Raw genomic sequence first — 117,097 nt, forward strand, 5'->3', positions numbered from 1 at the left:
GCTCCCAGACGAAAAAGCTGTAGGAGGGCAGAGGCCTCATCTTTCCTAGTGATCAGTGTCTTAGGAGAGGCTCAACTATAGTTAATAGTCACTAAATTGTTAAATGTATGAATAACGGGGGTGCCTGGGTGGTTCAGTCGGTCCAGCATCTGGCTCTTGGCTCAGGTCATGACCTTGTGTTTCGTGGGATCGGGCCGCACATTGGGCTTCCCACTGGCAGTGAGAAGCCGGCTTGGAATTTGAGATTCTCCCTCTCCCTCTCTCTCTGCCCGTCCCCTGCTTGCACGTGCTCTCTCTCTCTCTCTCTCAAAATAAATAAAATAAAGTTAAATAAATAATTTAAAAACGTTAACTTAAAAAAAGTTAAATATATGAATAACTCTATGTATGCGTCATCAATGATTGACGTTTCTCACAACCCCCTCCTCCAGTTCACTAATTTGCTAGAGCGGCTCACAGAACTCAGAGGAACATGTTACTTACCCGATCACTGTTTCATTACAGAAGAATGTAATGTAATGGAGACGCGTCGGCCAGGTGTGAGGATAGGACGTGGGGCCTCCGTGCACCCTCCAGGTACGCCGCTCTCTCGGAACCTCTCCGATCCCATCCTTTGGCATTTTTATGGTGGCTTCATTACATGGGCACGATTAATTAAATTGCTGGCAATTTGTGAGCAACCCAACTTTCAGCCACCCTCTCTTCCCTGGAGGCCACTTCATCAATATAAACCCAGGTGTGGTTGAAAGGGCTGTGTTAGAAATATCAAGACACCTTTGTTGCTCTTAAGAAACTGCAAGGGCTTTAGGGGGACTGTGCCAGGAATGGGGCTGAAGACCAAATGTGTATTTCTCATTATAAATCACACCAGTGATCGTGGTGAGGCAAATAAATCAAGAAAGAAGGGGCATACAGGAGGGGTGTTCAATTTTCGGGTCAGGTTACCATGGAAGGCCTGAGAAGGTGACATGGAAGGAAAGGCCAGCGGGCAGTGGGGGACAAGACCATGTGGCTACCAGAGGAAGAGCATCCCCGGTAGAGTCATGGGAGCCCGCGTGGACGGAGCAGCATAAGCAAGGAGGGGGGCACGGATGGGGACGGAGAACGTGCACCGTAGGGCCTTTGCTTTGACTTTGCGATGGAAATTACTGGAGAGTTCTAAAGGGGAGGGACACATCAGACCCACCTATTGACCCAATTACACCAGCCGCCAGCCATACTGTTGAAAACTGATGACAGGGGCTCCTGGGTGGCTCAGTCGGTTGAGCGTCCGACTTCAGCTCAGGTCACGATCTCGCGGTCCGTGAGTGTGAGCCCCACGTGGGGCTCTGGGCTGATGGCTCAGAGCCTGGAGCCTGCTTCCGATTCTGTGTCTCCCTCTCTCTCTGCCCCTCCCCCGTTCATGCTCTGTCTCTCTCTGTCTCAAAAATGAATAAACGTTAAAAAAAAAAAAAAAAAAGAAAAGAAAACCCATGACAGAGGGGCAAGGGTGGAGTCCAGGGAGAGGAGTCAGGAAGCCACTACAGTCATCCACGTGCGTAATGTCGTTGCCTTTGCCAACGTGTTGGCTGTGAAGGTGAAGTGGTCAGATCGGGTCTACAGCGTTTGGAAGGTAGCACCTATAGAGGTTTTTCTTAGACCAGTTTTAGGTTCGAAGCAAAGGTACAGAGGAGTGTGCCCCCTGCCCCCACTCATGCACAGCCTGCCTCTCCCATCCTCAACATCGCCTGCCAGAGGGTACATTTGTTACCACCGATGAGCCCACACAACACGTCATTAGCACCGAGGCCGTAAACATCAGGGGTCACTCGTGGTGCTGTGCCTTCTGTGGGTTTGGACAGATAATGATATATATCCAACATTTTGGTCTCAGAGTAGTTTCACGGGCCTAAAACTTCTCTTTGCATCCCCTGTTCATCCCTCCTCCCCAACCCATCAGCCACTCATCTTCTCAGTCGCCAGTTTTGTCTTCTCCACAAAGTCATACAGTTGGAATCGTGTGGCATGCAGCCTTTTCAGACTGGCTTCTCTCACTTAGGAGTGTGCATTTAAGGGTCCTCCATGGGAGCGCCTTGGGGGGCTCAGTCACTTAAGCCTCCGACTCTTGATTTCAGCTCAGGTCGTGATCTCACAGTTTGTGAGCTCGCGGAGAGCACAGAGCCTGCTTTGGGTCTCTTTCCGTCTCTCTCTCCCTCTCCCAAAATAAATAAACTTAAAAAAAAAAAGGATCCTCTATGTATTTTTGTGGCTTGACATTTCGGCTCTCTTTAGCACTGAATAGCATTCCATCATCTGGAAGGACCACAGTGTATTTTTCATTCATCTACAAAGGACCTTGGTTGCGCCCGAGTGTCGGCAGTTGTGAATAACGCCGCACTAAAAACATGCACGTGCAGGTTTTGTGGGGTCATAAATGTCGGACTCCTCTAGGTAAATCCAAGGAGCATCACTGCTGGGACAGTGGCACCCACTGCGGATGGTGAGGGTACACTCAAGTTTTGTGAAAACTCTCCACACCACCCTCCCAAGTGGCTGTGCCACCCTGTTCCCTACCAGCCAGCCGTGAACCAGAGGTCCTGGCGCTCCACGCCTCGTCAGCACTCGGTGGTGTCGCTGTTCTGGATTTCCGCCCTTCACACAGGCATGTAGCGGTATCTCATTGTTGCTTGACTCTGCACGGCTCAGATGGCACAGGGCGTGGGGCACCTTCTCACGTGCTTGCTTGCCAGCTGCGGGACGCCTTCAGTGAGGTGTCCGTTAGGGCCTCCGGTTTTGTTTTTTGGGCAGATTGTTTCTCATTGTTGACTTGTAAGAGCTACAAAATATTTTGGACGACAGTCCTTTATCAGTTGACTTGGACAGGACTTTCTCCGTTTTGCATTGTAATGAAGTCCAGCTTATCAATTCTTTCATCGGGCACACCTTTGGTGTTGTGTCTGGAATATCACTGCCACACCCACGGTCGTCTACGTTTTCTCATTACCTCCCACAAGTGGTCTAGCTCTGCATTTTATATTGAGGTCTATGATCTATTTTGAGTTAATGTCTGTAAAGGGTATGAGGTCCATATCTGGATTTTTTGTTTGGTTTTTGCATGTGGATGTCCTTACAAATTTTGTTTAAGCAAGCTCTAGGCCCAACATGGGGCTCAAACTCACGACCCTGAGATCAAGAGTCTACCGAATGGGCCAGCCAGCCATCCACATGTTTTTTAGTGAGGAATTTTTGAGAGAAGACATAGGTACTGAGTACTGAGTCAACTAAGTACTTTGTTGGAGAGAAGAGACAGCCTGGAGAAGATATTTACAAGCCAGTTAGCAAAGAGGCACAAAGAAAGCGTTAACCAGGCTGGGGTTAGTGTCCTGTTTTAAATTAATCTAAGATTACTGGCAGTTGTGGTTCTAGCAAATGTGTTTACTGTGAAGGGTAGGAGAGAAAGAAGAAATTGGGGGCACAGACTGAGAAACTAGAGAAACAGACTTTCAGCCCCAGAATCATTAACCATGTGACTAGACTTCAGTAACGAAATCTATTTGACAAAACTATACATTTAAAATATACCTAGGGGCACCCGGGGTGGCTCAGTCGGCTGAGTGACCGACTTCGGCTCAGGTCATGATCTCACGGTCCGTGAGTTCGAGCCCCGTGTCGGGCTCTGTGCTGACAGCTCAGAACCTGGAGCCTGCTTCAAATTCTGTGCCTCCCTCTCTCTCTGCCCCAACCCACTTGCATTCTGTCTCTGTCTGTCTCAAAAATAAAGATTAAAAACAAAAATTTTTTTAATAAAAAAAATAAAAAAGAATTTGGGAGCACCTGGGTGGCTTAGTCAGTTGGGCATCTGACTCTTGAATTTGGCTCAACTCATGGTCCCAGGGTCGTGGAGTCAAGCCCCACGTCAGGCTCTGCGCCAAGTGTGGAGCCTGCTTAGGATTCTCTGTCTCTCTCTGCTTCTCCTCCCCCAACAATTGCACACACACTCTCTCTAAAATTAGAAGAAAACAGGCACCTGGGTGGCTCAGTTGGTTAAGTGTCCAGCTTCGATTCAGGTCACGATCTCGCGGTTTGTGAGTTCAAGCCCCATGTCTGGCTCTGTGCTGATGACTTGGAGCCTGCTTCAGATTCTATGTCTCCCCTTCTCTCTGTCCCTCCCACGCTCATGCTCTGTCTCTCTCTGTTTCTCAATAATAAATAAACGTTAAAATTAAAGGAAAAAAAGAGGGGGGAGCCCCTGAGTGGCTCAGTGGGTTAAACATCCGACTCCAGCTCAGACCATGATCTCATGGCTTCTGGGTTTGAACCCCACCTTGGGCTCTGTACTGACAGCTCAGAACCTGGAGCTGTTTCGGATTCTGTGTCTCCCTCTCTCTCTGCCCCTCCCTGGCTCGCGATCTGTCTGTCTCTCTTAAAAATAAGTATTTAAAAAATTTTTTTTAAAAATTAAAAAAAAAAAGTATAGGTGTAGGGTAAAAATAATTCTAAAAATAATTCTATACACCTGAATAAACACCACCCAGGTCAAGAAAAAGACCACCTCCAGCATTCCCCAAGCCTCAAGTGCCCTTCTGGACACTCCCCTTCCCTCCCCTAACTCCTGTCATGAAATTGCGAACTCACGTCCTTCTTTTCTGCAGGTGTATAGGCATTATTTAATTTATGCCTTTGTACGCATCTGAAATGTTCCGTGACAATCTTTTCAAAAGGAGGTTCAGTGCGGTGGACAGAGTTCAGACTCTGCAATCAGCAAGACCAAGTTTTAAATGTCAGCCTGCTGGATACCTCCTAGATGTGTGACCTCCTTCAGGCCTTTCCCTCGCCGGCTTAAACAAATGCAAAGGCCCACACTTCCCAGGATTGCCGTCGGGATTGAAATCACAGACTCCATGTTTATTCAACAAGTTTACTGGGACCTGTTGGGACCTGTGCCCGGTAGAAAACAGACATGAATCAAACCTAGTCTTCACCCTCAAGAAGCTCACAGTTTACTACAGGTAACTACAAAAACATTGCAGCCAATAAGTGCTTTGAAACAGGGAGGGAAGTAAGAAGGTGTAGTGTTTCTAAATCCGGACTCAAAACTTAACCACAGAGAGAGGGAGGAGGGTGTCGAGGCCTCCCGCGCAGATGTGAGCATGGGACCATCTAGAAAGGCTCTTTCCACAGATGCAGCCACGTTCCCCTAGGTCTCTGGAGTTCACTGCAGGCTGGCCCACTGCAGGGAGGTGTAGACCACCTTACCGTCAGGCTGAGGAGAACACAGGAGCAGCGTCTTTTTGACGCTGGTTCCCAGGCGGCCGGCAGAAACCAGGTCCTGGAGTGGAATGGGGTCCCCAGGAGCCCAGCACTGAGCAATGTAATGGGCGTGGAAACGAAGTGGGTCACCTGGGTGAGAGAGAGAGACATGTGGCAATTTCCAGGGGCAGAGGGCCGGAAGACGCTGGAATGTCCATTGGTAGGACATGGGAACCATCTTGTAATCGCTATGAATATTTAAAAATAGCTATTCTTGGACCCAGCAATTCCACTCGTGGAATTTTTTTCTTACAAGGATAGCACCCCTAAAATGCCGAATAAAACTCTTCACCCTGTTATCATTTACAACCGCTAAGAAACAGAAACAACCAGGCCGCAGACTTGTTAAATTCAGGGTCTCTCAGTAAGACTGGATAGCATACAGCCTTTAAAATCGAAACGGTGTACCAACTTGGAAAAGCCAATGATACAGTGGGACAGGGGCAGGAAGCTGCCACACACCAACAGCATAATCGTCCTTAAACGACAAACCGAACAAGTAACTGAATATGTCACTGTCGTGACATAAGAACCAGGACCACAAAGTCAGGGAAAGCCGTGAGGAACACACAGGACATCACATCAATGTCCAGGGACAAGTGACTCCAAGAGACTAAAAGAAAAAAAGAATTTACAACGGGACAGAGGAATGAATAGATGGGATAACGGAGTTAATACAGCAAAGGGCCACACAGTAAATATTGTTTTGTGGGTCATGTTACAAGTACACACCTCACTCCTGTAGCACAGCAGAAGCCACAGACCATACGTAAATAAATGCATCGGCCTGCGTCCCAGTAACTTTCTCTTTAAAAACTGGTGGGCCGCATTTGATGGGGGCTGCAGTGTGCCCCTGGATTAGATAAATGTGATTGAGCAGAGTAGGAACCAGTGGGGCACGACGCAGAAGATTAAGTGGTAGGTAATGGAAGTCTCCAAGAGCAAGGCTACGAGACATCCCATCTGACAGGGGAGTGTCATGGCAACAGGAAAACAAGGCCCAGGCTGGCAGCTGGGCCTCCAGCAAGAACCCGGCCAGGAGCCAGGCATCTCTCTGGCTGGTATGACACCTGCTGAGAAGGAAGCATCAAAGACTTGAGAAGTTACCCCAAAACTGTTCTTAGAGGCTTACTGTCGTTACAGTTCAGGAGGATTTACTGTTAGAAATATTTAAGGGGAGCCTCGGTGGCTCAGTTGGACAAACATCCAACTTCGGCTCAGGTCACGGTCTCGCGGTTCATGGGTTTGAGCCCCACGTCAGGCTCTGTGCTCAGAGCCTGGAGCCTGCTTCAGATTCTGTGTGTCTCTCTCTACCCCTCATCTGCTCGCGCTCTGTCTCTCTCAAGATAAATAAATGTTTAAATATATTTAAGGGATCCAGACCTTGACTATTAATCTTCAGGGAACAAGGATTCCACGTATATTTCATACACTGAGCATGTATCATTTTAGAAATATTGATCCACTAGAGCTAACAGGCCAGTCTTGTGATTCAGTTTCAAATGTGTGATTGAGTTATTGGTGGAGTCAAACTTTTTTTAACCTGAAATTTTGTAAGTGTATTAACAGCATTAGAACATATAAACTTAAAAAGCACCCCATCTGTAGTTTTTTAGATCTGAATTAGCGGCAAGTTCTATAACCAGGAAAACCATTTTCCTTAAAAAGGAAAATATATTAAAATTTAAAATGCAGCTTATCACATTGAAAATTACTTAACTCCTTTTACAAGTGGGATCAAACTTAGACTAAGAGTCCCCTTAAAATCTGCTAGACTGAAAAGATTTATAAATTGAACTGGAAGCTTCAAAAAGAACTGGGTATTAGCATTCATATGATTAGCAAACTGACTATTCATTTTCAAAACCAAAATAATCTCTTACATGCGGGAGTCACACACACACACACACACACACACACACACACACAGCAGCAGCAGCAGCAGCAAAGTAATCAAAGTGTGGTTATCTGCAGAGCACAGGGCAGGCACACTGTCCTGGGTTCCTAAGCCAGTCCCTTAGTTACGTGTTCATTCTCAGAAGAGACGCAGGCCCTCGCCTCACCTCAGACACCCCGGTCGGTCTCCAGTGAACAGCTAAGACCTGACTACTTACCAGGTGCTTCTATCTTTCTACATTCTCAGGAGGAACAAAGAGGTTGATTTTCCTGCAGACTTATTTTTCTTAACCTTTCAGTTACACAATAAAGGCACTCTTACTACAAATTCAAAAATTAACTGATACAGCAAAAGGCTGCTGTTCCTACACCTGATGCAAATTCCCTCCCAGAGGAAACCACTGTACTTGGGCTGGAGTCCGTGTTTGCACACCTTTTTCCACTTGTTTGATAGGATTCTCTTCATCTACTCACACCGTTTTATCTTAAGTTCTGTCCACATTCTTTCACTGGAGCCGTAATTTTTAATGCTACTTAAATAACGTGCATAAGACTGCACGGTAACATAAAATATAGAGTATTTTACCATACACGTTTTTGACAAGTGGTTCTTTTTCTCCCCCTTTGGTCATCTTTTCATAAGTGCACATGGACCTACGTTACTCTGACGACTAGCACCAGTGTTTAACTGCTAACCCATTCATAATCATTCTGGAGGCACCTGGGTGGCTCAGTCGGTTAAGCGTCCAACTTCAGCTCAGGTCATGATCTCGAGGTTCGTGGGTTCCAGCCCCACGTCGAGCTCTGTACTGACAGCTCAGAGCCTGGAGCCTGCTTCAGACTCTGTTTCTCCGTCTCTGCCCCGCCCCCGCTTGCGCGCTGTCTCTCAAAAATGAACATTAAAAACAATTTTTTTTAATTCTGCTTGTTTTCTAGTATTTCACTACTTTAAAGGATCCTGTGATGATGATTTCTTGTATGTTCTGTGCACATATCTAAGTGTCTCTAAGTGAAATTTGGGGGTCAAAGTAAGTGCTTAATGAAATTTACTAAACTGCCCTCCAAATGAGCTTGGGTTCCCAAGTGTCTCCTGTCCTTCCACGGGTTTCAGACGCTGAGAAAAGGCAAAAAGGAAACATGCGGACTGTGGAGGGGTTGTGAAAAAGGGGGCCACAACTGGAGGTCCCCACCCAAACTCACCAGGATAGACCAGGAAGTCACCCCCAAACTTGCCAGCAGCACTGAGGAAGAAGCCTCGCTCCCACAGGTCTCTGTAGATGCTGTAGCGAAGTTCATGGAGAGGACGGCCAGCATGGGGCCAGTCTTTGGACTGGACGCGCCAATCCAGGGGTCTAGCCTTGATGGGTCGGGGCCTAGCAGTGGCCAACTGGACCAGCAGGGCGGACCTGGGCAAGGGGGCCACCCCATCTGAAGGCCCTGGCTGGGGAGAAGAGGAACCTGGGGGAGGTGAATCCAAGAGAACTGGGTGAATTCAAGGACGACGTCTTTTCATCCTCCAGGGAGTCCCAGGCCGGGATTCCAGCCAGGATTCCCAAAAGACCTCTCCCTCCCTTCCCCTGGTCCCTGGACTCCAAGTCTCAGCCTCACCTGCTTCCTCGTGCTCTCCAGAAGCCTGGCTGGCACTGGCCTCATTCTCCGCGGGAGCTTGGTTCCCACCCGCCTCCTGGCTCCCACCGGCCTCCTGGCTCCCGCTGCTCCCTGATTCCTGTTCCAGCCTCTGCTTCTTCGCAGCCTGGCCCTCTGCAATCTTCTCTAGGAGCTCCTGACGACGAGTCTCACGGGCCTCGGCTGCCAGGGCGCTTTGCTCCTGGAAGTCTTGCTCTTGCTGGCGTTTGAAGGATGCCAGAGCCTGACAAGTAAATCAGCGAGAATCCCAGGATCCAAGTATATCCCGCTTTAGAAAGCCAGGTATCCTGACCCCCTGACCCCTCCCAACCTCAAAGCCCGAACTCGGGGATGCCAATCTCCTGCACCCACATTCTTCCAGAATCGAGGACGCCCTGACCCCTCCCACCTTAGGGTCCGAACCCGCGGAGTCCAGGTGACCTGCCTGTACTTCGGCAGATCCAGGGCGTTCGCGCCCCCGGCCCGCCCCTTACCAGGCTGTGTTGGCGTGGATCCGGGCGCGGGGCGCTGACCAGGGTCACGGCACCGATCTCGGCCAGGAGCCGCGCCTCCTCGGGCATCAGCAGCAGCGGGAGGCCCAGGCGCGAGTTCTGGCGGGGCCCGCGGGGCAGGGCGCCCACCGTGCGGCCCCCCACTCCCAGACGCTCCCGCAGCGCCTGCACCGCTTCGGCCCCCCATACCAGGGAGCGGCCGTTCGCCACCTCCACCACCAGCATCCTCCTGCGGGAGCCAGGGGGACACAAAGGTCACCGACTTAGCGCTCCCACCGCTTAGGGGTGGGGAGTGAGGGGGCGGGGGTTCAGCGAGGCCCCGCCCCTGAGCCTCGGGGGTGGGGCCTCGTCAAGGCAGCCTTTGCCACCTGCTGAGTCTCCAGGCCGAGCCCCGCCCCCTCAGCGATCCCGCCAGGCCCCGGGGCCGCCGAGACAAGACCCCGCCCTCCGCCGAGTCGCTGGGGCCCCCAGGACCCCGTGGTCGGCGTCCCGGCCATCTCGCCTTCAGGCTCCGAGACAAGCCTCCGCTAGTGCAGGGCCACGCCCCCTCCGGGTGGCTCGGAACTCGGGCCCGCCCCCTTCCGAAGCCCCGAGGCGCGGCCTCCGGACCTCCTCGCACCGGGTCGGACGCCCACGGCAGAAGGCCCGGCCCCCGCCCGGCGCCAGATTTCGGGCATTCGGACCGCCTCGACTCGGCCGAACTCGCAGCCCCGCCCCCTCCCGAACGCAGCGGTCCCGCGATCGGGCATCCTCGGCTCCCGTCAACCCCGCGGCCAGGCCCCGCCCCCTCCGGCCTCAAGCACTCCCAGTTGGGGAGTACCCGCCCCACTGAGCGAACCCCGCGGCCGGAAGCCCCTCCCCCTGGGCACCACGGTCCGTTCTCCGTCCGGGCGGGCTCACCCCCTCGTGAGCGCTCCCCTCAGAATGCGGCACCGTCCTCTGACAGAACCAGTTAGTCACCTCGTAAACACCAACTCGCAGTCCCGGCGGAGCCACCCCCTACGTAGCGCGCCACGCGCTGCTTCCTCCACCCCTCCGCATCCCGACCCCCTGCGTCAATTTCGTCACACCGCCACCTCAGCGAAGCGGGAAGTCTGGGATCCGCCCCCAGCGGCGCCGTAGCCCCGCCTTCCTCGTAGAGTGGAACACCTTGGCCCCGCCCTCTCGAAGGGAACGTCCCCGCCGCTAGGGTTCGGCCACTAGAGAAAGTGAGGCTTATTACCCTGGCCCCGCCCTATGGTGACGTCATCCCCCGGGCCCGCCCCCTCCGGCCGGGATGCTGTTCGTTCCGCCCCTCGAAATGTTCCAGATCGCTGCCTCCTTCGTGTTGCCTAAGTCTGTGGCCCCGCCTCCTTCTCAAAGAACGAGACTTCGCCTATCTCCTAACCTGGGTCACTGGTACCCAACTATGCTCGAAGGAAACCAACGATATGACCCCGCCCACATCCGGCCGAGGCTCTTGGCCCCGCCTACATCCGAACGGAGACCTCCGAACGGAGACCGAAGCTTGTGGCCCCGCCTCCAAACTGCCGCCGATTCTGCCCGAAGGAACCCGAAGCGGAGACCCCGGCTTCTCCCGGCTCCGAAGCGTCCGTCCGAGCCCGAAGCTCCGGGCCCCGCCTCTTTACGTGCACTGGGCTCGGCTGCCGAGGGGTAAAGGTGCAGCCACGGGCTGGAGCTGTCGGGTGCCGGTTGCCGGCCGCTTCCCTGCCCGGCTCGCAGCCTGACGGGGCAGCACATCCGGCCCGGGACCGCGACCGAGCAGCGCGCGCTGGGCCGGGGAGGCGTGGCCACAGCCGGGGCGCCCGTGGGCCCGGACCGCTTGGCCGCCTCCCGCCCGGCGGGCGGCGCGGAGCCAGGCCCAGGTGGGCGGGGGGCACGGGCGACCTGGGGTGAGGCGGGGGCTGCGGACCGGCCGGCGGACGGGGCGGACTCGGCGCCGGGAGCGCGGCCGAGCAGGGGGTGGTGTAACCGCCTGTGGCTCTGCCGGAGCCGGTCTGACCTGCGCTGGGGGAGTGGGGACCTACGGGGTGGGGGCGCCCTCCAGGCTTTAGGTGGAAGAAACGTGTGCACCTTGGATGGAGGTGGAGGCTGGAGTCTGGGTTCTCAGAGAGGGAGGGCCCGAGTCCCTGGATCCTTCCAGGAGGAAGGGGCTGGGCGCTCTGGAATCCTGGGCTCTGCAAGGGAAAGGCCTGGGACAAGGGTTGTTGCTGGGTTCTCAGCCAGCGATGACTGAATCCGTGGGTCCCCAATGGGGGTTGGGGGATTAGCTTCGATTTCTGCGATCGCAGGGGGAGGGGCCGGATTCCTGGATCCTCGGGGGAGGGGCTGAGAGGTCTGGATTCCTGGGTTCTCAGAGGAGGACTGGAGGCCTGGGTTCTCCAAAAAGCGGGGCTGGGGGTGTATCGCTTTATCCTTGAAGGAGGAAGGTCCTGGAGGTCCGGATTCCTCTGTTCTCAGAGGAGAGGGGCTGAGGGTAGGGCTCCACGATCCTCCACACTGGGGACTAGAGGGGGTGGGTTCCTGAATCCTGTAAGGGCGAGGGGCTGATGGCCCGGATCCCTGGGTTCTCACAAACCCTCTGCCCCTCCCCCAGACCATGTCGCCTGAAGAATGGACTTATCTAGTGGTTCTCCTTATCTCCATCCCCATCGGCTTCCTCTTTAAGAAAGCTGGTGAGTCAGGTTCCCTCCCTAGTGGAAAATTGGGGGGTGGGGGGGCACGGGGCAGGGGACTCCCTGGAAGGGTCCAGGCTTATGCTGTCCCTTCTCCCCGCAGGACCTGGGCTGAAGAGATGGGGGGCAGCAGCTGTGGGCCTGGGGCTCACCTTGTTCACCTGTGGCCCCCACACTTTGCATTCTCTGATCACCATCCTTGGGACCTGGGCCCTCATTCAGGCGCAGCCCTGGTGAGGATTTGGGGTGGGGGGGGGCGGTGTGGAGGGAGAACAGAGGGGGAGGAAGCAACCTGTTTCCTTTTTGGGTCTGTCTCCCTTTCTGCCTTTGTCTCTGGGTGTCTCTTTTTATCTCTGGATTCTCCGTGTGGTTTGGTCTGTGTTTCTTCCTGTCCGGCCTTTTTTTCTGGGTCTTGTCCCTGCGTGTTTGTCCTGGTTCTTAATATCCGTATCATGTATTCGGGAGAACGGGGGACCGGTGGGCCGGCCCTGCCACCATTCATACTTGTATTACGTCTCCCTTTCTTTCTCCGCGTTTCTCGCCTCCCTCGGAAAAAAATGGAGGCCTGAAGGGTTTTCACCCTAAAGCTTATCTTAACCCCTCCTCATTCTCTTCTCTGTTGTGGCGCATTTCTGTGGGGCTGAGCCCCCTCTTGCACTGGTTCAGTCTGGCTCCTCCCGTCCTTCCCCCCCTTATCTGTTGGGGGGGGTGAGGGAGGGCTCGTAGCTAGAATCTGGGGGAGGCGGAGTCGAGGTCCCTGTACCCAGCACGCTCGTCCTCCTGCTCTGCCCCAGCTCCTGCCACGCCCTGGCCCTCGCCTGGACCTTCTCCTACCTCCTGTTCTTCCGCGCACTCAGCCTGCTGGGCCTGCCCACTCCCACGCCCTTCACCAATGCCGTCCAGCTGCTGCTGACACTGAAGGTCAGACGCCCCTCCACCCCTCTCTTGGTGCCAGGGAACGGCCCATCTTCTCGGCCTCCTCCACACCCACTCTCGGGGGCAGTAGGGGAGGTGGGGTTTTTATCTCCGGAGCACCCCCAGGGGCAGGACTTCACCTCTCAACTGTTCCCCGGGGGGGGGGGGGAGAAGTAGTCCCTCCCTTCCCCGCGCCAAGTAGGGTAACCGCGGCCAAGTAGTGCAGGTGTCATTTGGTCTTTGCCGTGTGCCAAAGGTTGAGCTAAGCGCTTTACGGACCAGTTCTCGAGGAGTGCATCTTGGTAGCAAGCCATTTAGCCAAGGAGGGGGGAAACAGCTTTGGAGAGAAGGCGCTTCTCTGAGGGCACAAAAACAGGACACCCGTGTCTGGCTCGAAACCACCTGGGGAGATGGGTGAAAGCAGGTTCCCAGGCCCCATCCCAGACCGAAAAGTCCTGAGTTCCTGCGTGCTGGGCTCCAGCGACATGTCACACAGGACACGGGACAGTCACGTGAGGTAGCGAACCAGGTCTCCCGAGCATCTTGTGTTCTCGGTGGCCCGGGATGCAAGGGCAGGCCGGAGTTGGTTGGCTGAGAGTTGGAGGACGAGCCTGTCGGCATGTAGGAACAGCACGTGGAAGGGAGCAGGCTGAGCCCGGTGACTGGGTGCCAGCCACAGCGAGCGTTCGTCGAGAGACGGAAGGGGAAGGGAAGCGGGGCCAAGGTGAGGGGTTTAGGCTTCCCAGGGGGCCCGGGATCCACCGGAAGCGGTTTTGGGGTTTGTCGCCAGAAGAGGTAAGGTGACCACATTGACGTGTTTGGAACTGCGCCCTGGATGCCCACAGAGTTGCCGCGGGGAGCGCAAGAGGGATGAGGGCACCCTCCTTGATCAGAGTCCCGCTGACCAGCAGTGGCGGCCTGACCCAGGCCATCGGTAGGCCAGTCGGAGCCCCAGCGGCAAGTGCCGCGTTGGGGATACTTTGAGGAGTCCTTCTTGACAACAGTGTGGGCGGGCGGGGGGGCGGAGGAGCCAGAAGGGACAGTGAGGATCGTGGGCCAGCCACGGGGAGCCGGTACCAACCCTGGGGACGAGAGCGGGGCCGGTAGTCGAACAGAAAGGAGAGTGTCGTGTGGAGTCCTCCCTCCGCCTTGAGAGGCTGGACCAAGGGACACGGCCCAGCTCTCACACCTGCCTTCCCCCCTCTGGTCCTGGGCCTCCCTTCTGGCAGAACCCAGGGGGAAGTCGGAAGGCCGGCTGAGGCCTGTGGCTGCCGTGTCAGCCTTGGGCCTGCGGAGAAGGTGGAGAACGGGCCTGCAGGGGCAGGCCCATCACGTTCAGCCTGGGGGCTGGGCAGCAGAACGGAGGCCAAAAGCTACAGACTCAGAGACCTACGGTAGATTTGGGGAGTAAGGAAGGTTCCCCGCCTGAGCAGTTAATTGCCTGCTGGTGGCATTTGCCGAGGGGAGAGCGCCGCCTCTGGGGAACGGTAACGTGTTCCGCTCTCGAGGCCATGAGTTTGAGGAACGCAGTAGGCTTGTATTATTGACAAGAGGCACTTTGAATGGTTTTGGGGATGGAGGGAGGAGCCCAGACAGGGTACAGCTTGGAGATCATGAGAGCGTGCGTGGTATGAAGCCACGGCCCGTGGGAGAACACAGAAGGGGGAACGAAGAGACAGAAAGGCCCAGGAGGCAGTGCTAGGGAGCACCTGTGGCCAGAAGCTGCCACCCTGCGACTCGTGACTCTGGATGCCGAGAGCCGCCCATGGACTGGAACCTCAGCTCCCGGTGGCTTCCCTTGGCTGCAGGGAGGTGGGGGTGAGGAAGGCCCGGGGTCTGATCTGTCCCCCACCCGTGCCCCTTCCTCCCAGCTGGTGAGTCTCGCCAGTGAAGTTCAGGACCTGCACTTGGCCCAGAGGAAGGAAATGGCCACGGGCTTCAGCAAGGGGCCCAGCCTGGGGCTCCTGCCTGATGTCCCCTCTCTGATGGAGACGCTCAGCTACAGCTACTGCTACGTGGGAATCATGACAGGTGAGTGTGGCTGCGCCCCCAGCCCTGCCTCCCTGCGTCTCGTCACCACTGCCTGTCCCCATTCTCCACCCGGACTTTGGTGCCTGTTCTGTGATCCTGCCTCTGTTCCAACATCTGCTCCTTTTTTTTTTTTTTTTTTTTTTTAATATTTATTTATTTTTGAGAGAGAGAGACTGAGTGCCAGTGGGAGAGGGGCAGAGAGAGAGGGAGACACAGAATCCGAAGCAGGCTCCGGGCTCCGAGCTGTCAGCACAGAGCCCGAGGTGGGGCTCAAACTCACGAACGGTGAGATCATGACCTGAGCCGAAGTCAGATGCCATGCAGGCGCCCCAGCATGTGCTCCTCTTGAGGGCGAGCATCTCTGCCTGGGTCTACATCAGACTCTCCCGCTGGCCCTCCAGAGCAGAGACAGACTGTTCTTGGCCTCAGTGGTTCCTTGTGGCTTCTTGGGAGCAATCAGGAGACAAAGGAGCAGGGTCTATGCAACCCTGATGTTCCTATCACCCAAGGAACAAACACATTCACATTATGCTCCCATTTTTAGCGTCCGAAAATATTTTCCATTAATGTTGATGTCCTAGGAGGTTTTCTGTCTTTTTTTCCTAAGATTTTTTTTAAGTTTATTTATTTATTTTGAGAGAGAAAAAGAGCACAAGCCGAGGAAAGGCAGAGACAGAGAGAAAGAATCCCAAGTAGTCAGCGCAGAGCCTGATGCGGGGCTCAAACTCACAAAGTGAGATTGTGACCTGAGCTGAAATGAAGAGTCGGACGCTCAACCGACTGAGCCACCCGGGTGCCCCTAGGAGGTTTTCTTTTTTATGACAGCTTTATGGAACCGTAACTGATATGTTCACCCACTTAAAGCTACATGCAGCTCAGAAGTTGTTAGCATAGTTACAGACTTGTGCGGCCATCACCACCATGTCATTGTAGACATTGCATCGCCCCGGAAGGAAACTCTGGACCCTGTAGCCATCGTCCCTCAAACCGCATCTGCCCCCAATCCCTGGGAACCACTGACTGACTCTCTGTCTCTATAGATGTCCCGGTGCTGGTCATTTATGAATGGAATCCTACTCTCTTCTCTCTGTTCTTTGTGACACGTAAGGCTGTCACTTCTGTTAATCCGCACGTGCTCCCTCCCTGGGCCAGGCCTCGGTTTATCTCCAGTTTATCTCCAGCGCTACCACTGTCTCCTGTTTTCCACCGGTGACCCTCTGCAGCCCCCGCCCTGCTCAGGGGCCAGGGTGAATGGCATCCCGGCACCTCTCTGTTGGAAGAGCCTACAGCGGTTTCCTGGCTCTTAGAACAAAACCCTGAGTCCTCCCTGCCTGCAACCCTCTGACCTTTTCTCAAACCACTCTGTTCCTCTCCAGTTGCACTGCCCTACTTCCTCCTTCAGGCAGAGGTCACCCCCCCCACCCCTCGGGTCCCGCCTATCTGCCCCTGTGTTTCCTGGGGACTTGTCTCCATACCCCCCACTCTCCAGCTCTTTGTTCCTCGCTACTTAGCGGTCTGTCCTTTATCTTTTTCTCTGAGTCCTTGAACTCCCCCTCTCTGGTTTCTTTCTTTGCTTTCTTTCTTTCTTTTGTTTTTAATGTTTATTTATTTTTGAGAAAGAGAGCGCAAGCGGAGGAGGGGCAGAGGGAAAGGGAGACACAGAATCCAAAGCAGGCTCCAGGCTCTGAGCTGTCAGCACAGAGGGGCTTGAACTCACAAACTGTGGGATCGTGACCTGAGCCGAAGTCGAACACTTTAAGGACTGAACCACCCAGGCGCCCCTACTTTATTTTTAAGTAATCTCTACACCCAAAGCCCCACGTGGGGCTTGAACCACGACCCCCAAGATCAAGAGTCTAAGACTCGCTGGTTTCTTGTCCCTTTCTCTCAGAGTCTCCCTCCTCTCGTTCGGGTTACCTAGCCCCACCCCCCCCCCCCCCACTCCTCAGCGCCCAGTCTCAGCCCCCACCCCCCACCCCCCCACCCCCCCACCTCCAGACCAGTCTCTGACGGCTGCCCCTCCCTCCCGCCACAGGCCCGTTCTTCCGCTACCGCACGTACCTGGACTGGCTGGAGCAGCCCTTCCCGGGGGCCGTGCCCAGCCTGCGGCCCCTCCTGCGCCGAGCCTGGCCGGCCCCGCTCTTTGGCCTGCTCTTCCTGCTGTCCTCACACCTCTTCCCGCTGGAGGCCGTGCGTGAGGACGCCTTCTACGCCCGCCCGCTGCCTGCCCGCCTCTTCTACATGATCCCCGTCTTCTTCGCCTTCCGCATGCGCTTCTACGTGGCCTGGATTGCCGCCGAGTGCGGCTGCATTGCCGCCGGCTTCGGGGCCTACCCCGTGGCCGCCAAAGCCCGGGCCGGGGGCGGCCCCACCCTCCAATGCCCACCCCCCAGCAGGTCAGGCGGCGGGAGGGAGGCTTCCCAAGACCCGGCAGGCCCCGTCAGCACAGGCTGTCCCTGCCCCTAGCAGGGAGGAGAGTGGGGGAGCAGGGGGTGCAGCTTCGCCCCCTGCTATCAGTGGAATGTCGCCCCTTGGCCACCACCGCCCATCGACCCCTGCCCTGGGGAGCAGTACTCTTCATACCTGCCACTGCCCCCTGTTGCTAACGCTTGTCACCTCGTGGGATGGTGAATTGCTCTCTGTTGCTAGGAAAAGGTGGTATCTTAGCAACCATGTGCCTCCCCTCTGTTGCCATGGAAGTGTCACCCCGGTAACCCGGTTGTGCCTGGTTACTTGGGATACCATCTTTGGGCTGTGATGGGGCCCACCCTTTGTCGCTAGGGAGATGGTTACCTAGCAACTGGACTGCCCCTCTTTGCTGGGGGGGGCGCTTCCCTAGCAACCATGGCCTGCCCCTTCCTGCCACAAGACTCGCTTTTCATTGCTATGTAAATGGCGCCCCCTAACCTGCCCTTGGTTACTAGACGCCAGCGCACAGGCCCCCAACCATGTGATGTCCTCACGTTAACAGCCTGCACTTTCTGAGGACATGGCGTCCCTGACCATGCTGTCCTCTGGCAGAGAGGACGCCGCTCCCAGCAACCGCGGGTGGCTTTCCTACCACTGCTGAGGAAGTACCCCAGTAACTGTGGACTGACCTTGTTCCTAGTGCCACCCCCCCTCCTCGTTCTTGAATTGCTAGCCAGGAACTAGGGGCTGTCTTGTTGCTAAGGAAGTGTTGCTCTCAGGTTGCTAGGGAAATGATGCTTCTAACCACTGGGACTGGACTCCACCTCCCCATCCCACCCCGCACTTCCCCCCTCCCCCATCCCCGGTTCCTAGCAACCATCGGGTAGACCTCCGGTTACTAGTGAGGGCGTCCGCCAGAAAATGGCAAGCAGGAATTGAAGGCTTTTGTAATAGATGGCTCCCCTCCCATTCTCAGAAGCCACCCACCCTGGAGTGGGTGAAAGATGTTCACCGCCACTGGGACTGTTGGCACCAGTGACCCAGGAGCCACTGTAGTGCTGGAGATGACAGTTAACTGAATAATCATAAAGACCAGGAGGGGCCCTTTCTGGAAGTGTTTCTAAACATCCTAGGCCTTGTTCCTAAGGAATACCCTTTCCCTAGCAACAGAGACCATCAGGTGTCACGTGGGCCTCAAACATCTCCCTAGCAATCCTAGACCACCGCGTTGTTAGGGATGCTACTTCCCTAGCAACCACAGTGTCTTGACAACTTAGGACCACACTGGGCGGCTGCTCTGAATACAGTGAGCTCGTTTGCCCTTCCCTAGCATCTGAGACCCCTGAAGGGTCAGGTTGCTGAGGACTCGTAGCTTAGCAACTGTAGCCCCTCAAGGCTTTTCGTTGCTGTTGTAGCCCTGAGACCAAAAGAAGGAGGACCCCTTGTCAGTGAACTGTTGTGCCCCCGCCCCCAGTCTTCGTCCGGGAAAAGGCTCCCTCTGGGCTACCCTCCCCGGTTGCCCTAGCGAATGTGACAGCCAGAGCTCTGGCCTGGCCGCGACCCCCTCCTTAGCATCCGGGGCTGGGACAGTAGCCAGCGTCGGGAGGGGGCCTGGCTGAGCTGCATGTCTGTCCCCCACCCTCATCCTCCACCCCCCCCAGTCCGGAGAAGGCGGCCTCCCTGGAGTACGACTATGAGACCATCCGCAACATCGACTGCTACGGCACTGACTTCTGCGTGCGGGTGCGGGATGGCATGCGGTACTGGAACATGACGGTGCAGTGGTGGCTGGCGCAGTACGTCTACAAGAGCGCACCTGCTCGCTCCTATGTCCTAAGGTGAGCGCGCCTGCCCTGGGAAAACACGGAACTACACCTCCCAGCAGCGCCTGGGGCTGCTTGCGGGCTCCCGGCCGGACCTCCGCCCCAGAGGACCATGGGAGTTGTAGTTTCTTGAGCCGGTTCCCAGCCCCTGATTTGCATTGCTCTGGGGTAAATCGTTCCCTTTCTCTGGGCCTCAGTTTCTACTTGTGTAAAGTCAACACCTTTGGACAGAAGCAGTGTACTGAATCCTGTGGACTCTGGCCAGACTTTTTGGGATCCTGGCCCAGCCAGATACAGAGAAACCTTAAGTAGCTAGTTGACCTGTGTTTCCTCAACTCTTAAATGGGGGTGATGCTGTTAACTTACTTCAGAGATTGATGAGAGGATTAAGCGATGTGAACATACCTAACGTGAGGCCCGCCAGGTGAGTAGTCACCGTATAGTAGCTTTTATTCATTATTCATCCAATACTTCTTGAGTGGAAACTCGAGTGTGCCAGACATTGTTATGTTTACAGCCTTAGGACGTAGAGCTTACTATCCTGGTTTCAAAAAAAATTTTTTTAATGTTTATTTGTTTTGAGAGAGAGAGAGTGTGAGTAGGGGAGGGGCAGAGAGAGAGGAAGACACAGAATCCGAAGCAGGCTCTGGGCTCCGAGCTGTCCACACAGAGCCTGATGCAGGGCTCGAACTTGTGAACCATGAGATGATGACCTGAGCCAAAGTCAGACACTTAACCGACTGAGCCACCCAGGCTCCCTGCCCTCATTTTAAAGATGAGGGAACTGAGGCTCAGAGAGGTTAGGTAACCTGCCGAGTGTCACTCCGCCTTCCCAGAGCCACCAGATGAGGTCAGGACGCAGCTGCAGAGCTAGGAGCTAAACCTACCTGGGTGTCCGGACTGGGCATGGCCTGGATGTGGGGATGAGAACGTGAGGAAGTGAAGCGTGATGCCAGGTGATGGCTGTGAGTGACTGAGATGGGAAGACTGGCCAGGAGGAAGTTTCCAGAGTGGCTCGGGTGAGGGAGTGCAGCTTGGGTGGAGTCCCACGGACTCCCAGGTGACCGTCAGGTTTCAGCTGGGGTTACTGGATAGGCGGTTAGTTACGGGACTCTGGTGCAGAAGGAGGAGACGGTGTGAGAAGCGGGCGCTCAGGTCCCTTCAGGTAGCGGTACCTAACACTCGGGCTGAGCAGCAGGTCAAAGCAGCGGGCACTCCAGTGTTTCGGTTAGAGGTTCTCGGCTGGGGGCAACTGTGCCACACTCCCCGGGGGCATTCGGCAACGCCTAGGAGCCCTTTGTGCCATAACTGGGAGATGCTACTGGCAGCCAGTGGTTACAGGCCCCAGAGGCTCTTCAGCACCCTGCGTGGCACGGGACGGCCCCCGCTCCAGCACAGAATGATCTGGCCCCAAATGTCAGTAGTGCTGAGATTGAGAAACCCTGGTGTAGACGAGGGACGAGGAGGAGCCGGCCTAGACGGAGCCGATGAGCTAGGAGGACAGTCAGGAAAGCAGAGAGGGATCATTTGTGTCGGGTGATGTCAGGAGCTTCAGTACAACAAAGGCTCGGGCTTGGGTGTGACGGGAGGGTGCGGGGGAGTCTCCAGCAACCTTGATGGGAGCAGTTTGGAGGGCGGAAGTGAAAGCCAGCTGGAGTGGGTTCCAGAGAGGACGGAAGCGGGGAAAGGCTGAGGGGGAGCACGGACTGTTCTTGGGAGAGTGTGCAGGTGGGGAGAGCAGGTAGGGACCACAGCTCAGAGTTCAGGTGCCTGTGTGGAGTTCAAGGTGCCTGGTGGGCCGTTTATGTGCGTCCCTTCCACCCTGTTTTTCCCTGTCGGAGAACGTCTCTTGAAATGCTCCCGACCCGGGGAATTCTGTCTCCACCACTGGCAGAAAAGAAAGAACACGGTTTTGTTATTAAAGAGCTAGCACTGAGCCAGGCTGTGCACCGCGTAACCCACTAACGAGATCACCAAAACGAAAAGAAAGCTCGCCTTGTTGTCGGAGCCACCTGTCACAGTCCCCTGCACAGCATGCTCCCAAGAGAAACAATAACCTGTCCTCAAGTAAGAGGACCCACCGACTGTTTGCCGTGATGCACGGTCTCCTGTTCTGCCCAAGTTCAGTTGGTAATGGGGTAGCCACCTGTGCTGATCGTCTCTACCTGAAGGAAGAATGCAACTAGGTGTCAAGCAGGCGGTAGCGTGATGCCAGCTGCCTGGGATGAACCCCCACAGTGGCGGGGAGACAGGGGCTCCAGCTCCCATGACGTTTATAGTTCAAAGACTGGGTACCACCACCCTCCAGAAAAACATTCGTGGACTGTGTTTTCGTAAGGCTTATTTCCAAGCCTTTCCGAACGTTTCCAATCTATATCCGAAGGACGGAGAAAAGTTTCTGAAGCACTATGTTTTTTCGTGGAAGTGGCTGAAGAAGAGAGAGGGGAAAAGGTCTCCCTTTTGGGCAAGAGTGAAAATTCAGCCTTTTTACGGACTCTTTATGCCTCCAAGGATGGGGGGCAGCATTATTGTGTCCTTAGGTTCAAGCACCCTGATGTACCCCGGGGAAAGGCTGATGCCCACAGACAAGGAAGAACCCACATCTCCGTTCCAGGCGGAGTCCTCTGTGGTGATTTCTGTGTCTCTGAGGAAGGAGGGACCGGAGCCTGAATTTATAGCATTTTGGGGTCCAGAGAGAGGAGACCATGGCTAGAGATGACTGAGTCTTCATGAATCAGGAATTCCACTCTTAGATCCCCAAGACGAAGTGGCTAGGGGCTCAGGTTCATGGGTCTTGAGGAAAGCTGTGATAAGAGGGCATTAACTAGGTTCCTGAAAAAAGAATAGTGATTCCTGAGTCTGAGGGAGGAGGGGGCTGGGGGCCCGGACTCCTGGGTCTGAGGGAGGAGAGTGGAGTTCAGGACTCCTGGGTCTGAGGGAGGAGAGGCTGGGGGGGTCAGGACTCCTGGTCTGAGGGAGGAGGGGCTGGGGTTCTGGGCTCCTGGGTCTGAGGGAGGAGGGGGCTGGGGGCCTGGACTCTTGGTCCGAGAGAGGAGGGCCTGAGGAGTCAGAACTCCTGGGTCTCAGGGGTCTGTGCTCCTGGGTCTGAGGGAGGAAGGAGATGGGGGTCTGGGCTCCAGGGTCCTGAATCCGAGCCCCTCCCCCAGGAGCGCCTGGACCATGTTGCTGAGCGCCTACTGGCACGGCCTCCACCCTGGCTACTACCTAAGCTTCCTGACCATCCCGCTGTGCCTGGCAGCGGAGGGCCGACTGGAGTCGGCCCTGCGGGGGCGGCTCAGTCCCGGGGGCCAGAAGGCCTGGGACTGGGTGCACTGGTTCCTGAAGATGCGCGCCTACGACTACATGTGTATGGGCTTCGTGCTGCTGTCCCTGGGAGACACCGTCCGGTACTGGGCCTCCGTCTACTTCTGCGTCCACATCCTGGCCTTGGCCGCCCTGCTGCTGGGGCTGGCTTTGGGCGGGGGCGGTCCGGGCCGGAGGAAGACCGCGCCCTCGGCCGCCAGCCTGGCCCCAGAAAAGCTCCGGGAGGAATAGGCTGCCGCGGCACCCTTTGCCAGTCGGCCCGGCCACCAAGCTTCTTGCTTGGGAATCCTGTGACCCCGGCCGCCGTCTCCCTTCCCAGAAAGATTGCTGGAGCGGCCAGGGGCCCGGCGAGGATTCCCGTCTCCTCTCCGTACCCGGCGTCCGACGGAGCCGGGCTGCAGCTCTCCCTGCTTCCCCGCCCTCTGCCCTCTGCCCCGAGGGCTCAGGACAACCCTCGACCACCCAGGTGTCCCTGCCCCAGCTTCCGGAGAGAGCCGCACTCCCCCACCCCGCCAGCAGGGGCCGCCAGGCACACGGCTTCTTGGGCACACGTCCTTTTCCTGGCACAGGGTGTGGGGTAGGAGCTTCGGGGCAGGTTCTGGGAGTGGGGAACCTCCTCCCTGTGGCTTTCGTCCCCCTTGTACCAGGATTTCAGACCCGGAAGGGAACATAACCCTCCCGTTTCATAAGGGGGAAACTGAGGCACCGAGGAGCAGGCCTGCGGACATGGTTCTTGCAGCTTCTATCTGAGCCACCTCAGGGTCCCAGGGCACCTGTCACCCTCTTGTCATTCTCTGGCCTGAGACACGGTCAGAATGTGTGAGCCTCCGCCAATAAAGTGTTTTGCAAAGGTCGTACGTGTGCCTGTGGGTGATCGACGGGCGTGGGGCTCGTGGCGCCGCACTTCCAGGGACCACGCTGGCGTCCGTGGGCTTGTTCCCAGGACGTTTCCCAGCAGCCGCCCTGACGCTGAAGTGCTTGCTGTCCTCCCACCACCGCCACCTGGTGGCCAGGTGCGGACCTGCCCGGGGTCCCTTCCTCACCTGGGGCAGTCCCCGCCCAGCCGGCCGCTAGAGACGGAAACAGTCGCACCTGGGGCCATGGAAGCGGGCCCGACGTGGGAACCGGAGGCCTGGGGCTCCTCCGGAGGCTGGCCGGCACCCCGGGGGGCCAGAGCAGGTGGGGGGAGTGGGGGGGGGCGTCCTGAGGGAGGCAGGGAATGGAGGACTGGACTCCAGGGTCCAGAGGGCAGAAGGGGGATGGTTTCGATTCCTGGCTTTCTGGGTGGGGGAAGGGAACCAGGACGTGGGACTCCTGCGTCCTGGGGAGGGGTCTGGAGGTCCAGATTCCAGTCTCGGGGGAGGGGGGGTGAGGGTTGCAAACTCCTGAATAAGAGAAAAGGAAGTTGAAGAATGGGCTCCTCAGCTCTGGGGGGCCCACATTTGGGTGCTTGCAGAGGGGCCCTGGGTCCTGCTCTCCCAGATCTGAGGGAGGAGGGGCTGGGGGCCCAGACTCCAAGGTCAGAGGGAGGAGGCCCTGTGGTTCAAGACTCCTGGGTCTGAGGGAGGAGGGGCTGAGGGCCTGGACTCCAGGGTCTGAGGGAGGAGGGCGTGGAGTTCAGGATTCCTGGGTCTGAGGGAGGAGGGTGTGGGGTTCAGGGCTCCTGGGTCTGAGGGAGGAGGGGCTGGGGGGGGGGGTCAGGACTCCTGGGTCTGAGGAAGGAGGGGCTGGGGGCTGCGAGTCCTGCACCCTACCAGCCCCCACTCCCCTGCCCCAGGCCCGTCGCTCTCCTCTGTGCTGAATGAGCTCCCCAGTGCCGCCACCCTTCGGTACCGAGGACCCGGGGTTCTCCCCTGGGGGGCATCGGGGGAGGAGGAAGAAGATGGAGAGAGCAACGTCCAGGCCATGGCCGAAGCCGCCCAAAAGGAGCTGGGAGAACCCATCCCCTCCAGGGAACTCCCCTGGCCCATGCAGGCCCGCCGGACCCACAGGTGAGGCTCACCTCCCGCTTCCTACCCAGCTGTGGGCCGAGTCTACGCGGTGTCCCTGCTTCTCTGACTCCGGGGAGTCCTGCCTCCCCGACCCTGGGACTCCCTTCTCTAACCTCCGGGCTCACGTTCTCTGTCTCTGCTCTCGCTCTTTCTCTCTGTGTGTTCCTCTCTGCTTGATGTGTGTCTCTGTGTCTGTCTCCTGCCTATTGACGCTTGTCACTGCTCCTCCTTTCCCTGCCGCCACAGAGCTTGCCGGGCTGGGGGACGACGCCTGGTCAACAAGGGGCTCCCCACGCTGTCCGGAGTACAGCCTTCCCAGGAAACCTTTCCTAAGCCCGCTTGGCGTAAAGCTCAGACCATGTGGCTCTTTCCTCAAAGCAAAGTGCGGCGCTGGAACTCTCGGAAGGCGCGAGAGCGTCGTGCATTCCTAGCCCCGAGCTGCACGACGGCAGAAGCAAGTGCCAGGGCCGTCTGAGGACGCGGCCCCGCGTCCTGAAATTGTTCTCCGAACCCCTTCCTTTCGGGTGTTTATGGAGGTTCCCCTACACGGGCGGGCTTGATTAAATCTTGGGCCAAGGGCCATCGAACCCGCCTCCAGCCCCGCTGCTCCCCCGGGAGGTCGGGGGTGGGGCTGCAGGTTCCAAGCCCCTCCCCCGTCCACACCTGCGGGTGGTTTCCCTGGCAAGCCCCCCCACTCTTAGCTGGAGTCCAAAAGTCACCTCGTTTCCGCTGCAGACGACACCAGGATCTCTTCACTTGGTCTTCCAAGGGTTTTTATCGCTCCGCGCCAGGAACAGGGACAAACACCAAACCAAACCTTCTTTCCTTTTCACTTTTCCTTTATGATACCTGCCTCCAGACAAGTGCAGGAGGCACCCTGCGCAGCCCGGGAGTACTCCCACGGTGAGCGCCCCGGCAGGCTGCACCTGGGGCAGGAGACTCCGCCCTGGGGAGCACCCCCACGTGCCCCTGTCACCCCCCTCTCCCCACACAGGTCCTGTGTGATGATCTCCCAGACCTGTGTGACGATCACTTCCCTGCCTTCCACCCGGGGGCGCATCCCTAAAGAGCACGGCGTGAGCGTGCTTGTTCTGGAACTCCCAGTAGACCCCTGCACCCTCTGATTTCCGCCTGGCTTCTTAGGTGTCTGCTCCTATCGCTGGAGAGCATCCCAGCCCGGTCTCACTGGCGGGGTGCTTCTCCGTTTGGGGGTGTCCGCTCGGGGCTGCCAGGCCCTTCATTTTCTGTCTCTGAATCTGTTTCTGTACCAGGCAGAGCCATGCCAGGGACAAAGTGGCCCAGGGATCAGGTTCCAGGGTGGCTCAGTGGGCCCTGTGGCTTCGGCGGTCCAAGGAGAAGACCCAGGAACGCCTGCACACCTTGCAGCCCTGGGCGTGGACGCTGAAAAGGATCGGAGGTGTGGCAGGGCTGAGGCTGCTGGGGCGGGCCCACTCCTGGGTCTGAGGGAAGAGGGGCTGAGGGGTCTGGACTCCTGGGTCTGAGGGAGGAGGGGCTGGGGACCAGGACCCCTGGGTCTGAGGGAGGAGGGGCTGGGGGCCAGGACTCCTGGGTCTGAGACAGGAGGGGGCTGGGGTTCAGGACTCCTGGGTCTGAGGGAGGAGGGGGCTGGGGGTCTGGACTCCTGGGTCTGAGGGAGGAGGGGGCGGGGGTCTGGATTTCTGGGTCTGAGGGAGGAGGGGCCTGGGGTCTGGACTCCTGGGTCTGAGGGAGGAGTGGCCGGGGGTCTGGATTTCTGGGTCTGAGGGAGGAGGGGCTGGGGGCCTGGGCTCCTGGGTCTGAGGGAGGAGGGGCCGAGGGTCTGGACTCCTGGGTCTGAGGGAGGAGGGGCCGGGGGTCTGGATTTCTGGGCCTGAGGGGGCAGGGGCCGGGGGTCTGGACTCCTGGGTCTGAGGGAGGAGCGGCCGGGGGTCTGGATTTCTGGATCTGAGGGAGGAGGGGCCGGGGGTCTGGACTCCTGGGTCTGAGGGAGGAGGGGCTGGGGGCCTGGACTCCTGGGTCTGAGGGAGGAGGGGCTGAGGGGTCTGGACTCCTGGGTCTGAGGGAGGAGGGGCTGGGGCCTGCACTCCTGGGTCTGAGGGAGGAGGTCTTAGAGGACCATGACTTCTGGGTCTGAGGAAGGAGGGGGCTAAGGGCCTGGACCCCTGGGTCTGGGGCAGGGGCTGGGGGCCAGGACTCCTGGGTCTGAGGGAGGAGGGGGCTGGGGGTCAGGACCCCTGGGTCTGAGGGAGGAGGGGCTGGGGAGCAGGACTCCCGGTTCTGTGGGAGGAGAGCCAGGACTCCAGACTCAGAAAGCAGCCCCCCGCCTCTGTGGCGCCCCCTGCAGGCCAGTTTGGCGCCGGCACCGAGTCCTACTTCTCGCTACTCCGCTTCCTGCTGCTTCTCAACGTGCTGGCGTCCGTGCTGAAGGCCTGCATGACACTGCTGCCCACCTGGCTGGAGGGGACGCCCCCGGGTCCCCCTGGCCCTGACACCTCCTCACCCTGCGGCTTCTACAACCCCGACCCCCAAGGCCTGGTCACCTTCCCCACCCACCTCTTCAGCTTGCTCTCAGGAGTGGTGAGTGCCTGGGTCCCTGGGAGACCCCCCCCCCACACCCCCACCCACCCCCACCCCCGAGCCTGGGTGCCCCACCCCCCATTGCCTAGCCCCACGGTGACCTTTCCCTCGGCAGGGTTTTCTAGAATGGTCTCCTCTCTTCTATGGGTTCTACCCACCCCGCCAACACCTAGCGGTCACCTACCTGTGCTCCGTCTTTGTCATTGGCCTTCTGCACCTGGTGCTCATCCTCCACCGGTCAGTGACACCTGGGACCCCGGGGAGGGAGTCCTGGTGCTAGCAGACCCCTCCCCAAGAATCCGGAGTCTCCCTCCGGGATCCTTTTCTCTCAGTTGGAGTTGAAATCACACTTAAAAACATTTCATTCGTGCTAAAGACCAGTGACAAATTGGGAAGCTTCTCCTTCCCGTGGCTTCAGAGTCTAGAGCGGGAAGGTAAGATCTTAACCACACAAATTTAACGACATCTTTTCTGGAGGGGAGCATGCTTTGTAGGAAACAAACGGGTGATTCACTCGTTCCGGCAACAGCTGTTTATTAAGCACCTACTACGTGTCGGCCGCCGTGGTTCTAGACACAAACAGAAACCAGACAGAGTCCTGTCCTGGGGGAGCTGACAGTTTACCAGGGGGAGACAGGTGATAAGTAATAAGCCATAAATGAGTCAACGACACGGTGAGTTAGAAGGTGAGGGGGGCTCTGGACACAGATGCAGCAGGTGAGGCGGGCCGTCGGTGAGAATGCGCCAGGCTGCTGCATTTAGGGGTCCCCCAGGGATGCCTGGATGAGACGAGACGTTTAAATAAAAGCGTTGAGGGGGTGAGGGGTCTGGTCAGAGAAATACCCGGGGAATGAGCATTGCAGGCAGAGAGCACAGCCAGAGCAAGGCAGGAGCAGGGATGCGTGGCGGAGGGCGCACGGGGACGTGGGGAGAGCCACGGGGGATGCGCCCCACTCCGTAAACGATGTGGCTGCTCTCCAAGCGCCAGGGGACTCACTGCAGGCTCTTGAGCAGATCAGCCCGATCTGATTTAGGTTTCAAAAGGCTTCCTCTCTGGCTCTGTGGTGGACGGAGGAGGGAGAAGGGGGGGCAAGAAGGAGAGAAGGGAGGAGAGTCGGGGATGCGCAAGCAGCAGGTGCAACAGTGACGGGGCTGTGGCGATAATCCAGGCAAGAGACAGTGGTGGTTTGCTCCCGGGTGGTGGCAGGGGTCAGTTTCGGATCTCTTTCTCCCCTTCCTTCCTTCCTTCCTTCCTTCCTCCCTCACTTCCTTCCTTCCTTCCTTCCTTCCTTCCTTCCTTCCTTCCTTCCTTCCTTCCTTCCTTCCTTCCCATTGAATTTCTAGCCTCCCCCCTCAGCTTTCTTGAGATATCATTGACCTAAATCGCACTGCGTAAGTTTAAGGTGTACAAGGTTCTGATTTGATACATTTATGTGTTGCAACGTGATTCCCACCCTGGCATTAGGTGACGCCTGCACGTCTTTATTTATCTTGAGAGAGAGTGCGCGCGCAGGCAGCAGTGGGGCAGAGGCAGAGAGACGGTGGGGGGCGGAGGGTCTGAAGGGGGCTCTGAGCTGTCAGCACAGAAAACGTGGGGCTCGAACCCACGGACCGTGAGATCATGACCTGAGCCAAAATCAAGAGTCGGGGGATCAAAAACGACTGAGCCACCCAGGCACTCCTCTACATTTTTCACTTTAAAAATATCACACATATCCAGAAACATGCAGAAACCAGAGGGTAGGGCTTGGTATGTTGCCATGAATATCAAGAAACGGAACATGGGGTGCCCGGGTGGCTCAGTCGGTTGAGCGTCCGGCTTCGGCTCAGGTCACGATCTCCTAGTTCGTGGGTTCGAGCCTCGCGTCGGGCTCGAGCCTGGAGCCTGTTTTGGATTCTGTGTCTCCCTCTCTCTCTGCCCCTCCCCTGCTCACTCTCTTTCTCTCAAAAATAAACATTAAAAAATTTTTTAACTTGAAAAAAAAAAAAGAAAAGAAATGGAACCTGACCAGTCTCCAGAACCTTCTCAAGATCTCTTCAAGCTCCCACGTTTCTCCCCCGACTCCCCCCCCCCCATGCTTTGTGTCAACACCGTGGACTGCTTTCACCTGTTCAGCATAGGAGAGGGAGGTTCTCCATGCCTGTTGAGCAGGGCCCAGAGGCTTCCCAACGACTGGTGGGTTGGGGGGGGGGGGGAGCTGGGAAGTTAGGAATGACTCCAGGTGTTGAGCCTCTGGAAGGGGCAGCGCAGTGTTCGGACGGGGAGAGCTGTGGAAAGGGCAGCACCCGCGGGGGGTGTGGTTTCGGCCGGCTGATTCTGAGATGGCTTTGGACACACGAGGGGAACGATGACTAGGCAGTCACACGTGGGTTCCGGAGTCCGGTCTGCACTGGAGACGCAAACGTGGGACTCGCTGGCATTCAGGCCAGCCTGGGGGTTCTCTCAGGGGAGGAGAAAATAAAGTGGAGTGTCGTCTAAACTCCAGGCACTGTGCCAGGGCCCAGGGATACCAGATGAAGGTCCCCCACCTTTGTGCGGCTCACAGTTCAGGAGGGGAGATAAACTGCGAGATAAATAAAAAGCCAATTTTATGTTGAAAAGCAAATCAGCTAGGGGCACCTGGGTGGTTCAGTCGGTTAAGCGTCTGACTTTGGCTCAGGTCATGATCTCACGGTTCATGGGTTCGAGCCCCGTGTCGGGCTCTGTGCTGACAGCTCAGAGCCTGGAGCCTGCTTCGGATTCTGTGTCTCCCTCTCTCTCTGCCCCTGTCCTGCTCACACTCTGTCTCTCTCACTTTCAAAAATAAATATTTAAAAAAATTTTTAAAAGCCAATCAGCTATTTCAGTTTGGGAGCCCCATATAGAAACCAGATGGGATGCTATGATCGAGGTGATAGGACAGGGAGCTGCAATTTCTTCTCGATAAAGGCCAGATAGGAAATATTTTCATCTTTTCCGGCCACACAGTCTCCGTGTGAATTAAACTCCGTTGTCCGGCTAAAGCAGCTGTCAACAGTAAGTAAATGAGTGCATGTGGCCGTGTTCCAATAGAGCTTTATTTACAAAAACTGGTGCCGTAGTTCGCCACCACCCTGTGATAGAGAATGGGCGGGGACCCTCGTTAAATGGAGCGGTCAGTTAAGGACTATCTGAGGAGGCGACCCGTACAGAAAGCCCAGGAAGATGAGAAGGAACGGGCCAGGTGAGCGGCTAAGACTTGGGCATTCCAGGCACTGGAAACTGCAAGGGCAAAGGCCCTGTGGTGAGAAGAAGTTTGGAGTGTTCTGAGACCCGAAAGGAGGTGGGGGGGGGGGAGTGGAGGGGGAGGGACAGGATTTGAGCTTCAACAAGTAGGTGGGGGCTGGGGCAGGTGCGCGCTGGCTGGCTGTGCGATGAAGGGGCCTAAACGTCAGAACAAGGAGAAGCTGTGGAATAGGTTTTAAAGGGCAGTAATGTCTCATCTGCATAAAAAGAGGGTTCCACGGGCACAACAACAGAATGGATTCAAAAGGGCACGGGTGGAGGCAGAGACCAGGTGTCAGTCCTTCCATAGGTGTCCACGGAAGGGGAGCTGGGGGCTCACGCCAGGCCGGTGAATGTGGATACAGAGCCCCCTGGTCTGGTTTTCTCTGCGTGTCTGTCCCCCCTCTGGGTCTTTGCTCCACTTCTCCGAGTCTCTGTCCTCCTTTCTCTGGGTCTTTCTCCCCCAACCGCCTTCTCTGGACATCTGTCCTTCTGAGTCTCTGACTTCTTTCTCTAGATTTCCTTGTTTCGCTGTTTGTCCTCCTCCCTCTGAATCTGTCCCCTTTGGGGTCTCATTGTTCCCTCTAAGTTTCTGTCTCTCCCCAGGGTCTTTTTCTGTCTCACTCTGGGTCCTGTCCCCTTCTCTCTGGAGCTCTGTCCCTCTCTACTGGGTTTCTGTCTTTCTCTGTCTCTCCGGTGTCTGTGTTCCCGAGCCTGCCTCTGAATCTCTCTCTCGGTTTCTGACTCCTTCTCTGCTAGGTAGCAGCTCGCCGGATGCCCGAGGCCCTAGGGTTCGTCTTCCGTTTGTCCCATAGGAGGGCGCTGACCTTCCACATCCTGTCTCCTGGCCCTTCCCTCCCTTAGCTCCGTGTCAGGACTGAAACAGACGTTGTTGGCTGAGTCCGGGGTCCTGACCAGCTACAGCCACCGCGTGTTCAGCGCCTGGGACTTCGGGCTCCGTGGGGATGTCCACGTGCGGCTGCGCCATCGCATCATCCTGTACGAGCTGCAGGTGCGCGTGGGGGTCTACACCCACACAGGGACCGGAGGGGGCGGGGCCTCGACCAGGGATGCGGCTCGCAGAGATGCCGGGTGGAGGTTTCTTCTAAGGAGGCGGGCCTTGGGAAAGGAGGGGGCTGGGAAGAGGCCACAATAGAAATGCCTGAGGTCAAAGGGCACAGGGAAAAGCCAGCAGCAGGAAGGCTGAAGCTCCTCGGGGTAAGATCCAGGCCCGCGACCGGGAACCGGGGCGGGGCCTCGGAGGGGCGGGGCGTGGGGTCCGGGGGCGCGGCCCGTGGTGCTGGGTGGGCCTCTGGAGGGGCGGGGCCGGGAGATCTAAATGGTGACCTAGAGGACCACGGAGGGGCTGGGACAAGGATTACAGCAGTCCTCAGAGGGACGGTGCTGTATCAGTTCAAGTTGAGCAGGGGCTCTGGACCACCGGCCGGGCCTGGGGGGTACTGAGCCCAAATGCCCGTCTTTCTCGGCTTCAGGTGGAGCTGGAGGAGGCCGTGGTACGGCGCCAGGCAGCAGTGCGGACCCTGAGCCAGCAAGCCAAGGTGTGGTCGGTGCGGGTTCTGCTCAACCTGCTGGTGATTGCGCTCCTGGGAGCAGCCTTCTACGGGGTCTACTGGGCTACAGGGGCCACTGTGAAGCTGCAGGTGCGGAGGGTCCTGGGGGAGGGGAGTCCTGCGGGCCTGGGCTCACCTTTCCAAGGCTGCAGGGTCTGAAGTCTAGAGTTCCTGCGATCTTGGAGAGGAGGGAGGGGGGTGTATGTTCGGACCTCGGCCTTCGGGGCGCTGAAGGAAGAAGAGGCTGGGGGAGGGCGTTCCTCCAGAACCCCAGAGCCTCTCTGCTTGGTCCACCTTCTCTCGCAGGAGACGCCCCTTGTCCAGGAGATGCCACTGGTAAAGCTTGGGGTGGATTACCTTCCGTCCATCTTCATCTCTGGGGTCAACTTCTTGCTGCCACCTGTGTTCAAGCTCATCGCCCCGCTGGAGGGCTATACCAGGAGCCGCCAGATTGTTTTTATCCTGCTCAGGTTCTAGCCTTTGCAGGGTGGGCGGGGATGATGGCAGGGCTGGTCTGAAGGGAGCTGGCTGTAGTTCATAAGGCACGGAAGTCCCCAGGACATGGGGCCCAGTGAGCTCTGTATTCAGATCCTGACTCTTACAGAGCCTCAATTTCTTCATCTGTGAAATGGGGAGAATGGTGAGTGTGTCCCGCACAGGAGGGGCCCAGCACATGGTGAGCACTAGTCAGTGCTGATTTCCCCTTCCTCTCCCTTCCCTCCATCGGCTCCTCCAGGACCGTGTTTCTCCGCCTGGCCTCCCTGCTGGTGTTGCTCTTCTCTCTCTGGAATCAGATCACTTGCGGGGGCAATGCTGAGGCTGAGGAGTGCAAAACCTGTGGCTACAAGTACAAAGAGCTACCGGTGAGAAGGAAAGAGGGGGGCCCCAAACCCTGGGCCCCCCTGAAGGAGAGGAGGAGCTGGGTGGGTCCAGACTCCAGGTTTAAAGTGCTAGAACACCCCTCCTCTTGCGGACATGGGTAGGGATGTTCGAGAAAACTGAGGATCCCCAGAGAAAGGATTGCAAGGATCTCATAGGCTTGCGATTTGGAGACTTGGATGCTTGGCCCTTAGCTTCCTGGGTCCTGAGGTCTTTCTGACCCGTGACTTCTTTCCTCAGTGCTGGGAGACTCGGCTGGGGCAGGAGATGTACAAACTCCTGATCTTTGATCTGCTGACTGGACTGGCTGTCATGCTGCTCATCCAGTTTCCTCGGAAGTGAGAGCCCCGCCCCTCGCGATAGCTCCGCCCCTTTCACAATCCCGCCCAGACACGCAGACCCCGCCCCCTTGTTACCTAGTTCCTTCTCCTGGCCCCGCCCCTACCCGGCCCTGGGACCCCGCCTCTGGACACAACCCCTCCGGGACTTTGAAAGCTCCTCCCCTCCTCAGACTTGCTCCCTTCTGATTGGTGGGTGGGGCGGTGGAGGCGCCTCTGACTCGGCCCGGCCCCGCCCCTCAGGCTGCTCTGCGGCCTCTGTCCCGGGCCGCTGGGACGCACGGTGGGAACCCAGGAGTTCCAGGTGCCCGACGAGGTGCTGGGACTCATCTACGCGCAGACGGTGGTCTGGGTAGGGAGTTTTTTCTGCCCTTTACTACCTATGCTCAACACGGTCAAGTTCCTGCTACTTTTCTATTTCAAGAAGGTGAGGAGTGTGATGGACTTCTGAGTCCTGGGGGAGGCGGGTTGCGAGGGTCCCCAACCACTAGATCCTGAGAGAGGAGGGGTCTGGAGGACAGACTTCTGGATGTGGGAGGAGGGGTCTAGGGCGTCTTTTCGTTCCGAGGAAAGAAGGGCACGGACTCCTGGGTCTGATAGCAGCAAAGGTCTAGGGACTTATGGGGGCACCAGGGACCCAGACTCCTGGATGGTGAGAAAGGACAGGCTAGGGCTCAGATTCTTGTGTCTCAGATTTCCCCCTTCTCCCCCCAGTTCACTCTTTTCTCCACCTGCTCTCCGGCCTCCCGCACCTTTCGGGCCGCCACAGTGAACTTCTTTTTCCCCTTGGTCCTTCTTCTGGGTCTGACCATCTCTGCTGTTCCCGTCCTTTATAGCATCTTCTTGTAAGTGTGAGAGGCGCCTGCCTCTTCCTCCCTCCATCCCTTCGCTGTCATCCAGGATTCTGAGTCTTGGCCATCCTTGAGCACTGTCTGTCTCTGACTTCTTCAGGATCCCACCCTCTAAGCTGTGTGGCCCCTTCCGAGGTCAGTCGTCCATCTGGGCCAAGATCCCTGAGTCAATTTCCAGTCTCCCTCGGATCACCCAGAGCTTTCTCTTTTTCCTGGGGACCCAGGCTTTTGCTGTGCCTCTTCTGCTAATCTCCAGGTGAGCGGGCCCAGACTCCTAGGTCTGAGTTTGTGTGTTCTGGGGCCCCCGCTGCCTGTTTCTAAGAGAGGAAGGGGCTGGGGACCCAAATTCCTGAGTCTCAGGAGGAGAGGATGGGGCGTGGACTTGTGGGTCTGAGGGAGGAGGCGGCTGGGGTCCCGGACTCCTGGGTCTGAGGAAGGAGGAGGCTGGGGGTCCAGGTCTCTGGTTTCTAAGGGGCCATCCATTGAAGATAGTCTAAGAGCGTTTTGGGTGTGGCTTCCATTGCTGTCTCCTCCAGCATCCTGATGGTGTATACCTTAGTATTGGCTAACTCATATGGACGTCTCATCTCTGAGCTCAAACGCCAGATAGAGATGGTGAGCCAGATCGGGTTCCTGGGAATGGGTCCTGGATATGGAAAGAAACAGTGGGGAGAGGCGTCTCACCTCTACCTCCCTTTACCCTTTACGTAGGAGGCGCAGAATAAGGTCTTCCTGGCACAGCGCGCTGTGGCACTGAGCTCGGCCAGCGGGGCTCTTTGACCTCCTACCCTTGCTCAGGACGATGTCCCACTTTCTGACCCAGACCTGCCCCCCCAGACCCTTTGTAAGCCTCCGGCACGTCATCTGTAAAATGGAGGAAGTGGAGAAAACCCATGGGCTTAACAGCCTTGGGATTCGGGGATTCCCAGGACTCTGAAGCTCCCCCACCCTTGGACTCCAGTGAACGTCTCTCTTTTATCAATAAAGATGGCCCAGCTTGCAGAGCGTTGTTTGTAAATTGCATCCTGCAGCGGGGCGGGGGAGGAGTCGGGCACAAGCCAATCAAGTGAGTTGGCCTCGACAAGACTTGACAGAAGTGCCAGCCAATTAGCGGCCGCGTCCGGTAAGCTGCAGCGCGGGGACACGTGATTGGCTCAGAACCTTGGTGGGAGGCGGTCGCTAGGCTACACCAACCCAAATTCGGGCATCTCAGCTAGTCAGCTCTCCTTACGGACGTGGGGGCGTGGCAGTCAGCCCAGGCCCAATCCGTAGCTAAAACAGGAACAACAGGGAGGGGCACTCTCTCGCCAATAGGAAGTGGTTGGAGGCGGGCCTGCCAGTGGGTGACCGGCTACGACGCCATGAATATCTTGCCCAAGAAGAGCTGGCACGTCCGGAACAAAGACAATGTCGCCCGTGTGCGGCGTGACGAGGCTCAGGCCCGGGAGGAGGAGAAAGAGCGTGAGCGGAGAGTGCTGCTCGCTCAGCAGGAGGTAAGCCCCGAGCGCGGCCGGAGGGGAGTCCCGGGCCGATCGCGCAGGCGCTTTGGGATTGGCCGGAAGTGGGGGTGGCGCGCAGGCGCGATGCATCCCGTGAGGTAGGAGGGGTTGGGCGCCGCTGGAGGCGCGTGTCCACCTGTGCCTGTGTCCACCGTGCGGGGCCCGCCTAGGCCTCCGCTTTGTCTTGGTGTCCCCCACTTGTGTCTTTCGGAGGCTGAAGAGTGCCTGGTACAGAGTAGCGGCCTGTGAAAAGTGAACCCCTGAGCAGTTCAAGGAAACTCGGACTAGTTTGCCTGCACAACCTCCCTGTTGAGCGTCTACTGTATGCTCGCCCGGTGCAGAGCACTTGACCCGCAGTCTCTCAAGCTGTGGGGCGAGCCCTCTCCCTGCCCTCCCCGCTCCAGGGGCTTTCCGTGTAACTCCTAACCTCCTGCTTATACGTAGTTTTGTTCTTTAGTGAATCTGATCCTCAAAGCTGACTGCACCTCGAAATGGGCTGGGCTTTTAAAATTCACTTATTGGTAGAGATTGCACGCCGTGGTGGATGGAGCCCTGCCTGTAATCCAGATCGCCTTTGGGCTGTTTGTCTCCATCCGAGACTGGGAACCCTGCTGGTTGACTGTTGGGGAAGGAGGCAGCTTACAAACCAGGTGTCCCGCATTCCCCCACGCCCTCCGCGGGCTGGGACAGGTGCCTCTTCTGAACCCCTAGCACTAAGGACCGCGTTTTCTGTGGTCCAGCGTCACACCTATGTGAATCACATCGAGGTTCTCAATGTTGTGCCTGTGACTGACTCTTCCCCAGGCCCGCACAGAATTCCTGCGGAAGAAAGCCAGGCGTCAGAACTCACTACCTGAGCTGGAAGCAGCAGAGGCAGGAGCCCCGACTCCCGGCCCTGTGGACCTATTCCGGGAGCTGCTAGAGGAAGGGAAAGGGGTGACCAGAGGCAACAAAGAGTACGAGGAAGAAAAGCGACAGGAGAAAGTAAGCTGGGCTCCCACCTCATGAGTGATGGGTGGGGCTGGGGCGTCTGTCCTCCCGTGTGACTAACAGGAGTATGGAGTGAGGGTGGGGATTAAGTGAGCTGATAAAGAGGACCCAGAGGGGTCCCGGAACCTAGCACTCAGAAGTGCTAAGTGGCTGCTAGTTGCAGACCCATTGGCCTGGTGTCCAGGCCCTGTTGGGGTTTGGGAAGTGTCCAGGAGCTTTGTCGGCGTAAAGCAGATCCTGTCACTCCCCTACTCGGGGATTCCCACCCAACTCTGAACTTGCCTCCCTCCTTTGCGCCTTGCTTGCTGCTTTGTCTTCAAATTATATCCTCAAAGATGCCTGCCTTTGAACTCTACAGGAGCACCACCTGTCCTTCCCTTCTGTGCTTTTTGTTACTGAACCTGCACTTGTGCCCAGGGCTGGAGGCTCACCTGTGCTGGTCTTTTGTGTCCCTAGAACATAGCAGAGCTGGCTCGTGACCTCTCTCCAGCACCTGTTGGCTAAACTGGTTCTGCCTCGCCCAGGAGCCTTGGGCGTCCTGGTATGCCCTGTAGGCCTCCCTGCGGGAGCCATTCTTGACATCCGCACCTCCCTATTTTCTGTCCCCTCAGGAGAGGCAGGAGAAAGCTCTGGGGATCCTCACATACTTGGGTCAGAGTGCTGCGGAAGCCCAGACTCAACCGCCTTGGTACCAGCTCCCCCCAGGGCGGGGGGCGCCCCCACCTGGCCCAGGTCCCGATGAAAAGATCAAGCAGCGCCTGGACCCTCTGCGGGAGATGCAGAAGCACTTGAAGAAGAAGAGGCGGCACAGTGGTGATGGTGGTCACAGCAGAAAGGGAAAGGAGGGGCCGGACAAGCAGCGGCCGGAAGCGTAAGGAAGCTGGGCGGGCGGCGTCAGGGGCTGGCTGGGCAGAGAGGTGGCCTGGGCACCGTGTCGGGGGTTCTGCAGAGGCAGTGAACTTTCAGTCTTGTGCAGTGGCTTCCAGACACTGCTGTGGTAAATTGAGGGATGGTGCCTCGTTTTCAAGTTTTTGCTCCTTCTATGCTAAATAGTAACAGATAAATCCCACAAGCACATAAAGCTCTCGGGGGTCCTTGAGACCAGTTTGAGAACTATGGGCTCACTAAGAGCAGGTTTGTGTCCCTAGGAGGACAAAGCCCTGAGCAGAACTGGCATACAGTCTCCTGTCTTCTACAGAAGGGGAAACTGAGGCCCCAGCTGTGCTCATCGTCACAGCTGATTGCTGCTGGGTGCCCCTCCAGATCGAGAGCGCTGCTCTTAAAGATGGGGGTGGTAGGAGCCCACAGAGGGGGAGGCTGGGGTCTTAATGCACTGCATGAAGCCAGCTTCTGGCCCGCAGGCAAGTGGGCTGCAGGCATGGGGTCCAGGTAGCAGCTCCTCCTTGGTGGGGGGGGGGGGGGGGGGCTATGGGGCCTATGAGCTTTTTAACCAGACTCCTGTGCCCCCAGACGCCCATCCCTGGACCAGCTTCGAGCCGAACGTCTCCGGCGGGAAGCAACAGAGCGTGCTCGGGCAGAGGCCCTGCTGGCCCGAGTGAGGGGCACAGCCCCCCCGGAGGAACAGCCTGTGGAGATGGACGAACGGCGGGGGCGGTACAACTCCCAGTTCAACCCCCAGTGGGCCCGGCGCCCTGCCAACAAGACCCCAGCGCTTACGGACTCCTGGGGGGATAGGAGAGGCCGCAGCTGCCAGCCGTCATATAAAACTATTTATTCATAAATATTTTCCAAAATGAAAATAGGTTTACCAAAAAATGTCCCTCACTGGGGAGGGGAGGAGGGGGCAGCCCTCGCCCCCGGGCCCCCAGGGTGGGGCTGCTTCCTGGGGATGAGGGCTGCCCCATGGCCTGGGGCCTCCCCCAGTCTCCCAGGGCAAGGCCCTCACCTGGGCAGGGGGATCAGCATGCGGGGGGGAGGGGAGGGTGGAGGGGGGGGCCGGTGTCACTGGAGGTCCCGGTCCTCCAGGTAGCGGTACTCAAAGGTGAAGCCTTCCTTCTTCCGCTGGCCCCACTTCTCGTAGTCAAAGTAGATGTAGGTGCCCTGGCCAGGGGAGAAGGTGGTCAGTGAGTGGACGCAGAGGTGGCTGGGGACCTGGGCTGGACCAACAGACCTAGGGGACAGATCTCAGGGCCAAGGAGGGGCCGGGCACAGGGCCCAGGGCCCAGGGCCCTGCATGCACCAGCCGACTCCCTCCACCCTCACCAGCCTCTTCTTGGGCAGGAAAGGTCATCCTGCCCACTTTAGAAGAAATGGAGGCACAGGACGTGCGCTAGAGGCTTGGCCTCGTTTACAAAGTGAACTAGGACTTCTCACGACGGCTGCGGCTTGAGCACTGAGCTCGTGCTTGGTGCTCAAAGTCTGGCCTAGCCTCTAGTCTTCGCAAAACCCTGCGACCGTTCCCCCGTCCTAGAGAATGGAACAGGCTGAGTCCATATCCAGGCACGCCGTCGGGACAGACGTTTTATTGGTGACAGTGCTGGGGTGGGTACTGCTGAAGGATCGATGCCTTGAAAGGTACTTGGAAGGTTACTTGGGACCAAACCAGGATGGGACAGTAAGTCTGGTCAGTGTCAGAGACGCAATTGGGGGGGGTGGGGCGGGGGGAAGCGGGGGACTGGTTCTGAATGAAGGTCTGAACTGCTCAAAGAACCTGAAAGAACCGGGGGAGGGGGGGAGGGAGGGGAACCGAGTTCTGAGGACAAGGACCCTGTCGATAGGCATCAGGCAAAGATTTGGAAGAAAGCACTGCAACATGGCCTTTAAGTTATTTGAAACAAAGTACACCAGCGATACTTACTAGGGAGCAGGCACCATTAGGTACTTACAGGTCATTAACTCATTTAATCCTTGTAACAACTGTGTAACGTGGGTGTGTTAACCCCATTTTTTACACGTAAGGAAATGGAGACTGGTTCAAATGACTTGCCCAAGGTCACCTAGCTAGAGCCATGTAGTCTGGCCCCAGTGGTGTGCAAGTGGGGGTTTCCAGTTATCAGAACATAGGAAAGTCGTTAAATAAAACGGTTTCCCCATCCGTGTTTGCTGGTGAGCTCCCTGCTCTGCTCGGTGTGGGGGGACAGGAGGGGAAGGAGACCGACCGTCGAGCGCCCTGTGTGAAGCGACCCGTGCTTGGAGGTGGGAGAAGCCACACGTGCCACCATGCCTGAGCAGGTGCCCGGCAGAGGCATGGACCTTGGGGCTGGGAAAGGCTCCCCTCCGGGCAGACGGTTAGGCTGGGCCCCGAGGGGTGACGAGCCAGTGGCGGGCAGGATGAAGAGGACAGTGGTCCAGGTGGAGGTGAGGGCCCCTGGGACAGAGCTGGCTGCAGGTGAGGGTGTGGGAGGGGGGCCGGCCCGCAGGCAGGGCGGGGCACAGGGAGGGGCCCTCACCTGCTCAAACTCATCAGTGATGGTCTTAGGCTCCTCATGCCTCTGGAACCACATCATGTACTTGGTGTGGAATCGCCAGGACTGCTTCTTCAGGGCCTTGGCTGCCAGGTACTGTGCCTTCGTGCCCTGGGGGAGGAAGGGTGCAGCCGGGGATCAGGGGGCCCCCAAGCCAGTGGGGGCGAGGGGCACAGAGCATCGGGGCTGACCCCGGGCCCCGCCAAAGACCGAAGTTGGGCTGGATGGTGCGGACGGGGATGGGCTGGGGCACGGAACATACCAATGCTGGTCAGGAGGAGGAAATGGCTTTCAGAGAGGCTTTGAGAAGGAAGAGAAACTAATGCGTGAGGAGCTGAGAGGAGGCGGTCTGAAAAGGTCCCCAGGAGGGATGCGGGGGGGGGGGGGGGGTTATGGCAACTCCCAGGGGTCATGCAAAGTGGCCTCCAGGGAGCAGTGTGAGGCCAGGAGACTGAACTGGGGGCCCCCCTGCAGTGGCCCAACCTAGCCCCCCACCCCAAGGCGGACATATCTGTGCTGCAGTGGGAGCGGGGACAGATTTGCCTCAGGGAGGGACAGGACTGAGGGATGGGGAGGGGGTGCGGTCCCAGGGGCCGCAGAGGGGCACCCACCTCACCCCTCCAGCCCGAGGGGGGACGGCGGCGGTGGCGGCGAAGCCGGGGGGCCCGAGGCTGCCCCGGGGGCCCTGCTGTACCTCCAGATAGTAGAAGATGAAGAAGAGGGTCTCGGTGGACAGGCGCTGGTAGAACTCCACGGTATCCGAATGTGGGGGTGGCATCTGGTGGTGGTAGGGGGGCGTCGGGCAGGGGTTCCGGGGGAGGTACTGCCTGTGGAGGAGCAGAAGGACTAGTTGCAGTGCCCAGCAGTCCCTGCCGTCTCAGGGGTGGGTGCAAACCCAGACCCCCCCACCTCACAGGTGAATGGGAGCTTCTTGGGCACCTGGTCACCCCAACAGTGAACTCCTCAGCCCGCCCCCCACAGTGGACAGCCCCAAGTTGGGTGCCCAGTAGTGAGGAGGACCACCAGCAAGCTTTACTCGACCTCTCAGGACCGGGGAACCTGATCCCCACCATGGCCACCGCCCTCACACTCGGTGCTGGGTGCCAGCCCCTCACCGGATGCGCTCGGAGTCTGAGGGGTGGGGCATGTGATGCCAGGCGGCCTCCTCCATGGCCTGCTGGTACAGCTGCTCCTTGGTGAGGGGTACGGGCCCCAGTGGACACACCCCCAGTGACAGTGGGATGTTCACTTCCGACAGCTGGAGGGGTGGCTGGGCTGAGGCTGGAGGCGCGGCTGTGCTGCTCAAGATGATGTCTGTGGGGAGGGGAGGGCAGGGTGAGGCCGGTGTGGGGCCTGCCCTTCCTCACCACACCACCCCTACCTTGCCCAGACCCTTACCTCGCTCGGTTAGGTGCAGCGTTGGCACGGGGTCCTCGATGCCGGAGCTGATGGCTGCCCGCTCTGCCATGGACTTGAGAGAGCTCAGAGGCTCGGGAGCCTGGGGAGAGGGGAGAGCTGGTACGCCACTTGCCGACTCTGCAGGAGGCTCGGTCACCGAGCAAAGGCCCCCCGCCGCCCCTAGCCCTGAGGTGGGGATCCACCAACAGAAGTGCCCGGTGAGTGTGGCCTCTGCTGTGCACAGGGACACCCGGCAGATGCCCTTCTCCAAGTGTGCCCACTCCCAAGTGGTGCTGCTTAGGGGCGGGGGTCTGCACCCACCCACCCACCCTGCCTCTGGCCAGCGTAGGACCAGGGTCAGTCTCCTGCCGCCTCTGGAAACTCCACTCCTCACTCTCTGGTTAACAGGCTGGCCCAATGCCACACTGGGGCAGGTTCTGACCCGCAGTCTGCCTGCTCCTCCCCACTGCCCGGTCACCAGGCCCATGGTGCGGGCCCTGAATGTCCCTGTCCTCTCCCACCCCCTCCCTCCATCCTGTTCTCAGTAGCCCCAGAGGGACCTTCCCAGCCACATCCTTTTTTATCCCTTCTCTCGTCAGAACCCAGTGTATTTTTTCAACACTCTAAAAGCTACTGATCCCTTTTCTCCGAAAAGATGCTCACTCTGTGAATTTCCCAGCCAGAGTACGTCTGAAGCGTGAGTGCTTGCTCTGGGCCACAAGCCATTCCAAGAGCTTCAGTAGGATACTGAGCCTTTCAGAGCCCCCTCGTATTTGGGGGTTTCTCCAGATGAAGGTGCACAAGGTAGTATGGGACTTGGACTCTTTGTGGAACTGAGATTAATTAAATGCACCAGCCCAGGAAGTCAATTCTGTACCTTGTTCCCATTTCAGACCTAGGGGCTCAGGACCCCACTGCCCTCCCCATGGACACCCCACCTCCACAGCCTTGCAGCCAGCCTCCTTTCCCCACTACTGCGGAGCCTTTGTGCTGACGTCAGCCCCTCCTAGAACTCTGGCACAGGAGAACCCCCTCCTTCCTCCATTAAACCTTTCCCATTCTGGGTCCCTGGAGATCTGTCCCCCTTAGAGATGTGCCCCCCGAGGCCTTGCTGGGGTATCTTCCCCAGGTCAAGTCAGAGGGCCCTATGTGGGGCCACAGCACCCTCTGCCCCCCCACCCCCTTACAGTCACATGAGGCTTCCGGCACAGAAGGTGGGACCTGGGTGCATTCACCCAGCATGAAGCATGGCCCAGAGCGGATGTCAGTAAAGGAGAGTAGTGAGCTAGATGGTGGGGTGTGTGAAGGAGTGAGGACTGGGGACAGAGATGGTGGGGGGGGAACCCAGAGAGCACAAGCGCAAGTACAACCAGGAGCAGAAGAGAGAGTTCGGAGGCCCCGAGGGCAGGACGGTGGAAGAGCCCCGAGAAAAGGGGAAGGTGCAGGGGGCAGGGAACGACCCGGAGAAAAAGCAAGCAGGCGAAGGGGAAAGAAAGCCAGAGCTACACAGAGTGAGGGACAGGGCAGGGAGACCTGCAGGAAGGGGACAGTGAACACCTACAGGGAAGACAACGGTGTCAGGACACAGAAGCTTGGGGCCCACCTTGATCTCCGGGGCGGTGCTGAACTGTGGGGGTCCGTTGAGCAGGGCGCCAGCTGCCTTGGCCTCACTGAAGCTGGGTGTCGGGGAACTGGGGGGGTTCACAGGAAGCGGCACCAGGAGGCTGGGACCCCCTGTGTTGTTCCCTGAGCCTGGGGCCACACCCCCAGCCCCTGTTGGGGCTGCCGCACTGGGTTCCTTCCTGGGAAGGGGAGAAGGGGAGAGGACTCAGGGGATAGGAGTGACTGATGATCAGGGGAGGGAGTCAAAAAAAAAAAAAGGGGAGAAAGCCGAGAAGCTGGGGACCCATAAGGGCGTCCAGTCCTGGGGGTCAGTTCCCCTCTAAGAGCCACAGAGCTGTGGAGTCTGGATTCTCGAGGGCCCTAACACAGGCCGTGTGGCTGAGGGTTCACCAGCAAACACACAGTCTTGTGCAGTGGTCCATGGAAGAGGGGGGTGTGGGCAGGGAGCGTTCCACCCACGGAACAGAATGCCCCCCACTTGGGGCTGCCCCCATAGAGCCTGGCAGTCAAGCAGACCCAGGGAGCAGGTCTTGCCTGCGTCCCTCGAAGATCAAAATCTTTCTGGGGCAATCTTCTGAGACAGCGACCCACAGCAAAGGTTTGGCCTGAGAACTGGAGCCACAGCCCCCTCAGGGGAGTCGGGAGGACCCGGCGCAGGTCACAGAGAAGGGATTGTGTGGGACTCCAGGAACAATCCTAAATACCCAAGGCGTGCCTGGAACACTGCATAGGGCACAGCCCGGGGACTGATGTTGGAGGGACGTGGGGACCAGCACCCAAGTAGGTGGAAGAGGTCCCGGCAGGCCAGGGCAAAGATAGAAGCTAGACACTCACGTGGTACTGGGAGGGGGGTTGTGGGGGCCAGACGGGGGACCCAGGGCCTGGCTGCTGGCACTGTTGCCCCCACTGCTGCCGAGAGCCACCTCGGCCGGGCTGTCTGCCACCACCGAGCTGTAACCTGGGGGAAAGAAGGAAGGAAGGAAGGGGGAGTGACAACGGGCCACCCCAGGGCCACCCCACCCCCCACAGCCCCCCTGCTTACTGGTGGCACCGTTCTGCTTGCCGGTGCCTGCCCCTCCGCTGCTGTTGCTGCTGCCTCCGCCGCCCCCTCCCCCACCGGGCTGGACGCTGGGGGGCCGGGGCTGAGTGGTGCTGGACCCACTGGGGGCCGGTGGGGCCACAGCCTGGGCATAGGGGGCGGGGGTGCCTGAATTGTGGCTGGGAGCTGGGCTGGCCTTGGGACCCAGGGCACTTGAGGGCGCTGCTGGCGTGGAGGCCCCATTGTTGCCAGGGGCGGTGCTCAGGGCGGAGGCGGCGGGCGGGGGGCCAGACGGGTAGCTGGGCGGCACAGCTGGGGATTGAGGGTGCTGGCTGCTGTGGACGGGCTTGGAGCCATTTTTGGCTGGAGACTGTGGGTGGGGGAGAAGAGGATCAGGACCCAGTGGGCCAGTAGGTCCGCCAGGCCTCCCGCACACAGCCCTCCCCCAAGCTGGGCTCCACGGTCCTCGCTGGGCCTGCTGCCCCCCAGCTGTCCCCTCCTGTGACCTGACGCTCCAGGCTGCGATCACCACCTTCATGCCGAGAACACTGGCATTCTAGCCTACACCAGCATCCCACACCCCGCGTGGACTCCTCTGCACAACATCCCACAAGGCTGCCACGGCCTGCGCATCAGGGAGATGAACCCGCTGACAGACTAAGTCTGATGACAGGGGAGAAACTAACAAATGCACCCAGTATGAGACCAGCTGGACCCAACTACAAGTCCAAGAGAAGGAGGGAAAACAGCCTAGAACTGGCCAGTAATTCTGAATGTCACCCAAAGGGTCAGAAAAGCAACTTGAGGGGCCACCGTTGACCCCCACCCCAGAAAGTAGAGGAATGAAGTGCCCAGGGCACACCCTGCAGCCAAGCTATTTGCCAGGCAAGTGCTACTGGCCAACCAGCACTCCTGTCCTCAGGTGGCGACCGCCCTGGCACCTCGCATGCCACACATCAAGGGGTCTTGAGACCAACTCCCTCCTGGTCCCCCGAGTCCTACACAAGCCTCATCAGTGACAAGCCACCAGGCTCCTGCCTGTCCGCCTCCTGATGAGAGCAGTGGTTCCTACAGTGTGCGCTCTGGCCCCGTGCTGGCGGGGTGGGGGTGGGGGTGGGGGGTGGGGAGGGGCTCACTTGGGGAGGACAGAAATCCTGTCAATAGCACAGCCAAGGCTTGTGACAAGGCCCACGGAAACCTGTTCGATTTCAGACCTAATTGCCTCTCCAACCTGTTGGCTTCACAAGGTGGGGGTCCCTCAGCCTGACCCAGCTGGACCACCTCTAGCCACCTGCAAGCTTTTGGTGTTGACTCACCCGTGTCACCTGCCCCTTCCCACACCAGACAAACCTACATCCTCCTCTAACGCACAGGGCGGGTGCCACATGCCATCCCTTCAGTCCACATTCACACTGGCCCTCCTCAGGGCTTGAGAACCAATGACAGAGTCACACCCACCTGGCTGACTTCACTGTCCGTGGAGCGCCCCCTCTTCTTGTCATCCTCAGAGTTTTCCTGAAGGAGGGGAGGCGCCCTTGGAAACCCGTGTCACCTCTAGGCCCCAACCAACCCTCCCAGGGCCGTTCCAGCACCTGTGCCCTTAACCTCACTGGGGAACCCAGGGTCCTGGTCTCCTGGGAGCCTCTTCCAGACCCAGGAGCCCCTCTCCTTAGGGAATCCAGCCCTGGATCCCTGCCTAAGCTGCCCTGCTGCCAGGCTTCCACCGCTGGCCAGGGACCCCACTGACACTCTATGGCCCTACGGCCTGGATCCAGGACATCTGGACCCCACCCCCTCCCGCACGCCGTGTCCCCGCGTCCTCACTGTGGTGCAGTTGGCCGGGCTGGGTGGGATGGGAGAGCTGGAGGTGGTGGAGGTGGGTGTGCTGCTGGACTGGTTGAAGATCTCATCCTCCATGTGACTGTGGCTGGGGGGGGAGGTGGCGACCAGCGCCTGTGCTGTGGGGGCAGGGAGGGGCGTGCTTAACAAGCTGGGACGCCCCCCGACCCAGCCCTCACTGCCCTGTGCCCACGGGCCTGCCCCGGGCCTCACGAATGTCCTCGAGGTCCAGGTCGTCATAGAGAAACTCGTTCTCCTCGAAGTCGGGGTCCTGGGACGAGTCAACATAGTACTCGACGTCGTCCTTGATCTTGCGGATGGCATCCACGAGGATGGAGTCATTGTCCAGCATGCGCAGGATGGTCTCCAGCATGCGCACGTGGTAGCGATGTTTCTCGATGTGCCGCTTCAGGCCCTCGATCCGGTCCTGCTTCTGCTGGCGAGCCCAGGGCCAGGCTCAGGGGCTGCACGGCTCCTGCCCAGGCCCCTCCTGCCCCCACAGAACCTGTCCTCAGTCCCCGACCCCCGGAGAGACCCAGAGGCTCTGCTCCAGCCCCTCCTGACACAGGCAGTATGGAGTCCACCCACCCTCTGGCGTATGAGAGGCGCAGGGACCCCCAGCTCCCACCCAAACATCCCTGGAAACCTCTAGACCAGACAAGCCTGTGCTTCCCTACAGTGTGGCCCTGACAGCCCAGATCTCTCAAATGCAGCATACCCCACACCCCCCATCTCGCCGTAAGGATAATAACAATGCCCAATTAGGGGGGACTTGCCGAATGCGACCGTGATCACCTTTGTAACGGTCTGTCATCACACCTGCCCACCCTATGCATGCACCCAAGGGAATCCAGAGTTGGCAGCTCAGTTCCTCCTCAGGCTTCTGGTCTCTGTCCCCCAGCACCTCCACAAAGACCTACTGTGTCACCCCTCTAAGCTCCAGCTTCCTAAACAGCTCAGTCTCAGACACCCAAATCTGGTGCACCTCCCACTGCCCCCCACCCCCGGACCCAGCTCTCCGTTCCCTGTACTTCGTGTGCCAACAAGTACACGTGGTTTGCATCCCCCTGAACCCACACCCCACAATCTGGAGTCTGTGAATATGGGCCCCTAGATCTGGCTTTGTCCTCGACTGCTCTCCTCGGGCCAAAGGAGCGGCTCCCGCGTCCCACCTTGCCTCCGCCTACCATCTCGGCCCTCGGCACCCTGCATGTCCATCCATTCTCTTGCCTGGTCCGCGACCCCAGAACCCAGCGCGTGCTCCCTCAAACCACTCCTCCTTTTCATGGCGCCACTGTTTGCGGAGGCGGGACCCCTGAGGCTGCCTCCCCTCCCCATGCCACTCTCCCCAATTCGCCAGCCCCTCTCTGCCCTCTGGACGCAGGGTGCCCCCACTCACATCCTTGTCACCCTTCTTTTTGCGTGTCTGCACCGACAGGGACTCCACTTCACTCTCAAACTGGTCCACCTGCATGTTTAGGGTGTCGATGGTATTCTGCATGGGGGGAGGGAGTGGAAAGGCACGTGGTCAGTCAGAGACCCCACGGTTGCCCGGCGACCAGGGCCCTGCAGCCACTTCTCCACCCGGACTCACCGTGAGCCACTGGCCAACCTCCTCTTTCTCCTTCTGGGCAGGGTCCACCTTCTGTGCCAGGCCCAGGCCCTCCTTGCTGTAGGCTTTGGTCTTGGTCTCTCGCTCCACAACTTTGAACCGTTCCATTTGCTGTAGAGAGCATGGTTGGCAGGGGTTCCAAGAAACCGTCCTCTTCCCAGGACCCCCTAGGGACCCAGGAATCCAGCCACCCCCCCCCCCCCCCCCCCCCCCACCTCAGGGACCCAGCTTTGGGCTCCTACCGTCTCAATGAGCTTGCGGTTGTCTATGAGCTGCCTCTTGTCCTTGATCTCGTTGGATGCTACCCATGTCTTGATCTGGTCCCTCAGCCGCTGCAGGTGGGAAAAATCGCGATGGTCACACTGCCTCAGGACGTGGTTACTGAGGCTGCCAGCCCCTCGTCCCTGTTCCCTCTGCCCTTAGGACACAGAAATCCAGGCCCCCAGTCCTCTCACTTGAAGCTTCTTAATCTCCTTCTTTAGGTCAGCCTCATACTTCTCTTTCTGGTTCGCGTTGGCTGCATTGTGGAGCTGAGGGATGAACAGAACACAGGTGTCAGTGTGGGACTTGCTGCCCTCATGCCCACTCCAGCGGCAAAGCTCCAGTCTCTGAGGGCTGGGGACTCTGGGGACACCCCCTAAGCCATCTCAGACCTGCTTCTTAGGTCCTCAGCACCTGGACCCACAATCCTTCTCCCTGGCCCATGCCTAGAGATCCGGAACCTTTTCCCGTGCTCTCCTCCCTGGAGACCCAGATTTGTACCTTCTGCCAAATGTCTTCGAACTGCTCCACGCCCTCGGACACCTTCTTGAGGCAGCGATCAATCTCACCTGGCAGGGGAGGAAGGAAGGCTGTTAGCATCCTGCCCGGGCAGCAGGCATCCAAGGAGCTGTGAGGACAGCGAGCACGTGGCCACGCAGGCAGTGGGCAGTCAACCCAGTACCTTGGAGTTTGCGCTTGTCCGCCATCTTCCCTGCCCTACAGACGCACTCTCTTCATACTCTCCTGGAGACGGACGCTGCTGAGAGATAAGGAAGGAACACAGGTATTCTCTGGCTGGTCCATCAGAGAGACACGAACGACACTGGGAACAGCAGGGCGTGGGGGATGGTAAAGGGAAGACGCGTTCACAGTGTAACAACTGAGACCTGGCCAAGTTCCACTTATGCAGCCTCAACAGCCCAGCATGGGGGGCTGAATGAACGTTCTGGAAGAAACGTTCCACCAGAACACTCTGGAAGTTTGTGGAAACAAGGAAGCAGACATACTTTTTGTGTAACTCTCACCCAGGCAGTGAAAAACTGCTGGAGCGCAGACCACCTTGTCCCCAGGGGACACTCCAGAAGATGTTTTAGGGCAGGAAAAAGTCAAGCAGCACATCGCTGAGTGCTGGGGATGAAGGCACGGGGCCTGGAGGCCACACTCCCACAGCGGGGCAGGGCACACGGGTGACTAGAGTCCTGACATCAGAGAAGCTACCCCTGAGACAGGTCAGAAGAGAGTCTGCAGGAAGAACAGCCTGATGCCGTCTGTGCACGAACTGTAAGGGATGGAGGGGAAGCACCAGGGGTGGGAAATGCCTGCCATTAGGAAGAACTACTTCCCCCCCATTAGGAAGAGCTCCCCTCCCCGCTCCCCCCCCCCCCCCGACATCGTGACAGGGCTGGGACCAAGCAGAAGAGGGCCTCACGGCACCAAGTTTACTCCAGAGCAGGAGACGATGCTCCTGACCCAACGCCAATGCCGAGACTTAGTCGTATGGGAGCAGAAGGCCACAAGAGTGCCCGGAAATGAGTGAGGTCTCACAGAGACGAGGGTGAGGGGCCTCCGCTGTGAGGCAGCGATCTGCGCACGCGAAGTACATCTTGGATGCGCTGGTAACGCAGACACAGGGAAACACAAACCTCTAGGACGTGTGCCCAGTACCTAGAGATAGGGCTATCTTCACCCTCAAAGTACACGACACGCGGAAGACAGAGCTCAAAGACGAGTCACCAGGAGCTGTGGCCCAGGGGGAAACCAGAGCTGAGAGCCTGACACCAAGACCAACGGAGATCCAGGGGGTCTCCTGCACTGCCCGAGATCACCCCCTAGAAACGGGGCCTGACTGAAAAGCAAGGCTCCGAGATAGGGGGGCTCCCACTCTACAGGCCCAGGACAGGGGGCCCCAGAGCAGCCTGGACTAAATCCAGGACTGAGCCTCAAACCACGGGGAGGCCATACCAGGAGGGTCCCTGCCCACCGGGAAGGACTTGTCTCTGGAACAGTACTTCCCGGCCAACAGCACTTCCTGCAGTGGATCTGTGCTGCCCGTGCCACTGGACACGGAGAACGTGGCTCGTGCACCGAACAAGCGGAATCTTTCATTTGTATTTCAACTGTTTCAATCACACACAGCTGGTAGCTCCCGGTGGGATGGTGTACCAGAGAGCACGCTCTGGAACCAGAGGCCCTGAGCTGGTACCAGCATGGTCCACAGGGGCCCACTGTGGACAGCGGCGGCTGTGACACCTTAGACCCGAGGGAGCATCAGTCTCCTGGAAGGGCCCACCAAGAGAAGAACAACACCCCGGGCCCAGGCCCAGCTGCCACACTGAGGTGGGGCCCAGTCCCCACACAGAGAAATGCCAGCTCCAGGGCAAGGCAGCCAGAAAAAGGACGGAGGAGACAGTTGCACAGAGGGGACTCAAAGCCTTTGATCTGGGAGCTCAGGACAGAGCCAGGACTCCCAACACAGAAATGCCTCTTCCTGCCTGGGATCAGGGACAGGGACGTTAACACAGGAGTTTGCACCCCTGCCTCCGGTCCAGAGGGAGGGAACGCCGACCTTCTATCCCTACACGAGGCACTCCACACCGAGGGGTTGGGACACCTGGCTCAATGGGGAGGTGATACCCCTAAAAGGGGAACGGACTGGCAGCAAGAAGTCCTGCAGGAGTCAGAAGCAAGGTGCCAGGGGGACAAGAGCCCCAGCCTGGGGAGGTGAGGTCTCAGACCCTCAAACAGAGAACAGCTGAGGTCCAGAGAAGACAACACCAGGTCTGGGGGAGGCACCACGGGCCCAGGGTACCTGCACCCCCTAGACAGGGCGGATACAACAGGGGCAGGAGCCCCTCCCTCTAAAGAGAGACCCCGCTTCAAGACACCTTCGATCCCCCAGCAAAGGACCAGAGAGAAAGAAAGCCTGCGCTCTGAAGCGGAGGTGCCACCATGGAGAAGTTCCATTCTTAAAGGGCTGGGAGCCCCACTGCTCTTGGGGGGACCCAGCAAGACCCCGCAGCAAAAGGTGGCCGAGACAGGGGGCAGCTGAGGCACCGAAGAGCCTGCATGCTCATGGCGAGGGGTCTCCAACAAGACAGGGGAACCTGGGAACCAGTCTCTGTCCACGAGAGCAGATCCCCTCGAGGAGCAGTGTGCCAGACGCCCAGGGGGGCCAGCAGCCATGTAAATGAGGGACACAACTGATGAAGGAGAGCCCCCGAGACCTAACCTCAGGGAAGAGGATGCAGTCACACACAGGCCTGGCAGGGACCACACAGGAGGGGTGGGAGGCCTAGTCCTGGGAGCTGACACCGGGGGAAGGGGGGGGGGATCCCTAACCCTGGGGGCTGTCATGTGCCCCCAAGCAGAGGCTTCCCACTGAGCCAGGAGCTCGGCCACTGGGAGGTGATGCTGGAGGGCCATCCTCACCGAGCACCTGACACTGTGGAGGAAGGACGTGTTAGGTCCTGGGGTGGAGGTACTTATCTGCCCACTGGGAGGCCCAACACCAAGGATGGGGGGGGGCCTGGGAACCCCACTGTGGAAAGCTGCCCACAGCGGGGTCTCTCCCCCACCACACGGAATCATGTCTCAGCCGAGAACAGAAGCCTTGGTCCCCCACAGCGAGACCCCACGACAAGTGCACCAACACCTGAGAGGCAGGAACCTCGACCCTGGGGGGTGGGCGGGGGCAGAGCTGAGAAAGTTTCCTGCCCCTGGAGCCCCTGGAGGACAGAACACAACCCCAGCCAGCACAGCCCACGTGTCACAGCACGGGAACCTCACATCTAGGAAGCTATTCCCCCGAGTGTGGGAGCGGGGAGGGCGAGCCCCGGATCCCATCAAGTTCACACGCTCGCGGCCAGGGGACCCAACACAAGCACCAAGGGGGGCGGGACCCCAGCCTTCTGGAAGGACTCATGTGAACAGAGGACAGAAGACTCAGACGTAGCAGCAGCAGCAAAGGGACACGCTGGGGGCAGTCCCCAAACAGCGGGGGCGTCAATGCTGGGGGAGGGGACAGCCCTGCTCGGAGAAGCTGGCACTGCTTAGAATCAGGGGTGCTTGCACTGCCAGGGGCAGGACACCGTCTGCAACCCGGCGAAGGCAGGAGCTTTGGAAGGTGTCACCAAGCCGCGAGGAGGCTAAGTGGGAGTGACACCACAGGCCGGGGGCTCGGGGCCACAGCACCAGCGGCGGACACGCAGCCCGCCCCGAGCAGGTACCGCTCAGAACAGCCCTGACCCCCGTAGACTTCTCGCCGCAGGGGAAACTTTGGGGGCGCGCAGGGGGCCGGGCCCCGGGAACGGAGCCCCCCGCCCCGCCCGCGGGCCTGGCTCGGGGTCGGGGGGGCCCGACCCCCACGTGAGGGCGGCCGCCTCGCCCAGGAGGGGCTGCGGCCGAGGGGGGCGGGCACCCGCGGCCGGGGCGCGCCCGTCCCCGCGGCGAGGGGCCGAGGCCGACGCGGAGGGGGCGGCCCCGCGCACCCGCACCCCCGCGGAGGAGCCCGGCGCCGCCGCGGGGCGCGGAGGGGGCGCGAGCACCGGCGGGCACCGGGGCCGCCCCGGTCGGGAGCCCGCGCCGGGGCCGGGGGCCCGTGGGGGGTCGGCCATGTCGCGACAGGCGGCGGTGGCGCCGGGGCGGAAGGCGGCGGGGAGGGCGGTGGTGGCGCCGGGGGAGGAGGGGAAGGGGTCCGGCCCAGTCGAGCCTGACGCTCTCACCACAGGAGCTGGCGCCGCCGCTGAGGAGCGTATCGCGACAGGCGGGGGAGGCGAGCGCCCGCCGCCTTTTTCTCGCGCCCCGGGCCCGGGCGCTATCGCGATAGCGGCGCGAAGCGGAAGTGGGGTGGGGGGAAGTGGGCCCGGGGTTGTTCTGACGACGGGGTCGGGGCTCAAGGGAGGCCGCGGCGTCTGCCGATGGCTCCGCGGAAGCTGACCGGGCCGGTCCAAGATGGCGGCGGCGGAGGAGGCCTCCCTCCTCTCTTCTCGTCTCTGGCGCCGACCCGCCCCCGAGCCCCGAACGGAGGCCTATGATTGCTCCTGCGGCACGTCGCTCTTGCCCCTCGGACGCGCTCTATTGGCTCTTGGCAGGGATGCAGCCGGCCCCCTCTTGCCGAATGGGCAATCGCTCCAAGGCGCGGCGTTCGATTGGCCTCCCGCGCAGACTGCTAGGATTGGCTCTGGTTTTCTTCCCCGCTCCTCCTCCTCCCCGCCTCAGGGCACAACACGCCAGCGCGAGGGCCCGTGCGTCAATCAAGAGACCATTGGCGTGCTGATTGGATACACCCGCCCCCCTCTCCTAAACTAATTGGTCGGGGGGAGGAGCTAGGCTGATCAGGGGCGGGAAGTCGTCCGTCAAGTTTAGAGCCATTTTTAATTGGTTCTGAGGGGATATTCTGCCCCGCAGCCATTGGTTGGCTCCGGAAGTGGGTGGGGAAAGCGGAGGAAGGCATGGAGCGTGGGCGTTAAAGGCCGAGCACCTAATGAGAGGGAGACAGGTACCTTCAAGCCGGGGCCGAGCTGGAGTCGTCTGCCACTCAAAACAGCCCTGGGGCCACCGGGGAGGAGCTGGGCAAGAGGGCCCACCCCCTTCCCCTCGTTGGCCCTGGCCGTTGCCATTCGCCCCATCGTATCCTGCAACGCCGCGAGGGGGTTGGTACCCGCCCCTGAGGCGTGTGAAAAGGGGCGTAGCAGGCAGCGTCGGCTCCTGGACACATCCTTCCGCATCCCTTGTGTCCCAGCTGCGTCGTCTTCCTGCAAGTGTCTGTTGGGCATATCTCTGAGTCTCTGTACGGTAAACGGAGGGAAAGAAGCAGTGGCCAGTGCCCCAAGTCACTGGCACCTCGCATACCCATGCCAGGGGCATGGCGTTTCTGCCCTGCCTCGGCCTAGTTGTGCGGTTACTGTGGGGCACTGTCCTCCGCAGCCCGCTTCCTCGGTGTTGTGGGTACGCTGCAGAGGGGACAGAGGGGGCTACCCTGTCCTCTCCCGCTCTCTGCTCTGCGCTCCAGCGGGGAAGACTTGCCGACCTCGTGTGCAGGATCCACTTTTGCACTTCTACCGTCGTTTCCACGATAATTCCAGTTTGCCCTTCCGGGGTTTGCATTCGCAGAAGTACAGTGACTGTTTACTGAATGAATACGAGGGATGAAGTGTGGTTGACGACTCGGTAGGCAGTGGTACCCGAACCACCCACGAGGCATTTGCTCCGGGTCACATAGTCAATACATAAAAAAGATAAACCCAAGGAAGATGCAATTGAGAGCCGCATCTGAATCATCTGACAAGGGGAGATGACTAAAAATGCAGTGTTCTTAGGCCCACACGGACCTGAGGAGTGAAGCCTAGAGATCTGCGCTTTTACACACTTCCCTGGGTGATTCCCATGCTTACTGGGGTTTGAGAGTCATTCATCAAGAGCTTCGCTCTTCAAAGTGTGGCCCTTGGATGGAGCAGGGCCTCTCAGAGGTCTTGGGAGCCATTTGAAGACTTGCTAAAATGCAGATTCTGGTTCAGCAGATCCCAGATTCTGGTTTTTGACAAGTTTCCAGGTGATGCTGATGGTCCACACTTCGCATTTTTGAGTAGCAAGGATTCAGATCAGTGGTTCTCAAACTCGGCTGCAATTGGAATCACCTGGGTGGCTTGGAAAAAAAAGCCAGACACTCAGGGCTTGCCCTAGATGAATGAAATCTGAATTTTCGAGGATATGAACCAGATAGTAATTTTAAATCTGCTTAGATGATTCCAACATGCAGCTAATCTAACAGAGAATTTTATGGAGCAGTGGGTTCTCAGTGACGTACCTGGACCAGCAGCACAGACATCACCTGGGAACTTATTAGAAATGCATTTTTAGCTCCCCCATAGACCAACTGAATCAGAAACTCTGGGCCCTGAAACCCTGGTTTTAACAAGCCATCCAGGTAATTCTCAAGCATGTTCAGTTTTGAGCATCTCTGTTCTAAGACTATGCAGGACTGCGGCACCAGGTGACTCCGATTCTTTCTTGACTCTGGCCACAGAGGTGGAGGCTCTGAAGAGGGGCGGGCAGAGCGCCCTCCCCCGGGCAGACCCATCAGCAGAGATCAGCAAAGGCTGTCACTTCCAAACAGGGCTCATCTAAAGACTCTAGGATAAACGTGGGGACACAGCTAAGCGACCTAGGTAATTTGGCCGGCCACTAGAAGGATCCCCCGGGGTGATGTAGACTCTGATATGAGAGAGGAGACTCAGAGAGCTGCTAAAGTCCACAGACTGAGCCCTGAACTGAGACACACTTAGAACAAGTGTGATGGGGGGCGGCCCAGAGACAGGAACAGGAAGGGAGATCTCAGCGAGGACCCAGCCGGCTAGAGCCCCAGGGAGAGAGGGAGAGATGGAGGGGGGAAGGCGGGCACAGGTGCAGGGCGGGCTGTGCACCCACCTCCTGGGTAACTAAGAGGGGCACTGCCCTCACGGGTCAGTGACCAGGCTCCGACACTCTGTGGAGCCCGGCTCCAGAGCACAGCAAACGGGCCCCCGTGTGGGGCTCTTCCTGAATTAGCTCTTGCAGGGTAGCTGCTGGGACTGCCTCTGCTGCCAGCGTTGTCCCCACCTGCCTATAGGCCACGTGCCCCTCAGCCAAAGTGAAGGAGACCTTGGCTGAGCCCCGGTTCCAAGACAGCCTGGGGGCTCCACTTGCTGAGCTGGCAGGAACTCTGACAGCACTGAGTCCCTGCCAGCAGGGAGCCTGTGTGCTTGGCCCGATCGGGGCTTGGCTCACCACTCCACACACCGGACCCTGATGGGAAGCCCAACACCGAGCAGGTCCTGGGCGTCCTTCACGTCCTCACGAGGGACCTCTGGCATGGAGGCTTGCACACCTGAGACCCCACAGCCACCCCGGCTGGCCCGTTTTCAGGGCTGGGGCTTTGGGCAGCCATATCACTTGGGAGCATCAAAACAATGGACGTTCTCCAAGTGGTCTGGAGACGGAGAGGGCTCTGCTCTTCCTGGAATCCAGGACAGGGAAGCAAAGGGCCAGGGTGGGGCCCAGACACCACCTGGATCGGGAGCCCCAGCTTTGTCCCCCAAGCCCCACAGCGGACTCCTCCAGTCGTGCAGGTGTTTGACAAATGATCACTCCCCAGGAACAGAACCTGATAATGTGCTTTTAATTGCACTTTTTCCAAAAGTATCTCCCTTTCTAGGTAAAAAAGATGAAGCATGATGAAGACTGGCTCTATCCCCCAAGATGGGGAGGCCATCTTGGTGCTCAGGGGACTGGCTCCTCCCATGCCTCCTCGGACAGTCCTGGCACAGGGCTGCTGAGGGACACTCCCAGCCCGATCCTGACCCGGGTCTCTTCAGAAGGGCAGGGCCCGTAGCTTCAGGGGCAGCCACCTGGGTACAGTCCCTCAGGTGGACATGATGCCGCTCTTCTCGCCCTTGACCTTGAGGAACTCGGCCATGCTGGAGAAATACTTCTGGTTGGCCTCGGCCACCTTCTTCTCGGCTGCTTGTGGGTTCACAATCTCCAGGCCCTGGGCAGGCGGGGGAGGTGACGTTGGGGTGGGGAGCTGGGCTGGCCGCTGACAGGTACCCCCCCCCCCCCCCGGCCCCAGTAAGAGGATCATGAAATGTCAGGGAGCCCTTCTCAATGGTCCTGGGGCTCCAGATGATGAGGACAGTTTGCCAGTCACCAAACTGCCCCCGCCCCAAAGGAGGACCTGGGCATCTGAATATTTAACAGGTCCTCCAGGTGATTTTAAAAACAGTTTCAGAACAGCCAACCCGGTTTGGTTCCTGAGTAAGGAAACCGAGTCACAGAGTGAAGCGGCTCCCCTGCCGCTGTGGTGCGAATCACACCAACCCCGGTAGGGACAGTGACCCGCGCTGGGGGCCCCGCAGTGGCTGGAACCTTTCCCAGTATCCTCCACACGGTAATCCTACCTTGCGGCTGAGGCCTCCCTGGGGGCCTCCAACCTGACCCCTCACCCCCTCTTCTCCGTGCACTTTCCACTTTCCGACAGGTTGTGTATCTTACCTACCTGACCTGCCACCCCATAAGGTCCACAAAGGCAAGGCTTACTGCCTGGTGTCTGTGGTTTTACCCCCGGCTCTTCCAACGGTGCAGGGGACTTAGGTGCTCAGCAGACCCTTGCTGACAGAGGAAAGCTGTTCTGTTCGATGCCGTGGGACACACCAGCCCTCCTTTGTGGGCGCGTAAGCCAAGGAAGGGACGGACGCAGTGGCTCCATCCTGTGCACTGGCCGGGCTGGGACCTCACCCTCCCAGCCAGCTATGAACCTTCTTACGAGGGCCTGCGGTTGTCCCAACCACCCAGCACCTCAGGGAGGGGCTGAGCCCGCTCGAGGTCACAGGGTCGCCCACAGCCTGAGTCTAAAGCCAGCCTGCGCTTGCTGGCAGGACCGTGTCCCTTCTGTCCCTGCTAACTTGAGCACCGGGGGGCCATGCCCTCCAGGGGCTTCACTGATGCCCCGTCCACACCAGCCCTGTGAGGAGCTCGATCATGTGCCTGTCTCACAGGAGAAGAGGCTAAAGCCCAGGGCTGCTGGGAAAGCTGGGAGTGGAGCCGCCTGACTCTGGCGTCCAGTACCTGGAGTGGGGTGAAGGCCACACTGGAGGCTGTCCCTGACGAACGGTCGCGGATGGTGGACTTCCCTCCGTACACCACACTCTGCTTCTGCAGTGTCCGCTGTGGGGAGGTGGGGGCAGGGGACGTCTGCGCTTGACCCGGGCTTGCCCACCGGTGCCCCCTCACCCCTGGACCCGCCCAGGCCTGGTCTGTACCTGCAGTGTCTTGGAGATCCTGGCTTTGGTGGCCTCATTCACCTGTGTCTGCCGTACCCGCCCGCTGCCTGATTTGCCCAGATGGCCCAGGCTGAAGCCCAGGTCCTCCTGGTAGGCGTCCTCCTCGATCTGGTGGGAGGAGAAGGCATCCCGGAGTTAGACTCTCCATCAGCTAGACACCCGGCCGTTCACCTGATTCAGGTGCCTGCGGGGCCAAGATGACCCCCGAGAGGGGCCGTTAACAACCGAAGCCGGGCTCGCAAACCAAAGGACACTCGAGCTAGTTCTTGCAGGACCAGCAGGGTGATGCTCAGAGAAGAGAGTGGCGGAGGTGAAGCCAGGGGAAGGACATGTACGGAAGGGCGGGGGGCAGGGGGGATAGGGCCGGCACAGAGTGCTGTGTAGGGGTGCATGGATGTGGGGGAGAGACTGGAGGCGGGGGTAGTGCCCCAGCAGAGAGGAGAAACGTGGCAGGGGACAGAGGGACAGCGCTTGTGACAAAGACGACCCCTGAGGCCCCGCAGTGGGAAAAGGGCGAAGTGTCCGGGTCGGGGTTCTGACCTCTCCAAAGCTCATGCGGTTGGCCTGCTTCCGGATCTCCGTCAGTCCCAGCCTCTCCTTCATCTTGCGGTACCTGGGGATGGGCACCGGGGGTCAGCTGGTGGGTGAGCCCCTTCCCTTTCCCTCCTCCTGACCCCGGGCCTCGGGACCCACCTGCGGCCGCCTCGCTTCTTGCGCTGCCCGTCCAGGGGCGCAGGCAGCGGCTTTACCTGCTTCACAGGGGGTGGCTCCTGCCACTTGTCAAACTTCCGCTCGATCTCGTCCTTCAGCTCGTAGCCCACCTGGGGAGGGCGCGAGGGTCCCATCAGGGCCTGGGGGACCCGTCCACTCTCGGGCCCAGACTCCTCACTGCACTACACACACAACTGTCTCCTCGATGGGGGTGCAGGCAGCCCCTCAAATGCAACACAGCCAACCCCAGGCCCGCGCCTCCTCCCCAGCCTTTGGCCCCAGCCTCTGCAAGTGGGGTCACCCGGGAGCTTCACCTCTGTGCTTTCTCTCCCAGCAAGCTCTTCCTTCAGAGAGACCCCAAATGCCACCCCCCTCCAGCACCTCTGCTGCAGCGAGGTCTCTGCAGGACCCACCCCGCCCCACCGCCAGGCTGGGGCCTGCGCACTGGCCGCTCCCTCCTCCTGGGTCTCTTCCCCCAGGCACTCACGGGAGCTGCTTGCTAGCTTGACCCAGGTGTACGTGCATTACACCTTCACCTCTTCAGAGAAGCCCCCCGCCCCCGACATCCTGGTTGAACAGTGCCCACCTCCCCCACCAGCCCGGCACCCTTGGACCCCTACGCAGCAGTGACACGGCGTCCCTGGACACAGCACAGATGTCCCTGGCCCCCTCGCCCTGCCCCCAACCAGAACGTGCATGCGCACACAGGGCTTTGGTCTGAGCGGCTCACTGCGGTACCCCCAGCATCTCGACCAGTGGTTGAGAGGAAGAGAGAAAGGAGGGAGATCACAACCCTGAACACTGTGCCAGGCTGGGTGTCTGGACGCCAGTGCATAAGACACAAAACACATCCCCTTTCACAGAGCGGGTCTGCTGAGGAACACAGAGGCGAACTGAATGACGGTCTGGATGGTGACACGTCCCGGTGCAGCAGGCAAAACCGCCCCACCAGGGTGTCCACATCCTCGTCTCCGCTCCGGATGGAACTTTGTGGGTGTGATCAGGTGAGAGATGTGAAGACGGGAGACGATCTAGATGGCCAGCGTGGGCCCCACGTCATCACCGCGTCCTTAAAGGAGTCAGAGGAGGACCCGTGGAGACAGGCCTCGAGTCAGGGAGAGACAGAAGACGCCACGCTGCCAGCAGTGTGGACGGAGGAGGGCTGCGAGCCCCGGGCAGCAGGCGCCTCCAGAAGCTGGGAAAGGCAGGGGGCGGATCCTCCCCAAGAGGCTCCAGAGGGAATGCTGTGCCAGCACCTGGATCTCAGCACAGCGGGACCCTCGGCGGACTTCTGACCCACAGGGCTGGACGACGACACTAACACACGACACCCCCCCCCCCCCCCCCCCCGCACACTTAGAACAGTGCTCGTGTGTGCTGGGTCCCCTGATGGTGCCTCCCCCCAGGACACAGGACACACCACAGACCCACACAGACGCCCGCCCGTGCCTCACCTTCCCCTCTGTGCTCTCGTGGAAACTGTCCACGCGGGCTGCCAGCGTGCACTTGGCGGCCACCAGCCGGGCCGCTTTCCGTCGGAGATCCTGGAGCAGCAGGAAGGGGCAGAGTCAGTGAGAGAATTCGTTTGAGAGCCCTGAGCATTTCAGAAACCACAGGCACCAGGGCTCACCCTCTGCCCACCAGCACTTCACCGTCCCTGCCACGCGTTACTGTGAAAACCTGTAATAACGTGTTACCGCAACAAACTATCACCATTGCTGTTTTCTTTCAGCCCACTTTTCAAAAACTTGAGCCCCTTTGCACAGACATCTATATTACTGCAGTGGAAGACTGTCACACACTAAAAAGAAAGTGATTAAAATAGAACACATCCATCTGTGCATCAGAAAATTGTGTCCTGCGCCACGAAAGGCAGGTGGCCCATGATCTGAGATGCACCAAGATGGTACGCGTAAACCCACAGCCATGTCTCGATAAATAACGATAACAAAGTTAGCAGTGGCTCGCGTGGCGAAAAGCAGCCTTGCCCTAAGAGTTCCGGCCTGGCCCTCAGCTCTGGGAGGTAGCCTTTGTTGGCCTGGGACCTTGGACAAGGCAGAGACCAACCATGTGAGACGCTCAGGGGGGTGTCTGGGTTACAGGATCTCAGTCAACCTGGAACCCAGATCAGCCACATGGGCTACCCAGTCCGGTCTACACAACTCAACCCCAGAGAAGACTCCCAACTTGGAGGCTCAGTGGGGCTTCCCTGGTGGCGATTCCCCCGCACGCTGTTACGTGTGGAGGCCGGGAGTGACATGGGCAACGGGGAGAGGAGGTCTGGAAGTGCCGTGGCTGCTACTTCTGGCTCCGACCCCACCCACTTCCTCCCTTGGCTGCTGGGAGTCTGTCCTTTCGTGACAAACCACAATTCAAGTGCGTCAGCTCAGTGAGTCTGCACCTCCCTCTAGTGGGTTATTGAAGCTGGGGGTGGTTTGGGGACCCCTGCACCTCACAAGCTAATGCTTATGTTGCTTCTTATGTGCAAGCGTGACCTGAAGGTGTTGCATACATAAAGAGTCCTCATCACAACCCTGGGAAGCAGGTTCTATCCCCCCCATTTTACAGACAGGGAGACTGAGACACAGAGCTCACATCTCTTGCCCCGTTGTTAATCCCAAGCCCAGCACATCTGCTCCAGGGTCCTTGTTCTTACGCTCCATGTGACCCTGTCGTCCGAGCTCCTGACCACTGTTGTCAGCTGTGACCAGTGGGAACCGGGGAGCAGAGGGGCAAGTTGCTGAGGCTCACACTGCCCCCCGGACAAGGCTGCTTCTGCCACAGCAGAAGGTTCCACGGGGCCCACGTGTCAGGGCGGCTCACCGGGGGCAGAGACTGCACGATGTCGCTGTGGTAGATGTAGCCAGTGTGGGGCAGCACAGAGGTGGACGAGAAGCCGGACAGCGTCTTGCGCTGGGCCCCAAGCAGCATGATGTTGCAGGCGGGCATCTTGGAGAGGTTGGTCAGGCCCCCAGCCACCCCTGCGGCAGGAGAGAGGGAGGGAGGAGGTCAAAGGAAACACGGCACTTGTTTGGGGGCTCACTGCACACTTCGTGCCTTAACCTGAGCTTCTGGTTGAGTTCCCGAGCTGGCCCTGCTAGGGAGGGCTGATGGGTCCCGCTTCGGAGGGAGGACTCCGAGGAGGCCCAGAGAGGTGAAACCACCTGCCTGAGGGTGCACAGTGGGGAGGCGGCCCAACAGGAGCCCCCAGAGTCTACAGAGCTACACAGCCCCTGCTCTGTGTTAGAACAGTGGCCACCAGGCTGGGGACGCTCTGATGACGGGCCCTGGTGTCAGTCACCCCTGGGTTCCTGTGGGCTTGTCTCCAGGCCCAGCACAGAGAAGCTGCAGATAAAAACGTTTACCTTTCATGGGGGACTGCTGTGTGCCAGGCTCCGCACTAGGCGTCTTTAAGGATTAGGTAAGCGATCAAGGCATGGTAACTTGCAAGTGAGCAGAGCGCCCCCCGCCCAGAAGCTGACGTCAGAGTCCCCAGAACCTTCGTGCTGCCTTATAGGACCGAAGGGACTTTGCAGACACAGTTAAGGACTTTGAGAGGGGCGGGAGGGAGGGGAGGATTCTATGAAGCACAAGGGTCCTTGTAAGCTGAAGGGAGAGGCAGAGAGTCACAGGGATGTGAGACAGGAGACTTTAAGGTGGGGAAAACCCAGAGCCAAGGGTGCAGGCAGCCTCTGGAGGCCAGGAAAGGCCCGGAAGCGGACTCCTTCCGCTCCTTCCTCCTAGAACCTCCATAAAGCAATGCAGGAGCCAGCCGACACCTTGATTTCAGCCCGGAAGTCACAGGAAAGTAGCACACCGTCAATCACCACTGGGGAAACTGAGGCACGTGAAGATGGGAGGTCAGTGAGGGGGAGGCAGGATCCACACCTGAGGTGATCTCACCCCGAAATCACCACAGCCCCGCACACACCCGCCATTCCAGGCTGCGCTAGGAGCTGAACCGTGTCTCCCCAAATTCCTGTGTCGAAGCCCCACGCCCACGACCTCAGAATGTGGCTGTGTTTGGAGACGAGGCCACGAAAGAGGGGATTCAGGGGGAATGACATCACTGGATGGGCCCTGACCCAGCACGACCGGTGTCCCCACAAGAAGAGAGGACAACACAGACGCACAGAGGAGAGGCCAGTTGGGCAGACGACCCCCTGCAAGCTGAGAACCCAGCCTGCCGACACGCTGCTCCCGCCTTCTGGCCTCCCAGCCTCCAGGACCCCGTGACAACGAACCTTGGTTTTTAAGGCCCCCACTGCCTGCCACCCCCGCCTGTGCTACTTTGTTATGGCAGCCGAGCAACCTAGCACACAGCTGCTCCACCCAGGTCCCCGAAGAGCCCCTCAGCTGAAGGGGCTAGGAGCCCGAGGGGGCGCCTGCTCGGAGACCGCAAGGAGTCTGAGGAGGCCCACCCTTCAGTCCCAACCCGTCACCAGGACTGCTGTCCCCATCTCACGGATGAAACCATGGTCCTGACGGCTCACACCGCCTATGCTGGGCAGCCCAGGGGTCTGTGCGGAGCCGGGAGCTGCCGGGACGTGCTGGCCGAGCAGTGCCGGGGTCCCCAGCAGCCACACCACCTCCTCCGGGCTGGTCAGGCCAGCCCTCCTCAGGGCCACCATTCTTTCTGCGGGTCTGCAGGACAAGCAGCTGGCCGACCTCTGTGATCTCCAGGAGGGATGACAGGGAGAGAACAGGGCCCTGGGGCCCTGGGCCAGATGCCCCGTTTCATACACGAGGGGTGTGGCTTCTCCACGCTCACACTGTCCAAGGTCGGCCCTCTGCCCCCACTCTGCCCCAGGACCTCACCCATGATCTTTGCGGCTGTGGACGCCCCGATGATGATGGAGAGGTTGGGCGCGATGAAGGACATCCGAGACTCCACGTACTCGTAGATGCGGTGCTTGGAGGCGTTTAGCTCCAGTGCCATGTCACAGGCCTCCTCCAGCCGCTCCAGCTCCTCCTCCGACAGCTGCTGCCTGCGGTGGTTCGGGACTTAGGGACGTGGCTGGGACAGACCCGGCCCCTCCTGTGTACCCTACCTGACGGGCACGGGAGCCCTGTCCTTCTGGCTGTGTGCTCATGCGCAAACGCACGTGTGTGCACACGCGCACATGTGCGCATAGCGTATACGCATGCACGCACGTGTGCACATATACACGTGTAGCCACAGCATGTATGCGTGTGTGCACGTGTGTGCACGTGTGTGCACATATGTACATGCACGCAAGCATGTATAGGTGCACACGTACATGCGTAGGTATGACGTGCAGGCATGCACGCACGTGTGCACCTATACACGTGTAGCCACAGCATATATGCGTGTGTGCACATGTGTGCACACATGTACGTGCACGCGTGTATAGGTGCACACGTACATGCATAGGTATGACGTGCATGCATGCACGCACGTGCACGCGCATGCACGTGTAGGCACAGCATATACACACGCACGCACATGTGTGCACATGTACACACAGCATATATGCATGCATGCACAGTGCACATATACACGTGTAGGCGCAGCATATGTATACGTGCACGCACACGCGCACATATACACATGTAGGCACAGCACATACAGGTGCATGCACGCATGTGTACATATACGTGTGTGGGTATGGCATATGTGCACACACACGTGTGTGCACACACACACGTGTGTAGGCACAACATATATGTGTGGATGCACGTGTGCGGCCTCAGGGCTACTGTAAGTGCTATTAGCCTGGAAGCGAGGGCTGCTGGGAATCCTAGGTTTTCAGTCAGCACCGCTTGTCAGCCCGGGCCGGGCCCTTGCCCACGTGCCCCTGCCGGCCCCTCCTCATCCTCCAGGCCTCAGCCTCTCCGAGCACCAAGGTTCCTGCCCTGCTGCTTCCTTCGGGCACCATCACCAGCTGCGATCCACCGAGCCTCCCGTCCACCTCTGGTGCTAGACAGCAGCCCCCCAAGGGGACCCCAACCCAGATTCTCAGCAGCGTGCCCAGCACACCCTGGCACACGGAAGGTGCCGGGCTAGTACTTGCTGAAGGAAACCACAAAGGTGGGCTGTCTTCACTGTCACTTTACAGAGGGGACCCGAGGGCAGGACGGCGAAGGGACCCGGCGGCCACAGAGCTGCGAGCCAGCAACCAAACCCGGCCATACCCCTCCCTCCCTCAGTTGCCCCGTCGCGCTTATGGCGCACAGATGAGGGACCGTGGAGCCCGCCCTAGGCCCCTACAACCAAAGCCCAGTGGGCTGAGGCTCAAGGCTGCTCCCCCCAGTGGCGAGCTAAGAGCCCAGTGTTCTCCCACTAGAGACCCTGGCCCCTGCATGAGGCTGAGTCGTCACCTCCTCCAGGAAGCCACCTGCCCCAGTCTGGAGAGGTGCCCGTCCTCTTGCGCCCCAGGCCACTCGGCACCTGTGTGCACTCTGACACTCGCCCTCCAGCCTGTGACCTGCGGCTACACCTGCCTCTCCCCAGACAGGAGCTGCTTTGCTGAGTTCTCTCTGTCCTCAGAACAGTGCCTGGCGCTCGGTCAGCATTTATTCAGTCAACAGAAGTGCAGCCCGAGGGAGGTCTCCACGCCACAGGGCTGTTTTGGAGCTAAGGACACGTCCTTCTCTTAGACACAGCACGGATGCCACAGGGGCAGGCGGACACCAAGGGCCCCAAACCAGGTCCCTGCCTTTACGGACACCTTCATCCCACCGAGGGGGAACGTGCCCGAGACAAACGCTTGTAACCCAGGCTGGCCCTCTGCCTCACCACTCAGGACCTCCAGGCCCCACACTCACTCCACACGCGTGGGACAGAAATGAGCTGTCCTCCTGAGACAGACACCCGCCCACTGGGACCCTGAGATCCTCCTCTGCCATTAGATGGGCCTGCTGGGGCCCCGGTGACTCCTCGCCCCTGAGCACGCACCCCTGGGTGGTGGAGGCGGTGACGCTGACAACCATGATGGTGGCGTTGGTCAGGATCTGCTGCAGGTTCTCGTTGTTCTTGCACTTGTCCAAGCTGTTGCCCAGCTCCTGGGGGCGAGAGGGCAAGAGAGGGGAGGCCCGGAGACTCAGGGAGGCCCGAGAACCTCTCCTGCTCATGCAGCCACCCGGGTCTCTTCTGGGGACACCGGCAAAGCTGGGCTCTGTACACAGAGGACCTCCTACCAGTTCCAAGAACTTCCCTGCTGAGGGCATCAGCACCACACTGCTGATCCAGAACCAGCCACCCAGGGAGGCCCCGCCACCCGTGTCAACTCAGAGCACAAACACGACCACGCTGCTTCCCTGCGCGGACGGCCCCCTACCATCCTCCTCTCCTGGACTCACGAGGGAGCCTCCTCGCCCGTGTCCCTGCTTCCACCTGGGCCTGACCCTCCCAGGGCTTTCCTGTAAGGCCCAAAGCCTTGGAGGTCAGATGGCATCCGGCCTCACCAACTTTGTCTCCCCACCGCCGGCCGCCTCGGGGTCTTGGTGCTCATAAGTTCCCCCAAGTCTCTGCACGGCTTCCCCTGCATCAACCTTCAGATTTCCACTCAAACGCCACCTGCTCCAAGCACGGCCAGAGAAGCGCTGGCCGACACGGGGCACCCCCTCATCTCCCTCCCTGCTTCCTCGGCCTCAACCAGCTCCAGGCCCTTCTTGGGAGGCCCACCCAGGGAAGGAGTGGGCCTGGAGGTGGGCAGAGCAGCCTTGAGAACATTCCTTCCAGGCTCCACCCCTTTCTTGCTGGGAAGCCTAGAGCAGCTCCTGGCCTCAAGAGAACGGGGAGGGCAGATGAGCCCTCGGGAGCCGTGGCTCCAGGCCGCTCACCTGCTCTCTGTTCCCAGTGGCCGAAGGCTGACCGAGGGGAGTCTTTCCCCTTAGACCCGGGGGTCCAAGGGCAGGGCCTTGCCCCCCATCACTCAGTTCTTCCTGAGTCCCCACTTTGGTGCACTCACCTTGACCGTGCGGATGTAATCCAGTGCGTTGGGGACCAGGGACTCCAGTTCGGGGAATCGCTTTGAGTACTTATCCCGGATGAACTTGTGGATGATGTCTGAAGTGGACAGAGAGGCGAGGTGTCTGATGAGGGGGCAGGCGGACTCCGCTGGCTGTCCCCAACATCCACTGCCCCTCTTCCCTTAGTGACTGAAGCCCTGAATTTAGCGGGGCTCACGGCCACCCAGCAAAAACGCCGTTTCCCTGCTGCACGCAGCCACGTGAGTTAGTTCTGGTTTACGACACGTGATCTGAAGTGACATGCAATTTCCAGGTCACCCCTTAAAGAACTGTGCCCTCTTCTTCCTTCCTCTTTTGCCGGTGGGATGTGGAGGTGGGCAGTCACCTTGGACCCTGACACAGGTGGCAGATCAACAAGACAGAAAGGGCCCGACACCAGATGCCGCGACTTTAGGCCTGGGGTCCTCACCCAGACTCTCACATCACAGGAAAACACACTTCCTTCTCAAATAAGCCACTCTGCTACAGCAGCCGAACCTGGACTTGAACTAAATGAGGAGTCTGGGGGCAGGACCCTGGAGGGGGCCGTGAGGGACGCCAGGCAGGGCCATCTCTGCTCGCCCTTCAGGGCACTCACTCAGTTCGTTCTCGATCTCCACAGTCAGGTTGTTAGCATCCACGATGACCCGGTATTCAGGGGCCGCCTCGACTGGTCCCATCACTGTGAGGGGGAAAAACAGCCTGGGGGTGTGTGTGTCTAGGCTCCCGCACCTGGGGGGAGACGGGGTGTGGCTGGAGGGGCTGGAGGAGTAAGCCTGGAGGTGGGTGTGCATGTCTGCAAACCTCCCATCTCTCCCCCTCCCGTGCGCCCTCCAGGCGTCACGACCCCATCTTGCCCTGGAACTAACCCTCCGGCGGCTCCCCACACCACGAGGCCACGGGCCTAGCTCCCCAGACTGCAGTCTGAGGCTCCCAAAAGCCAAGAAGCCCTGGGAGAACAAGAACTGCGTCTGTTTCCCAGGGCTGCCCCCTCCCTGTGCCCAGAACAATGCCTGGCACACTGGTGCCACTCCGGGGTATCCGCCGGCCTCTGTACCGTCCCAGCCCCACCCTCTCATGACGCCCCAAAGGGCTGACTGCAGTGCCTGAGCACCCAGGGCTGCTTTGCTCTCCTCTGGGCCTCTGCATATGCTGTTCCCTCCCCCTGGTACATCCCTTCCTCACATCGGTTTCTGAAACGTTCCTCTCCAGGTTTCAACAACGATAACAACGACGGTGAAGGTATCACCATCAGCAGCGGAAGCAGCAGCTGACACACACAGGACTTACCGTGTGTCTCCCACCGTCCCAAGCATCTTGCAGGCATTAACCTCTTACCCACAACCAGCCAGAGGTGTGGGCGTCAAATTAGACCAATGTTGCACAGAAAGAAATGGAGGGACATGGCCTGATGTCACAGAGCCAGCAGATGGCAGAGCTGAGATATGGCCCCAGAATCCACATTCTTAACTCTGATGGCTCAAGTGTCTCTACGTCCCTAGGACTCGGAAGGCACCCTGGAATCGTCTCTGCTCCCTCGGCACCCCTGCGTATCCATTAGACACAACCGCCACCCAGTGCTGAGATGTCCCGTGCCCGCCTCCCACTCTAGATGCCCGGTGACATCAGGTCTGACTTAACCCCGAGCCTGACCCGACACGTCACTTTCACTGCTCCCCACAGCTCGTCAGATGGAGAAGCCCCCTAGCTTGGTGTTCAGAACCCTGCAGGATCTGGCACTTTCTTCTGCCGCCATGAGCACAGCAGATAAGCGAGGCTCTACACGCACAGCTCCTTCCCCGGGCACGCGGCCGCTGTTCTCCGTCTGGTGTGTGGATTCACGCTTCAAAGTCCATTTCAGGTACTGGCTCTTCCCTGGCCCCAGAGCTGGGGTCAGCCCGCCCCTCCAGCGGCTCCAGCGTCCGGAGCCCCCTCCATCCCAGCAGGTGCTGCCCACCAGCACCTGCCTGGACCTGCCTGTCAGCTCCGCCAGAGCCTGAGCTCAGAGTGGAGAGCTGGGCGGATTCCCCAGGGCACCCGGTGCCTCCAGGGGCCCGCCACTGAGTGCCTCAGGAAAACTTTAAAGAAAAGAAGCGAAGAGCGGGGAGCAGGTCTGACCACACCGCTGCTGTGCCCGACAGCGTCCCGTGGCCGCTTCAGCAGTCAGTTCCATCCCAGAGCTCCCCCTTGGCAAGAAGACCGTGCGGCAACATGAGCAACCTGTCAGAGCTGAGCTGAGCGCTCGAGACACCCCAGCACTCCCGGAAGCTGGTGCTCCGATAACTGCCCGCTGCAGGGTCACTCACTACTTACCAAATGATACCAGTTTTCCACACACGATAGCAGTAATGTTCCTTCTCTTTCTTTTTAAAAAATATTTTTTTTACATTTATTTATTTTTGAAAGACAGAGAGAGACAGCACAAGTGGGGGAGGGGCAGAGAGAGAGGGAGACACAGAATCCGAGGCAGGCTCCAGGCTCTGAGCTGTCAGTACAAAGCCTGATGCAGGGCTCAAACTCACAGACCGCAAGATCATGACCGGAGCCAAAGTCGGACGCTTAACCGACTGAGCCACCCAGGCACCCCTCCTTCTTAAGTAAACTGAAGGAAAAAAGCATGCTGCTTCAGAGAAAAATGTAAAGTAAATAATGAAACGAGTGGTTTACGGAGGTGGCAAAACCCTTAACCGGACACGTGAATCACTGACACTTGAGAAGCCTTGAGGGGAGTCCTTCTGCAGCAAGTAAGCGCTTGGCGAGAACTTAAGAAGTGTCAGCTTCATGATGCAATGTATTCTCAGGAGAGAAGGGAACCGGGTTGGGATGGAAAAGAAAAAGAAAGGGGCGCCTGGATGGCTTAGTCAGGTAAGCGTCCGGCTCTTGGTTTCGGCTCAGATCACGATCTCCCAGTTTTGTGAGATCGAGTCCCGTGTCAGGCTCTGTGCTGACAGTGTGGAGCCTGCTTGGGATTCTCTCTTTCTCTCTCTCTGTCCCTCCCCTGCTTGTGCGCTCTCTCTCAAAAGTAAATGAATAAATATTTAAAAAAAAAAAAAAGAAAGGAAAAGAAAAGAAAAGAAAAGAAAGGAAAAGAAAAGAAAAGAAAAGAAAAGAAAAGAAAAGAAAAGAAGGCTCTCAAAAAGTCTGAGAAGGAGGCAAGCCGAACTTCCAAAGCCACAAGCAGCGGAGGAGCCAAGGGGCGGGGCAGGGGAGGGACGTGGGGGGGGGAAGTTACCTTCTGAAGCTTTGGCTTGCTTGCTGATATACTCCTCGATCTTCATCATGATCTCAGCAAACTGCTCAGGGAAGACAGGAGAGTCGGAACTCGGAACTCTTCAGGAAAAAGCGCTACGGCGCACATCACCCCTGCGGGGACCCCTATTTACAGCCCGCTCACCATCTTGCTGTCCCACAGCTTGGCGATGCTCTTGACCGAATCCCCGGAAAGATCCAGCTGTGTCTCCTCCTGCACATCCTCGATCGCCGGCTCCTCTTCTTCCTCCCCATAGCTTCCTCCTTCCTCCTCTTCCGCCGCTTCCTCAAGGTCAGCCAGAAGCTCATCTGCCAGAGACATGCCGAGACCTATGGGAAGGGAGAGCGAGGTCCCCCCTTCATTAACGAGAGGGGGCTTCTCCCCAAGAAGGCCCTGGTCCTTATTGGATCGACCCCACGAGCAAGCAAGCTCCATAAGGACAGGTGTTTTCATCTGCTTTGTTCTTCAGCTTCTAACTGTGTCTGGCATATAATAGGTGCTCAATAAATACCCAGTGAATCACTCCATGAACAAACCTCCCAGAACCAGGTGGTCTCCGGTCACAGCTCCCACCACCTACCCTTCTCACACTCACGTCACTGGGCAAGACACAGCACGCCCCTCATGCCACCACCTAAGACTTAAAAAAATTCACATCCTCTCTTTGAGATTGGACGTCTCCTAGGATCCTTTTTTCTCCTATAACAGAGATCCCTCCCCAAAACTGTAGGGCCCCAAAAGAGTGACAGATACCCTAAAATATTGATCTCCCTAAACATCAGGGCAACCAGGTGGGGCCAAAGGTGTCTAGAGGCCCTCATGGCCGGTCCCCTCTGGCCATGAGCAGCCTCCTCACGTACTCCAAGCGCTGGACAAAATTATTATTTTGAGTCCCAGAGGGTGGAAAAGAATAGGAAACACTACTCATCAAGATACAATCCCACTGTTTTTTTGTTTTTTTTTTAACGTAAAACACCTCTCCTCCTTCCCGTTCCTCCTTCCTTTCCATAAAACAACCCCCCTTCCTCATTTCCTTCCCTTCTACACTGCCGTCCCTGGAAGGAAGTATAAAAACAGAGGCTGCATGGGTAATGTGTCGAGTGAAGCACGCTGGGGGCTGGGCCCCCGGGAGCAGCGGGACTCGGACACCGGGGGCCTCACGGCCAATGTAAGCGCGCAGCCGAGGCGCAGCTGCAGACACGCCTGGCCAAGCGGCCAAACATGTTGTCAGGTGCTCTTTCTTCAACAAAAAAGATTCAGAACTTTGACGCAGAATCTCTGTTTCAAAGTTTCCATGCGATCATTTAAGTGGATAATTTAAAACTATAACCCCCCGAAATCCCCGCAGCACAGGCCAAACCCAACGGATCACGGGACAGATTTGGCCCCTGAGGCGGCAGTTGGGGACAAGCCTCAGAAGTCCAGTTGCGCGTATGAGACCCTCCTGCCTCCCTGCGCACGCCGGCCCCCGGCCCCAGGAATCAGGGCTCCCGCCCTCCCCGCGTCCACAGCGCACACACCTCTTCCCAGCCGGCAAGACGGTTTCTAGGCGAGTCGCTTTCCGACAGCGGTTGACGCTCACCGATGACGTCTCAGCTTCGCGCCGTCGTCGCGGCAAAGCTGCTCTCTGATTGGCTCCCGCCCTGGGCTGCCTTTGGAACAACAACTTTATTAGCTCCTGCCGCTAGGCGGAGAAGCGGTGAGTCCGAGAGGAGACGGATCTGTCCGGTTTACGGCCTGCCGAGGACTGAAGCTGCTAAGCGGAGAATCGCCGTAGCCGGGCGAGAAGGTGTCGAGACAAGAATAAAGACGGGGACAAGTCGGACACTAGGAGAGGAGTGCGACGAGAAAGCAAGGCCTTTAAGCCGGGACTCGGGGTGGAGGTGGAGGGGGTGGGGAGTGAAGCCGGATATAGGGAACTACAACCCCCAGAAGGCCTAGCGGCTAAGTCCCGGATGCCGTGGCCGTAAAGCCTGATGGGACAAGTAGTTTTGCGAACGACTTAACCTGGAGGTTTGCGAGGTTGGAAGTTCTGAGACCCGCGGCGTCCGGAGAGGGAGACAGACATGGAACTGGAACAGAGAGAGGGGTGAGTGGCTTTGCATAAAACTACGACTCCCAAGAGACATTGCGGTTGCAGCACGTGCAGCCGTCTGCGCTTTTAGCTGAGGGTGGATGGGTATTGTAGTTCATGCAACTGCTTTCGCTTAGCGCTCTTAAGGGACCAGGGTCTGTGCTGGGCCATCGCGGGGAGAAAGCTACGGTCTGGAGTTTTGGATCCTAGGACCAGGGGTCGGGAGCCTGGGCTCCTGGATCCTGGGACGAAGGGCTGGGGGCTTGAACTCCTTCGGATCCTCGGGGAGCAAGAGTCTGGAGGTCTGGATCCTGGGACGAAGGGATGGGGCTCGGACTCCTGTGGGACTCTAGGATCTGAAGGATCCGGAGGGGGCTGGGGCCGGGAGTTCAGGGTCCCTGAGCCCCCTGACCTTGCAGGACCATGGCAGCCGTGGGCTTTGAGGAGTTCTCAGCGCCGCCAGGCTCAGAGTTGGCGCTGCCTCCGCTGTTCGGTGGTCACATCTTGGAGAGCGAGCTGGAGACAGAAGTGGAGTTCGTGTCTGGGGGTCTGGGCGGCTCTGGGCTCCGGGAGCGAGATGAAGAGGAAGAGGCCGCCCGGGGACAGCGGCGGCGCCAGCGAGAACTAAATCGAAGGAAGTACCAGGCGCTAGGTCGGCGCTGCCGGGAGATCGAGCAGGTAGGTGAGTGCGGATTCCCCGGCTTGGGGGCCCCTTGGCCTAAATCACCACCCCTTCCCCGTCTCTGCCCGTATGCCAGCTTTCCTTACCTAGCTGAATGAACTTTTCATTCATTTATTCATTCATGGTTCGTTTGCTCTGCGCCTGTTACCTGTCGGGCACATGCAAAAGCACCTGGAGAGCGGTGTGCTCACCAGCGACCCTGACCACCCAGATCAGCTCACTGATGTTTCCTACGTGCCTCTGGTGCTCCCGCTGATCAGGCTTTTCAAGTCCCCCTTTACCCCTCGCGTCAGGCTCTCACGTCCTGTCCATCCTGCCTCTTCAATCCCGCTTGGATCCTTCTCCTGTCCATCCCCATGGCTCCTGCCCCAGACACAGGTTCTATACGCAGCATCACAGCATCAGCTTCCTTGTTGAGAATGAGGAACGCACCTTTGGCAGGGACCAGATCTAGAAAGGCCAGGAACACCAGGGCACGAAGTTTGGGTTTGGTTTTGTTTTGAAGGGAGGAGGAGCTCCTGAAAGTTTTCAAACGGAGGGAGGAACAGGGTCAGATCTGGGTGTTTGAAAGACTGAGCTAGGTTGTGTTAGTGTCACAGGCCTCCTGTCACCAGGTACTAAGTAACGGCAATGCACCCCCCCGTAGTTATGGAGGCTGGAAGGGCAAGGTCAGGGCGGCGGCGGGCTTGCTTGCTGGCAGTCATGGTGTTCCCTGACCGGTGGATCTCTGCCTTCATGTGGTGTTCTCCCTGTGTGTGCCTCTCTGTGCCCCAGCTTCCTCCGTTTGGAAGGACACAGTCATGTTGGATTAGAGCCCACTTAGTGACCTTTGACTCCAACACCTCTGTGAAGACCCTGTGTGCCAAGAAGGTCATGTTCTGCGGTACTGGGCGAGTTAGGACTCCACCTACACCATCCAACCCCTCACAGTGGTGATGGGGAGCGCTGGAAGAGGGGTGGCTGGTGTAGTGGCCCGGGCAGGACAGGACGAGGTCTGAGCTGGAGCGGGGGGTTAGGAGGCGGCAGATGGAGACGCGGGTGGGTGTTTAAGCCGTCTTAGGATGAGGAGTGCGTCAGGCTGCCTGGAGCAGGACCTCGGTTCACCCAGGGCTGGCTGGATGTGTGCTCTGACAGGAGGTGTTGGAGGACCACGGGGCAAGTGGGAGGGAGCAGTCAGCCCCGTGTACTAAAACGTCCCCCCTGAAGCTGCACTAAAGCCCAAGCTGTGTACACCCAACGGCAGCTAGGATGTGCACAGGACGCGAAGAGCCATTTGGTTTTACGTATGTGTGTGCGCGCAGGCGTGCACTAGATGGTTTGTGGACAGATCGGGTGTAACGTACACGAACCAGACAGCATACATCTCGAACTAGACCGCGGTTGCCTCCACGCCGTCCTTCAGCTCACCCCGACCTTCCTCCCTCCTCCACCGCTGCTTTCTTACTCTTCCCCCTGGGGACTCCTCTCGGGGATTCCACAACAGCAGTGACAGCAGTAACATTTCATCCCGGGAATCCTGCGCTCACAGGGCTTTTCAGTACCCGGGTGGTGCCATCAGAGCGACCGCTGTCATAGGGGAACACCCACCATGTGCCAGGCTCGCCCAAGGCTTTCTGCACAGGGCACCTCCAGGCTCCCTGCTGTCTCCACCCACTCCACGCCCCACCCCTGCACTGCCCCAGCTGGCAGTGGGGACCCCAGCCCTGTTTAACACGTCATGCTGGGGTCCACAGGGACTCAATCATCTGCTCAAATGGAGCTGGCATTTGAGCTTCTGCTCTCAGCCCCACCTCCCCCGCCCCACTCCCCATTAGGAATAGGTGGTGGTGTTATTCCTGTTTTTACAAATGCAAACAGCTGAGGCTCAGGGAGGTTCTAAGGAACTGGCCCAAGGTCACCCAGCAAAGTGGCAGGCTGGGGTCGGAGCCCACATCTTCCGACCCAGGGGTGGAACCTGCTCATCTGTGTCTCTCTGATGGCACCGAGGTAGCCAGCTCCTGCCTAATCTCCAGCAAGTTGGCCTGTTTGGTGTTGCGCGACACTTGACATGACAGAAAGTCACGCATTTATTAGCAAGTATGCGTGGAGCACCGCCTCTGCCAGGCTCTGCTCAAGGCATGGGGACACAGGCACAAGTCCCTGTCCTTTGGAGCTTATGTCCCGGTGGGGGAGACGGAGGGTGAGCAAGAAGAAAAGTGGGTGGGCGAGAAGGCAGTGAGGAGTGTGGGAAGGAAACGAGCCGAGAGGAGGGGCTGGGCGCCCAGGTTCTGGGGGGCAGGGAGAGGGTGCTGCGGTGTAGTGGGAGGTCCCTGACTGGGAATGTGGGAGCTCAGACTTGAGGGAGTGGTGCAGGCGTGTGGGGGAGCCCCCAGGACAGAAGGAGGCCCACCGGAGTGGAGGGGATGGAGGGAGAGGCTGTGTGGCCGCTCCCGGGGTCACGGCACGGCACGTGTGGAGTAAGCGACGGGAGTCCCGGTGACCCGTGCGCTCTGCTGCCTCCCTGCAGGTCAACGAGCGGGTCCTGAACAGGCTCCACCAGGTGCAGAGGATAACCCGGAGGCTTCAGCAGGAGCGGAGGTAACCCCTTGCATGTCAGGCCGGGCCCCCTGCCTCCGCTCCCCGCTGCTGCTTCCGCCACCTCTCGGCTCCCCGGCCCCCTTCCTGTCGGCTCAGCGCTTGCCCCCAGCCCTTGCCACTTGCCAGGGCCGGGAGTGGAGTCCGCCTGGCAGGGAGACGCGGGGGTGGGTGGGGGAGGGTGGGGGGCGAGGAGAGGCGGGGCGAGAACGAAGGGGCGTGGCGTGAAGCCACGGGCTTGGCTTCGGGCAGTGTTGCTGGGGGACTCTGAGCCTGCTTCCTGTCTCAGTTGAATACCCACAGGTGGCGACTTCACCTGAAACTTCATTAAAGTTGAAATTTAACATCTGTCAGGACACACTTAGTTCGTTGAAATGAAATAGAAAATTCGCAACATCAAAAAGTCCGTTCCTGTGTCACTGTCACCACATGCCAGCTGCTCCCCAACAGCGGCAGGTGGGCAGTGGTGACTACAGTGGATGGTGCAGGTGCGGGAAGTTTCTGGGTGCACTTCCGGAACACTTGTAACACCGTGGCAAGGCCACCTAAGCGCTGCCAACCCTCGATCCTGTCTGCAGCTCTGGACAGTGTCCACCCGCTGGACAGTGACTTCTGGTCACCTCACAGGCATCCAGAACTAACCCTGATCTCACCCCCCCAGCCCCCCGTCTGCTCGCGTTGGAGAATGAACCTTCCCAGCTGCTGCTTTCTGTCCCCCCCTCATCTGCTGCAACCTCAGAACAGACCCAGGATGCCAGCACCCTGGGCCCAGGGACATGGCTCCTTGTCCAATTCCTGCCACCCTCTCCCTGGCCTCTTAACCTCTCCCAGGTCCCCTGTCCCAACACCCTGGGTGAACCACTTTTCCTATCTGCACCAGTAGCCAACATCCTCTTTACAGTAGAACCAAGAGAGCTTACGAAGCCGGCAGTGGCCTGTGTGGCTGAAACATCACAAGGTTGGGAAGGTATCTGTTGCTGGTAAACTCCCCTCAACAATACACATCAGTCAGGACGGTTCACCCTCTGAACCATCTATCTGGAGCTCAGCCCTGTGGTTCTCACGGTGTGGTCCCTGGACCAGCAGCGTGGGAACTTGCTCTTGGCTCAGGTCATGATCCCAGGGTCAGGGGATCAACCCCCTGCATCAGGCTCTGTGCTGACAGTGCAGAGCCTGCTTGGGATTCTCTCTCCCCCTCCCTCTCTGCCCCTCCCCTGTGTGCACTCGCTCTCTCAGAAAAAAAAAAAAAAATGCCACTATGTAAAAACGGTAAGGCAGTTCCCCCAAATTTAAGAACAGAATTACCATGAGATCTAGCAATTCTGTTTCTGGACGTGTCCCCAGAAGAATCGGAAGCAGGTCACTAGCAGAGGTGTGCCCACCCAGGATCCTAACAGTATTCACAAGAGCCTAAATGTGGAAGGCCCCAAGCATCTGGGTATGGGTGAGCGGAGGAACAAAATGTCTGCACGTGAGAGTATGATTCAGTCTTAAAAAGGAAGGAAATCCCACCACAGGCTACACTGTGCACGAGGACATTGTGCTTAGGGAAGCAAGCCTGTCCCAGAAGGACAAGATACCACGTATACGAGGCACTCAGTCAAGGTCACAGGGGCAGAAAGGAGAATGGTGGTGGCTTAATGGGGCAGGGTTTCTTTCTGGGAAGAGGAAGAGAGCCCCGGAGTCGGATGGTGGGACGGTTGCACAGCAGTGTGAACGTACTTAATGCCGCGAAGCTGCACACTTAAAAACGGTTCCGCTGGCAAACCGTATGTTATGAATGTCTTACCATAATTCTTAAAAAACACTTTTTTTAGAAGTTAAAAAAAGATAAAAAGTAAGACGGACCAAGTCACTTCTCTGCTCAAAACCCTGCAGAGGCTCCCAGCTGAGTCCCCAGCACACCCCCTGCTCCCGCCTCAGGGCTGCTGTACTTGCTGTGCGTTCAGCCAGAAAGGCTTTCCTGCCATCCCCTCGCCTCCGTGAGGCGGCCCCCACCGTCCATCTGAGGTTCAAGCCCTCTTCCAAGTATCCTTGTATTCTCCTCCCTACTTTTCCAGCTTACTCTTTTTTTCTTATTTTAGAGCGAGCACGTGTGTGCTGGCGGGGGGTGGGGGTGGAGGGGGTCAGGGGGAGAGGAGAGGAAGAGTGAGAATCCCAAGAAGGCTCTCTACACTGTCAGCACGGAGCCTGACGCAAGGCTTGATCCCATGACTCTGAGATCATGACCGGAGCCGAAATCAAGAGTCGGACGCTTAGCTGCCTGAGCCACCCAGGCGCCCCACAGCTTACTCTGCTCTGTTGATTGGCTGATGGTCCCCCTGCAAAACTGAGCTCAGTGTGCACAGGGGTTTCGTTTGGTTCCCCGATGTGTCCCTAGCACTGAGAACACGGGTGCAGAGCTGCTGTGGACACACCATGAGACTGCATGATAAACACTCCTCCGGGCGCCGGCCCACAGGTAGCATTCAGAGCTTAAACAAACAGAAGAACCCCAAAGCCCTGGAAGCCGAGATAGAAGCGGAGAAGGCGGCATCAGCAGGAGTGCCCTGCACCTTTCTCTAGCCCTTTGGTTCCTGGTAAAGAACTCAGCCGACGCCGGAATGTTCTCTGAGCCCGCACACACTGAGCACTAGGAGATACCACTGTCTAGCTGCAGGGTCACCCTCACGGCCACCCGCCCACACAGGGTTGTGGCGTCCTGTTGACAGTTAACAGGTGAAGAGAGGTCACCTAGTGCGGCCCAGGGTCCCACTGGCTGGGCAGGTATCAGGCACTCAGGTCTCAGGTTTGGGAGCTCCGAACCCCTTTCCCGAACCACCGGACGCTGACGCTGTGCCCCTGGGGGCCTCTCTCCGGAGCAGGTTCCTCATGAGAGTGCTGGATGCCTACGGCGATGACTACCGCGCCAGCCAGCTCACCATCGTGCTGGAGGTGAGCGCGGCCTCCTGGTGGGCCGGGCGGGCTGGGCGATGGGATGCAGCCTTCATCTGCTGCCCCTTCCCCCCACCAGGACGAGGGCAGCCAGGGCACAGATGCTCCCACCCCTGGCAACGCGGAAAACGAGCCCCCAGAGAAGGAGGGGCTGTCCCCGCCCCGAAGGACACCCGCACCCCCGGAACCCAGCAGCCCGACCCCTGGTGAGGGGCCCAGCGGGCGCAAGAGGCGGCGAGGGCCCCGGGATGGACGCCGAGCCGGAGCTGTGCTGACTCCAGAACTGGCCCCAGTGCAGGTGGGACCAGGGCTCCTGCTTTGTGACAGTGCTGTGGGAGCCGGGCCCTGCAGCCCATGCAGGCTCAGAGCTGGGGCAGCTGGAGGAAGCAGGTTGGGCTGCAGGGGCCGGGATGGGCAGGGAAGGAGAAAGCTGGAAAAAGCCAGGTGGGGACTTGGGTGGAAAAGGAAGGAGAGAGACCTGGAGAAGGGAGGGGTAGGAGGGGGGCAGGAAGGAGGATGGAGAAGGTTGGGAGAGACCTGGAGGAGGCTGGGTAGGGGGCAGGTCGGAGGACTGGAGCAGGTGGGGACAGAGGAGGAGGAGGAGGATCAGAGAACAGGGGTGGAAGGGAAGGCAGGGCTGTTGGGGTTCTCCCCGAGGTGCCTGAGGTTGTCTGAGGAGGCAGAATGGTGAGGCCAGCGGCCTTTCTCTAGGTCCCAGGCCTGCTCATGCCTGCCCCTCTCTCCCCCAGATTAAGGTGGAGGAAGACTTCGGCTTCGAAGCAGATGAGGCCCTGGACTCCAGCTGGGTTTCTCGGGGGCCAGACAAACTGCTGCCCTACCCCACTCTAGCCAGCCCCCCCTTTGACTGACCCCCCTGCCTCCAATAAACTGACCCACAGACTTGCCTTGGCCACCGTCTACTGTTTCCACCTCTGATCACACACAAACTCAGATTCTGGGGTCGCTTTTCACATTTTATTGGCCACAGGGGAGGGGGCCTCCTCCATGTCACCGGAGGTGCTCACAGTTTCTTCAGCCACTCCAAGCTTGGACCCTCAGGGTCCTGGGGGTGGCTGGGCACGTCAGGCATGTTCCCATCATCTCGGAGGGGCACTGTGGGGCAGGAAGGTGGCCCACTGAGACCAGCAGATCTCGGGAGGCCCATAGAGAAAGGCTAGACTGGCAGTTTATACCCAGAGAGGGAAACGGGACCCCAGGGGAGAGAGGGGACACAGAGAAGCAGGCGTATAGAGACACAGAGGGATGGGAGAACAGAGAGGGCAGAGACCCAGAATGACAAAAATCCAGAAAGCAACAGAGAAGGAAACCCAGAGAGGAATACAAATCTGCAATGACAGAAACTCAGAAGTGTAAACACAGACAGGAAATAAGTTTTATGGCACGTGGTTTGGATCTCAAAAGAAAAAAACAAAGTCCAGCCTGCACTGCAGAATCTGTCCCTGCCGAGGAAAGACCCACCCATACTTACTCCTCCCCCAGCACAGGGAGGTCTACCCCCACCCCCACCCCTTCTGGGCAGCCCTCCTTCCAGCTCACCTGGATAGTTGTAGGGCGTGGCCTGGTTGATCATGGTGGCATATTTGGTGAAGGGGCTGATGGTGGGCAGAATTACAGCTGTGGAGAGACAGGAGTGAGGCCCAGGGGACAGTGGCTCTGGGGCGGGGGGTTGGGGGTGGTCAGGGGCAGAAGCTGAATCTTGGCAAAGTAGGAGTCAAATGCATGGGAGGAGGGGAGCAGGGAGGTCCTGGCCCCTCCAGGAGGCCCCTTGGCACTCTGGGATCCCCATTTATCATCAGGAGAGGGGGTGGAGGGAAGAAATAGGGGTGGTCACCGAATGAGTGCAGGACCATAGAGGTGGTCATGAAACAGCAGGGGTGGTAGAGGAGGGGAGCTTTTTGGGAATGTTCCAAAGAAATCATGAACTGTAACAAAATCAGGGAAAGGGGGGTTGTCATTGAGAAAGGATTAGTCTCTGAGAAATTACAGTTCACCTAGGGTGGGCGCCAGGAGTCCCAGAGGGAGTATAAAACAATGTTCTAGGCCAGCACTGTCCAAAACAAATATAAGAGCCACATCTTTAATTTCCCACCTTCTAACACTCACATTAAAAATAAAGGATACAAATGAATTTAAAAAAATTTTTAACCTGGTACATCCCGAACAACTCAGCGTATAGTCAACATGCAAAAACCTTGAGATATTTTATATACTCGTCCTGTTCCTTGCAATCTGGTGTGTACTTTCCACGAGCGTAAAAGTGCTTCTCAGGTGCTCAGTGGCTAGTGTGGCCGGTGGCGGCCGTATGGACAGGGGCTCTAGAACCTTACCCAGTGTGTGGCCCACAGATAAGCCGTGCTGACAAGGCCTGGGACCCTGATATAAACGCTGCATCCCAGACCTATGCAATGACAGCCTGCGAGTGACCCCCAGTGCACGTTGAAGTATGAGTAGCCTTGTTCTAGAACAGAGGTTATCAATCAAGGCAGCACTGAGGGATTTGCAAAGGATACAGATTCCCCTGCTCCACCCCCACCCCACTCAACTCCACGCTGAATCTGGTTGATAGCGAGTGTGGAAAGTGGGTAGGATTCGGACATTTTTACCGCTCCGGTGCTTTTAATGGACACCCAGGGCTGAGAACCTGTCCCTTAGAGGGATCACGGACCTCTTGGGTAGGTGTGTACGGGTGGGAAGGGGTCATAATATTGGCGAGGGGGGTAGGCAAGGGGTCGGCGTGGGGGCGCTGACACACGAGCGGAGCAACAGAACGTTGAGGGCGGCGACGGGGCCTCGGAGCTCCAGGATGGACGCAGGTGGGGAGCGATGGGACCTTTGGCGAGGGCGGGGAATGGGGGTAAAGCTGGGACGCCAGGTGGGGGCGATGCACGCTCACGCACCGAGGCCCGCGATGGTGAAGGACGCGACCAGCACCGGCTCCTTGGCCCAGACATCCTTGAGGAAGGCGGTGAGTCCTGGAGCGGGGGCGAGGAGGGTCACCCCTGCAGGGGATGCCCCTGATGACCTCTAACCCTCTCACGCCACCCCCACCCTGAAGGAGCCCTCTTGTGATCTCCGCGTCTCCCGCTAACCCCGACCCCTCCGCCTCTACCGGGACTCGGCCCTGCCCTACCCCCGACACTGCTCGGGGCTCCCGGAACCACCCGGCCCCGCGCGCCTGCGGCGCCAGCACTTACTCCCGGCCATCTTGGTTGCGTCGGCGGCGGCGGCAAGAGCACGGAGCACTCTGGGAGTTGTGGTCCCTGCGCCGGAGACTTCGCTGAATCTGCGCGTGCGCATTGGCAAAGAGCAGCTGTCTTGGGCCGCGGCGAGGACGCGGAGTACTCCGTAACTTGTGGTCCCCGCGCGCGTCTCCGCAGTCTGAGCCCGCGCGTGCGCACTGCGGCAGAACAGCTGTCCGAAGCGGTGGCAAGAAAGGGGGCGGCGCTGCAGATGTTAAGTGCAAACCTGTCTCTTTCGCCTAGGAGTCACTCTGGAGCTGTACTCCCAGTCCTCCTGCTGCGACCCATCTAAGGCGGAATGCAATAGTCCTCAGTTTAGAGTTTGCTCAGGAAAGCCCATTTTATAGACGGAGAAGCGGAGGCTGGGAGAGGACAAATGACTGAACTATCATTTGAGGTCGCAGCTCAACATCAGTTCGTCCTTTAACTCTCATCCCAGAAGGGTTAAGGGCCTTCTGTGGATTCTCTCAGCGCCATATGTGTCCTCCATAGTCGCTCACCTTTTTCTTTTCTTTTCTTTCTTTTTTTTTTTAACTCACACGGTCGGCCTCTCTCTTTACATCAGCCTGGGAGCTGCTCTAGGGCAGTAATAGGGTCTGACTCCTCTCTGTGCCCCCAGAATAGTGCAGCACAGGGTCTGGCACATAATAAGTGTTAGTTATCTTTTTTTTTTTTTTTTTTTAATTAGTGAACTGCCCATTCTCCCAGCTTTTTCCACAGCACCATGGGGCTGTGACTCTGTCACCCAGAGTCCCCCACTTCCCTCCTCTCTTCCTTAAACAGAGCTCTGACTTTCTGATATTGCATTTCCTGAGACGTTAGAGGGCACGGCTGAGCCCTGGCTCCTACTTCTGCTCCAGCCGAGATCTGCCCACCATGATCCTGGTGCTGATCCTGCTGCTGCTGGCCCTCTGTGAGCTGCTCCCCCCTTCTCCCTGGGTCCCAGGCTGGCTGGGGTGCAGGGAGATAGGCTGTGTGGAGCAGGTGTGGGGCAAGGAAGAGGGCTACTGAGTCTCCCTGAGGGCAGGTGCAGGATAGTCAGGCAGCACTAGCTGAGGGTCCCGAATTCTAGGCCAGAGTAAGGGGACAGGGCAGGGGGCCCAGATCCTTGGGTCCTAAAGCAGGAGGACACATGGACCCTGAATTCCTGTTCCTGGAAGGGAAGAGGAGGGAGTGGGGACAGGATTTGCTGGGTGTGGAGGCAGGAGGATGCTAGGGTACCTGAACTCCTGGGGATAGCAAGTGTAGAATCCTAGATTCTGATGTGGGAGGGGATGAAGCCAGACCACTTGGGTCTCTGGGGAGAAGGGAGCTGGGGGCCCAGACTCCTGACCCCCAGGGAGGAGACCCTGTGGGCTCAGATTACTGTCTCCTGGAAAAGGGGAAGGGAGTCCAAGGGCCTGAACACTGGGTGTAGTGGCAAGAGGGGGCTGGGGCCAGACTTCAGGCTTCTGAAGTAGGTGAGGACTGAAGTCCACAGTTATGGCTACCGAGAGAGGTAAGATCCTGTTTCCCAGAGGAAGGAGGGCCTGGGGACTCAGGTTCCTGGGTTCACAATGAGATAGGGATAGCAGCAGCCTAGGGCTTTGAAAAGACTTAGCCCCTCCACCTTCCGCAGGGCCTCTGTGTGATGCAGACATCACGCCAACTGGTGAGTAATACCCTCCATCTGTTCACCTGTATGCTGCTGACAGCCCATTTCCAACTACTCAGATTTTCTCTTGGTGCCCAGCTTCACCCCAGATTTCCGTATTTTCCTCTCTCCCTCCCTTCCCTTCTTTCATCTTGTCTCCCCTCTCCTTCCTTTCTTTCCTTCTAACCTCACTCCCTTTAGTGACCAGGATAGGTGAGTCAGCTAAAGAGATGTAAGCTTCACCATATTATTCATTGACAACTTTGAACAAATTACCGCTTGCTGTTTCCTTCTCTGTGAAATGGGCTTTCCTGTGGATGTAATAAAATCACCCACGTGTACAGGTCGCCTGTCTGGCTCAGAGGGAAGAGCATAGGAGTCTTGATGTCGGGGTCATGAGTTTGAGCTCCATGTTGGGTGTAAAGATTACTTTAAAAATAAAATAAGGGGCCCCTGGGTGGCTCAGTCGGTTAAGCATCTGACTTTGGCTCAGGTCATGATCTCATGGTTCATGAGTTCAAGCCCTGCATCAGGCTCTCTGCTGACAGCTCAGAGCCTGGAGTGAGTATTTTAAAAATTAATTTAAAAACCCTTGGCTCAGAGCTTGGCATAATGCAGGGCAAGAAATAGGATCTCTGGGGGCGCCTGGGTGGCTCAGTCGGTGAAGCATCTGACTTCGGCTCCGGTCATGATCTCACAGTTCGTGAGTTCGAGCCCCGCATCGGGCTCGGTGTTGACAGCTCAGAGCCTGGAGCCTGCGTCAGAATCTGTGTCTCTCTCTCTCTCTCTGTTCCTCCCCTGCTCGCACTCTGTCTCTCTCTCTCTCTCTCAAAAATACGTAAAGATTTAAAAAAAAAAAAAAAAAAAAAGAAATAGGATCTCTGGCAATGCCGACTATTGCCCCATTTGGAACCCTACATTCACGAGAGTAAGATTCTCCACCCTGAGATAGCCTTGGGTTTCTTTACAGGTTTTGTCTTTTCTTTTTCATTCCTTTTCTTTTCCTTTCTCTTTCTTTCTTTCTTACCTTTTTTTACTTATTTATTTTGAGAGAGAGAGAAAGCACGAGTCAGGAGATGGGCACAGCGAGAGAGGGAGAGAGGGAGAGGGAGAGAGGCAGAGAGAGAGAGAGAGAGAGAGAGAAAGAGAGAATATCCCAAGCAGCTCCACACTGTCAGCTTGAAGCCCAATGCGGGGCTCAAACCCACAAACCGTGAGATCATGACCTGAGCCGAAGTTGGATGTTCAGATGGCTGAGCCACCTAGGCACCCCTCTTTTCAAGTTTTCTGATTGGTGAGATCTCTTCTTTCTCTGAAACCTCCCCCACTACATGACAACTTCAAACAAGAATCACCTGGAAAACAACTGATACCTTAGCTATCAATTTATTTTGAATTATTATTTTTTAATGATAAATCTAACATATATTCATGATTTAAAAATTATTACCAAAGGACTTAGAAACTCCCTCTTTCACTTCCCCATCTTCCTTAAATAAGCTCTGAATCCTTGTTTTAAAAAATCCCCATGCATTCAGACACATGTATGTATTTATATACTTCTTTGTTTTCTTGCTGAGGCAAAATTGATATTTCATGACCTACAGTGTTCTGCCTCTCACATTTTTCACTTTACAATCTGTGTTGCAGATGTTTCCATACTATTATAACTAACTCTGCTTTTTAAAAAAATACCGTTTAACATTTGCTGATGTATGGTAGGATTCTATTTTATTGGTCCTATTGATGTATATTTAGGTTGTTTCCAGTATCCTCCTCCCGCCCTACCCCAATCAATAATTCAGCGAGTGCTCCAGTGTGAGCTTTTTGTGCCCATATAGCTACATTTGTGTAGGGCAGAACAGGAATTATTGGGTTGTTTGTCATTTCCTCTGTGTATTTTGATAGAAATGGACAAATTGCCTTCTCAAAAGGTGCACTTAAGTGGACCTAACTACTCGTTTCACTCTGTCTTCACCCAAACAGGATATAAACCATTGTTTAAATTTTTGACAAGCTGATACGCAAAAAAAAAAACAAAAAACAAAAAACAAAAAACTTAACTGTTAATTTTTTTTAATGACTACTGCTAACATTAAGCAACTTCCCCTCCCCCCGCCATGTGTTTTAATCGATTGGACTTCCTCTTCTGCGTACTGCCTTATTCATATAACTTGTCCAATTTTCAACTTGGCTGGGTTTGGGATTTCTTTCTCTACTCCTTTTAAAAAAATGTTTATTTGTTTTTGAGAGAGAGAGAGAATGGGAATGCAAGCGGGAGAGGGACAGAGAGAAAGACACAAAGGATCTGTAGCGGGCTCTGCACTGATAGCAGTGAGCTTGATGTGGGACTTGAACTCACCAACTGCAAGATCGTGACCTGAGCTGAAGTCAGACACTCAGTCAAAGGAGCTACCCAGATCCCCCTCTTTCCATACTCTTAATCTCTGTGATTAATGAATAAGTCATTTCCGTCAGGGCTGCTGCTTGTCTTCTAGCTTATTTCTTCTATTCTCATACACAACTTAAAAAATTTGAAGTCATCAAATTAATTAACCTTGTCTCTCCTGAGTTTTTTGTTTTATGTTTTAAGATAGCTGTCTCTGCCCCCAGGACAAATCTATTTTCCTGTATTTTCTTCTCATACTTTAACAGTAAAACAAAACAAAATAAAACAATGCAGGTCTTTAATTAACCTGGAGCTGGTTTTGGGGAATGGTCTCAGGTACAGATACAACTTTTTTTTTTTTTTTTTCTACCCAAATAGATAGCGAGTTCTGGCAACTATTGAAATATGTTGACTATGTTAAAAACAGTCAAGAGCAATTTAAAATTGCAGATTTCTGGGACCCAATCCCTTGACATTATGTTTAAAAACCATGGAGTAAGGGGCGCCTGGGTGGCTCAGTCAGTTAAGCAACTGACTTTGGCTCAGGTCATGATCTCATGGTTCATGAGTTCAAGCCCTGCATCAGGCTCTCTGCTGACAGCTCAGAGCCTGGAGTGAGTATTTTAAAAATTAATTTAAAAACCCTTGGCTCAGAGCTTGGCATAGTGCAGGGCAAGAAATAGGATCTCTGGGGGCACCTGGGTGGCTCAGTCAGTGAAGCATCTGACTTCAGCTCAGGTCATGATCTCATCACAGATCATGAGTTCGAGCCCCGCATCAGGCTCTGTGCTGACAGCTTGGAGCCTAGAGCCTGTTTCTGATTCTGTCTCTCTCTCTCTCTCTTTCTCTGAAAAATGAACAAACATTCAAACAAACCATGGAGTAAAGCTTAGGAGTTGCCCTGATACTCTGACTTGTAGCTAGTGTTGACAATCCTTGATTGGAGTCAGTGCCTCCTGTTTTACAAGCAGGAAACTGAGGATGAGGAAGAAGCAGTGATTGCCCCAGGTGATTCTCTTCCCACCCCATCTCCTCGGGCTCTCAGGAAGCCCAGGGACCCAGGCAGCCCTGTTTATTCAGTCCCCCCAGCCTCATACCCCAAGCCGTGGCTAGGGGCTCAGCCTGCCGCAGTTGTAACCCCTGGGGTCAACGTGACCTTGAGTTGCCGGGCACCTCAACCTGCCTGGAGGTTTGCACTCTTCAAGTCTGGAAGGATCATCCCTGTGCTGTACCGGGGCGTGTCCATGGAGCTGGCAGAGTTCTTCCTGGAGGAGGTGACCCCAGCCCAGGGGGGCAGTTACCACTGCTGCTACCGGAGGCTAGGCTGGGGTCTGGGTGTCTGGTCCCACCCGAGTGATACGCTGGAACTGCTGGTGACAGGTGAGGTCCTGGGGCGGGGAAAAAGAAGGGACATTGGGACAGGATGAGGGAGGGAAAAGGAGGGACGGACATACAGGGAGAGAGAACTGAAAGAGACATAAAGACAGGCTTCTACAATGACACAGAGGAAAAGAGCTACATGGGGAGAGAAAGAGAACCAGAGAAGCAGGGGTGATTCTTAACAGGGAGGACTGTGCCCCCCCCCAGGTGATCTTTGGCAATATCCGGAGACATTTTTGGTCGCCGTGACTGGGGAAAGGTGTGCTACTGGCATCCAGTGGGTAGAGCGAGACCAGAGATGCTGCAAAGCACGGGACAGCCCGCACCCTCCTCCCGTAAAACAAAGAATTATCCAGATTTATCCAAAATGTCACTAGTGCTGAGGTTAGGAAACCTTGGGAGAAACCCCGAACCACAAGGAGAAAATATTGGGGAGACACTGCCTCTGAGATTCAGGACAGTAAAACACACGGGACGGGGGGAGAGAAAAACAGAGAATTTTGGTGAGGCAACAAGCGGAGAGAGAAAACGGGACATCGAGGGAGATGGAGATGGAGATGGAGATGCGGAGAACACAGAGAAAGGCATACTTGGGGACGAAGACACAGGGGGGACACAGGGACAAGGACGCAAAGGGCACAGAGATCCACGAGGAGGCAGAGAAACTGAGGGAGACACTGGCAGAGATTGAGAGGGACGGACAGACTGAGGGAGGGGAGGGGGGAGGGTGGATGAGGAGGGGAGGGGGAGGGACGGAGGGAGGAAAAGGCCGAGGGCGGAGAGGGAAGGGGGAAACGAGGAAGGGGGAAGGGACCAGGGAGAAGAAGAGGGAGCCCGGGAGGGACCGGAGGGAGGGAGGCCGAGGCGGCAGGAGGAGGGGGAGGAGGAAGAGGGGCGAAAGCCGGGGAAGGGGAGGGGGGGGGGCGCAGGGCCGCGCCAGCGCTCGCCCCCGTCCGTGCCCCTCGCAGACGAGCTGCCGCGCCCGTCGCTGGTGGCGCTGCCCGGCCCGGTGGTGGCGCCCGGGGCCAACGTGAGCCTGCGCTGCGCGGGCCGCCTGGGGGGCATGAGCTTCGCGCTGTACCGCGTGGGCGAGGCGGCGCCGGTGCAGTACCGCCGCTCGGCGCAGCCCTGGACCGACTTCCCGCTGCGCGGCGCCCGCGCGCCCGGCACCTACAGCTGCTACTACCACACGCCGTCCTCCCCGTACGTGCTCTCGCAGCGCAGCGAGCCGCTGGTCATCAGCGCCGACGGTGAGGGCTGCGCGCGGCCCCAGCCCCTGCTCCCGGACCCCCAGCCCCTCCGTGCTTTCCATCCTGGGGGTCCGGGCCCCCAGCCCTTTCTCATGGGACCTGGGGGTCCGGGCCCCTAGCCCCTCCCTGCTCCCCATCCTGGGGGTCCGGGCCCCCAGCCCCTTCTCATCGGACCTGGGGATCTGGGCCCCAGGTTCCTCCCTGCTCCCCAACCCGGGGGTCCGGGCGCCTAGCCCCTCCCTGCTCCCCATCCTAGGGGCTCGGGCCCCCAGCCCCTCCTGCTACCACCTGGGGGTCTGGGCCCTCAGCCCCTTCTCATCCGACCAGGGGGTCTGGGCCCCTAGCCCCTCCCTGCTCCCCAACCCAGGGGTCAGGTCTCCCAGCTCCTCCCTGCTCTTCAACCCAAGGGTCCCGCCCCCCCAGCCCCTCCCTGCTCCCGCATCCTGGGAGTCCGGGCCCCCAGCCCCTCCTGCTACTCACCTGGGGGTCTGCGCCCCCAGCCCCTTCTCATCTGACCCCGCGGTCGGGCCCCTGGCTCCTCCCTGCTCCCCATCCTGGGGGTCCCCACCCCGGGTTCCTCCCTGCTCTCCAGCCGAAGGGTCCAGGCCCCTAGCCCATCCCTGCTTCCCAACCGGGGAGTCTGGGCCTCCAGCCCCTCCCTGCTCCCCACCTGGGGGTCTAGGGCCCTGGCTCCTCCCTGCTCCCCAACCTGGGGGTTCAGGCCCTATCCCCTCCTCCCCAAACCCAAGGGTTCAGGACCCCTGCTCGCACTGACTCACCTCAACTTTGAGACTGGGAATTGTGTCTGCAGTCTCACCCTGGAGGTTAGAGACCAGGAGGGCAGGGCAGGCCGAAATTGGGTTCGGAAGCTGAAGACCCCTCTTCCTCGCTGCCCTGCAGGCTCAGGCTCCTTGGACTACACACAGGGCAACCTCGTCCGTCTGGGGCTAGCCGGCCTGGTGCTCCTCTCCCTGGGCACGCTGGTCTTTTTGGACTGGCGCGGCCGGAGTCGCATCCCATGTAGTGTTCGGCCCTGAGTCCTGGAGGACTGGATATAGACGCCCTGAAGCGTGAGAAGACTTTCCAGAGGTGGCGAGAAGAAGCAGGGATTCCCAGGGTTGGACCGGCCCTTGCAAGAGCCCCACAGTTGGGCTGAGCCCAGCTTCTGAATAATAATCTGCTTCATACCGTGTGTTCTCCCTCCCTTCTGGGCCAGTACCTCCTAGATCCGTGGAAGGCTCTATCCGTGGTTAAGGCTTCCCAGCCACAAGGCCTGGGTTCGATTCCCAGTGCTGCTGCTTCCTCGCTGGGATACTAGGAAGATGACCTTTGCCAAGTCTCAGTTGCCTGGACTGTAAAATGGGCTCACTGATAATACTCACTTCCTAGGATTATTGTAGGATTAAGTGGGCAATACGCACAAAGCCCTTAAAAGCGACTGGCCCGTAGCAAACGCTCAATAAATGTTAGCTATCGGATGAGTGTGGTTTCTACTCAAGGCTCAGGGCTGGAATGAAGTCACAGTCTTTTTTTCCATGGTGCCAGCTCCAGCTCACCTTGTAAGCAATTCGCTGCCACTTCCTTCGTGACATCATTCTCGGTCGCCAAGCAAACCTCTTTCAAACCCCTGCTCAGACCTTCCCCAAAGGTGGGCCAAGGTCAGATCAAGTAGAACTTCTCTAATTACAGCTTCATTTGCGTGCACTGCAGACTGTTTTCTGGAGCCGTCATTAGGATTAAGAGGCATCCACTGCCAAGGCAACGGCAAGGGCGGTGTGCACAGTAGACTGACGTGGACATTAACACATTGCACCTGGCCCGTTTCCCCGCTGGCTCTTGGCTGCCTTCGAGGTTGTCAAAATAACGTAAACTGTTCCTCACGCAGCCTGCTTGCTCTCCCCTCTTACCTCTCTGGAAGGCCTGACTACATTCAAGTTTCTCCTGTAAAATGGAAAATGGTGGAATAGAGGGGTGGCCTGAAGCTCCCCCCTAGTCACACGGGAAGTCAGTGGCGCATCAGGGAGGCTCCCCCTGACTTTGTGCTTCCACTCATTTCTGGTTCCTTTGCTTTTCAACCACCCTCTCCCTCATTTCTCGTCATCCATCCACCTGCTCATTGATTCTCATCCTTCTTTCCTTCCATCCCTCCGTCCCCTTTGCACTTGCTCTCATTGGATTTTCTATCCTTTCTTTTGCCCTTACCCGTCATTCATTCATTCTTACACCCATTCCTCCCTTTATTAATCAGTTAATCAGCTTATTAATCCAGTCACCTATGTACTATACTTATTCAGTATCTGTCAACCAACCGATGCATTTAATTCTTTTTTAAAGATTTTGGGGAGCGCCTGGGTGGCTCAGTCGGTTAAGCCTCCGACTTCGGCTCAAGTCATGATATCAGGGTTCGCTGGTTTGAGCCCTGCATCAGGCTCTGTGCTGACAGCTCAGAACCTAGAGCCTGCTTCGGATTCTGTGTCTCCCTCTCTCTCTGCCCCTGCCCAGCTCACACTCTGTTTCTGCCTCTAAAAAATGAATTAAAAAAATTTTAAAAATTAAAAAAAGATTTTGGGGCACCTGGGGGGCTCAGTTGGTTAAGTGTCCGACTTTGGCTCAGGTCATGATCTCACGGTTTGTGGGCTGGCGCCCCACATAGGGCTCTGTGCTGACAGTTCAGAGCCTGGAGTCCCTCTCTCTCTCTGCCCCTCCCCGCTTCGTGCTCTCTCTCTCTCTCTCAAAAAGAAATAAACATTAAAAAAATTTAATTCTTGGGGCGCCTGGGTGGCTCAGTCTTGGTTAAGCCTCCGACTTCGGCTCAGGTCATGATCTCATGGTTTATGGGTTCGAGCCCCACGTCGGGCTCTGTGCTGACAGCTCAGAGCCTGGAGCCTGCTTCGGATTCTGTGTCTCCCTCTCTCTCTGCCCCTTCCCCACTCGCACTCTGTCTCTCTCTCCTTCAAAAATAAACATCAAAAAAAATTTTTTTAAATTTAATTCTTCTGGGGCGCCGGGGTGGCTCAGTTGGTTGGGTGTCTGACTCTTGGTTTCAGCTCAGGTCATCATCTTGCAGTTCATGGGTTCAGCCCCTGCATCAGGCTCTGTGCTGGCAATGCAGAGCCTGCTTGGGATTCTCTCTCTCTCTCTCTCTCTCTCTTTCTCTACCCCTCCCCTGCTCGCCTTCTCTGTCTCTCTCAAAATAAACGAATAAAGTTTAAACATTTTTTTTTAAATTAATTCTTCTTTAAAGATTTTATTTTTTGGGGTGCTTGGGTGGCTCAGTCAGTTAAGTGTCCGACTTCGGCTCGGGTCATGATCTCACGATCAGTGAGTTCAAGCTCTAGTCTGGGAGAGAGAGAGGTCTAGTCTCTCTGTGTCGGGCTCTGTGCTGACGGCTCGGAGCCTGGAGCTGCTTTGGATTCTGTGTCTCCCTCTCCCTCTCTGCCCCTCTCCCACTCATGCTCTGTCTCTCTCTAAAAAAAAAAATTTTTTTTAAAGATTTTATTTTTTAAGTAACCTCTACACCCAACGAGCCACCCAAACTCACTCCACCGACTGAGCCAGCCAGGTGCCCCAACTTATGCATTTACTTATCCAACAGGCCTGAAGAGTCCTTCTTCCTAAAGTGGGGAGAGGGGGAGGGGAAGGTGGAAAATGTAATAACAACAGAGAGGGATGTGTGCCCCACCGAAATCAGGCATAAAGCAGGAAAGGCACATACGAGTGCTGAGTGGCGAGAAGGGCTTGGAGACGGAAAGTGTGCCTTTCCGTCAAAGGCATCAAGGGGAGCCAGGTGAAAATAGATTATTGATGGCTAATGTCATTCATAGAATATTACTGAGTGAGCAGTCGTGAGAGTACTAACTGCATTCTCTACCAGCGACGGTGCCTCTGCACCGGTCGGTCCGCCGGGCAACCCCCATCATCACCAACAGCCCCCTACGGCCTGTGTGTGTGTCTGGTCTGGGACTTCAGAGGGCCCTTGCCGTTAGGCTGTGGGGTTTGTCCCCCGTGGTTGTGCCACAGGACCAGGACAGCAACAGTGACGACAGCCGTCCCTTCCAGCCTGTGGAGTCGAGGCTTCTGGGCTTTACTGGCTTTGGTCTCCTCCGTCACTTCCACTTCTGAATGAGGAAGAGGAAGGGGAACGTGATCACATTTAACAACTGCAAAGCAATTTACCGTCCCTGAGGCGGTGGTTCCTGGTATTGGTCACCCACAATTGCTCAGCACTTACAAGGCGTTCCTGAGGAGGCCGTGACAGATCTGCTCCCCTCCCTCCTCCCTAGTCCCTCTGGCTGGGTCCACCACTCTCAGCCTTCTGGCCTCAGAGTAGATGTCGTTTCAGCTGCCAACTTTTGCCCGGCCCACGTGTGTTCCGTAGTGCCCTGTCGTCCCCGAATTGAGTACTGGGACCGTGTTCTGATTCTCTCTCTCTCCCAGACTAGACCACAGGATCCTCCCAGGAGTGGCCAGGTCGTTTCATCACTATGTCTCCAGGGCCTGGGAGGGGTCTTAGGAAGCACGCATGGTGTGGCTGGGTGAGCTCAGCATGCTGAAGATTAATTATCTAAGCGGGCTCTGTACTTTCGCCCTTGGGCAGCGAGCAGAATGACGGGCCCCCCCCCCCAGCACATGATGTCCCGATTCCTGTAGCCTGTGAAAATGTTACACATGGCGAAAGGGACTTCCCGGGTGTGATTACGTTAAGGGTCATGAGGGGAGGTTATCCTGGACTATTCAGGTGGGTTCCATGCAGTCACGGGGGTCCTTATTAAAAGAGGGAGATAGAGGGGTGCCTGGGTGGTTAAGCGGCTGACTTCGGCTCAGGTCATGATCTCACAGCTCGTGGGTTCGAGCCCCGCGTCGGGCTCTGTGCTGACAGTTCAGAGCCTGGAATCTGTTTTGGATTCTGGGTCTCCCTCTCTCTCTGCCCCTCCCTCACTCATGCTCTGTCTCTCTCTCTCTCCTTCAAAAATAAATAAACATTAAAAAAATTTTTTTTAATTTAATTATTTGGGGCGCCTGGGTGGCTCAGTCAGTTAAGCATCCGACTTCGGCTCAGGTCATGATCTCATGATCAGTGAGTTCGAGCCCCGCGTTGGGCTCTGTGCTGACAGCTCGGAGCCTGGAGCTGCTTCAGATTCTGTGTCTCCCTCTCTCTCTCTGCCCCTTCCCTGCTCACGCTCTGTCTCTCTCTCTCAAAAATAAATAAACATCAAAAAAAATTTTTTTTAAATTTAATTCTTCTGGGGCACTTGGGTGGCTCAGTTGGTTGGCTGTCCAACTCTTGGTTTCAGCTGAGGTCATCATCTTGCAGTTCATGGGTTCAGGTCCTGCATCAGGCTCTGTGCTGGCAGTACAGAGCCTGCTTGAGATTCTCTGTCTCCCTCTCTCTCTACCCCTCTCCTGCTTGCTCTTTCTGTCTCTCTCAAAATAAATGAATAGTTAAAAAAATAAAAATAAAGAAAAAGAATTCTTCTTTAAAGATTTTATTTTGGGGGGCTGGGGCGCCTGGGTGGCGCAGTCGGTTAAGCGTCCGACTTCAGCCAGGTCACGATCTCACGGTCCGTGAGTTCGAGCCCCGCGTCAGGCTCTGGGCTGATGGCTCGGAGCCTGGAGCCTGTTTCCGATTCTGTGTCTCCCTCTCTCTGCCCCTCCCCCGTTCATGCTCTGTCTCTCTCTGTCCAAAAATAAATTAAAAACGTTGAAAAAAAAATTAAAAAAAAAAAAAAGATTTTATTTTGGGGGGCGCTTGGGTGGCCCAGTTGGTTAAGCGGCTGACTTCAGCTCAGGTCATGATCTCATGGTTCGTGAGTTGAAGCCCTGTGTCAGGATCTGGGCTGATAGCTCGGAGCCTGGAGCTGCTTTGGATTCTGTGTCTCCCTCTCTGCCTGTCCCCTGCTCGTGCTCTCTCTCTCTCAAAAAATAAACATTAAAAATATTTTCTTGGGGCGCCTGGGTGGCTCAATCGGTTAAGCGTCCGACTTCAGCTCAGGTCATGATCTCACGGTCCGTGAGTTCAAGCCCCACATTGGGCTCTGTGCTGACCGCTCAGAGCCTGGAGCCTGTTTCGGATTCTGTGTCTCCCTCTCTCTCTGACCCTCCCCTGTTCATGCTCTGTCTCTCTCTGTCTCAAAAATAAATAAATGTTAAAAAAAATTTTCTTTCAAAAAGAACAGAGAGGCAGCAAGGTCAGAGTCAGAGAAGGGAACCTAGAGACAGAAGCAGAGGTCAGCATGAGGCAGGGTCACGAAGCCAGGAACACAGGCTCCTCTAGAAGCTGGAAAAGTCAGGGACCTGGGTCTCCCCTACAGCCTCCAGAAGGAAGGCAGCCTCTCTCAACCCATTTTGGACCTCTGACTTCCAGAACAGAAAGATAAAAATTTTATGTCATTTCAGGCCACGAGTTGGTGACAATCTGTTACAAGAGCAAAAGCAAAGCTAATACTATTAGCTTCAGCGGAAACCTCTTTTCTTTTTCTCGCAAACCTGGGCCTGTTCATCCTTAGGATGTGCATTTTCGGCCCCGAACTCTGCTTCCCCCCCCCCCAGTTCCCATTCACCCACTTGGGACACATCTGTCCAATGCCCACCTCGCGTGGGGCACTGTGCTGGTGCTTGGGGACACAGCACACACACCCTGCTCTCACGAAGCTCACCCAGGAAAGCACGGGCCAAATTGGTACTCGCCGTACTGATCAGGGAGCACTTTCAGCTGCTGTAACCAAGATACCCCCCCCCCACCCCCCGCCAAAGAAAAAGATAACCATGTAAATTGATTTCTCTCTCACTTAACAATATACAGAAGAAACAGTCTAGGGCTGTTTATCAACAGCTTTGCTTTTGTCAGTATGTAGCTTTCCTAGGTGGTTCTGAGCCAGCACGAAAGGAGGACCAAAGAGAGACACAGAGGGAGGGAGGGAGGTATCGCACACAATCATTTTTTAAAAATGGGAGGGGGTTTCTATTACTTAAAGGAAGAAAGAAAAAGTGGATGCTGGGAAACCATTTGCCTCTTCATCAGTACAAACAGAGCAAAAACCAAGAGGGAGTTTTGAAAGCCTCTAATAGGATTTGATCCAATCAATGGAGATCTCTGATGGCTTTGCTGAAGAAGTGAGGTGACATCTGAAAGTTGGGCAGACCTTAACTAGACAAAGAGGGCTGGAAGGGTGTTCTAAGCAGAGGGAACAGCCTGTGCAAAGGCTCCCTGTGGAGGAAGCTAGGGGGTTGCGGTTGGGAGACCGAAAGTTGTGTGCTGTTGCCACCTTGTGGTCACATCATGTTCCTTGATGGGTAAGGAAATCCCTGAACTCACTGGCGTGTCACAGGACTATTCTGGCTGGACGAGTGTCACTTCCAAGCTGGAGCATTTAACTGTAAGAACTCCCTCCTCCCCACTCTGAGTTCCCTCTTGTCTCAGACACAGTGACCAGCAGTGTTTGAGATGGTGGATGGTCCACTGGCCTGGCTGCCTGAGTGCCAAGGATGAGCCGGGCCACCTGCAGGCTTTTTCTACACCTGTCTCCCTGCCTCAGCTGGCTCCCAGGCACTCCTCCTGGGAGCCCATCAGTGTGACCATCTTCTCGCACACCTGTCTCGGTCTACTCAGGCTCTTGTAAAATGCCACATGCTGGGTGGTTTGAACAACAGAAACTTATTTCTAGCAATTCTGGAGGCTGGGAAGTCCGAGATCAGAGTGCCAGCATGGTCCTGGTGAAAGCCCTCTTCCTGGCTTACAGGTGCCCTCTTGTATCCACACATGGCAGGGGAGAGGGAGGGAGAGAGGTAAGGAGAGAAGGAGAGCAGGGGGAGAGGGGGAGAGGTAAGGAGAGAAGGAGAGCAGGGGGAGAGGGGGAGAGGTAAGGAGAGAAGGAGAGCAGGGGGAGAGGGGGAGAGGGAGAGAGGTAAGGAGAGAAGGAGAGCAGGGGAGAGGGAGAGCAGGAGAGAGGGAAGGAGAGAGGGAGAGCAGGGGGAGAGGGAGGGAGGGAGGGGGGAGAGGGAGAGAGGGAAGGAGAGAAGAAGAGCAGGGGGAGAGGGAGAGAGGGAAGGAGAGAGAAAGAGCAGGGGGAGAGGGAGAGAGGGAAGGAGAGGAGGAGAGCAGGGGGAGAGGGAGGGAGGGAAAGAGAGAGGGAGAGCAGGGGGAGAGGGAGAGAGGGAAGGAGAGGAGGAGAGAGGGAAGGAGAGGAGGAGAGAGGGAAGGAGAGGAGGAGAGCAGGGGAGAGGGAGAGAGGGAAGGAGAGAAGGAGAGCAGGGGAGAGGGAGAGCAGGGGGAGAGGGAGGGAGGGAGGGAGGGAGGGAGGGAGAGCAGGGGGAGAGGGAGGGAGGGAAGGAGAGAAGAAAAGCAGGGGGAGAGGGAGAGAGGGAAGGAGAGAGGAAGAGCAGGGGGAGAGGGAGAGAGGGAAGGAGAGGGGAAGAGCAGGGGGAGAGGGAGAGAGGGAGAGCAGGGGGAGAGGGAGGGAGGGAAAGAGAGAGGGAGAGCAGGGGGAGAGGGAGAGAGGGAAGGAGAGGAGGAGAGAGGGAAAGAGAGGAGGAGAGCAGGGGAGAGGGAGGGAGGGAAAGAGAGAGGGAGAGCAGGGGGAGAGGGAGAGAGGAGAGAAGGAGAGACCTGATGTTTTCTCATGTCTCCTTTTCTTTTTAATGGTTTTTAAACAATTTTTAAATGTTTTTATTTTTATTTTTGAGAGAGAGAGAGACACAGAGCATAAGTGGGGGAGGGGCAGGAGTGAGGGAGACAAAAGCAGGCTCCAGGCTCTGAGCTGTCGGCACAGAGCCCAACGCGGGGCTGGAACCCACAAACAGTGAGATCATGACCTGAGCTGAAGTCGATGCTCAACCAACTGAGCCACGTGGGTGCCCCTAATGTCTTTCTTTTTAAGTTTATTTTTGAGAGAGACAGACTGTACTCTTCGTACAGAGACAGAGTACAAGCAGGGGAGGGGGAGAGAGAGAGGGAGACACAGAATCTGAAGCCGGCTCCAGGTTCCAAGCTGTCAGCACAGAGCCCAATGCGGGGCTCGAACTCACGGACTGTGAGATCATGACCTGAGCCAAAGTCGGACGCTTAACCGACTGAGCCACCCAGGCGCCCCGATTCCAGCCAATTTAGAACATGCATAGAAGCAAAAGGAAAAAAAATACTGAGCACAATTCCACCACTTGGAGTTCAATCATGTCCCCACAGCAAACAGTTTTCAAACCCACCACAGAACTTTCTCTTCTTCAAATTCCTTGTCCGCCATGCTGCCTGCCACTGAGGGTTCTTGTCTCTTACCTCCTCTCTGTAGGGCCTGTTGTCTCGTTCTCCCAGATCCTCATCCGTCCCTGATGCCTTGTGACTTCTTCCCTCTTTGCCCTCAGCTCCGGCTCTAACCCTGCCCTCAGGGTCCCTGGGGCATCACCCAGAAGTTGTGCACATCTCTTCTGCTTACATCCTATGACCAGAAGGACCTACGGTTCCCCAATGGAGAGAAATGGGTCTCTTATTCTGGACTGCTGGGGACCCAGCTCTTTTCAGCCACTTGGCAAAAGGGGACAAAGGCTAGCAATTTCTCCCATGCTTTGCATATTCATGGACGTGCCTTAGCAGTGGATGACGGCTGTGCTGGGCATGAAGCCTGTGGGAAGTGGCTTGAGAGTGTGTTGCAATAATCCTTTCCTAACAGAGACCAGAAGACACAAAGTGTGGGTAGGTAGAGCAGAGGTTTGAAAAACTGGGAGCAAAGCTGTTCCTGCCTGTCCTGGAGTCAAGAGAACGTTTTGGCTCACCACCAGCAGCAAAACTCAAGGAAGATCCTTGGAGGAGGCTTGGGGGGGCCGCCATGATGCCCCAGCTCCCGACCTGGCTCCGCACCGGTAAGCCCTGCGGGGGCAGATGGGCTGTGGCGGCAGCTGGAGTTGGTGGGACCTTCGGGGGCAGTAGTGGGGTGGGGGTGAATAAGCACAGACTAGAACCTTCCATTCCCTGAATGCATGTTAGGTACAAGGACGCTTCACACACATTTTCCTGTTTCCCCAAACTCAGTCATCCCTGAACTGCCCAATGAACGACATTGTGCCCTATGTCTGTGACATGTCCCGGGTTTTCACGTTAGTATTTTTATGCTCAACTCTATTTTATTATTTAAAAAAGTTTTAAAAATATTTTATATATTTTTGAGAGAGAGAGAGAGAGAGAGAGAGAGAGACAGAATTCGAGTGGGAGAGGGTCAGAGAGAGAGGGAGACACAGGATCCGAAACAGGCTCCAGGCTCTGAGCTGTTAGCACAGAGCCCGACGCGGGGCTCGAACCCATGAACTATGAGATCATGACCTGAGTTGAAGTTGGACACTTAACCAACTAAGCCCCCAGGCACCCCTATTTTATTATTTAAAAAAAAATAAGTTTATTTATATTTGAGAGAGAGAGAGAGAGAGAGAGAGAGAGCAAGTGGGGGAGGGGCAGAGAGAGAGAGAGAGAGAGAGAGAGAGAGAGAGAATCCAAGCAGGCTCTGCACTGTCAGCTCAGAGCCTGGCGTGCAGCTCAAACTCAGGAACCCTGAGATCACGACCTGAGCCTGAACCAACAGTTGGACGCTTAACCGACTGAGCCCCCCAGGCTCAACTGTACTCAACTCCATTTTAAAACATCTGTAAAACTCATGTATTAGTGGGAAAATCCGTGCCCCTCATCAAAAACAGACCCGAACCGGCCCCAGTTTTCCCCGGTCTTGTTTTGAGAGCTAGCAGCGAAGCCAGAAGCTACATTCAGCCGAGCACCCGGCTGTGGTATCTTCCAGGGGCTTGGTGGAGAACGAGCCGGGAACCGAGAAGAGAGAGACTTTCTCACACAGACTCAGTGATACCCTCCTCTCATCATACGACCGGGAGTCACCTTACATCTCTTAGAGAGCTTCTCCAAAATAGTCCTCTTCCCCATACTGCATTCGAGGAATCTGAAAATCAGCCCTGAAGTCCATGCCAAGGCCACTCAGCTACTAGGCGGAAAAGCTGAGCTCAAATTCTGGTCTGCGCAGGGCCAAAGACCGTAATTCTCCATGGAGCCACACGAGGGAACTGAAAGGGTCCAACGTGGGGGGGCAGGGGGGCAGGGCTCTGGGGCGGAAACATCTGGAGGCTAAATAAAGGGAGTCATGGTTAGCACGACCACAAGAAGGTAAGTGAACAGTGAATCCCTCTTAGGAAATGTCCGGCAACCTTTTCAGAAGGGCTCTGTGGCCGCAGGTTGTCGGTTCCCCTCAACCGGTCAGAATGGCCCTCATCTTGCGACAAGTGTTGACGAGGATGTGGTGCAAAGGGAGCCCACGTGCTCTGTTGGCAGGAATGCACACTGGTGCAGCCACTGTGCGGAAAACAGTTTGGGGGCTGGTTCCTCAGAAAGTTAAAAACAGGACCACCCTGCGATCACTCACCCCACTTCGGGGCTGTGTGTCAGAAGGAAATGAAAACAGGAAATTGAAGGGATATCAGTGCCCCCACGTTCATTGCAGCGTTATTCACAAGGCATGGAAGCGACCTAAGTGTCCATCCACCCACAAAGGATGAAAGAAGATGCAGCATGTTATATACAAGGGGATGTTATTCGGCCGTGAGAAAGAAAGAAATCCCACCATCTGCGACAACACGGAGGGACCGTGAGGGCATCGTGCTCCGTGAAACCAGTCAGACAGAGAAAGACACCGGACGACTTGTATGACCTCACTTGTATGTGGCACCTAAAAATGTTGACTTGTTGAAACACGACGTGGGATGGTGCTTGCCAGGAGCTGGGGGTGGTGGGGAGAGAGAGATATGGATCCAATGGTACATGCTTGCAGTTCAAAGACGAGTGAGTTCTGAGGCTCTAACGTACAGCATTGTGACCACAGATGGCAATACGGTATTACGTGCTTTAAAAAAAGTCTCAAGATAGTGCCCAACGTCCCTGGTGTGTGTGTGGGGGGCAAAGCCCCCCCCCAGTAGAGAACCACTGTTATACGCTAATCAAACTAGAACACCTATATGGATGTGCAGGAACATATTTCTTGGGGTCAGTTTGGTCTAGATCTGAAAGTAAGGCCCCCAGAGGGGAAAGGTGGGGGACATACACTTCATCCTTCCAAGTAATACCAATCTTAGATTTCTGAGATTTACTCTGGGGCACTAAGGAGATGACTCATGGCCAACCGTAATGTCCGAGATGCGTTTCGGTCATACCTTGAGGGCAGACAGAAGTATCTCAGCACAAAGGACTGTGTTCTCAGTGTCTAGATGTCCCCCTATCATAGGGCAGGGAATCTCCCCGCCTCACTCCACGTCCTGACTCCCGGGAGCTGTGGATACCTTCCTTTACATGGCAGAGGACATGCATACAGGGCGGCAGGTGGAATTAAACTTATCAGTTGACCTTGAAGTAGGGAGCTTCTTCTGGATTACCTGGGTGGTCACAGTGTAACCGCAGGGTCCTTAAAATAGCAAAGCAGGGGGCGCCTGGGTGGCTTGGTCGGTTAAGCATCCGACTTCGGCTCAGGTCATGATCTCGCGGTCCGTGAGTTCGAGCCCCGCGTCGGGCTCTGTGCTGACAGCTCAGAGCCCGGAGCCTGTTTCAGATTCTGTGTCTCCCTCTCTCCGTGACCCTCCCCCGTTCGTGCTCTGTCTCTCTCTGTCTCAAAAATAAATAAACGTTAAAAAAAATTAAAAAAAAATAGCAAAGCAGGCAGAAGAGGGTGCCAGTGCACCAACCATTGCTAGTTTTAAAGTCAGAGGGAGAGGCTGCAATGATGAGAGGCAGGCATCTCTAGAAGTTGGAAAAGGCCGGGAATGGATTCTTGTCTAGAGCCCCAGAGGGAACGCAGCCCCAAAGAGACCCTGGGTTTAGCAGTGAGACTGTTTTGGGGCTTTTCTACCCCACAGAACCGCAAGATAATAAATCTGTGTTGTCACAAGCCACCAAGTTTCTGACAATTTGTTAACGGCAGCCATAGGAAATTAACACAAGGTGCAAACCAATGCCCACGCCACATGGGTTCTTGGGCAGGATGCTGGGACCGGCCGTGAGCGGGACCTCCAGGGTCCGGTCTCAGCGGCAGCCCCCGGGAGGTCCCTCGGGATGGGGGCTCAGGTTCCACGGACAGAGCGTTCTCTTGCAGGGCTGTGCGCTGGCCAAGGAAGCAGGGGGACTGACGGCGAGTGTTCCTTCAGTTAAACCCTCCCTCTCCTTTGCTCCAAATTCCCCGCATCCCTTCTCTTTCCTTCAAGGGGTTTCCTGACAGCAGGCGAGGGCACCAAATCCTGTCCCCAATCTGCTTCCTTCCAGAGCCCCTTCCCAAGCCCACCCTCAGGGCCTGGCCCAGCTGGGTGGTGCCTCCCAGAAGCAGTGTAAGGCTGCGATGCCAGACCCCGACCAAGGATGTCGACTTTGCTCTCAGAAAGGGAAATATTCTTTTGGATTTTTCACGATCACCGGCTTCCAAGGAGGGCCTGGCTGAATTTCACCTCACTGGCCTAAGAACCAGCCACGCTGGAGACTACACCTGTGAGTGCTACAGACCAGGGGCCCCGGACATAAGATCACCGCCCAGTGAGGTCATCCTGCTGCTGGTGACAGGTGAGGAGCAGGACGGGCCTGGGGGAGGGACCAGAGGACGGGACAGAGAAAGTGGAGAAACACAGCAACAGAATGACTTGGTCGGCCTCATCCAGGGCTCATGGGGGGGGGAGGGATCTCCTTCCCGCAGAGTCGAAAGAGGGTGACACCAGGGATCTGTGTCCCACCCTCAGCAGGAACCCCCCGTGGGAGAACAAGGGTGAGTGGGGGACCCTGGGCTTCTCCCCGTGACCTCGGGGCCCCCCTTCTCTTACAGGAGGTCTCCCTAAACCTTCCCTGCAAGCCCACCAAAGGGGTGTGGTGACCGCAGGAGACGACGTGACCCTGCAGTGCCAGAGGCCAGACAATGTTTTCGGGCCCATGAGGTTCGCTCTGCTGAAGGCGGGAGTGGCAGAGCCCATCCGGCTCCGGACCCCAGTCGGCAAGAAGGTGGACTTCTCCCTGCAGACTGTGACAGTCGGTGACGCCGGGAACTACAGCTGTGTCTACTTCCAGACCGGGACTCCTTTCTGGGCCTCACAGCCTAGCGATGGTCTTGAGATCCGGGTGAGAGGTGAGGTTTTTACCATTGGGAGGACCCCAGCTGGATTACCTGCCCGCTCAGGTGCTGGCACAGTCTGTCTCCACAAGACTGTGCAGCTTGGAGCAGTCATTTGGGAAGGACCGAGGGAGGGCCAGGATTCTGTGGAATAGAGCAGAGGATTTTCTGCTGAGAGAGAGGGAGCACCACCAATGGTGGAGATCACATAACTGGAGGCTGGGAGGGGGGCTTCCCACTGTAGGTGACCAGCTGTGTTGTGAGGGGGCCAGGCCTGGAGGAGGAGGGATCTGTAATAATTGACCCCCCCCCTCACCAGGAAAATAAGATGTAGGCACAAAGTCGTTGCTGTTCTCCTGGGAAGGGCACAATTCATTTAGACTAAAGTGTGGATGACACCTCCTGGGGTTATATAGGAGGAAAGTCTAGCAAGAAGCCAGAGGAGGAGGGAGAGAATAACAAAAGGGTCCAGGAACATCTTTCCGAGAAAGATTCAGATCTCAGTTTCATTTTAACCGGGACTCTAGCACTCTTGCCTTTAGCTCAACTGAATCGAGTTTTTCTCTTCCTGCTGAGACTTTTCCTTCTTTTTGAAAGGAATGATTTTTAAAAATTATGGCAAAACTGCATAAGGTAAATTTTGCCATCTTAAGTATTTAAAAAATTTTTTAACGTTTATTTTAGAGAGAGACAGAGAGAGAGAGAGAGAGAGAGAGGCAGAGAGAGAGAGAGAGAGAGAGGCAGAGAGAGAGAGAGAGAGAGAGGCAGAGAGAGAGAGACAGACACAGAATCCGAAGCAGGCTCCAGGCTCTGAGCTGTCGGCACAGAACCCAACTCATGAGCTACAAGATCATGACCTGAGCTGAAGTCGGATGCTTAACCGACTGAGCCGCCCAGACGCCCCTTAAGTATCTGCCTCCAGAATGCTCTGCATCTTGCAACACTGAAACTCTGTCCCCATAAAACAGCCTCTCCTCACCCCTCCTCCCCAGCCCCTGGCGACCACCATCCTACACATCGTCTTAATCAATATGACGAATCTAACGACCCCACATCATTGGAATCATTGAGTATTTGTCTTCTTATGACTGGCTCATTTTGCTCAGAATAATGTCCTCATGGCTCAGCCACACTGTAGCACATAACTGGGCTTCTTCCTTATTAAGGCTGATAATGTCCCATTGTACGGATAGACCGCATTTTGTCTCTTCATCAGCTGATGGACGTTTGGGTCGTTTCCACCTATTTGGTTGTCGGCCGGTCACCTACTGGCCATCACTTCTTCCGGATGTATGCTCAGAAAGGGGGTTGCCGGATCATACACTACGTCTGCTTTTAATTTTTTGAGGACCCACCACCCTGCTGTTCTCCATAGTGACCACACCATTCTACATTTCCACACCCAGTGCACATGGATTTCTGTTGGTTTTTTTCTGAAATGGATGTTTTTTGACCCTTGTGTATTAGGGCCAGTTTTGAGGACTGAGTTTGTCCAGGACAAGGGGAGGGAGAGAGGCCAGCAGGAAGCAGGCATCCTCCCGGACGGGGGTACTGAATTCCCCAGGGTTGATATGGGGCCAGTCATAACTGCACAGGGCACTGACCAATGAACCCAGATTCTCCCAAACCACACACGGGGCAGGCATTCAGGGCCTCTGAGAAAAACCACAGGGGGTACGAGATTCTGAAGTCAGTGGACCCGCAACTCCCTTCTCTCGTCTGTCAAGTTGGGGGGGGGGGACAGTGATGCATACATCTGACCATAAACTTCTGTGAGAAGGAGACATAATAGTAATCAATTATAAAGGAGAGTTTGATGATTGTATTAGTCATGACACTTGGTTCCAAGTGAAAAAAACACCGATCTCGAAGTGACCTAGAAAAGGTGAGGTCCTTGGAACTAAAGGGGTCATTCAGGGCTGCCCAACCCGGCACTACTAACATTTGGAGTTGGATAATTATTCTGGGGGGCAGGTGAGGAAGAAAAGTGCCTCCTGTGTAACATAGGATGTTCGCAGCATCTCAGATGTCTACCTACTCCACGTTCCCTCTTCCAGCTGTGACAACCATGGTGTCTCCAGACATTCCAGATGTCCTGCAGGGAGCCAGACTGTGCCCGGCCAGACACAGCTGGGATCCAGAGCTAGTGAATCTTGGGAAGCATGAGGATACCACCTGGCTTCACAAACTAGAATGAGGGACTGGAGTCTTGCCCAGATTCTCTTCCTTTCTGACACTTGTGTCTTTATTGTACCTGTTTCATTCTCTTTTAAACTTTTTAAAATGTTTTTATTTTTGAGAGACACAGAGCGTGAGCGGGGGAGAGGCACAGAGAGAGAGAGAGGGAGACACAGAAGCTGAAGCAGGTGCCAGGCTCTAAGCTGTCAGTGCAGAGCCCGAAGTGGGGCTTGAACTCACGAACCGCGAGATCATGACCTGAGCCAAAGTCAGATGCTTAACTGCTTTACGGACTGAGCCACTTGGGCAGCCCTGTTTCATTCTCTTTTAGTGGGGACCAGTTCCCTCTTTGGGGCAGAGAGCTTCGCTTTTAAAGCTGAGTTTCATAGCTCATAAATTCTACTCCTGGAGAAGCATCCGGCTCTCCTTCCCAGACCAGTTCAAAACAGACAGACAGATAGACAGACTGGGGAGGGCTGTGAATAGTCCTGGTTAGCTCAGCCTCTAGATCGATCCTAGGAAGTGCTCATGGAAGGATGCCATTCAAGAAAACCCAGCCCCATCCAGGGAGACTGGAATGTAGGAGGGTAATGAACAGTTCCTAAAAGAATGAGAGTTGCTACCCTTTGATCCGATCCTATGGGCTGAAGGTCTATGTCAAACCCCCACCCCCAATTTCATGTTGAAATCCTGACCCCTAAAGTGACAGCATTAGGAGGTGGGGGCCTTTGGGAGGAGCTTAGGTCATAAGGGCGGAGCCCTCATGAGATCAGTGCCCTTCTAAAAGAGACCCCAGAAACTCCCTTGTCCCCTTCCTCCACGAGGGGTTCTAGAAGTCTGCCGCCCAGAAGAGGGCCCTCCCTGGACCATGCTGCCCCCCTGGTCTTGAACTTCCTGTCTCCAGACCTGTGAGAAAAAGGTATCTGCTGTTCATCGGCTCCCTAGCCTGTGGCATTCTGTTAGAGCAGCCCCAATGGACTAAGCCGACGACGGGGAGGTACGCCCAGCAAGTGTGTTTGCTTCAGAGTCACAGACCCCCGGACAGAGCAAGAAAATCCCAAGGTCTGGATGTTGATCTGAAGCCCATCGGCCACACGGGATAGAGGAGAATGTTTGTCTCTGCCCCCTACTGGGGCCATGGAGCCCAGGAGTGAGGCAGGGGATTCTCACATCTAGGATTCACCTGCTTCATGCTGTTTTCTAGGTCAGTGTGAAGGACATTCCATGTCCCCTCCACCAGGGAGAAGTAAGGCAACTGGGGGAAAGGGGAGAACAACCACACAACCAGGGATGGGCACCCATCACTTGGGTACATGGCCCCACCGTCTGCAAGTGTGTGTACGGACTCTTGCGTTGCAGATAATTATAACCGTTTGGATTTGGGCTGGGGCCAGCATCTAACAAGCTACCTTCCTACACATTCCTTAGCTTCCCTCTGTCTCAGCTTCCGTATCTGTCAGGGGTTGATAGTAGTACCTACACAAGGGACTCGTGCTTGGGATTTTGAGGAGTTATTTTACCTAAATCCCTCCTAAACTGTGTCCGGTGGACAGCAAAATATTATCTAAGGATCTGCCATTATTATCATTATGAAACACCCAAAACCTCCTCCTCTGACTACTGAAGCAGCTTTATCAAGAACTCCATTCCTCAGGGGAGACTTTCCAGGAAACAGAGAGCCTGCATATCCCTCGGAAGGTACCAGTAAATATCCTTATCGTTGTAATGAATGATAAATATTAGTGGAAAATTCCATGACCTGTTAAGGGCTTCCTGGTTCTAAAAAAGCCCATGAGTGCGTGTCTGTGTCTTTAACTCAGTTCAACTGTACGTGACACGGTTAAGCACTGATGAGATGGTCTTTCCAAAACAGGATGATAAAACAGAATGGAAAGAAAAATACCACAAGCTAGATTGGCTCTCTGTAGGAGGGGGAAATTTTACATAATTTTGGGTTCTTCCACAGCTGGTGAATCATTTTTTTTCCCACTTCTTTATTTATCCTTGGCATATGAGGACACTTCTGAGTTTTTTCCTCGATGGTCATAAATATTGCTGCTTCTGACATGAATACATCAGTGACAGGACGCTTCACCAAGAAGGACCCGGGAAGCTGTTGTCAAGTTCAACGTCGACCTTTCCTGTCTTCCTTCAGCCACGGTTCCAACCCTGGCAACTGTCGCCAAGGGCAAGACTGAGGAAGAGAGGAGGACATCATGGCGGGGAGGGGGTGTTCGGCAGGCAGATGACTGGGTACAGGTGCATTGGCAGATTATTGAAAATGGAGCCCGAGGGGCGCCTGGGTGGCTCAGTCGGTTGGGCGTCCGACTTCGGCTCAGGTCACGATCTCGCGGTCCGTGAGTTCGAGCCCCGCGTCGGGCTCTGGGCTGATGATGGCCCAGAGCCTGGAGCCTGCTTCCGATTCTGTGTCTCCCTCTCTCTCTGCCCCTCCCCCGTTCATGCTCTGTCTCTGTCTCAAAAATAAATAAATGTTAAAAAAATTAAAAAAAAAAAAAAAAGAAAATGGAGCCCGAGGGTTTCCCTTTGGGATCCGCCAGAGCCTTTTACAAACCCTCACAGTTTTACGCGGCTCTTGCAGGGGCCAGAACCGTGAAGCTGCAGCTACACCCCCGTGTTTGACTTGTGGGGACGTGAGCGTCACCTGACTGGCCAAGGGCAGGAGGCGGGGAGAAAGTGGGCAGCAGGAATCCTGACAAAGGACAAGGAAAGAGAAGTCCCTCACTTTTGGGTCACCTCTTATTTTCCTCAGGCCACTGGTTGTCCCCTGGGGGCGATTTTGCCACTCGGCAGCGTATGGCAATGTCTGAGACAGTTTTGGCGGTCACAGCTGGGGGTGGGGGATTCTTCTGGCATCTAGGAGGTAGAGACCACGGATGCTTCAAAACACCCTACGACGCAAGGACCCCTCCCCGCGAAGAATCATCTAGCCCCAAATATCGGTGGCGCCCAAGAGGAGAAATCCTGCTGTAGACCCACTGTCTAGTTTCCAGTTAGACACCAGAGTTCTTGCAGGGATCTCACAGGTGGAGACCATACTCTCCTCCAATTCCTGAAGCCTCAAATTACTTAAACTACGTGCCCCAGACCAGTGGCTGTTTCAGAAAATACTTACCAGTGATACTGGCATCACCTGTCTTCCTTGAAGGCCGCTTGTGATGTCTGGGTTTTTTTTTTCTTTTCTCCCTTTATTCCGGTTTGATTTGTCTCCAGGCTCCCAGAGATTTCTTCGGAGCCAGACCCCAGGGTTTCGTGGGGTTTCCTCGTCATTTCCGAAGCTGGAACAAGACGAGTGCAGCCTCCGGTTCGGAGGAGAGCAGAACGCAGCTGGCGGTGGGGGAGGCTGAGTCGGCAGGAGGAGGCTGGGACAAACGGTGTCCCACCTCCTGACGGTGTGGCTGTGCAGGGCAGAAGTGAACCATAGGCGGTACCACAGGGAACAGAGGAGACAGTGGTCGGGAGTCAGCAGGCTTCCCAGGCTTGCCTTCTCTGAAGTGTAAGGCTGAGGGTGGAGGGCGCGGCTTCAGGCTCGAGGAGGCGGGGCCAACACAGCTGTGGACGATAAAGGCAATGAAGAGTCATGTGGTGTCACATCAGTAGAGCTTTGTGAAGCTTGGCTCTGCTACTCACTGCCTGTGTGACCCCGGGCAACTCTGGAGCCAACAAGCTAGAGACCCCGGGAAGAGGTGATGTCGAGTCTGAAGGCAGCCGGAAGCCGAATTCCTTCATCCTCAAAGGAGATCAGTCTTGTCTCCTTGGACCTTTGACCGATTAGAGGAGGCCCACCCACATGACAGAGCGTAATCTGCTCCGCTCAAACTCTACCGCCTTAGATGTTAAACACATCTTCTTTTTAATGAATTGACTTAAGATTGCATTTGCTTTATTTGACTGTAATTCCAGTGTAGTCAACATAGAGCGTTATATTAGTTTCAAGTGCCAGCTTCCTGGCCACCTTTCTAGGCTCGTATTAGACCCAAACAACTGGGTACCGCGGCCTAGTCGAGTTGACACATAAAACTAACCATCACACCCGCCCACACGGGAGTCTTGGGGTCCTTGAGTGGGGTCTGGACATTTCTGGAATACACTCACCTTCTCTTTCTGCATTCCATCTTACTTGTTTCCTAGCTAAACCTAAAACTCACAAAAATTTCCCTCCAGAAACCAGCAAGACAACGGATGAGGATTAGCTTCCTTTTGGGGCACCTGGGTGGCCCAGTCAGTTAAGCGTCCGACTCTTGATTTCAACTCAGGTCACAATCTCACAGTTTGTGGGCTCGAGCCCCGCATCGGGCTCTGCACACTGTCTGTGGCACTGTCCGTGCAGAGCCCGGTTGAAATTCTTTCTCTCTCCCTTTCTCTCTGTCCCTCCATCACTCTCTCTCTCTCAGAATAATAATTAAAAAAAACCTAAAAAGAAAAGAAAGAATTTCCTTTCTTTTTTTATTTAAAAAAAAAATTTTTTTTTAACGTTTATTTATTTTTGAGACAGAGAGAGACAGAGCATGAACGGGGGAGGGGCAGAGAGACAGGGAGACACAGAATCCGAAGCAGGCTCCAGGCTCTGAGCCATCAGCCCAGAGCCCGATGCGGGGCTCGAACTCACGGACCGCGAGATCGTGACCTGAGCTAAAGTCGGACACTTAACCGACTGAGCCACCCAGGCGCCCCAAGAATTTCCTTTCTTTTGAGAAATCTGAAAAAGTACTATCTAGTAGAAATAACAGTCAAATATCAGATAGTCACGTATCCACCACCCATAATTATACTTGTTCACATTTTCTCATATTTGCCCCAAAGCTGTTTTCTTTCCACAAGATAAAAAAAAAAAGTCCTTTTTCTCTCTCAACATTACTTCTGTTATTTTTCCCCTTTCCAGAACTTTCCGCCCTGAAGTTGGTGTTATTTCTGTGCAGGTTTTTACACTTTTACTACATAGACATGCCTTTGTAAACACAGCATAGAGTTTTACATTCTATTTACAATTATTTAAGTTTAAAATTTAACTCTAGGGGGAGCCTGGGTGGCTCAGTCGGTTGGGCAGCCGACTTTGGCTCAGGTCACGATCAGTCTGTGAGTCTGAGCCCCACGTGCTGACAGCTCAGAGCCTGGAGCCCGCTTCAGATTCTGTATCTCCCTCTGTCTCTGCTCCTCCCCCTCTCACACTCTGTCTCTCTCTCTCAAAAATAAATACTTAAAAAAATAAAATAAATAAAATTTAACTCTAGAATTCTCTCTTCTAGATAAAACTGAAAGGAAATCACCCAAGGGAGCAGAAACAGGACTCGGTAGGAGCACAGATCTTACATACACTCATCCATGCGTGGGATGAGATATCCTTGTGACGCTGTGAAATGTCCACACCTGGGAAAGTTCTCAAGGATGTCTGTCTGTCTTGTGGTGACACCTGAAGGCTGTGGCTCAGTGCGAGGTCTTTCGAGGTGGGTAGGATTAGGGGCGCAGCCCTGCCTAGTTACCTGGGCCACTTTGGAAAGGGAACTTCAAATCTCTGATGCCCAGCTTCTGCTCTGTGAAATAGGCATCACTCTGTCGCTCTCCCGGGATACTTGTGTGAAGAGAATGTAGTGAGAGCTCCAGCAAGTGGTAGGAATGTGATCGACGGGAGACACAGTGAGGTGCCTCAGTGCACACTCAGGGAACCACTGACCCTCTCACCTACTATCCTCTCCCCAGGGACCACAGGGATTCCCCCCTCGCTGTGGTCTTTGCCCTTCTCTTCCTGCTTGGAGCCTTCCTCATCTACAAATACACCCGGTGGGGCGAGTTCAGGAAAACAAGGGCTAAGTACCTGGGAGGAAATGGGAGAAACAGAACGGGAAAGTAACATCACAGGGTCAACACTGTCTCTGTCTCTTTCATCCCCAGGGGCAGCTCCCGACAAGATGACCCAATGGTAGAGCTACTCAGCAAATCCCATCAGCCCATACCGAACCCTTCCCCCACTATTGCCTTGACCACTCAAGACCCCCTTTCTTACCTGAACCTTTCATGTGCCCCCGACCAGCCCCGACGATCATCCCCAAGTGTCTCTCCACGTCCTCTCTTCTCATGACCACCTTCCACTCCTCGCTCAATGTTCTTCCCTTGGATCCTCTCCTCGTGGACCACACTGTCCCCAACCACTTCTCCTCCTCAGCTCTCAAGACTTTGCTGAGCACCTGAATGACGTGGGGACCCTCGTGTGGGGTGTATGAGCTTGGAGGAGGTTGGGGGGGACTTTGGTTTACACATAATCTTGCTGGGCGCCTCACCTCCGCTTCCCCGCAAGGATCCTGACGTCTCACTCCAATTCCCTTTGTCTCCGGTGCCTCACTGTTTCTCTCTTTCAGCTCCTGCTCTTCTGAGGAAAAAGTGGGGACAAGTAATCAGCCCGGGAAAGAGAGCGATGGTGGGTACACATGTGTATGTGTGTGTGTGTATTTGGATGCGTGTGGTGTGCTCACACAAGCATGTATATTTGTGTGTGAGTCTGCACGTGTAGGTGTGCAGGGATGTATGTACGCGTGTGAACACGCATATGCACGTAGAGGTACGTGAATGTGTGTGCATGTGTATAGACGTGGATATGTTTGTGTGTTGTGTGTGCACACGGGTGTGGTTTGCACGTCTGTTGCACGTGAATGTGGGGTATGTGTGTGTCACGTGCATGCCTTATTTGTGTGTGCACACACACGTGCGTGCATGTGTGTGAGGATGTATAATGTAAATGTGCATGTGAGTGGGATTGTGTGTCCAGAGTTAACCCCTGGGGCCTGGGGGTGAAGCAACAGCAGGAACTTTTCCCTCCCAGATACAGCCACAGCCACGATGAACCGTCCTCCTGCGTCGGTGAGTGTCCCCTGTGGACATTTTCCATCCCCTCCTTGTCCCAGGGTCTCCGTTCCTCCTGCCAGTTTTGTCAATGGTCTGGGCTCCCGCGTCCATCCACCGCCACCCTCACTCTACATTCCAGGAGAATCTGGTCTGAACCCTTCTGTGCCTTCTCTGGCCAGGGGACCTTCATCCCATGTCCTTTCTGAGGACATTTTCCCAAGTGACTTGTGATGAACATCACCTTTTTGTTTTTGTGGTTTTTTTTACGTTTCTTTATTTTTGAGAGACAGAGAGCAAGCAGGGGAGAGGCAGAGAGAGGGGGAGACACAATCCAAAGCAGGCTCCGGGCTCCGAGCTATCAGCACAGAGGCTGACGTGGGGCTCCAACTCGTGGACCGTGAGATCATGACCTGAGCTGAAGTCGGACGCTTCAGGCACCCCCGCATCACCTTCTCCCTGGGATTAACAGGGTGGCTTAATGAGCTCAGAGACACAGAGGGGTCAGTGGGATCTCAGGCACGCCCTAAGCATTCAGTACCCTGAAGCTACTGCTATTATAAACCATTGGTTATAATCGCGGGTAAGTGACTCTCCCACCCTGAGCCTCAGGGTCTCCATGCGCACAATGGGGGTAATATGCCCCACCTGTTGGTGCAATTTAGGAAAACACGGTAAGAGCTCTTTGTAAAGCACGTACCGTGAAGTACCCACACAGCACACTTATTAATAGTAACGCTTATTTTATCCTTTACAGTTCAGTTTCTTTTACAAAATTGTGGCGAAATGCACATAAGCCTAAAATCCACCATTTTAACCCGGGATATTCACAACGTTGCCCAGTAATACCCCACGAATCCAGTTCGAGAACATTTTCATCGCCTCGAAGGAAACCCCACACCCTGTAAGCAGTCTTTCTGCACACCCACACTGCCACCCCAAGCCCCTGACAACCACTAGCTTCCTGTCCCTAAGGATTTGCCTACTCTGGACATCTCACATTCACACTAATGTGATGGCTGTCTATGTGAGTTATCTGAAGTTTCATAACAAATCATCCCCAAATGCAGTTGGTTAAGGCAACACTTAGGATCTCAGTGTCTGCAGGGAGGGAGTCTGGGTGTGGCTCAGCGAGGTGGTCTCGTGGTCTCTCATTGGGTCTCACAGACGTGGTCTCTCATTGGGTCTCACAAGGCTGGGAGTTGGGTCTCACAAGGCTGGGACGAAGGCACTGGCTGCTGGTTCAGGCTTGAGTAAGAGAGGATTTGCTTCCACACTCACTCAGGTGGCGGTTGGTGGGACTCAGGTCCTTGCTGGCTGTTGGCCAGAGACCACGTTGGCCATAGGGACCTTTCCATACGGCAGCTCCTAACACAGCAGCTGGCTTGATCAGCATGAGTGAGGGAAACAGGTGTGAACAAGATGGAAGTCATAACCTTAGTCTTTCATAACCTAGTCTTGGACACGACACATGACAGCCCATCCTTCTTGCTTATTCCGACTGACAGATGCAGGTCCCTAGGTCCCACCAACCTTCAAGAGCGGAAGGGACTGCACGAAGACTCGAAGGGCAGGAGGCTCTTCCTAACACAGCTGTCTACCACACTGTCATCACAAACGCTAAATCTCCACAATCTAACACTCTTTTCCGGGGGGACTTGATCCTTCTCTCCCTGCTTACCTTCAGGATGAAGCATCCCAGGTCTCAAGAGCTGAGGAACCCCACGGAGTGACATATGCTGAGCCGGACATCAGAGCCCTAAGTGAGGGTCCTTCCAGCCAGATGGAACAGCCCCTAGAAACCTGTGTGTACTTGACCCTCAAGACATAGCTGGGAGAGTGCCTGGAGCCCAGCAAACAAGATCTTCCGATGGATGATGGAGAGCCCTTGGGGCACCAGGCAAATGGGGATCCCTTTCCTCAAATCTGCAATGAAGACTCGTTTCCTTCTAAAAATTTATTTTTTACATGAGAGGTATCAGGGCGCTGGGGTGGCTCAGTCGGTTGAGCGTCTGACTTCGGCCCAGGTCATGATCATGATCTCATAGTTCATGAGTTTGAGCCCCACGTCATGCTCTGTGCTGACAGCTTGGAGCCTGGAGCCTGCTTTAGATTCTGTGACTCCCTTTCTCTGTCTGTCCCTCCCCTGCTCATGCTCTCTCTCTCAAAAATAAATAAACATTAAAATTTTTTTAATAAATAAATAAATAAATGAGAGGTATATTTGCACAGAGTAAAATGCACAAATCTTGCACAGCTAAGTGACTACAGATAGATGACTGACAGACAGATATATAGATATCCCAATAATCTATCTCTACCTATCCCCTTTGGTATAACCACCATCCAAATAAACACAGTATTTCCAGAACTCCAGAAAGTTTCCCTGTGACACCCTCCAGTCAACCACCACAGCCCCAGAGACCCTTCCTTTTTCTGCCTTTTCACCACCTTTTCATCACTTTTCAAGCCTGTTCTTCATATGCCCTCACATACACGCAGCCACGCTATGTGTTCTCTTCTGTGTCTGGCTTCTTTCACCCAAATACGTCGTTCCTGAGGTTTATCCCCGATGTTACATGTAGTTGTGTTTTCTTCCCTATCTACCGCTGAGCATCACTCCAATGCACAGTCGTGCCACGGTCACGGAGAACGGTCTCCAGGGGACAGACAATTGGGTTGTTTGCAGGCTGCGGCTTCTGTGGGCCAGCCTGCACGAACACTCTTAGCTATGTCTTTGCAGACATGCGCACATGTGCGCACTTTCCCCCTGGATTATAAATAGTGGGATAGCTGGGTCAAAGAACAGGTGTATATTTAATTTCATTTGCTACTTCTGAACAGTTTTCTAAGGGGGTTGTACTACTTCCTGCTTCCTTCCTGACAAGCGCTCAGTGTCTTTCTTGATAGCCACTCTTCTGTTCACACTCCCTTCTCGCCACAAAGCTGCCCCATCACCTTACATAAGCTTGTGGGTGCGAGCAAAGCCTTCACTGTGACCTGTGACCTCCAACTATTCTCACTCCTGGTATTTCTGTCCCTGGGCCATCCCTCCCCTTGGTTTTGTCAACTTGCTTCTAACCTACAGAATATGGCAAAGGAGATAGGATGTCACTTCAGTGGTTATGCTACTGAAGAATACAACTGCCATCTTGACAGTGGGCTTTTTCTACCTTCTTTGTGCATTTGGATGATGATGTGGAATCCCTGTTTTGGGAAAAGCCCACTTGGCAAGGAACCGAGGACCGTCTCCAACCAGCAAGGAACTGGCTTCTTCCAACAAGCATGTGGGCTTGTGTTGTATAATAAAGAATTTGGCTGGTCGTTGTCCCTGGCTCCCGGGAGCTAATCTCTAAGCGCTTGGAATCTATCTCTCACCCTTTTTTGAAGTTTATGTATTTATTTTGAAGAGACAGAGGCAGTGCAAGTAGGGAGGCGCAGAGAGAGAGGGAGAGAGAGAATCCCAAGCAGGCTTCGTGCTGTCAGCACAGAGCCCGATGTGGGGCTCAAACTCACAAACTGTGAGATGGTGGCCTGAGCTGAAATCAAGAGTCAGATGCTCAACTGACTGAGTCCCCCAGGGAACCCCTTGGATCTCTTGGGTAACAGCAGCGTCTTTATTATTCACAGCAGGTACCTTGGACCACACCTGAATTTATGGCAGTGAGATGACTCAGGATGGGGGCTGGTGGTGCCAGAAAGACCATGTGATTACAAGGTTACAGCCTTGACCTCTGGGGATGAGAAGAGGCTGCAGATAGAGTCAATCATGTGGGCAATGCTGCAATCAATCATGCCTATGTGATGATATCCCCAAGAAAACTGTGCACACTGAGGCTCAGGGAGTTTCCTGGCTGGTGACACATCCTGAGACCATAGGAAGCTTTGCTTTTGGGGCCCTCCCAGGCTTCACCCTATGTGTCTCTAAATCTAGATGGTCTTGATTTATATCCTTTATAATAGAAATTGTAATCATAAATATAGTGCTTTCTTGAATTCTTTGAGTGGTTCTAGCAAGTTATTGAACCTCACAGAGTAGTGGGAACCTACAAAAATTTAGGTCATCTGTTCATGGGTGCAGGTGGCTCGGGAACAGCTGAGCACTGCAGTGAGGACAGTCCTGTGGGCCCCTCACCCTTAGCCTGTGAAGTCTGTGCTCACTCTGGGTGATGCGTGTCAGAACTGCAGCACGGAAGTGGATCCTTCCCCAGCTGAGCTTCCGGATTAGACCCCAGCCCCGGCTGACTCGGCGACTGCAGGTCACAGACAACCCTGCTCAGTGATGTTTTGGCTCCTGGCCCCCGAAACAATGAAATACTGAAGGTGTGCTGCTTAAGCCGCTACCTTCGGTAATGCTGTTACACAGCAATAGATAACCGAAACACTCACACCGTTGTGGGCATCATTCCACAGAATGGACCCAAGACACAGAGACACCTTCACCACTGGGGGCCAGGGGTGGGGAGCGTCATGTGATTTTCTGGAAAGGAAATGGGCTTTGGAGACAGAGCTGAGTTCCAACTCCTGCACCTGCCTCTCCTACCTCTGTCTTTGTGCAAGGAGACCTGCCTCACTGCCTCTCAGGTTACATATTCCCAGTTAATTTGCCCCCACCCGCCAAATTTTACCAAGTACAATTTGGAATTTTGTCAAATACAATTTGGTAAAAAATAATGGTTCACCTACACCATGAAGTCAGCAAGTTGGTCAAAGTGTGGGTAAACTGGGATTTACATTAAAAAAAATTTTTTTTTAATTAGGGGTGTCTGGGTGGCTCAGTCAGTTAAACGTTGGACTTTGGTTGAGGTCGTGATCTCATGGTTCATGGGTTCGAGCCCTGCAATCTCACGTTTGTGGCTTTGAACCCCTCGTTGGGATCTGCACTGACAGTGTGGAGCCTGCCTGGGATTCTCTCTCTCTGCCCCTCCCCACTCACACTTTCTCTCTCCCACTCAAAACAAATAAATAAACTTAAAAAATTTGTTTTAAGCCCCGCCCAACTGGGCCAACCTCACTCTTTAGGAACACCATGCGTCTCTCTGCCTGCTTAGTTTATGGACTATAAAGTGCTTCATAGTTTGATTTTTAGGGGAAAACAATACAATTTCAATTGTATTTCAGTTTGCTGGTCCATCTATTCATATTTTTTATTTTTCTTTTATTTTTCTTGGATACAGAAAGAGAAAAAATTTATTTTTATTTTCAATTGTATTAAAAATATTTAAAATTTTTTTCTACTGTATTTTTTATTTTTGTAAATTTTTCAAATTCTACTTTACTTCCATCATTTCATTTTATTTCATTGTATTCATTTCTCAAATTTTCAAACTTTTTCCTTTTTTTTCTTATCTTTCCCTTTTTTCTCTAATCTATCAAGCTCCTTTCAACAACCAGACCAAAATACACCTAGGATCTAGCATCATTTATTTGATTTTTTTGTGTATTGTTTTTAATTTTTTAATTTTAATTTTTTTACCTTATTAATTCCTTTTATTCTCTCAAAATGACAAAATGAAGGAATCCCTGCCTCAAAAGAAAGAGCAGGAAGAAATGACAGCCAGGGACTTAACACAGATATAAGCAAGATGTCTGAACCAGAATTTAGAATCATGATAATAAGAATACTAGCTGGGGTTGAAAATAGATCAGAAACGCTTTGTGTGGAGATAAGAGAAGTGAAAGCTAATCAGGATGCTTGGAAGTAGGCCTCACGCCCAGTGTGGAGCCCAACGCAGGCTTGAACTCATAACCTGAGATCAAGACCTGAGCTGAGATCAAGAGTTGGACGCTTAACCGACTGGGCCACCCAGGTGCCCCTGAGGATTTACATTTTTAAGTTGCAGCAGTGCATTTTCCTACCTAGACACAAAATCAGTGGAGGAAGCAACAAGAAATGGAAAAGGGGCCGTTTCGGACCTTCTGATAATTTCATTTCTTGGCTAAGTAACAGCCTGTGAGTCCCATACAGCTTTTCCAGGAGACAAAAGCGATCTTGGGTGCAGAGAGCACGGCGTCCCCTGAACCACTGCGCATCCTGAGGAACGTGGCTCAGTGGCCACGCACGAAGGTTACTGGAGCACTGTGCTGTGAGGGTCGTTCCAGCAGGAGCTGGTCTGAGCTATTTGGTTGGCATGACGAGGTACCCCATGACACTGACTTCTGGTCACGGGAGGAAACCTACTCACCCCTAGTGTTGCTCTGTGACCAGAGGTCCAAGAAGTCCCGGGGAGGTTTGTGCCAGCTTCTCACAATTACTTATTGGTAAACATGAGAACAATGATTTATACTGGGTCCCGTGAGACCCATCCAGAGGGCTCTGCCCCGGGGGCTGGCAACATGCCCATCATGGAAGAAGAAACCCAAGCCCAGGACCCGTTTTGGGTC

The 117,097-nt window shown here is 56.3% G+C and overlaps 10 protein-coding genes across 26 annotated transcripts; 6 read left to right on the forward strand and 4 right to left on the reverse strand.

Moving 5' to 3' along the window:
* Positions 1-4,883: 4,883 nt before the first annotated feature.
* Positions 4,884-10,423, reverse strand: TSEN34 (tRNA splicing endonuclease subunit 34). Of its 3 annotated transcripts, none has more exons than XM_042968264.1 (5): positions 10,400-10,423; positions 9,306-9,552; positions 8,794-9,055; positions 8,386-8,643; positions 4,884-5,379 (listed from the first exon to the last, which is right to left on the reverse strand). In XM_042968264.1, the coding sequence occupies exons 2-5, from the start codon at positions 9,546-9,548 to the stop codon at positions 5,192-5,194; spliced, it is 951 nt and encodes a 316-aa protein (XP_042824198.1). In that variant the 5' UTR covers positions 9,549-9,552; positions 10,400-10,423; the 3' UTR covers positions 4,884-5,191. The 3 variants fall into 3 exon arrangements, with proteins under 3 accessions (XP_042824198.1, XP_042824195.1, XP_042824197.1); XM_042968261.1 differs by lacking the exon at positions 10,400-10,423 and adding an exon at positions 10,284-10,389; XM_042968263.1 differs by lacking the exon at positions 10,400-10,423 and adding an exon at positions 10,224-10,385.
* A 376-nt stretch (positions 10,424-10,799) lies between these two features.
* MBOAT7 (membrane bound O-acyltransferase domain containing 7) lies at positions 10,800-23,357 on the forward strand. 5 transcript variants are annotated; one of them, XM_042968242.1, is made up of 8 exons: positions 10,800-10,912; positions 11,920-11,998; positions 12,102-12,231; positions 12,793-12,919; positions 14,785-14,944; positions 16,980-17,340; positions 19,015-19,191; positions 22,344-23,357. In XM_042968242.1, exons 2-8 carry the CDS (start codon positions 11,923-11,925, stop codon positions 22,729-22,731), a joined length of 1,419 nt encoding a protein of 472 aa, XP_042824176.1. In that variant the 5' UTR covers positions 10,800-10,912; positions 11,920-11,922; the 3' UTR covers positions 22,732-23,357. The 5 variants fall into 5 exon arrangements, with proteins under 5 accessions (XP_042824176.1, XP_042824177.1, XP_042824178.1 ...); XM_042968243.1 differs by having other exon boundaries at positions 10,831-11,188; XM_042968244.1 differs by having other exon boundaries at positions 10,831-10,982.
* TMC4 (transmembrane channel like 4) lies at positions 23,316-34,972 on the forward strand. Its single transcript, XM_042968210.1, has 15 exons — positions 23,316-23,679; positions 24,278-24,491; positions 25,763-25,908; positions 26,836-27,068; positions 27,184-27,305; positions 31,177-31,324; positions 31,806-31,973; positions 32,190-32,353; positions 32,620-32,746; positions 33,003-33,100; positions 33,344-33,527; positions 33,815-33,945; positions 34,052-34,207; positions 34,488-34,566; positions 34,663-34,972. The coding sequence occupies exons 1-15, from the start codon at positions 23,316-23,318 to the stop codon at positions 34,729-34,731; spliced, it is 2,403 nt and encodes an 800-aa protein (XP_042824144.1). The 3' UTR covers positions 34,732-34,972.
* Positions 33,452-38,188, forward strand: LENG1 (leukocyte receptor cluster member 1). 2 transcript variants are annotated; one of them, XM_042968274.1, is made up of 5 exons: positions 33,452-33,527; positions 35,266-35,444; positions 36,255-36,434; positions 37,052-37,311; positions 37,911-38,188. In XM_042968274.1, exons 2-5 carry the CDS (start codon positions 35,313-35,315, stop codon positions 38,179-38,181), a joined length of 843 nt encoding a protein of 280 aa, XP_042824208.1. In that variant the 5' UTR covers positions 33,452-33,527; positions 35,266-35,312; the 3' UTR covers positions 38,182-38,188. The 2 variants fall into 2 exon arrangements, with proteins under 2 accessions (XP_042824208.1, XP_042824205.1); XM_042968271.1 differs by lacking the exon at positions 33,452-33,527 and adding an exon at positions 34,995-35,074.
* CNOT3 (CCR4-NOT transcription complex subunit 3) lies at positions 38,158-52,617 on the reverse strand. 3 transcript variants are annotated; one of them, XM_042968212.1, is made up of 18 exons: positions 52,359-52,617; positions 48,320-48,394; positions 48,139-48,206; positions 47,832-47,906; positions 47,619-47,708; positions 47,359-47,487; positions 47,164-47,259; positions 45,978-46,200; positions 45,750-45,883; positions 45,384-45,440; positions 43,929-44,295; positions 43,721-43,844; positions 42,867-43,065; positions 41,264-41,363; positions 40,981-41,179; positions 40,560-40,692; positions 39,851-39,976; positions 38,158-38,501 (listed from the first exon to the last, which is right to left on the reverse strand). In XM_042968212.1, exons 2-18 carry the CDS (start codon positions 48,342-48,344, stop codon positions 38,403-38,405), a joined length of 2,244 nt encoding a protein of 747 aa, XP_042824146.1. In that variant the 5' UTR covers positions 48,345-48,394; positions 52,359-52,617; the 3' UTR covers positions 38,158-38,402. The 3 variants fall into 3 exon arrangements, with proteins under 3 accessions (XP_042824146.1, XP_042824145.1, XP_042824147.1); XM_042968211.1 differs by having other exon boundaries at positions 48,320-48,397; XM_042968213.1 differs by having other exon boundaries at positions 45,978-46,197; positions 48,320-48,397; positions 52,359-52,616.
* A 3,152-nt stretch (positions 52,618-55,769) lies between these two features.
* Positions 55,770-70,989, reverse strand: PRPF31 (pre-mRNA processing factor 31). Its single transcript, XM_007087132.3, has 14 exons — positions 70,908-70,989; positions 69,532-69,716; positions 69,370-69,430; positions 66,736-66,819; positions 66,098-66,195; positions 65,083-65,189; positions 62,982-63,151; positions 60,987-61,144; positions 59,618-59,707; positions 58,146-58,273; positions 57,993-58,065; positions 57,432-57,560; positions 57,238-57,336; positions 55,770-56,161 (listed from the first exon to the last, which is right to left on the reverse strand). The coding sequence occupies exons 2-14, from the start codon at positions 69,706-69,708 to the stop codon at positions 56,036-56,038; spliced, it is 1,500 nt and encodes a 499-aa protein (XP_007087194.1). The 5' UTR covers positions 69,709-69,716; positions 70,908-70,989; the 3' UTR covers positions 55,770-56,035.
* Positions 70,990-71,067: 78 nt separating this feature from the next.
* TFPT (TCF3 fusion partner) lies at positions 71,068-78,551 on the forward strand. Of its 2 annotated transcripts, none has more exons than XM_007087133.3 (6): positions 71,068-71,476; positions 71,881-72,139; positions 74,650-74,720; positions 77,582-77,651; positions 77,731-77,949; positions 78,401-78,551. In XM_007087133.3, exons 1-6 carry the CDS (start codon positions 71,454-71,456, stop codon positions 78,518-78,520), a joined length of 762 nt encoding a protein of 253 aa, XP_007087195.2. In that variant the 5' UTR covers positions 71,068-71,453; the 3' UTR covers positions 78,521-78,551. The 2 variants fall into 2 exon arrangements, with proteins under 2 accessions (XP_007087195.2, XP_015395290.2); XM_015539804.2 differs by lacking the exon at positions 71,068-71,476 and adding an exon at positions 71,512-71,763.
* Positions 78,552-78,612: 61 nt separating this feature from the next.
* Positions 78,613-80,984, reverse strand: NDUFA3 (NADH:ubiquinone oxidoreductase subunit A3). Of its 2 annotated transcripts, none has more exons than XM_042968284.1 (4): positions 80,867-80,984; positions 80,570-80,644; positions 79,209-79,286; positions 78,613-78,764 (listed from the first exon to the last, which is right to left on the reverse strand). In XM_042968284.1, exons 1-4 carry the CDS (start codon positions 80,967-80,969, stop codon positions 78,673-78,675), a joined length of 348 nt encoding a protein of 115 aa, XP_042824218.1. In that variant the 5' UTR covers positions 80,970-80,984; the 3' UTR covers positions 78,613-78,672. The 2 variants fall into 2 exon arrangements, with proteins under 2 accessions (XP_042824218.1, XP_042824217.1); XM_042968283.1 differs by having other exon boundaries at positions 80,570-80,671.
* Positions 80,985-81,002: 18 nt separating this feature from the next.
* Positions 81,003-89,038, forward strand: OSCAR (osteoclast associated Ig-like receptor). Of its 6 annotated transcripts, none has more exons than XM_042968265.1 (6): positions 81,003-81,124; positions 81,695-81,824; positions 82,530-82,562; positions 85,905-86,313; positions 87,282-87,563; positions 88,464-89,038. In XM_042968265.1, the coding sequence occupies exons 3-6, from the start codon at positions 82,542-82,544 to the stop codon at positions 88,598-88,600; spliced, it is 849 nt and encodes a 282-aa protein (XP_042824199.1). In that variant the 5' UTR covers positions 81,003-81,124; positions 81,695-81,824; positions 82,530-82,541; the 3' UTR covers positions 88,601-89,038. The 6 variants fall into 6 exon arrangements, with proteins under 6 accessions (XP_042824199.1, XP_042824203.1, XP_042824201.1 ...); XM_042968269.1 differs by having other exon boundaries at positions 86,014-86,313; XM_042968267.1 differs by lacking the exon at positions 81,695-81,824.
* A 7,595-nt stretch (positions 89,039-96,633) lies between these two features.
* Positions 96,634-101,948, forward strand: LOC122234024 (T-cell-interacting, activating receptor on myeloid cells protein 1-like). The gene is made up of 4 exons (XM_042968279.1): positions 96,634-97,415; positions 100,688-100,723; positions 100,855-101,145; positions 101,402-101,948. Exons 1-4 carry the CDS (start codon positions 97,382-97,384, stop codon positions 101,836-101,838), a joined length of 798 nt encoding a protein of 265 aa, XP_042824213.1. The 5' UTR covers positions 96,634-97,381; the 3' UTR covers positions 101,839-101,948.
* Positions 101,949-117,097: the final 15,149 nt, after the last annotated feature.

The sequence above is a fragment of the Panthera tigris genome, chromosome E2 (genome assembly GCF_018350195.1).
Source record: "Panthera tigris isolate Pti1 chromosome E2, P.tigris_Pti1_mat1.1, whole genome shotgun sequence".
NCBI classification, from domain to species: domain Eukaryota; kingdom Metazoa; phylum Chordata; class Mammalia; order Carnivora; family Felidae; genus Panthera; species Panthera tigris.

Coding starts and splice junctions, on each gene's coding strand:
- CNOT3 (XM_042968212.1), bottom strand. CDS start 48,344: ATGGCGGACAAGCGCAAACTCCAAG. Junction 47,260..47,358: donor AGGTTGGCCAGTGGCTCACG/GTGAGTCCGGGT, acceptor CCCCCCATGCAG/AATACCATCGACACCCTAAA. Junction 45,884..45,977: donor CCTGGACCTCGAGGACATTC/GTGAGGCCCGGG, acceptor CTGCCCCCACAG/CACAGGCGCTGGTCGCCACC.
- PRPF31 (XM_007087132.3), bottom strand. CDS start 69,708: ATGTCTCTGGCAGATGAGCTTCTGGCTGACCTTGAGGAAGCGGCGGAA. Junction 59,708..60,986: donor TCGTGCAGTCTCTGCCCCCG/GTGAGCCGCCCT, acceptor CTGCTGCTCCAG/GATCTCCGACGGAAAGCGGC. Junction 58,066..58,145: donor AAGAAGCGAGGCGGCCGCAG/GTGGGTCCCGAG, acceptor GCCCATCCCCAG/GTACCGCAAGATGAAGGAGA.
- TMC4 (XM_042968210.1), top strand. CDS start 23,316: ATGTGTGAGCCTCCGCCAATAAAGTGTTTTGCAAAGGTCGTACGTGTG. Junction 31,325..31,805: donor TCATCCTGTACGAGCTGCAG/GTGCGCGTGGGG, acceptor TCTCGGCTTCAG/GTGGAGCTGGAGGAGGCCGT. Junction 32,354..32,619: donor ATTGTTTTTATCCTGCTCAG/GTTCTAGCCTTT, acceptor CGGCTCCTCCAG/GACCGTGTTTCTCCGCCTGG.
- MBOAT7 (XM_042968242.1), top strand. CDS start 11,923: ATGTCGCCTGAAGAATGGACTTATCTAGTGGTTCTCCTTATCTCCATC. Junction 12,920..14,784: donor AGCTGCTGCTGACACTGAAG/GTCAGACGCCCC, acceptor CCTTCCTCCCAG/CTGGTGAGTCTCGCCAGTGA. Junction 17,341..19,014: donor CAATGCCCACCCCCCAGCAG/GTCAGGCGGCGG, acceptor CACCCCCCCCAG/TCCGGAGAAGGCGGCCTCCC.
- LENG1 (XM_042968274.1), top strand. CDS start 35,313: ATGAATATCTTGCCCAAGAAGAGCTGGCACGTCCGGAACAAAGACAAT. Junction 35,445..36,254: donor TGCTGCTCGCTCAGCAGGAG/GTAAGCCCCGAG, acceptor ACTCTTCCCCAG/GCCCGCACAGAATTCCTGCG. Junction 36,435..37,051: donor AAGAAAAGCGACAGGAGAAA/GTAAGCTGGGCT, acceptor CTGTCCCCTCAG/GAGAGGCAGGAGAAAGCTCT.
- OSCAR (XM_042968265.1), top strand. CDS start 82,542: ATGCAGACATCACGCCAACTG. Junction 86,314..87,281: donor GCTGGAACTGCTGGTGACAG/GTGAGGTCCTGG, acceptor TGCCCCTCGCAG/ACGAGCTGCCGCGCCCGTCG. Junction 87,564..88,463: donor GCTGGTCATCAGCGCCGACG/GTGAGGGCTGCG, acceptor GCTGCCCTGCAG/GCTCAGGCTCCTTGGACTAC.
- TFPT (XM_007087133.3), top strand. CDS start 71,454: ATGGAACTGGAACAGAGAGAGGG. Junction 72,140..74,649: donor GCTGCCGGGAGATCGAGCAG/GTAGGTGAGTGC, acceptor GCCTCCCTGCAG/GTCAACGAGCGGGTCCTGAA. Junction 74,721..77,581: donor AGGCTTCAGCAGGAGCGGAG/GTAACCCCTTGC, acceptor TCTCCGGAGCAG/GTTCCTCATGAGAGTGCTGG.
- TSEN34 (XM_042968264.1), bottom strand. CDS start 9,548: ATGCTGGTGGTGGAGGTGGCGAACGGCCGCTCCCTGGTATGGGGGGCC. Junction 8,644..8,793: donor TGGAGAGCACGAGGAAGCAG/GTGAGGCTGAGA, acceptor CACCTCCCCCAG/GTTCCTCTTCTCCCCAGCCA. Junction 5,380..8,385: donor TGACTTCCTGGTCTATCCTG/GTGAGTTTGGGT, acceptor TCTCTCACCCAG/GTGACCCACTTCGTTTCCAC.
- NDUFA3 (XM_042968283.1), bottom strand. CDS start 80,969: ATGCGCACGCGCAGATTCAGCGAAGTCTCCGGCGCAGGGACCACAACT. Junction 80,672..80,866: donor CGCAACCAAGATGGCCGGGA/GTAAGTGCTGGC, acceptor CATCCCCTGCAG/GGGTGACCCTCCTCGCCCCC. Junction 79,287..80,569: donor CTTCACCATCGCGGGCCTCG/GTGCGTGAGCGT, acceptor GTCTCTCCACAG/CTGTAATTCTGCCCACCATC.
- LOC122234024 (XM_042968279.1), top strand. CDS start 97,382: ATGATGCCCCAGCTCCCGACCTGGCTCCGCACCG. Junction 97,416..100,687: donor CCCGACCTGGCTCCGCACCG/GTAAGCCCTGCG, acceptor GTTCTCTTGCAG/GGCTGTGCGCTGGCCAAGGA. Junction 101,146..101,401: donor CATCCTGCTGCTGGTGACAG/GTGAGGAGCAGG, acceptor CTTCTCTTACAG/GAGGTCTCCCTAAACCTTCC.